This window comes from Rhamphochromis sp. 'chilingali' (assembly GCF_963969265.1).
Source record: "Rhamphochromis sp. 'chilingali' genome assembly, chromosome: 2".
NCBI classification, from domain to species: Eukaryota; Metazoa; Chordata; class Actinopteri; order Cichliformes; family Cichlidae; genus Rhamphochromis; species Rhamphochromis sp. 'chilingali'.
In genome coordinates, this window is record NC_137930.1 from 54648167 (window position 1) to 54770062 (window position 121896).

The window sequence follows — 121896 nt, forward strand, 5'->3', positions numbered from 1 at the left end:
TCACCTCTCATCCGAGAAGCTTCTTCAGTTCTAAGGTCAAATGGTGGAGAGTCCCAGATATAAACCTAGTGGGAGTAACCCCCCACAGAGGGACAAAAGGACCCCCTGATGATCCTCTAATCGCCTGAGCCAAGGTGTGAAACTGGGCGTGGGTCCCAATCAGCCAGAGTTTCGGGTGAGCTCATTGTGAAACCTGGGGGGGCTAACTCCCACTAGGTTTATATCTGGGACTCTCCACCATTTGACCTTAGAACTGAAGAAGCTTCTCGGATGAGAGGTGAAACGTCTTCAAGCAACTTAAAGAAGTCCAGACGCTTTTCTTTGCAAGCTCCTTTGACTACGATGACCTGGATGACTGAGAACCTTCACAGACCTTTTACCTAATATTTCAAATACACAGGTTTTATTTGTGCTCCAGTATTTGTTTGTTTGTCTCCCTTTATCTAAAGGATTCAAGCACATCTTTCATCATCACTCATGAGCAATAAAGCTGCAGAGGAAGATTGAGCTGAGCTTTGTTAAAATACAGGAACATCTTTTGTAAGGTTTGTTGTGTTTTCTTTCTTTCTTTTCTACTCTAGAGTTGTTGGATGCAGTGAAGGAGGTGCTGCCCCATCTGCATGAACAGCAGATCACTGTTTTCATCTTAGCTGACAGGTGTGAAACTGCAGGTGTGGAAAGCTTCATTGATAAAATGAATCAGGCTTCCTCTGAGCCTATATCCAAGGAGTTAAGGTCCCATTTAACCATGCAGAGTCCAGCAGCCTACATATACACGTCAGGGACAACAGGTAAACTACTTACTGAGATTCACGATGCATCAGTGAAAGAAATGGCACATTCACCCTCTGAGCATCTGGCGTGTCTTTAACAGGTCTCCCTAAGGCAGCTGTGGTCACTTACAGCAAAGTGTGGAACTTTGCTTTACTTCTGGCTACAACAGGAGTGAACTCCAAAGATGTGATTTATGATACCCTCCCGCTTTATCACAGTACTGGCCTCCTTGTCTTCACTGGAGCTGTTGAAAGAGGTATGAACTCTTTGGATATATACTATTGTTAACTGTGTAAATCTTTAGTTTTCTTATCAACAAACCCAGTGTTTAAGCTGAGATCAAAATCTCCAGATGCAATTCCACGTTCTCCCTGCGTTGTGCCCAACAATCAATCCACAACTCATTAAGTCATTTAGAAAATAGCCACTTTTTAAAAACAGATTTCTAAGAGAACAGTTGACTTAAACATCACTAAATATTGAATTTCTTTGGGTCTGTTTAAAAAAACAAAAACAAAAAACCCCAAAAACGGACACTTGTTACTATATAAAGCAGATCTTTGTGGTACGGTGTTAAATGCCTTTGTCTGGCAATATTCTCTGTGGCATGGATTCAACAAGGTACTAGAAACATTCTTCCGAGATATTGGTCGATATTGACGTGAATGCATCACACAGTTGGTGCAGATTTGTTCCACCACATCCAAAACACACACTATTTGATTGAGATCAAAATAAACAAGCAAAACAAGTCCAAAAACCAGAAATGACAGCTCTTGGAGGTCGACCAGGTAACCAGAGTCAGAGACATGCTGGATGACAATCTGCATCACTGCAGCTGTGACCTCAATCATCGGTTTTCTTGTAACATGTTCTGGTTTCACAACACACACATGGGATGCAATGTTTCAAATTAAGGATAACTCTTAATTGATGATTTCACACACGCTTGTGCTGTTGCCTGCCGAACTCTGGTATATGGCAACAGCTCCTGGCTGTCAACTTCTCTTCTGCCGCACACCCATCTCTGTCTGTCAGCTGTTCCAAACAGACTTCCCTACCACTGCTCCCTGAACCCACTGTGTCAACCCTCCCCTGCTGCTGAGCCACACCCCACACCACAGGACTCCCACTCCCCTTTCCCTTCACTCATGAACAAGACCCCAAGATACTTCTCGACTTGGGGCAACAATTCTCTGACCCGGATTGGACCCCCCACCCATTTCTGCTGTTAGTCACTCAGCTGTGAACCGCTCCAGTGTGAGGTCGACGTTGGTGATAAAGTAAAAATTTGGACTACTTCCACTGCTACTCTTTAAAGTGTGCTGTTGTCATCTATTGTTGTGTGCAGGTATTCCTGTTGTTCTGAGGAGTAAGTTTTCTGCTTCCCAGTTCTGGGACGACTGCAGAAAATATAATGTCACTGTCATACAGTACATAGGTGAAATTATGCGTTATCTCTGCAACACTCCACAGGTTTGTGCCAACACAGCATCAACATTAATACTACTGTCTCACACAGAAAGGTTTAGAAAACTAACAAACGCATGCTCTTCTTTTCTCTTCAAACAGAAACTCAGTGATAAAAACCACAAAGTCAGACTTGCAGTAGGCAACGGGATCAGAGCAGATGTTTGGAGGGACTTTGTGAGACGATTTGGGGAAATTCAAATCAGAGAATTTTACGGAGCAACTGAGGGAAACTTTGCTCTGTTGAATTATAGCAGCAAGATGGGAGCTCTTGGGCGACACACCTTCCTGCACAAGGTAAAAGTCCATGTTTCAGCTCACATTAAGAAGTAAAACCTGTCACTCATGAAGCAGTGTTTTAGCTTTTTCTTTTCTTTCTTTCTTTCTTTTTTTTTTTTGTTTTTTAAATTTGCAGATGTTTTTTCCATATGCTGTGATCAAATATGATGCAGACAAAGGAGAGCCTTTGAGGGATTCTTCTGGTTTCTGCATGGAGGTTGAGAAAGGTGTTTTACTTCCAGCATGGTTATAACAACAAAGATTTTTTTTTCTTCTCAAGTTCTCACCCATGCATCTTTTCAAATGCTATAAACATTTTATATGCCTAAATCCTAAATCTACCCAGTTCATTTTCTCAGCCACAGTGTACCTCACCACGCACAAAATTAACGTTTAAAAGACTCAAATGCAATGTCTTTACAGCATGTCTCATGCATCTTGCATTTAAAATATAACAACCCCAAATATGATTTCTCCTGTACTTTGATTAGGTGAACCTGGACTTCTGGTGACTGAAATAACAGCCAAAGCTCCATTCACTGGTTATGTGACAGACTTGAATCAAACTGAGAAAAAGAAGCTGCACAACGTCTTCAAGAAAGGTGATCTGTACTTCAACACTGGCGACCTGCTGCGCATCGATGAGGATAATTTCATGTACTTCCACGATCGTGTTGGCGACACATTCAGGTGAGCGCATGTTTTGAAATAATGCTTAAAAACGTGAGCTCACACAGAGCACTGAAAACAAAAAATGTCAACAGATGGAAAGGGGAGAACGTAGCTACAGCTGAGGTGGCCGACATCCTTGTGCTGACTGACTGTGTTAAAGAAGCCAATGTTTACGGAGTCAAAGTGCCAGGTACATATTATGCTCCAAAATCAAGAACAAAATGTACACCACACTTAGTTTGTTTAGTCAATCATTAATCAAATTGTTCCACAATCAAGCATTTTTTTTTAATCAAGATCAAGATTTTATTATTTTATTATTATTTTTTCTCTCCAGAAGATTGTACCTCTATTTCAATATAGCTTATTTAGAGCAGTAAACACATGGGGTAAAGGATATACAGTCAAAGAGTTTGTGCCATGGTGGAATGCACCTCGCACACTACTCGGGCAGCTGGTGCTGAATACAGGGATATACTGGTAAATATTACTTGGCAATAAATCTGTGTGTGTGTGTGTGTGTGTGTGTGTGTGTGTGTGTGTGTGTGTGTGTGTGTGTGTGTGTGTGTGTGGTCTCTGAAAGGAACAGAAAGAAAATACAATACTACATTACTAAAGTGTTCACAACAATATCTCCAGAGTACATTAACATAAACACAGGCGGGAAATAAACTAACATCTTCTATAATACCATAGGCCATATATTACCCACGACTCACGCATAGACCCACTGAGAGAGCTAACCAGGTACACAGTTCTACCCAACCACACGGCAGGAGAGTTAGCTTAGCTTAGCACCCGCTAGCGGCACAGACAGAAACATAGTCATTTCCCCCCTAACCTTGGTTACAGTCCCAAACACATCTTATTATCACATCCTCACACATCACCAACTTACGTTGCTCATTAACGCACACTTCTCACTGAATAACCAATTCTCTGCCGGTAATCTGGAGCAGAAAAGCTCAGGTGCTTTGCCCACGTTTCTCCCTGAAAATAGTCTCTCTCATACAAAGCGGTGGGGTGACCTCTACTGGCCACTCTAAAAACTACAGGTGAACTAACAACTGAACAGAATAAAACCATAACTACGGGGCCTTTTGTACAGCCGCCTCCAAATGTATGAAGTACATTTGCTCACAACAAAAGGCAATTTTACAAACAAAGTCACGGTGATTGTCCTTTGTCTTCGTCCGGGAGGGCAGGCAGTACCACCAGCCTCGCCACAGGTCGGGTGAAGGTCCGGTCCTTCACCTTGATGTCAGCAGACCTGATGTGCCCGTCGGGACTGGGGTGGACTTTGGAGATGCGGCCCACGAGCCAGGAAGCGCGAGGCAGCTGAGGATCTACGATCATCACCACTGAACCTTCTGTGACATCTGCGGGGGATGACCGCCATTTCTGCCGAAGCTGCAGGCTTGGAAGGTACAGCCGGACGAATCGAGACCAGAAGTGGTCAGCCAGCACCTGGGAGTGCTTCCACCTCCGGCAACTCAGGAGCTCTTCTCTGGGGTAAGCCACTTGAGGAAGTGCTCCGTCAGGCCGCCCCATCAGAAAGCAGTTGGGGGTCACTGGATCAGGATCACTGATGTCAGACGGGACATAACCTAGTGGTTTGGAGTTCAAGATGCCCTCCACCTCCACAAGGACCGTGCGGAGGACCTCTTCTTGAAGGGGTTGGGATCCTACTGTAGTGTAGAGTGCCGTCTTGACAGACCTAATCTCCCGCTCCCACACTCCCCCGAAATGAGGAGCCGCTGGTGGATTGAAGTGGAAGACGATCTTATGGGGAGCCAGGAGCTTCTGCAGGTCAGAGGTCATGGCTGCAAAAGCTGCTTGGAGTTCCCTTTCTCCCCCACGGAAGTTGGTCCCTTGGTCTGAGTACAGCTCAGCTGGAGTTCCTCTCCTGGCAATGAAACGTCGAAGTGCCATTAGGAAGACATCTGTATCGATGGAGGTTAGGACATCAAAGTGGACCGCTCTGATAGTTAGGCACTTAAAGATGATGCCCCACCTCTTCTCCACACGGCGCCCGATTTTGACCTCAAAGGGTCCAAAACAGTCCACGCCTGTCGAATAAAAGGCAGGTTTGTAAAGGCGGAGGCGCGCAACTGGCAGGTCCGCCATCTTGGGAACAGTTGGTCGGGCTCTCCATCTGCGGCACTCAAGACAGGTCCTTTGAAAACGCCTAACTGCTTCCCGGCCTCTCAGGATCCAATGAGTGCGCCGAATCTCCGCGAAGACCCTCTCTGGCCCTGGATGGCGCAGGCGACTGTCGACGTCCTGGATGAACAGGCGGATGACTGGATGTGTCGGATCCAAAACTAAAGGATGGGAGCTGGTAAAGGCGAGATCTTCAGAGTGGCGAAGACGTCCACCTACACGGATGACCTCATTCTCGTGGTCGAACTCAGGGGATAGTGCAAGGAGACGACTGCTGCGACTGATAGATTTCCCCTGCTTAAAGAGTCGATACTCCTCAGGGAAGCTCTCCTGTTGAGCTTCTCTCAGGACGTGCATCTCTGCTCGAACATAGTCATAAGCCGATGAAGTTCCACCGCCTTTGGCCGCCCCATGCACCTGCGTAATAGCAGCTTCCAGCAGCTGTGTCCAGGTGTCATATTTGCTGAAGTTCAAGGTGGCGGGGTCAAAGGTGGTAGAAAATCCACAAAAGGTCTCTTTACGGAGCTCAGATGGGCCTGAAGGCTCAGCCAGGGTGCCGCTTGGCTCTGGAGGCCACTGTTCTGGACCTAGGAGCAGGAAAGGAGGCCCTTGACTCCATCTATTGGGTCTGGTCAGCTCGGGAAGGGACTTCCCACGGGTTATATCATCTGCGGGGTTCTGGGCTGAATCCACATAGCGCCAGGTGTGCGAGTGAGTTACTTCCTGGATCTCAGCCACGCGGGTGCCGACGAAGACCTTGAAGTGGCATGACTGGGACCTCAACCAGGTGAGTACAGTTGTGGAGTCAAACTACAGTACTATTCTCTTTATGTCCAGAGTGAGCTCATTTCTAAGGAGACGGGAGAGATGAGCTCCGGAGAGGGCACCACACAGCTCGAGTCTAGGCATGGAGAGAATGCGTTTAGGGGCAACACAGGAGCGAGCCATCGGGAAGGCCAGATGTGAACTGCCATCACCTGTCACTGTTCTCATGTAGGCCACTGCGCCATAAGCCTGCTCTGACGCATCACAGAATATGTGAATCTCTCTCTCACTAACTGACTCCGTGATCTTCTTTGGGAGATACGGGCGAGGAAGCAGGACTTGTGCAAGGAACAGCAATTCCTCTTCCCAGGTTTTTCACTGCTGGAGTAGTTCTGGCGGAAGCTGTGGGTCATCCCATCCCCTCTGTTGATCCCAAAGGCGCCTCACCAGCATCTTGGCTCGGGTGGTGTACGGTAGGATAAGGCCAAGTGGGTCGTATTGGCTTGCGAGAACCTTATAAATATTCCGCATAGTGGGGGCGCCATAACTGATTTTGCGGTGTCTGTAACCCAAGGTGTCCGTGGGGAAGTGCCAGCTAAGGCCCAGAGTTGGCTCAGAGGTGTCTGATTTGTCTTGAGTGAGCCAAAGTTCTGCACTTGTGGATCTGAGGTCTTCAGGTAGGTGGCCAATGGGGCTGGGTTCATTACTGGCCCACTGGCGAAGGACAAATCCAGCAGGAGACAGGGGGGCTCTTAGCCTGTCCACTAGGTCCCGGGCTTCTTCAGGGGTTGGCACACTCTGGAGAAGGTTATCAACATAGAAGCACTGTCCCACAGAGTGACGTAGCGGATCATCTCCTTCCGTGTGGTCCCTGGCGTGGCGCTGCAGAGCGAAGGTTGCACAGCATGGGCTGCAGGTTGTACCGAAGGGGAGGACCTGCCATTCATAAACGGCCACCGGTTCCTCGGGGTGCAGATCCCGCCACACAAACCGCAGGAGGGAACGATCCTCGGGAAGAAGGCAAATCTGGTGGAACATACCTTTAATGTCACCACTAATGGCTACGGCATGCTCTTGAAAGCGAAGGAGGACACCAAGGAGCGATGCGCTCAAGGTAGGCCCAGGTAGAAGATGTTTGTTGAGGGCTTGGCCTTGGAACGAACAGTTAAACACAAGGCGATCTTTGCCGTTGTGGCTAACAACGTGGTGAGGGATGTACCATGACTCATCTGCATGAGCAACCTCAGAGGGGGACACCTTAACCACCGAACCGGCCTGGACCAACCTCTCTATCTCCGCCTGGTAAATCTTAGCTCGCTCTGGATCTTTCTGGAGCCTTCTCTCCACACTTCTCAAACTGGGAATGACAGCGTTAGGGCTAGCTTTAAGGTGTGGCATGTTCTCGCGGCGAAGGAGGGGGGTGGCATAGCGTTGGATGCCCTCGACATCTACACGAACTGTCTTCTGCTCTAGCAGGCTAACTGCATAGTTATCTTCTCTTGAACGGGTAACCATCTTGCCTTCTGGCACTGGGACAACATCTACCTGCCATAACTTCTCTACATGTTTGAGTAGCTCACTCACCTGGGAGGAATGGCGGTCGTGAAGAAGCACTGTTGTGGCAGTGAAGAGGAACCTATAAGGCTGGAGGGACCCTGTAGTGTCCACCCTAACCAGGTGCGCATAGCAGCGGGACAACCAGGTGCGCATAGCAGCGGGACCACCCGGTGGACCAAGACGAACAGCTTCAGTTGGAGTGATGAGCTGTGGGTGGTCACTGCCAATAAGAAGGAGAGGTTTGACCTTCTTGAAGGACTGGAGAGGCAGGCCTCAGAGGTGTCTGTACTTCTGCTGCAAGGACTCCACCGGGTAGCTGTGCTCGGCTAGGTCGATACGGGTGGCAGTGAAGGCGTTGCGGACTTTGTACTTCAGCTTGGGTTTGCCACCAGGGGAGATCTCGAATGAGACACATGATCCATGCAGAGTTTGCACATCTTGCCTGATAGTGCGCAATGGAAGTGTCTCTGGGATGCCTTGAAGGTCAAGCTTCTGGGTAGCGGTGGGTAGCAGCATAGTCCTCTCTGACCCATCATCCAAAACTGCGTGAGTGCTCAAAGTCTTGCCATTATGGTGAAGGATGACTGGGACAACCTTTAACAGGACTTGGCCGCTCTCTGTAGGACAATCGAGGTACAGGACGCCCGTAGGATTCTCACCTTCTCGTGGGGGAGCAGACACTGGGCCATGTGTCTTTAAGGACTTAGAATTCACGTCGTGAAGGACCTGCAGATGACGACCCTGACACAACCTGCAGGGTTTCTTGAGGGTACACTGTGCTGCCTGATGGGAGCGAGTGCAACGCCAGCACCTCTTGTTAGACTTTATCCAGTCTGTGAGCTGTTCGCGACTCAGCTTGATGACCTCCTGACAATGACTCAGGTGATGGGCATGGTTATCGCAAAAGGCGCAGTAGGGTTGCTGCCTAGCTTTGTTTGGAGTGGTACCTAGTGACCTGGGTGAGCTCTCTGCACTGTGAAGAACCGCAACAGAGCGTCTGCTTGGTCTGACATCAGGCTTCTCTCTGGTGATCGCTGGAGTGGGCAAGCCGTCATAGTCCTGACACCAGGATTCGTACTTTAACCAGGTAGCCAGGTCGTCCAGGGTGTAAGCCTGACCAGAATGGTTGTACATGCACCAACGGAAATCAGCTCTTTGCTCTGAAGGAAGCTTACTAAGGAATCGAGCCACATGGGAGCCACACTGGAGTTCGACCTCTCCATCAGGGCCTAAAGTCTTCAGCATGCCCACGAGCGACTGGATGTGGACAGAGAATCGCTCGAATGCGGCTGCATCCCCTCGGCGGATGTCAGGTGAGTCCATGACAGCAGCATTTCTTCTCAGGACAAGCTGGTGGGGCTGCCCAAGCCTGTCGTTAAGAGCGTTCATAGTGTCACTGAAGGGCGTGGCAGAATGGAGGTAAGCGTCCGCTATCAACTTTGCTTCCTCCAGGTGTAGGTGATCTAACAAGACTTGGTACCTGAAGAGCTCTGAACTCTCCGGGGGCAATAAGTTCTCTAGCGCCATCTTTAGACGAGCAAATTCCCCAGGATCACGGCGTGTGAGCTTGGGAATGCTTGGACGAGGCCCCCTGTAGGTCAAGAAAGGAGTAGATGAGGACGGAGGTGGAGCTGGCAGTGGTTGCAATGGAGGGGGTGTGCTCTCAGAGGCGGCGCTGGAGGGTAGGTGGTCCTTGGCTCAGGAGAAGTGAACCCTGGCCTAGATTCAAGTGGGGGGATGATCTGACTCTCCTGTGCAGCCATAGACTCCCTCTTCAGATCCTGGAGCTCTTTCATCATCGTATCGATGCGGTCCGCAACTGGACCCTGGCTGGAGACAGACTCCTCCTTGAACACAACAGGAGGAGGTGGTGGAGACCAGTCCTCTTCTTCTTCAGCAGGGGGTGGCTGGAGATGAACAGCAGGGGCTCTGGGCGGTGGACTGAGCTGCAGACTCTCTGCACGGTCCAGCAACTGCAGCAAACTAGCATGAAGGGCCTGGAAATTAGCCAGCCCGGCTCTCATCTGGTCATGCGACTGCTGGAACAGGAACCTTTCACGTTGTATATCTTCTAACTCTGCTCTCAATGGTGTGACATGGCCGTGTGAGCGGTCATCAGAGGGGTCAGATGGAGGATGGTGGGAAGAACGGGTGTCGCCTCCTGTCTCACTTTCCTCCTGGTAACCTGCACCAAGCCCGGGGAAGTCAGTCTCATAAGCTTCATAGCGGAGGGGACGACGTACATTACGCCGTGGGTGCGCACCAAGAGCTGAGAAGTTCTGAATATCATCCATCTTGTTAGGGTAGAAGCAGCTTACATCCGGCTCGAAGGACCATTAATGTTGGGTAGATAGCTTGTATTGGGAGGACTGTAAGGTGCTAGTTCAGGTTTGCAGCTACCACTCCCCGGAGTGTCGGCCAGAACACTGCTCAAGGCCCGGATGAATGTTCAGAAGGGAGACAATGAAGACACCGAGGATAGTGCAGACTCTTGTATTGACTTCACACAGTTGAAGGTAACAGGGATTGTCAGAGGAGCAGGTATTGCATACAGGTTTAGGTGCGTGGGCATGGGGGTGTGTGTGTGTGTGTGTGTGTGTGTGTGTGTGTGTGTGTGTGTGTGTGTGTGTGTGTGTGTGTGTGTGTGTGTGTGTGTGGTCTCTGAAAGGAACAGAAAGAAAATACAATACTACATTACTAAAGTGTTCACAACAATATCTCCAGAGTACATTAACATAAACACAGGCGGGAAATAAACTAACATCTTCTATAATACCATAGGCCATATATTACCCACGACTCACGCATAGACCCACTGAGAGAGCTAACCAGGTACACAGTTCTACCCAACCACACGGCAGGAGAGTTAGCTTAGCTTAGCACCCGCTAGCGGCACAGACAGAAACATAGTCATTTCCCCCCTAACCTTGGTTACAGTCCCAAACACATCTTATTATCACATCCTCACACATCACCAACTTACGTTGCTCATTAACGCACACTTCTCACTGAATAACCAATTCTCTGCCGGTAATCTGGAGCAGAAAAGCTCAGGTGCTTTGCCCACGTTTCTCCCTGAAAATAGTCTCTCTCATACAAAGCGGTGGGGTGACCTCTACTGGCCACTCTAAAAACTACAGGTGAACTAACAACTGAACAGAATAAAACCATAACTACGGGGCCTTTTGTACACAGTGTCGTCATCGACCCAGTGTTTTGACTTTTGTACTTTTTATCAATCAATCAAAGCTTTATTCGCCACTTGCAGGTTTCCCTGCAGTGAAATGGGACACCCCCCCCCCCCCCCCCCCCCGACCTTACACACACAACACAGACATTACATGGGGATACAAGTCGGAGATCGATAGCATTACAGAAAGACACTGAAATGTACACTACAATGGGAAAGTACAAGAGGAAAAAAAGAGACCTCTACTCATGCTGTGCTTCCATGGCAGGACAGCATGAGAACAGGAAGCAAAAAAACTCCTCTGCACATAAATGTCCACAGCACAACATTGTGAAGGACATGACAAGCCACAGGGTCGGGTAGGGGGTGAGGAGTAATCCGAAGCGAACACAGCAGCCACCCTGCACAGCGCTACCATTCCAGCGCGGCACACAGACCCGCTGTGTTCCCCCGCAGGAAACAAGCATCGAAGGCGTTTGGAAAGGGAGGGGGATGAGTGTGTGCTTATTAGTGTGCGTGTCCATAGTTCAGCTGAGATAGTGTCCTTCGCCCTGCCAGGCTAAGTAAACAGTCTACCAGCCAACCCAGGTGGCCTTGCATGGAATGGGAAGGAACAGACTAAACACAGTTGTTATCAGGGTGTTGTTGTTCAGCTCCAGCCTTGCAGTTGGCGCCAATAGGGTATCCGCATAAGTGATGGTGATTGTTACTTTAGTGCTAACAGCTCATATGACTTTCAAAGCAGTTCTACAGTCCAACACTGGTCTCTCAATCTCCCGTTGGAGAGCCGCGAGCTTCGCCATACTTGCGTCCTGTGATGTTGTCATTTCTTGTGCTCAAGGAGCCGATTTCTGAGAACTCACGGCAGTGTGCCTCCCCGAGATGTCATCCAATTTGCGCCCAGAGATGTTATTCCGGGCTAGCCCTTCCGAGATGTATCCAGTCTGCAGTCAGATCTTATTCTGAGTATTCACAGCAGCCATAGCCTCTCCAAGATCTTATCCGTGCTGACTCAATGAGCCCATTTTGAGAAACTCACGCCTCTCCCATCGTTTCAATCCCAGCGGGCAGCCTTGTGGGGAGTTTGAACAGCCGGTTCCGCTTTCTTAATTCTTCGATAAGTCAGGGCCAAGCCAGCTCCAATCAGCCAGAACCCTGTTACCATGGTTCTGAATAGGTAGATATCTTCAGCACTCAGGATCACCCAAGCCCAAACTTCTCGTTGAAAGGGGTGTCAATTGCATTTAGGGACCAGTTGATCCAATCCATAATTCCTCTTTTAGGTTTTAGAGAACAGACTGTGAGAGGATGTTCCAGGGAAAAGTAGTAAAAAACAAAAAAAACAAAACAAGACAAGGACATGAGGAGCTAAGCAGGGAAGATAAGGGAAAGGAGAGGAGAAAAGTGCGACCGTCTTCGCTGAGAGCCAAAAAGCCATTATGGTTTTTGCCTGCAAGTGTTTTTGGTTTTGGTTTCCATACTCCCTCTGTTTTGTGTCTAGTCTGTGTCTCTGTGCCTGCCCTGGTCCCATGCCTGTGTGTTCCCGTCACTTACTGTTTTACTTTGACAGTCTGTGTCCATGTTATTGTTTCTGGTTTTGCTTCCCTTGTCTCGTTGGCTCCGATTTATTCCAGCTGTGTTTCCCTCCTGTCTCCCATTCCCTGATTGCTCCCTCTGTGTATTTAAGCCCTGTATGTTCCTTGGTCTGTGTCACAATCTCCTTCATCTCATGCTGTGTTTTGCTTGCCTGCCTTGCTTGTCAAGTTATTTTGGGTTTTCAGTTTAATTATTTTGTGTTCAGCAGTAAAGCTGTTTTGAGTGCACTTTTTGACTCCCTGAGTCTGCACTTTCGGTAGCTAAGTGATGCCTTGAAGGTAGAAAGTGTAAATATCAACACTTCACCAAGTTCTTTTGATTCCTCAGAGGCATCCGATGGAAGACAAAACACTGCTCAGTAGGAGATGCGTCCTGCATGACACGCTGCCACGGATCTCAAAATGGTGGCGTGCCCCTGACAGTTTTATTACAGAAGCTCCCTCATTCTAGTCTAAACAACAGTGTCTCAGTAACTTTCCATTAGAGATGGTCCCCTCTTATCAGTATTTTTCCCAGGCAAGCATGAGCGAGAGTCTGCAGTTTTCTACTCCCCTAGGACACCTGTTCTCATGCCTTTATTTACAGGGCTGTGTCCACTTAATACTACACTATATAACTTTATAACACTTATTAATAAAAACACATAGCATTATTGAGGCACTGCAAATTATTTAATCCCAACAGTCCCTCCTTCGATCTGATCAGATGTAAAAACAGATAAGGAAACCCTAATGGACATAATACACCCCTTCCATTGCCCAAGGACAGACGTCATCCACTCCTCCAACGGATTATCATTATCATTATCTATTCGTTAATTTTCTTAAATGATGTTCTGAATCTTCCCAGGGCTCTAGTTACAGAACCATCTGGGGTCGTATTCTTAAGAATGAAAGTGCAGTACATCTCTCCAGACATTACACCCCCCCCCCCCCCCCCTTTTTTTTTACCCACTAGGTGTCAGTTGTCTTGGTTGTCCCGCTTCTTTTCCCTCTTTGTTCCTCTGTCCCCCTTTAACGGGTGGACCATATATGGGATGACTGTTGTGTTTGGGCAATTGTCATAACATAAAAATCACAGACTATTACTAAAGCTAATTCTCAGATCTCCCATTCTGGTTGTTTTCTGCTTCCACCTTTGTGCTCAGACTAGAACCTCTGTCTTAGGAGCTTTAGACCTTCTTTACAGTTAAACAGCTAATCTTACGGGACGGGCGATTCTCTGTGCTCTTCTCCTCTTCTTTCTTCAACGTCAGGGGTTAGACTACCCTTCAGTTTGTTGCATAGATCAGGGGAAACAGAAAATACAAATGCTATTTATGGTCTCCTCACAACAATGATAAGAAAAATAAACTAAGCCAATATGGCATGTCTGTTAATACAGAGACACACATGTTAATGTGATCTTTGGTCTCCCACTCATGAGAGAATGAAGGAGAGAATGAGAGAAGAAGAGGCAGCTGTGCAGCGTAACGACAGAATAAATCCACCTTTGTGTCTTTTTCCATCCTAGACAAACTGCGTCTCCTCTCAGCTCAACACGAAACGCGTAATAATTTCTCTGAATGCAGGACGATTCCTTTTGTACGGGACGGTTGGCAACTCTACTAACTAACCTTATGAACAAAATAAAGTTCAACATCAGTAAATTCATAGCACCCACCCAGCTGTAGAGAAACTCTGTCATGCTAGCTAGTACGCAGTACGAGTTATTGTAACTGACTGTAAAAAGTCAGCATAACAAAAATAAACTCCACCTAAATTTGGTTTATATGTGACCCAGAGAGACTGCAGGTCATAACTTCTTACCTGAAGTTCAGTTCACATGACACTCAGACCATCGGCTGCCTCGGGTCTCTCCTCCTCCTGCTTCCCCTGTCCCTCATCCACCTGCTGGCCTCCACCACTTGTTAATATTACTGAATCTGTGGAAGCTCCGCCACATCCACCACCAAACAACTGACTTATTTTTACACACCGGCCAGCATCTGGCCAATCCACCACCTTTCATTGTTTATACCGTTCCAAAAAAAAAAAAATCATCGGCCCACCGAGCAAATGCCTGATGGCCAGTCCAGCTATGGTATGAATGTTCAAAAATCTGCACAGAGGAGAACACAATATGCTAAAGCTTTACAAACGCAGCCCTACAATTTGTCAGGTAAGAGATTGTTAAACTGCATCCAGTTTAACAATCAGGCCTTCCTTCTCCTTAAGTAGTGACCAGCCGATTACAGGATTACCAACAAGTGAGTTCATCATCACAGGCATGATGGACTAAAAGACAGGATGCAGAGGAATGACCTGTCCCTGTATCAAAAAGTGTGTATTTTTTTTTCTCTCTCATGCATGAGTGCACACACAATGCACGCGACACACACAAAGGATAGAAGATGGGCAGTGGAGAGAGAAATGGGGAGCCAGCACAGGAGGACTGGAGGACCATGACAGTCATATGGCTTGACAAACAAAAAAAACATTCCTCTTAAAATGGTCAGAGATAAGAACTGGACTAAAAATGAATGAGAAAGCAGCCAATGTCTAAAGAAAGAGTTTGACAGATCTTAAGGAAGCCTGGAACAGTTGGCAAAGTCAAAATATGAAGAGATGAGTGGTGGCTCAAGACTTTTGCTCAGTACTGACACTTTTAATTAGCAATACTGAACTTCAGTTAACTCCTGTTTTGTGATTGTTTAACTTTTGTCTTCAGGCCAGGAGGGAAGAGCCGGGATGGCTGCTGTTACTTTGATGGATGGACTGAAGTTTGACTCCACGGTTGTTTTTAAACATGTCGAGGACTTCCTGCCGTCCTACGCCAGGCCACGCTTTCTGAGGATTCAAGTATGTTTACTCCAGTTATTTTACACTTTTTTGCATTTGTGGTTAAGCCTCTTTGTTGCTTGCATGATTTATTTTATCCACTAATAATTGGTTGTACTGTGATTTATTACAGAGGTCACTGGACATTACAGGCACGTTCAAGCTAATAAAGACGAAAGCAGTGGAGCAGGGCTTCAACCCAAATGAAATAACAGACCCACTCTACTTTCTGAATGAAAAAGAGAGGAATTATACTCCACTCACGCCAGATGTATTTGATTCAATTGTAGCAGGAAATATCAAAATATAAAGTGATTTTACTTTTTAAAGGAAAGAAAATCACCTCTGTAAGAAAATCATTGAGATGACAGCGTGGCACTTCTGGCTGCACATTTTGTTGATAAGGTGTTTGAAATTATATCTTTGCCTTCATAATTTGATTTTAGCTGTGATTCTATGCACACATCCTTAATGATTTAGCCTTCTACGGATGTACTGAGCTGTGAGTTCACTCAGTGAATTGTTTCAGTTAAGTAAACGCATTGCTCTGCACCTTCTTCCTTCAATGCATTCTGGTCCGTCCATGTTATATATATTTTTTAATTAAAGACCTACTGATATTGTATGTCTCTTTCACTGCCTTATTTGTAGTTATCATTGGACATTGTAGTTTGTAGACTATGTATGCACTTTGTGTGCACAATATATTTGCAATAATACTAATAATAATAATATTAATATGGGCAAGCGAAGGAACTGATCATCTAATATGATAAATAGTGAGTAACCGGGCTTTAGTGATGTCTTTTTGTACTAAAGGGCTCAAAGTAAATATCCCCCATACCTTTGGATCACCGTCAGTAGCCTGAACTGTTGATGCACGATTTCATGTTGTTTACGCCAAAGTCAGAGTATTTTCAATTCAATTTTATTTATGCAGCACCAAATCAAAACAACAGTCACCTCAAGGTCCTTTATATTGTAAGGTAGACCGTACAATAATACATACAGAGGAAAAACTCAACAATAATACGACTTTGGCGACACCGGAAAGGACAAACTCCCTTTTAACAGGAAGAAACTTCCAGCAGAACCAGGCTCAGGGAGAGGCAGCCATGCTGTGATGGGCTGGGGTGAGAGGAGGAGGAGGACAGGATAAAAAACGTACAGTGGAAGAGAGACAGAGATTAATAACAAGTATCATTCAGTGCAGAGAGGTCTATTAACCCATAGTGAGTGAGAAAGGTGATTAAAGAAGAAATACTCAGTGCATCATGGGAGTCCCCCAGCAGTCTACACCTATTGCAGCATAACTAATGGAGGACTCAGGGTCACCTGATCCAGCCCTAACTATATGCTTCAGCAATAAGGAAAGTTTTAAGCCTAATCTTAAAGTAACGTGTGTTTTGGGATAAGTTGTAGGAATCTTCTACATTGAGGCAGACTGAAAACAGTCAAGAGAGGCAACATCGTCTTAAATGGGACATATGGTCATGTGAAAAAGAACACATCCATAGGACCCTATACAGTCGTTTGACTTGGCAGCCAGGTGCTGCTGAGCAGTAAATTACCTGCTTCCCGGTTCTGGGACGACTACAGAAAATATGCCACAGTCATACAGTACATAGGTGAAATTATCCGTTATCTCTTCTTTTTCTCTTCAAACAGAAACTCAGTAATAAAATCCACAAAGTCAGACTTGCAGTAGGCAACGGGATCAGAGCAGATGTTTGGAGGGACTTTGTGAGACGATTTGGAGAAATTCAAATCAGTGAATTTTATGCATCAACCGAGGGAAAATTTGCTCTGTTGATGCATAGCACTCTGAAATATAGCAGCAAAATGGGAGATCATGGGCGAGACAGGTAAAGATCCATGTTTCAGCTCACACTGTGTAGTATGAAGCAGTGTGTTAGCTTTTTCTTTTGAATTTGTAGATGTTTTTTCCATATGCTGTGATCAAAGACAAAGGAGAGCATTTGAGGGATTCATATGGTTTCTTCATAGAGGTTGAGAAAGGTGTGTTACTTCCAGGAAGGTTATAATGCAAAATATATTTTTTTCTTCTCTTTTCTTCTCAAGTTCTCACCCATGCATCTTTTCAAATGCTATAAACATTTTATATGCCTTAATCCAAACCTACACAGTTCCTTTTCTCAGCCACAGTGTACCTCACCATGCACAAAATGAAAGTTTAAAAGACTCAGAAATGCAATGTCTTTACAGCATGTATCATGCATCTTGCCTTTAAAATATAACAACCCCAAATATGACTTCTCCTGTACTTTGATCAGGTGAACCTGGACTTCTGGTGACTGAAATAACAGCCAAAGCTCCATTCACTGGTTATGTGAGAGACATGAAGCAAACTGAGAAAAAGAAGCTGCACAACGTCTTCAAGAAAGGTGATCTGTACTTCAACACTGGCGACCTGCTGTGCATCGATGAGGATAATTTCATGTACTTCCACGATCGTGTTGACGACACATTCAGGTGAGCGCATGTTTTGAAATAATGCTTAAAAATGTGAGCTCACACAGAGCACTGAAAACAAAAAATGTCAACAAATGGAAAGGAGAGAACATAGCTACAGCTGAGGTGGCCGACATCCTTGTGCTGACTGACTGCGTTAAAGAAGCCACTGTTCATGGAGTCAAAGTGCCAGGTACATGTTGCTTTGTTGCTGCGCTTGCACCAAAACCAAGAAACATATGTTCAAATCAAAGTACACTGCACTTAGTTTGATTACTGAATCAATGATCAAACTGTTTCACAATGTTTTCCAGCATTTTCTTGGCAAAATGTAAAAACACATTCTCAATAGATGGGTAACTTTTAGCTCCAAGATGGTATTAACAAACCTCACCAAACTTTGAATCTTTTATATATTGGTGCATTTATTAAAAATATTTGCTTTACACCAAATATCACTACAGAAAATAATTGGACTCTTCCTCTACATTCACTTCTTTTGTTCTAATCTAGAAATTTTCAGACATTCTAAAAATTTCAATGAGAGGATTATGAAATGTAGTGATCGATCATAAAACCTGCCCTATTTTCTCAGTGGTGTTTGCACTTTGTAGGTCAGTTGAAGTCGTGCTGCGGTCATGAACTTTCACTGATGGATTCGACTTTAGAAGTACGCAAGTTTTATTAACTTTAGACTTCGTGACACTAGAGTGCAGCAGGGTTATCCTTCTTTGTCAGTCAGAGGATTGTACCCTATATTTCAGTATAGCTTATCTGAAGCAGTGATCACAGGGGGCAAAGGGTGTACAGGCAAAGAGTTTAAAGCATACCATGATGACTGAATGCAACATTGTGACATTGAAGATAAAAGCTGACAGTGACAATAAATGAGACATCTGAAAGCACCGTAATTTTTAAACGGAGTTAAAATGCTTTTGGTCCAAACTCACTTTATTTTAAATTTAATGCTGCTATAGATTATGACAAACCCCCTTGCTTGTTTCTGGCTATTCAAGAAAACTGCACCATCTACCTCATTTCCATTTGTCATGGGTCTGTGCTGGCAGACCATGTGGAGAGAGGAGGTGGACCCAAATGCAGACACTTGTACCAAATCTATGATTTAACAAAGAGCGAGCCGTTTATTGATGGCTGAATCCGGTCTTTAAGTCTGACATCATTGGCCGTGCTTGGGCCCAAACTCCTCTTCAGGTCCCAAAGTCAAACGAACACTGCAGTATCACTGGGAGTTAAAAACTGTCTAAATCCTTTCATCTGTAATAAAATGATCAGCGTTGCTGCTCTACCAGGTGTAACAATTAAGTTTAACATCCAGGCATCCACGAAAACCAAATTTATGAAATTTAACGGAGTCAGAAGTTAGCAGGGAGTTAGCTTGCTAGTTTCTGTGTGATTCTTACTCTGAATCTGAATAAGTATGCAGGACCACTGAGTGCCGTAAGACCAACTCTTTACTCACTGTATTACCGCCTCCTGGCATGCATTGCCATGCGTAACACGTAATTACACAATCGAACAATAAACACATACTGCCCATACAACAAATGTACCAGGGACAATTATGAATACACCACATCTCCCTTTTTAAACAAAAACAGAATATTTCTTTTCTCAGGACAGAACCTTCGAGTGGACTACCTTTTGATAATTTTTTTCTTTTTCAAAGCCAAACAAAAACATCTGGCAAACAAACTGCATCACATTTTTAACCTTTTGTTTTTATTTCCTTTTTTCATTTCTCTCTTCTTCTTTTTTTGACAACTCTTTTTGATTTGTTTTACTCTGCTCTACAAAACCATTGTAACACAGTTATATAACAACAACCTTTTTTTTTCTCTTATAGATCTAACTTTTTAGCTTTAACTATTGCCCTCCCTGACTTGGTTCAGACAACATCAGCGTTAACAGGTGTAGCAGGGATTACACTGGGTGTTTGTGGTTTCTGCAACACAGGCACATTAGCAGGTTCGTGCACTGGTGAACTTAAAGGAATCAAATGCATGTGATTACGCCTCACAGTCCCTTGTGGTAACTCCACTGTGTATGATCGTGGTATAGAGTGATTTTAGATAACAGTGCCTGGAGTTTTGACATCGGCACCCAAACTTGCTCTCCAGGGGACAGGCTGCATAAAGGTTTTGCACGGTGGCGCCTGTTAGACATTGCCATGTCCATCATCCTCTTCTCCCTTTCCTTTTGAGCAAGCAGTGCGCCGTCCGGCAGTGTACGCTCCAGCTGCGATGGAAGTGTTGGCCGTGTGGTTCGCAGACGTCTGCCCATTAAAAGCTCAGTCAGCTGTATCCGGCCTGGAGTGGTGTAGCTCTATAGGCAAGAAGAGCTAGATAAGGATCAGCTGCTTTTTTCAGAAGATTTTTTACAGTCTGTACAGCACGTTCTGCTTCTGAGCACCATCTCAGAGATTTCTTGACTCAGCCCGGGCCACCACACTGTTTGGCGTGCACAAGCTTTACATTTTACAACACCTTGATGTCCTTCGTGTAGTTTTTCCAGCACCTTGTTTCTCATCGCTGAAGGAATGACAAGCCGTGTATCTTTTAGCAAAAGGCCGTCTTGTGAGCGTGGCTCGGTCAGGCCAGTAATTTCTCAGTAAAGGCTCTTGTTTTGCATGTTCTGGCCAGCCTTGGGTGCACATGTCCATGACGCGAGCACAAACACTGTCGCTTTTCAGTTGTTCCTTCAGTGTTTGCATATATGAGGAACTGACAGGCATGTTTGTTACAATACTGTCCACTTATACAGGGAGTGCAGAATTATTAGGCAAATGAGTATTTTGTCCACATCATCCTCTTCATGCATGTTGTCTTACTCCAAGCTGTATAGGCTCGAAAGCCTACTACCAATTAAGTATATTAGGTGATGTGCATCTCTGTAATGAGAAGGGGTGTGGTCTAATGACATCAACACCCTATATCAGGTGTGCATAATTATTAGGCAACATCCTTTCCTTTGGTAAAATGGGTCAAAAGAAGGACTTGACAGGCTCAGAAAAGTCAAAAATAGTGAGATATCTTGCAGAGGGATGAAGCAGTCTCAAAATTGCAAAGCTTCTGAAGCGTGATCATCGAACAATCAAGCGTTTCATTCAAAATAGTCAACAGGGTCGCAAGAAGCGTGTGGAAAAACCAAGGCGCAAAATAACTGCCCATGAACTGAGAAAAGTCAAGCGTGCAGCTGCCAAGATGCCACTTGCCACCAGTTTGGCCATATTTCAGAGCTGCAACATCACTGGAGTGCCCAAAAGCACAAGGTGTGCAATACTCAGAGACATGGCCAAGGTAAGAAAGGCTGAAAGACGACCACCACTGAACAAGACACACAAGCTGAAACGTCAAGACTGGGCCAAGAAATATCTCAAGACTGGTTTTTCTAAGGTTTTATGGACTGATGAAATGAGAGTGAGTCTTGATGGGCCAGATGGATGGGCCCGTGGCTGGATTGGTAAAGGGCAGAGAGCTCCAGTCCGACTCAGACGCCAGCAAGGTGGAGGTGGAGTACTGGTTTGGGCTGGTATCATCAAAGATGAGCTTGTGGGGCCTTTTCGGGTTGAGGATGGAGTCAAGCTCAACTCCCAGTCCTACTGCCAGTTTCTGGAAGACACCTTCTTCAAGCAGTGGTACAGGAAGAAGTCTGCATCCTTCAAGAAAAACATGATTTTCATGCAGGACAATGCTCCATCACACGCGTCCAAGTACTCCACAGCGTGGCTGGCAAGAAAGGGTATAAAAGAAGAAAAACTAATGACATGGCCACCTTGTTCACCTGATCTGAACCCCATTGAGAACCTGTGGTCCATCATCAAATGTGAGATTTACAAGGAGGGAAAACAGTACACCTCTCTGAACAGTGTCTGGGAGGCTGTGGTTGCTGCTGCACGCAATGTTGATGGTGAACAGATCAAAACACTGACAGAATCCATGGATGGCAGGCTTTTGAGTGTCCTTGCAAAGAAAGGTGGCTATATTGGTCGCTGATTTGTTTTTGAATGTCAGAAATGTATATTTGTGAATGTGGAGATGTTATATTGGTTTCACTGGTAAAAATAAATAATTGAAATGGGTATATATTTGTTTTTTGTTAAGTTGCCTAATAATTCTGCACAGTAATAGTCACCTGCACACACAGATATCCCCCTAAAATAGCTAAAACTAAAAACAAACTAAAAACTACTTCCAAAAACATTCAGCTTTGATATTAATGAGTTTTTTGGGTTCATTGAGAACATGGTTGTTGTTCAATAATAAAATTATTCCTCAAAAATACAACTTGCCTAATAATTCTGCTCTCCCTGTATGTCTGTGCTTTCCATTAGCTCTTTGTCTGACATGTTCACTGTTTTTTTCAGAGGCGAGCGGGACAAAGTATCTGCTGTCCAGAGCGATTTCCCTGGGGCGTACTGCACATTGTACGAGTAACGCATGAGTCTCATTCTGAATCGCTAGATCCTGGGTGGCAAGAGATCCAGAGCTTGTCCTCCCAGTAAGGAAACGAGAGGTTTGTGGTCCGTTTCGAGACAAAAATGTTTACCAATCAGGAAATCACGAAATCGCTCAAACGCCCATGTAGACTAGACGCCAGTGCCTCTTTTTCTACTTGTGCCTATCGTGGTTCAGTAGGAGAAAGGGACCTCGATGCATACGCCACTGGTCGCCATCCTTCTTCCCACAGCTGCAAAAGAACACCTGCGAGACCATAGGATGAACCATCTGCTGATACTTTAATGTCTCTGTTGGGGTCATACATTGCGAGCACTGGGGGTGAGGTCAGGGCATCTCTTAATGTTTTGAAAGCTCTCGCTTGGTCAGTTCCCCCAGTACCATGCATTCTTTGTGGAAAGAAGATCTCGCAGGGCTTTGTCTTTTTCAGCTAAATGGGGGATGAACTTGCCCACTTGATTCACCATGCCCAGAAAACTGCGCAACTCTGACACATTAGTTGGCTCCGTCATTTCTGTAATCATAATACAAAAGGGACATGAAATTTAAAAAGCTAGGTCAAAAAACCCAGCCCATGACATCATGCTTTGTCCTGTAGTGTGTTTGTCATGTTTCACATGTTTTGTCATTGTTTAACTTTTGTCTTCAGGTCAGGAGGGAAGAGCCGGGATGCAAATTATTGAGATGACAGCGTTGCACTTCTGGCTGCACATTTTAATGACAAGGTGTTTTAAATGATCTTTGCCTTCATAATAATTTTATTAAAGCTGTGATTTCATACACACACCCTCCATATCCATATCTATATCCATAGAGATCGTCTGTAATCCCTGGGCAACAGCAGCAAGTTGTGAACAGAAGTTAAGCTTCCAATAAATTGTGGATAACATAAACCCAACATATAAACTGTTTTGTTTTGTATCTGATTTTTCTTCTTCTTCTTTTTTTTGCTGCAGAGATATTGAAACAGGTGCAAAGTTGTTTGGAACTTGTGAATTTTGACTCGAGGGTGAGTCATCTCAAGAGTAACAAATCTTTTGATGCATGTTTAAAGATTTGTTTGAACATCTATATGTCATGGTCCTGAGTCTGCCGACTCAGTGTTTTGTGTCTCTTTATGCTTTTGTTTATTCTGAGTATGTATTCTGTTATGATTTGCCATTTGTTAGGTTTCTGTTCTGTGCTTGCCCTGGTCCCACGTCTGTGTTCTGTCTGTCTATGGTGTCACACTGTCTGTTTGTGAATCTGTCTGTTTAGTTCAGTGTCTTATCTGGTTCTCTGTGTCTGAGTTTCCTGTTTTATTCTGAAGGTCCCCGTCTCATGTGAGTGTGTTCAGTTTACGTTTCCCCTGTCTCGCCAGCTCCGACTTCTCCCAGGTGTGTTGCCCTCCTGTTTCTCATCCCCTGATTACTGCTGTGTGTATTTAAGCCCTGTGTGTTCTCCTGCCTGCTGCCGGTTCGTCTGTGTTCCACGGTGTTTCGTTCCTCTCGCTGCGCCTCTCTGCCCCGCACCTCGTTTCGTGTGTTCTCAGGTTTGTTATTTAGTTTTCCCAGTTTAGGTTTCTTTAGTTACTTGTCATCCCTCACTGCCTGTTTGCCATTACACCACCTTGTAAATAAATGTCACTCGAATCATCAGTCATTGCCTGCATTTTGGGTCCTCCTTTCCCCCAACACCACACGGCTCGCCTCGGCAGCCGTGACACTATAAATCTGACCATACACATACACACACATACACACAGTAATAAACTATACTGCTAAAGTAATAGACCACTTAAAAGCTTTTAGACAGAAGCAGATTTACTCAAAACTGACTGAGAGGTCCAAAACTGCACTGAATTTAGCTTTTGAAGTGTTACTCCTGATATGGAATTTAGCCTGCGTTTGTTTACACAAGGCAATAAAGCAGTAAGAAACATACATATTCACTAGAGTTAATCAGGAACCTCCTCTATACATACTTTGTAAATATGTAAACTCCAGCCAGCAGCAGGTTACGAAATCCTCTCTGACATCTTTGAAGCTCAATAATTAACAGCTGTCTGGCTTTTCTGGCACACAACTTCTTGTTACTATTACTAATATTTCCACAACAGATACATGTTAATTGGAATTTATACAGTTGAAACTTAGGACCACTGGGAAAAACATAAACTGGGGATCATAACGTTTAGAATGTTTTGCTGTTAGGAGGGACTGTCAAAGCTGCTGTCCTGTTGGCGCTGCCTCAAGTCATAAAACAGAGGCCTCGACCAGATTTCCTGCAGCTTCTCACATTCAGAGCCAGGAGTAGGCTCTCTGTGCATACTCCTCTTTGTATGCACAAACGTCTCGGTATGAGGAGTCTTCTTAGTAATCTCATTATAAACAGTGAGGTCAGAAACATCGGGGCCTTGACTGCCTAATTCCCCGATGTTGCTGGCTGATGCAGCGGACACAGAAAAGGGTTTCACTTTCCTTCTAGACAGTTATTGTTGATAGTCAGAGTATTTGGTGCTAGTTAAAGGGTTCCTCTGAATTTTTGCCTTGTGCCCCAACAGACTCACCAGTGGCTCTTGGCAAAACTGCAAGTTAAAGGTTAACTTGCACCTGCCCTTCTGTGTGAGCGAACACAGCCCAGCAAAAGCTTAGCTGAGATCCGACAATCTCCAGCCTGTCTTCACGTTCAGGTCATCAGGTGCTACCCTCTCACCGTCTGTTTGGGCTTCATTTTGGTCCACTAGCACAATCTAAAGTGGTCACTCGGTATAAAGCCAGTGAAAGGCCTAAAACACGTGAAAGCAGTATGTTATACTGTAAATCATTGATGCAGCTCATCTGGTTGTTCACTAGCAATACAAAATGCTTTTCAACCTTTGGAATTTCTCAGTGCTGCTCCTCCTGCTCCACATGCCTTTTTATACCTCTGCTTTGTCTTCAGCAGGACAGCTGTGAGACAAACATGTTGGTCTGGACAGTGTGTGCGGCTTTGATTGCATGTGGCGTTTTACTCCGCCATTCTTCCTTCCTCCAGGATGTCCAATTCGTGCTCACTAAAATAAAAGTAAGGCGGTTCATCGAAAAGTGCGTGCAGACTAATTACTCAATCCTGGACCGCTTTTTAGAGCTGGTGAAGACGCAGCCGCACAAGCCTTTCGTTTATTTTAAAGATGAAACGTTCACCTACCGGGACGCAGACGTCCTGAGCAACAAAGTTGCGAGAGCGTTTCTGCAGGCTGGATGCGTAAAAGAAGGAGACACGGTGGCGCTGTTCCTGGGGAACCAGCCGATGTTCCTGTGGCTCTGGTTGGGTTTGGTGAAGATTGGATGTGCTGGAGCTTTGCTCAACTCCAACATCAGATCCAAGTCTCTGCTACACTGCCTCAACTGCAGCGGAGCCACAACTCTGGTAGCAGCTGAAGGTAGTACCTGCATTTCTGTCTGCTTTTCCAAGCAATGGAGACAGTAGAGAGCTCATTTACTCAACATTCAATAACCAGATAAATACATAAATAAATAATCTGACAGGCCTGGAGTTCATCAATTGTATGAAACAATTTTCTAGACTTGCTGGATGCAGTGAAGGAGGTGCTGCCCCATCTTCACGAACAGCAGATCAATGTTTTCATCTTAGCTGACAGATGTGAAGTTACAGGTGTGAAAAGCTTCATTGATAAAATGAATCAGGCTTCCTCTGAGCCTATACCCAAGGAGTTAAGGTCCCATTTAACCATGCAGAGTCCAGCAGCCTACATATACACCTCAGGGACAACAGGTAAACTACTTACTGAGATTCACGATGCATCAGTGAAAGAAACAGAAGATTCGCCACCTGAGCCTCTGGCTTGTCTTTAACAGGTCTCCCTAAAGCAGCTTTGATCACTCAAGGCAGAGTGTGGACCATGTCTTTACTTCTGCCTTCATCAGGAGTGAACTCCAAAGATGTGATTTATGATACCCTCCCTCTTTATCACAGCACCGGCTTCCTTGTCTTCACTGGGGCCATTGAGAGGGGTATGAACTCTTTGGATATATAATATTGTGTTTTTTAGATATATGATTGGTGTATGACTTTATTTTATTTATTTTTTTAACCAATGTAATATAAAAACCATAGTTACATATATGTAACTATATGTTACATATTTGTTGAAAAACCCAAGATTTTGACTACTTCCACTGCTACTCTTTAAAGTGTGCTGTTGTCATCTATTGTTGTGTGCAGGTATTCCTGTTGTTCTGAGGAGTAAGTTTTCTGCTTCCCAGTTCTGGGACGACTGCAGAAAATATAATGTCACCGTCATACAGTACATAGGTGAAATTATGCGTTATCTCTGCAACACTCCACAGGTTTGTGCCAACACAGCACCAACATTAATACTACTGTCTCACACAGAAAGCTTTAAAAAACTAACAAACGCATGCTCTTCTTTTCTCTTCAAACAGAAACTCAGTGATAAAAACCACAAAGTCAGACTTGCAGTAGGCAACGGGATCAGAGCAGATGTTTGGAGGGACTTTGTGAGACGATTTGGGGAAATTCAAATCAGAGAATTTTACGGAGCAACTGAGGGAAACTTTGCTCTGTTGAATTATAGCAGCAAGATGGGAGCTCTTGGGCGACACACCTTCCTGCACAAGGTAAAAGTCCATGTTTCAGCTCACATTAAGAAGTAAAACCTGTCACTCATGAAGCAGTGTTTTAGCTTTTTTTTTTTTTAAACTTACAGATGTTTTTTCCATATGCTGTGATCAAATATGACATAGACAAAGAAGAACCTTTGAGGGATTCTTCTGGTTTTTGCATGGAGGTTCAGAGAGGTGTGTTACTTGCAGGATGCTTACAAAACCAAAGATTCTTTGTTTCCTGTCCTTTTATTTATATTTCTAAAGTTCTCACCCATGCATCTTTAAAAATAAGTATTTATTTAAATCTCATTAATATTGACTTTAAATATAACAACCCCAAATATGACTTCTCCTGTACTTTGATCAGGTGAACCTGGACTTCTGGTGACTAAAATAACAGCCAAAGCTCCATTCATTGGTTATGTGAGAGACATGAAGCAAACTGAGAAAAAGAAGCTGCACAACGTCTTCAAGAAAGGTGATCTGTACTTCAACACTGGCGACCTGCTGCGCATCGATGAGGATAATTTCATGTACTTCCACGATCGTGTTGGCGACACATTCAGGTGAGCACATGTTTTGAAATAATGCTTAAAAACGTGAGCTCACACAGAGCACTGAAAAAATACAAAAATTACCAACAGATGGAAAGGAGAGAACGTAGCTACAGCTGAGGTGGCCGACATCCTCGCGCTGGCTGACTGCATTAAAGAAGCCAATGTTTACGGAGTCAAAGTGCCAGGTACATGTTGCTTTGTTGCTGCGCTTGTGCCAAAACCAAGAAACACATGCTACTGAATCAATGATCAAATTGTTTAACAATGATATCCAGCATTTTTTCTTCGCTATGCATAAAAATGAATTCTTTTTAAAACAAAAAGGAGCTCTAAGATGGCATTACCAAACCTCACCAAACTTTGAATCTTTATATATAGCCGTACAAAATATGGGGGGGGGGGGGGGGGGGGCAATGTTTGCTGCTTGTTGCTCTGTGCTCCATCCAGATGATCCCGCACTACTTCAATAATTTTGTAGTCCAAGATCTGAGGATACAAATTCATGACTGATAGTGATCCATTGTATGTTTTTCTATCCAACTTGTTTTTACTACATTGGCAGTGTGTTTGGGGTCATTGTGAGGCAGAAAAATGAAGCTCTTGTCAATCAAATGCTTTCCAAATACTTCTGCATGGTGGATTAAAATCAGACCATACTATTCTGCATTCATAATTCCATCAATTTCCAAACAATGGCTGAAATGCAGCCCCAAACCAGCCTCCATTGTGTCTGTAAACACTCAATGTTGTGCTTCTCTCCTCACCTCCTTCGTATATGTTCATGATGGCATGAACCAGAAATTTCATATGTAGATTCATCCCTCCATAACACCTGTCACCACCGATTTTTAGTCTAGTTCTTGTATAATGTGGCATACCTTAGCCTTTTCTCCCTGTTTCACATCCTTTGAATGGCTTCTTGACAGCCACTCTTCTATTGAGATTTATGATGAGGCTTCTATGAACAGTAGATGGATCAACTTTCCTATTTCTTAAGGACATAACTTTCAGATGTTGTTCATCTGCTGTAGGTTTCTTAGCCCTGTCCTTTTCTTTTGTCCTCCACTTGTCCAGCTTCCTGAGATTTTTTTGACACACTATCGTGAGATTAGCAATACTGAACTTCAGTTAACTCCTGTTTTGTGACTGTTTAACTTTTGTCTCCAGGCCAGGAGGGAAGAGCCGGGATGGCTGCTGTTACTTTGAGAGATGGACTGAAGTTTGACTCCACGGCTGTTTTTAAACATGTCGAGGACTTCCTGCCGTCCTACGCCAGGCCACGCTTTCTGAGGATTCAAGTATGTTTACTGCAGTTATTTTACACTTTTACAAATGCATTTGTGGGTAAGCCTCTTTGTTGCCATAGTGATTTATTTAGCCCACTAATGATTGGTTGTACTGTGATTTATTACAGAGGTCACTGGACATTACAGGCACGTTCAAGCTAATAAAGACGAAAGTAGTGGAGCAGGGCTTCAACCCAAATGAAATAACAGACCCACTCTACTTTCTGAATGAAAAAGAGAAGAACTATACTCCACTCACGCCAGATGTATTTGATTCAATTATAGCAGGAGACGTCAAAATATAAAGTGATTTTACTTTTGAAGAAAAAAATCCACCTTTTCACACACAAGCGAATCATTTGTTGTGTCACTTCTGGTTACACATTTTAATGACAAGGTGTAAAGCATAAATTTATTTTTTGTTCTTTCATGCACACCCCCCATGTTTGAGTTTGATGTACCAATCTGTGAGTGTGGTGATGGGTTCACTAGTTTATTAAATGGATTGCTGTACACCTCCTTCCTGCATTGCATTCTGGTCCGTGTAGGCTTTTGGCAGTGTGGGAGCAAACATATCTTTCTGTCACACATTCTGCTCTCTTTAATATTCATTTAAAACCTCCACACCAAAAGTTTATGCTTTTGTAAGTGGATTTATTCAGTGGCGTAATTCAGCTCATACAGCTGGTTTCATGCAGAATGTATACCCTGAATAACTTTATCTAGTCTTATGTCCCAGAAGCTCACACCAGCTCCCAGCGTAGGTGCTCTTTTTTCACCCTCTGGTTGAGTGATTCGTAGTGTTCAGGAGGCCTGGATTAAAGCCATGGAGCTCAGGCAGGGGAGAGCAAGCTCATTAACCACAGGGTCACTGATGTTAAAAAGGGAATCATAAATGGGGGAATAAAAAATGTTTCTTTCAGTGGTATAATATATTATGCTATTTCTGCCACTGTCCACAAGTCCATCCATCACTTTTGTCCAGTGACTTGCTGTCGATGGATTACCACGGCCCTCGAGAACATGGACAGAAAGATATTTTGTCAACATACAGCAAACTGTAGTGCAGCATTTTACAGGGATGCACGCACATTTTAGGCAGCATTAAACCACAATTGTTCTGAATCTGGCTCAAATTTGAGTGTCAGGATTTAAAGCATCTCCTTTTTCCATCTCACATATCAGATAAGCTGTAAGACACCCAGGAAATGCATTAAAATGTATAACACTTTAAATTCATTATATTATTAATTCCTTTCTGATGCCACCCATCAGTTAAATGTCAGGTTACTCAAGAGTTGGTTTGCTGCTGGTAATAACTCTCAACTCCTTGAAGAAACGTAACCATGGCATTTGAACATGTTTATATCAAATCTGTCTTTTCTTTCTTTTTTTAAAAAATATTAGCGATCTGATCACATTTTATAATTAAATGAGAAGTGCCGACGGATGTGCTGTTGTGCTTTGCCTCTCTCTTGCGCTATATTTTTGTGGAGGGGGAAGGGGGGGTGGCGGATCTCTAGTTTTTCCAGGTGAATACTTTAAAATCTCCACACAAATTTTTTATTGGATAAAGATTATTTTTAATTTTTTATTTATTTGATCCAAATAAGTTACTTCATTGTTTGGAGCTACAGGAGGAGCTGACGTCATTTTAATATTCCATTTTTTAAATATGCACTTACACTCACTCACACGATGCATAATTACAACCATGCATCCATAGTACACTCACACAGAAATGTAGACATGACAAAAGCATAAAAATAATTATCTTAGATCTGAGAGCCAAAGCTGGAGGCGAATGCGGGAGACATTTTCACAGGTTAAGAAATGGATCAATGAACTTCCCAAACTCTAAGAAAGCTGACTGTGAGCACACAATATCCTTATATCCTTATAAAAAGCAGCCAATGCCGAACACCCCCAACCCCCACCAAAACATGGATTTTAGCTCTACTGGTGATTATAAATTGGCCATAGGTATGTAAGGTTGTGTCCTTATGTCTTAGCCATGTTATAGAATGATGAGAGGTGGGATAGGCTCCAGCCTGAATATACAATATATATTTATAAAGTTAATGTGAAAGAACAGATTTCTCTGTTAAGTGTCACAATGTAGAGAGTTAATGCACAAGCTGTGAAAGATTTCCTCAACCTGTGTGTGTGACAGCGAAGCTGAGCCGGTCTGTTGGAGAAAGTCCTGCACTAACTGTCCAGTAAGTGGTGCAGAAGGTAATCAGGATTATCTGTGATAGATAACAGTTTCTTTAGTGACCTCCTTTCCACAACAAATGTGTCCAGGTTGCAAAAACACACAATAGCTGAAATGCGTGTAGAAAGATTTGTTTGTTTGTTTTTTTGTTTGTAGAATTCATATTTGGACTTTTTTTAAACTATAACTTTTGCCAAATTATCCATTTTTTTTCTGGAAATGATTTCAGAAGTTGTTAGGATGTTTAATTCCATTACATTTCAGTTATCTTATAATATAAAGCCAAATCACAGTATCAGTTAGCTCAAGCAACTTTATATTTTTTGGTAAGGACACTAGAACGAGGGGGAGAAAACCCCAGCAGTCAGGTGATCCCCTATGTGCAAGCACTTGGCAACAGCAGGAAGGGGAACACCCTGTTACAACAGGAAGAAACCTCCAGAAGAGCCAGGATCAGGGAGGGGCAGCCATCTGCCATGACCGGTTGGAGAGGATTTAAAATCCTATTAGATGACGAGTTGTCCTAAAGAAAATGCTGATCTTCTTGCACAACTTGTGATCTTTCAGAAAGCTTTCTATTTCTATACTGTCACTGTCAGGGGGCTGAGTCTGTGACCCAGCATTTTGAGTTATTTTGTATTTTTTGATTACTTATGAGTTAATGTTGAGTCCTGGGGTTATTATTAGTTCATCTTAGTTGAAGTTTAGTCTGGTTTATGTTATCGTCCATGTCTCCTTGTTTTCTGTTTATCACGTATTATCTCCTCGTCTATGTAGGTTCCCCTTGTGTCTCTCTCCTCTGTCCCTCTGCCTCTCTCGTTCCCTCTCTCTGTCTCTTGTCTCTCCATGTTTCCTGTTTTTATTTAGATTTTATTTATGTTCACCGTGTTTAATTTTGCTTCCCCTGTGGCGTCACGTTCATTTGTGTCAGCTGTGTTTCTCGAGGTGTTTCCACTTCCCTCATTACCCTTCTGTGTATTTAAGTCCTCTGTCTCCCTCTGTTTAGTGTCAGATTGTCTGCATTGCTCCATGTTCATGTTCACGCCTTTGTCTTCTCTGCCTCAAATCTTGTTTTTTTCATGTTCCTGCTCATGTTCTTATGTCATAGTTCTCATAGTTAGTCTTAGCTGTTTCCAGTTTAGTTTCTAGTTTAGTTTTGCCCCAGTTCACCTTGCCTTTGTTTTGTGTTTTTTCCCTATCAGCCAAATAAATGGCTCCCTTTTTGTTATACCTTAGTTTTCTCTCTCCCTTGTCTGCTCTGGGTCCACTCCGCAAACACACCGACCATCCCGACCGTGACAGTTACTTACTAATCTTTATTTGTAATTGACTATTTTGTTTTAAAATCTTTGTTATGGTACAAATTTAACTGATCTTAAGAATCAATTTTTTTTTCTTATAGACAGAGTTTTGAGGAGTTTCCCTTTGCTTTCTTCTTCGTTCTACTCTCATCTGTATTAATGATAACTGGTTCAAGAGGAGTAAAGATCAAACCACAGCAATGCCTTGTACTGTGGTGGCCTTGGTGAACTCATCTAAGCTGGGGATAAGTAAGCGTAAGATGGTTGTTGGCTGCTCTGTGAGTTCAACAGGAGGACAAGGAGCTGAAACCATAACAGAGAGTGCTTCCTTTGTGGGTCAGGGGTCCTTCTCCAGATTAGGTATTATAATCACATTTTCTCTGGTCTGAACCTCAGTGAAGCATGAGCTTTCAGCAGGGGGTGATGCAGAAGCTGTACTGTGTCAAAGTTATTTACTTACAGGCTGAAACATGAGGCAAACGTGTTTCACTGTCACATCAACAATTCTAATGAGCGGCACTGGTGCAAAGTTTGCACTGTTGCCTGGGCACGTCTCTGTCAGAGTGGAAAGGACTGTGCCTGATGTTACTCTGTGGTGTGACTGCCACCCTGTGCTGAAATAATAATCACAAGTTCAGCAGGAACAGCTGGAGCTGGAGGATCAGAAAAGTTGGTTTCTTTTGTGAGCTTGGGGTCCTTCTTGGGATTTGATAATACACTTTCATCATTACTGGCCTGAACCTCAGAAAACAATCATATCAATTTTATTTTCTGGATTTTTTTCGTTGTCACTTCAAACAATATTTATTTGATGTGATGATCTGGCTGACTGGGGGTGTGGGGCTGAATAATCTTGCAAACGTGTTTTATTTCTACATCAACATTTGTAGTCAGCAGCACTGGCGCACAGTTTGCGACGTCACTGAGCAGAATGTTGTGTGGATCTGTGTGACTTCTGACAGGATGACATGGGCCACGTCACTAGTTATTTATTTATTTTTGTTTTGCATGATGTTATGAAGGAAGGCTCAGGGTTTAAGTAATCAGCATCATGGGCTCATCTGATTAGAATGAGAATAAGCAGTCATCTAATCATTCACAGAGTTCTCCTTTTATTCTCAAATCAATAAAGGAAAGAAGGAAAGATACGCATTGACTGCCAATTAGTGATGGGACGTTCTGTATCGAGGCTTCGGAGCGTGTGTCGAGTAATGGAGGGGGCGTTTCCGCGAAGCGCGTATCGAGGCTTGCTTCATTTATGGGAGGAGCTGAAAATGATGACGTCCGAAGCCTCGCTGCCCGGCTGTACCACGTGACTGGTTCATGAAGCGGTTCGAACTTTGCCGCAAATAATCATTTTCCATACTGCCAGCATAAATATACACAGTATACTGCCATCACTACACTATAGGTGTTTTACACACTCCTTTTGTTGTTGACATTTACAGGCTGTGTGCAAAATGCCACACTCTTCAAATTCATGCCAGCTATTATTTTTACGTCCAGTAGGTGTCCTGCTAGAGCAAATGAAGCTTCATGAAGCTTCGCGTTGGGGTGAACCAATTGGATGAAAAGCTTCAGTGCTTCATGGGGCTTCATCTGCCCATCACTACTGCCAATGCTGAAAGAAAATAGAGATTTAAGTTACTCATTACCTTAAACAATATATAAAATCAAAAACCCAAACAGAACCTCACCGCTGCTGCCACCCCGTGTGGGAGTGAAGAAAGAGTGAGCCAAAAGTAAATGCCGTCCTTATATAACATGTGACAGGTGAGTGCAATTAAGGACAAGCACTACACCCAATCAAAGGTGAGAGAACTAAACAAGGTGCATCTGGTGAAGTGAGTGAGTGTGCTAGGATGTGCTAAAATATGGGTCTTCACAACACATGACATTAAACGAATTAAATAGAAAGTAACTGAATAGACCAGCTGGTAATACCTGTTGTTTCCAAACACATCACCTAAGCTGACCACAATGAATAGTAGCCATGACTACTGTTCAAACAGGCAAACTAGTATTGCTGGTTATGGAGAAGCTTCAGATCTGAAAAGTTAAGGCCTTAAAGCTGCATTCTTTATAATAGCCAACAGGGGGTGGCTCCTCTGGTTGCTAACAGAAGTCTGATTTTATGAGTAAATTAAGCTTTCCTGGTGGATTTCTGGCAGAGGTGGGACCAAGTCATTGTCTTGCAAATCTCAAGTAAGTCTCAAGTCTTTACCCTCAAGTCACAAGTTAAGTCTCAAGTAATGTCAGGCAAGTCAGAGTCAAGTCTCAAGTCACTGGTGTAAAAGTCCGAGTAAAGTCACAAGTCTGAAACTTTGAATTTCAAGTCCTTTCAAGTCTTTAAAAAAATAAATAAATAAATAAAATGTTGCAGTTATGCTAAATGTAAATATTAGACCATGTGATTTTTAAATCTCTGTTTTTCTCAACACATGACGGAATAGTGATCTTAGAAAATATACACAAATTGTGAAATTGCACCTCTATAAAATGCAGCTCAATTACACTTGGCTCCAAGAATAATTTTCACCAACAATTCTGAGATAAGCTGCATGTTATTCTTGGATGCGCTTGTAGGACCGGCTTTAAAATAGCATGACAAAAATATTATACACATTCAAACCAAACAGTATCATCAACGTAGCTTCAACTGTCGGACAAAGTTGGAAGTTGTTCCATCTCTGTCTGTGATTACATGTTTTGCATATTGCATTTCATTTTTTGTTGACTACTTCATAGTTTATGTACTTGAAAAAAATAACTCCTTGCAGCATTTTTGAGCGTTTTTTTTTTCTTAAAAAAAATCTGGTTAATTTGATTGGCTTGCTACAGCTCCCGCACACATACGTACGGAGTGTGGTTTGAATAAATGAATGAATGAATGAATTGAATTAATGGTGCACACTTTCTATATAATATGCGTGTTAAATTTTAGATTTGGGGAGAAATATCAAGTCTTTTCAAACCGGTTCAAGTCCAATTCAAGTCCCCGGTCATTGGTGTAAAAGTCCAAGTCTTAGAACATTTTTTTCAAGTCAAATCTAAAGTCATAACATTAATGACTCGAGTCCAAGTCACGTGACTCGAGTCCACACCTCTGATTTCTGGTGTCGGTCTCTAGTTTCAAACACTATAAAGACATCAAGTGAAGTTAGATTTTGTTCCCTTTAAGCCTGACCTATTTTCACTGAATGAGTTGCTGCTTTTCTCTATTTTTTAAGTACAGATTATAGAGATTTACTGGGAAAAACAAGCCTGTTACTGGAAACAAGCATTGTTTACTACCCTGTTTCACACTTTGAAACAGCCTTAGCAATTTCACACACCGCTCAAATCTGCAGGACAGTGGTAATATCTGACACTAAAATCACAAATCTTTCCCGAAAGCGCAGACTTGGTAGCAGGGTGCGGCGAGATGTTTGTGTTATTTCTCCCCCAGAGAGTAAAAAGCGAGCGTTTGTGCAACTCGCAGAGGAGCTCCTCCCCATAAATCAGCAGACGAATACAGAAGGCGCACTGGCGCACGCCCACCACCGCTCAGATTGCGGATTTATGATAAAGGTTGCCATTTACGGACTCGCTGTCCGTCGTTTATGACTGTTTTTGTTAATATGCGTGGGTGGATTTCAGTCTTCTCCCACTTGTTTGTGTTTAGAAATAATTACGAGGAAATTATTCGCATAAATCATTCCGATGTACTGAAACACAATCCATTCAGTCTCCCTTCAAAATAAAGTGCCAAACTGATTTGTTTGCTCGCTTTTCCCACTATTTACCACGCTAGAAGGCGTTTTCATGACATCGGGGGAAAATGCAACATAACATTTAGGTTGTAAGTGGAAGTGGAAATTCTCGATTTAGCAACTGAAAAATATTCCCCGAAATGAAGGAGGGGTCAGCGGGGCAGATCCGAGCACCGCCCCGGGTCGAGACGGTGAACTTTGTCACAAATTTGACTGAGCAGCACAGTGTGCGCCTCCTCTGCCTCTCCCCACTTATTCTTTCAGCGCTCTGCAAAATGTACATCTGCTTCAGCGTCTTGGCCGGACTGGCACTTCTCTGTTTCTTTTACATCAGCGCGTTTTGTCCCTACTTTGGCGAAGATTTCGCGTACATCCTAAAGAGCATTAAATGTGGCATCAGACTAACCAAATACAAGAAAATCAAGCCCTTTTACAGCATATTGGACTGCTTCTTGGATGCAGCGAAGAGGCACCCCAAAAGGATCTTTGTACACTTCGAAGGTCGCTCGTACACTTATGGCGAAGTGGACAAACAGAGCAACAAGGTGGCCCGAGCCCTGCAGGCTGAAGCCCGGCTGAAGGAGGGGGACACGGTGGCCCTGTTCCTTGCGAACGAGCCCAGCTTCATTTGGACTTGGCTCGGTTTGGCGAAGCTGGGCTGCCCGGCTGCCCTGCTCAACTTCAACATCAGATCCAAGTCCCTGTTGCACTGCTTCTCCTGCTGCGGGGCCAAAGTGATCATCGCCTCCTCAGGTGAGATACAGCGAGAAATAAATTATTGCGTCGGACCAGAGGAGGCTCTCGTTATTTGACGCGTCTCCCACAGGACTGCGAAGTTCAAAGTTCGACAGCAAGTGAGAGATAACTCTTCATGCTCGGCTTTTGTGCAAGTACGGAAAGTATCCTCAGATATTATATTATTAATTCTTCTTGTAAAATGATTTTGACCACGCAATTCATTGCAGAAGAGAAACGTGGGTCTCCAGCGTTTTACCCAACAGGGAATAAAAATCCTAAATTAAACCCTTTTACGCATCAAAGATGTTAAAATAAAGAGTTTATAAACAACAGTTTATATGAATTCTATAAATGAATGCAAACAGATACTGCTCAGTGCAGATTTTGCAGGCTACTTGACAATATAATTCACCCCGTCACATCTGTCCTGCCACTTTCCTCGTGTCTTATATTTATAGTAAGCTTTATTCCGCACTGCATCGCAGTTTTATTGGCACGGTGAACCTGCGTCAGGGACTCTCTCCCTGTTTTTTTTTTTTTTTGTCTGTAAATTAAACTAGAAGGCATGGATGATAATAATAAAAATAAATTGCTTTGCACCACCTGCCACATGAATGCTGTACTTCCAGCTTAATTATAAAAACCTCCAGCTAGAAACTCAGTGCTTCCACAAAGGAAAAACTGAGCTAGTCGGTCTTTGAGTAAATTGCGACATAAACCTAAACGTTTGTTTGAGATCAGTCCCAATCAATAACCTCTGCTTAAAGGTTATTATTGATCAGCTTTAGTCGCGGCCAAAAGTTAGACGTTAGGATAAACTTAAATAGATTAAAAAAAAAGTGCAGGAAGTGCATTTTTGCTGGATCGATTAATTGCTATTCTATATCTGCATATATGGAGGGGATACGATCTTGATTAATCAGAATCAGAATCAGAATACTTTATTCATCCCGAGGGAAATTAGGGGTTACAGCAGGCAGCACGCTAATGGCGCATGCGCACTCACAAAGGAACCTTCTGACCAACTTTACACAAACATCACATTGGGCAGACATGTCAGAAGGTAGGCTGATAGGAAAAAAACAACGAAAATACACTACATGAGGTAAGAGGAGGAGAAAAAAAAACTCCACTCAGACTGAGCTCCTAGTGGGAGAACAGTTTGATAAAAGAAAAAACACCTCAGCACAAAAGCACATGACTATCAATACACCATAGAAACACGAGACAAGCAACAGGGGCGGGTAAAGGGTAAGAGAGAGCCGGCACGTTTCATACAAATTACATGAACGCCAGTGTTTGGTTATAATGGTTAGACATAGAAGAGAAGCAGTGTTTAAGCTATTTTGGTGGTTCCAACTGTGGCAGTGCAGTTTTGAACGGATGAACATTTGCAAAAAGGAAAACGAATACTTCACATATGAGCAGAAATGATTAAAGAACAAGGGGGCTCTTTATGCTCCACACTGAAGAGCAACTTCATCGGAAGAACAATCTCAGCTTGCAAACGTGTTTCTTTGCGTTCTCATTATAGAACTTAAAAGGCCTTTACTAAGAAATGCATGCATGAGAGCTGAACTTCCCACCCCAGTGGGATCAGGGATACATGATACAGGCCCACATGTGTAGGTGCACATGTGCCACATTTGGCAACACAGCGCTATGACGGGCTGTGTTGAGCTGAAAGCTACTGTCTAATTGTAGAGCTGCAGGATGCTGTGGAGGAGGTCCTGCCGACGCTGAGGGAGCGGGGTATCAGCGTGTACCTCATGTCGGACAGCTGCAGTGTGCAGGGCATCACCGCTTTGTCTGACAAGATCTCCAAGGCCTCAGATCAGCCACTGTCCCGGGACCTCAGGGCCAACATCCATATCAGGAGCACCGCTCTCTACATCTACACATCTGGGACCACAGGTAACAACAGCAAACTGCTCTGAAACAAACGCTGGCACGCAAAATAAGATTGCAATGATAACAGTCAAGCTTATGAGGTGCATCAAGCTTCAAACACTAGATCTGTGCTCAGCCACACCTTCTGTTCTTGGAGAGGGGTGTTAATTGAACGTGGTCATCTGTGGGCAATAACATTTGCTGAAAGGCAAAAAGCAAACACACTCACAGCTTCCTAACTGATAAAAAGTGAACCCTGGGGTTTTCTTGTTACAGGATTTTTTTTCCCTCACTCTGCATTGTTTTCACAGTTTACTAGCCAGTAGTTTTATTCTTTCCTGCCTTTATTGGCACACTGCAGAATGTCTTGGCACAGTACCAGTGTTAGTGACAGATTGTGTGTCTTACACATCTTACACATGCCTGATTTAGACAAACTGTGAATGCTCTCACTACTTCATAGCACTAACACAAGTGAAAACATAAACACTGAACCTTTAAGTCCTGGTTGTGTGAAGCCTGCACACATGTTTAATTGTGGTAATTAAATTTGATCAGACTAATGGGTGAGGGGGAAAAAATCTGCACAATTGTTCTTTCTGATGCAGGCTTGCTGATCTTCGCTCCATCAAGGCGCATTACAGGGATGTGCCTAAATTAAATGCTGTATGTCCCACAGAGCTTTTTCAGATAAGAGTAGCACATGATGCAAGCTGGAACATCTGTTATTCACCGTCATTTTAAATGGTATACTAGTTTTAGCTGGTGGAAAATAGGCTTAAATCAAAATTTAGTCCCAGTTGAGTCCTTAAGACGGTCTTTTACAACGATGTGCTGAACAAGCTTGGATCTGCAGAAAACCTGATGGATGTATAAGTCCACTCTTTAGCAACTTCTGTTACCTTTATTGCCTTATATTCATTCTTTTAAAAGATACAATTATCGTAAAGGTGAACACCACTCTATAGACTCTATAAACCTGCTGTGCCTCAGGTAGTAGAGTGGGTCATCTACCAACCAGGAGCTGGTGGTCTGAACCCAAGTTTCTCCTGATGCATTCAGTGGAGTATGCATGTTAGAAAAAAGCACTGTATTAATGTGTGTGTGATTGGGTGAATGAGATCTGTGGCAGGAAGCACTCTGAGTGCTAAACTTGAGTTAAAAGGCGTGGTCTCAGGAGTTTGAAAAAAAGAAGGCAACTGGACGTCTTTAAGTTTTTTGTATGTTTTTTGTTGTTGTTTTTTTTTTTTAAGCTGAATTGTAAGCTGCTAATAGTTGGCTTCACAAGCCAAACCTGCTGTTCCGTGATGGTCATTCACAGTGGACATAGATGTCCTCCTTCACTCCTCGCTCGCGCTGTTTTCTCAGTCCAGAGTGACCTTTATCCTTTACGTGTAGCTCCTTAGACTGATAACCTATGCAGATATGCCGAAAGGCGTGGTACAAGTCCATTTACCATAACTTTAAGAAGAAGTAGAGTCATTTTCTCCTCGACTTCAATACACCTTTTTTTCAGTGTTTCCATTTAAACAAAATGTGGCTTCGGCACAGCATGGATAAAAACAGAAGAATCATTCACCTGATCGATTATTTAGTTTTCACCATTTAGAGTTATCTGCACCAGTTCATTATGAAAAATTCAGCATCTATAGCTGCTGAGAGTCCATTATATTCACCATCTACTTGGGACTGTTTGTTGCTGAGAAGATTAAATGTTGCTTTGTGCAGTCATTAGAAGATTCAGGATCAATGAATGAACCACAGTGAAGTGCATCATACTACTTTGTTCCTCTTTAATTCAAAAGCACAATCTGTTATTCTTTTCCCTGGGAAGGTTTGCCTAAAGCAGCCATTGTCACACATGAGAGGGTGTGGGCCGCCTCCTTCCTCCAGTCGATATGTGGAGTCACAGCAGAGGACATCTTCTATATCAATCTGCCTCTCTATCACAGCGCCGGCTTCTTGATCGGAATGACTGGAGCCATCGAGAGAGGTAATGATCCTCTTAATCCTCTCAAGAGTACAAGAGCAAAAGCATCTGCACGCCTGGGTCAGGAGCTTAAGCGGTTAAGGAAGATAAAGGTTGTGTAATATGATTTGACTTGCAGGTATTACCATAGTCCTGAAGAGAAAGTTTTCTGCCTCTCAGTTCTGGGATGATTGCAAGAAGTATGACATCACGGTGATGCAGCACATCGGTGAAACGTTGCGCTATCTCTGCAACACGCCCAAGGTAAGAGGAAACCTAATCAGTCTGCAGCTACATCAGTCAGCCGCCGTCCTAATGGTGGAATATCTCCGTGTCCATCCCGCTCTTGGCAGAAAGACGATGAGAAGAACCACAAAGTGAGAATTGCAATCGGCAACGGTGTCCGAACGGACGTTTGGTCCGAGTTTCTTCATCGCTTTGGAGACATTAAAGTTAGAGAGCTGTATGCTGCCACAGAGGGAAACATCGGCTTCATCAACTACACGTCCAAGATCGGCGCAGTCGGACGAGTCAACTTTGTGCACCGGGTAGGAAAAGGAAGCAAGTCGCATGTTTTCACAGTGTGGTGCAATGTCTGTGTTAATATCTGGAGCTTACATTGGTCGATCACATTTAAATTAAATTGGAGCAAAATGTCATCAACAGCTACAGGAGTGAGTTGAATTTGAAAATAAACACCCACACATGCATTCTTGGATACAAAATGATGAACGGGCAAAGGGCGACTACATTTAAAGTTGTGGTGGCCGTTTGATTGGACAAACAGTGCATACAGATATTTTAAGCAAAACTTGACTGTGTTTGTCCCCCATGAAGAAGAGTCTCAGACTCTCTGTACACACAAATGATGAAGGCCATTATGTGTACAGTGTTTTTAAATGATCAGATCATTCAAATCACTTCTCTTGGCTAAGCACTTTACATTCTAAAACTTTATCTGTTAAAAATCACCCTCATTTCTTGGCGCAATCACTTACCTGGACCTCAGATAGAGATAGGCCTTGTACTATGAAGCAAGATCAGCATACACAGGACATATCTGACTTTATCTCATAACCTGTTCCAGAGCAGATTTGGTTTATAGTGTAAGTCAGAGTGGTGATGTAACCCTGTAATAAGTGAACCAACTTTGCAATACTTAGAAAAGTTACATGGATAAGCCTAAATCCTATTTTTTTTATCAAATCCTGAAACAAGCATGTTGATGTTTGTGCGTCCTCACAGAGTTGCTGCCATGCTGGCTGTTCCACTACTTTTAAAAATTTTAACTGGTGGGTTTTCTTTCCTTCTTCCTTTTCCAGTTTTTCTTCCCCTATACTTTGATCAAGTTTGACATTGAGAAGGAGGAACCTGTCAGGGACTCGCAGGGTCTGTGCATCCAAGCAGCCGTAGGTGAGTCTGTAAAGAGAAATCGGGTTCAATTTAAAGGAGTTTTAGTTTGATAGAAGTGAAATTAAAAAGGAGTTTTGATTTATTTTGTTTCCTGATGTCTCTACCAGGTGAAACGGGACTTTTAGTGGGAAGGGTAACAAAGAGGTCCCCCTTTGTTGGCTACGCTGGTAACAAGGAGCAGACGGAGAAGAAGCGGCTTCGAGACGTCCTGAAAAAGGGCGACCTGTACTTCAACACCGGCGATTTGCTTCGGTTCGACAAAGAGAACTTTGTGTACTTTCAAGATCGAGTCGGCGACACTTTCAGGCAAGTTGTGACTCATTTTTGTGTTGACCTGTCGCTTTGTTTTTGTGGTTCTGCCCAGATGATCGAGTCTAGACTGAGTCACCGTTTGGTCTGGTTTAGTTCTCAGCTATTAAAAGTATAAAAATATGCAATTAACAGCTGGTTAGAATAGTGTGTGTGAAAATGGCTTTTTTTCTTTTGTGCAGGTGTTTACTTGCAGATCAGGTTCAAACTGTGCTGCAGAAATTGTTCATTGGAGTCTTTTCGTGTTTTTTGTTTCAGGTGGAAAGGAGAGAATGTCGCCACATCGGAGGTTGCAGACATTCTCACAATGGTTCACTGCATATTAGAGGCGAATGTTTACGGTGTGAAAGTTGAAGGTAAACGCACTCGGGTCATAAATATTAAAACCTTACAGAGCTGTCTGCACTTTGCATTTCATATTTCTCTCATTTTTCAATCAAGGTCATGAAGGGCGAGTCGGCATGGCAGCTCTCACTTTGGAAGAAGGACAAAAGTTCGACTGCTCGGCCACGTACACGCAGGTCGTCAACTACCTCCCAGCTTACGCGAGACCCAGATTCATCAGGATTCAGGTAATAAATATAAATAAATAATACATGCACATCCAGACCAGACGGGCCGCTATGGCTTAAAGATATTGTTTTAATTTGTGGTCTGATTCTGCTGTACTCACGGAGTTCATCCTTTCCACCTTTAATTAGTGCATGCTCAAAGGCTAAACGTGCTAAACGCTTGGTGTCTGAAATCCAGATGGCTGAAGCGGTGTGTGGATCAGAGTCTGAGCCCGAGTTTTTACTGTGTAAGATTACCAATAATGCAGATCAGAAATCAGATGTGTCATTGGGTCCCAATGTTGTTTTTTCTAGACAAATATTAAGGATTTCAGATTTTTCCTTTGAACCAAACAGGAAGGCAGTGCAGTGATGTAACCCTAACACTTCCTTCAGGGTTAGGGACAGCTGCAAGAAATGCTGACTCTGGCAACATATTTTCATGACTTGGTAAAACCGTAGAGGATGTGCCCTCCAGATAAAATTATTGGAGATGATTAAAAAGAAAGTTCCCAAGAAAGTGCAGTACAGGACCGTTCTACAGCTACTTTAACTATGAAATATTTGGATTTATGTACCAAGGAAATTACTCTAATATACCTTTTACCCCCAAAACTGCCTTAATTTATTGTGGCATAGATTCAACAAGGTGAAACATTTGTCAGGAACTTTGCTCCATGTTGACCTGACAGCATCACACAGCTGCTGCTCCCGTTCCACCACATCTCAAACACACTACTCAATTGAGATCTGGTGACTGTGGAGGCCATCTGAGTACAGTGAACTCACTGTCACGTTCAGGAAACCGATTGAGATCATATGAGCTTCATGGCATGGTGCGTTATCCTGCTGGAAGAAGCCATCAGAAGATGCATACACTGCGGTCATACAGGGATGGACATTAGAAACAATGCTCACATAGGCTGTGGTGTTTAAACGATGCTCAGTTGATACTAAGGGTCCCAAAGTGAGCCAAGAAAATATCCCCCACTCTATTACACCAAAACTATCCTTAACTGTTGAGCCAACGCATGAAGGAGCAATGATTACATGCTCTTTCCACCAAAATTGTGACCCTACCATCTGACTGTTGCAGCAGAATAAGACGCTCGTTAGACCAGAAGATGTTTTTCCCAATCTTCTAAGTGAACTTTGATCTGTCAGTGTGAATTATAGCTTCAGTTTCCCGTTTTTGACTGATAGAAGCACCGGCATGTTCTTATCTCTTTTGAGTTAATGTTGCCGTCCTCTAATAATAACTGTGTAATATTGCTTTGCAGTTTGTAGCTGATATCTGATCTGATTGACAGCATTGTTATTGGCGGTTTATCTTAATTATGTTTTGGTTTTCTTTGCTTTTTGTTCTACACTAAAGCTTGACACAAAAACATCTTTCAAACTGTGTTTTGCAGCCCTGCCTGGAGATGACGGGAACCTTCAAGATGAAGAAAGTGAAGTTGGTGGAGGAAGGATTCAACCCAGCTCACATCAAAGATCCTCTATACTTCCTGGATCCTGAAAAAAAGACTTATGTGCCCTTGACCGAAGAAATCTACAGAGCAGTCGTCTCGAAGGAAGTCAAACTCTAACACAGAAGCTAAAGTAGTCACTGCTGAGCCACTTTGTTTGCAAAGAAATAACAATAATGGATCTTAACAGATACTAATCTCAGGGACGGACTCGGAAACGTCAAGTCACGTTTGGAGAGATGGTTTTCATCTTTAGCACAGCTACCTTCACCTCTTACAGTGACACTATGTGATACAGAGAGTATGTGCTACTCACTGTGTTCTTAATTCGTTAATTAATTCTTTGGACAGTTAACCATAACATGCACATTTTACTGTAATCGCCTTTGTTTTTACATTGGACTGAAGCTCTTTTAATCCATTCCGATATCAGAGTCTGGATATTGACTTTTCAACATCTACTGTATCTCTTATGTAGGGATTTGTTGTTACCTAACTGGACTTTTGTACAGAGGTAAAAGCAGACACTGCGTTATCTGTTTGTGTACTGATGACACACACTGTAAATTAACAGTTTTATTGCATAACACTGCCCTGAAGTGCTGAAGTGTTAATGTAGCAGCTGCCGTTGTGCCCTTATAACCACATATGTGCACAATAAGAGGAACCTCCAGGCAGGCTTGCGGGGTGACTAACCTGCGCAACCTTTGACATAAATCAGACGAACTCTGTCACACCCTGTTGTTTAAAAAAAAAAGAAAAGAAAAAAAACATAAAAAGAAACTTGACAAACAGGCAGAGATCAGTGAACTCTGATAAGATATTTCTAAATGTTGTCTGACACTGAACTTTGTCTTAAATGACTCCCTTGAGCTACTGCAGAGTAAAGGTTAAACCAATCGAATTTATACAGGAAAAGAATCAAGTTTGGTTATTCCATCCTATTGACCTTTATTTTGTACAAATCACAGGGCCTACAGCAATATGACAAAAACATTTTATGTGGAATAGTTACACTTGTATAGTACGGATTTTTAAATGATGCAATTCTAAGAAGGTCAATGAACTTTTCCACCCAGATACTCTGATCAGAAAATATTTAAAACAGAGCACCACAGACTAGAACTGGTTTTTGGTAGAGCCCTAACAGGAATTTCAGTTGGGGGGGGGGGGGGGGGGGGGGGAGACGATGTGAAAGCACCACATTTGCTGTTTATGATGGATCCAGAAAGCTGACTGAATGAGGAGACCAAACGTTCACTCCATCCTGACTGCAGCTAAACTGCTGCAGGAAAAAAAACCCTGCCATCTCCACAGCTCCATCACTCAGGCCTTCAGAGTAATATTCAGTTCAAGTTGAATTTATATAGAGCCAAATCACAACAGTTGAGTCAAAGCGCTCCATTTTTGTAAGGTAAAGACACGCTGTGGAAGAGATTATTAACAACTAATGATTAAATGCAGAGAGGTGTATAAAACACAGTGAGGGGAAAAGAAGGTGAATGAACACTCATTGCATCATGGATAGCCTCGAGCAGCCTGGGCCTATTGCAGTGTAGACAGGATTCTGGGTCACCTGATCCAGCGCCAACGATCTACATTATCACAAAGTAAAGTTTAATCAAATGTTAAAAGGAGAGATTGTGTCTGTCTGATGAATCCAAACTTGGAGCTGGTTCCACAGAAGAGGAGCCTGGAAGCTGAAGGGGCTGCTTTTCTACTTTTAAATATGATAAGAACAACAACTGAGGCCGCAGTCTGAGTGAACTGCTGTAGAGTGGTGGGTATGGTATTATGGGGTCTTTAAGATAAAATGGCGCCTGATTATTAAAGACCTTGTATGTGAAGGGAATGGATTATGAATTCAGTTTAGTAAACTCAAAGTAGGTTGTCAAACAGCATTCAAACTCACAGCACACAGATTCTCGATCTTATGAGTCGAATTCCAAAAATACTCTGATCAACAGCACTTGTCACTGGATTCCTGATAAAACCCTCATAATGCAATAAGGCAGTGGTGGGATGGTGCTATGAGTGTACATAATCTAGAAAAGGATAAATATAGCCAAAGTGTCCTTGAAGAAAACCTAGGCTGGGGAAGATGGTAAACAGATGCTTCCTGTCAAATAGGAGACGAGAAGTTCCTCAAATCCAGCAGTCCAAAGGCTGCAGATGTGCTCAGTGTTAAATGCTGCTTAAAGGGTTTCTACAAATCATTTAGTAAACATGCAAACATTTCTAGAAACACGTTTTGACTTGCCTTCTTATTGATTTTTTTCCTGATATGCAAAAATCCAGAAAATCCAGTACAGGGAGTTAAGCTCGCTGTGTGAACAGTAACCCACCCCAACGTCTCACTACATTTACAGATGGAACATTTTAGCAGGCAGGCGCAGAAAACTCAAAACTGAGCAATAAATTATTTCAAAAACAGCCGCCAACTCCTGAACCCTTGCGGGAATCATCTCGGATCCATTTGGCAGAAAATAAACTGGTGTTGCTGTGTCGCTATCTAAAAAGACGTGGGAAACAACACAACAGTGGAATCTGGGCAGCGTTTACTTTATAAATGAATTTATTTAGTAATACAGTGGTATACTTAGAAATGTGTTGCAAAGGAAAACAAATGAAAGTAAAATCAAAATAAATAAAAAGAATGTCAGCCACACGGGGAAAAAAACCAAAAAACTAGTGTCGGGTTGAAGCAGTGTCGTCATATCAAAAGAAAAATAGTACTGATGTGCCATAATAAATTGTCTTAGTACAAAAATACATTTCAGGGCACACAATACAGCATCCAGTATCACAAAGAAAGGAAGGGACCACTCTTCACAGCAGCCCCCCTCAAATACGTCTTTTAAAATCATTTAAACCGAGCACTTCTCTATTTTGTAAATAAGAATAAAAAGTTTTCTGACAGTTAAAAATGCCTTAAGTAGTGTGTATGTTTGTAATGTGTGTACGTGTTTGTATACGTTGGTAGAAAAGTCGGACTTATTACTGCTTATGTCAGTTCCAAGGCTCAGGGGTATAACCAGAATACAAACATAACCAATGTAACCGCTTTCTCTTTTTTAAACAAACGTTTTCTCTTTTATACAAAATAACAAAGATGTACAAAAGTTCATTTACAGAGAACCAAGGCCATATGCTAGCATTATGTACAGCCACAACTTAAACATCTTCTAGCTTGTTGTTTTGTTTTTTTGTATTTCCTCAGACTTCATATGCATAGCAGTAAAAGAAAGCATACCTTTTTCACCAGTCTCAATTATTCTCGTGTGCTAAATCCGAGTTCACCGTTTTTAGGAGAAAATGCAGAGACAACGACGACAACTTCTTTTTCTTCTTCTTCTGCTTCTTCCGTAGTGATCGCTACAACTGAAGGAACCGATGTTTTAAAGTTTCACTGAAAAGTTAATATGCAGATAAGGCATCACTGCTTGCAGTGTACGATGGGATTTCTCATGTGTTGAACTTAGTAGTAGCAGGCTTCTGAACCTGAGTCATAGCACATGCATAGATCTCTAGACAGCAGGAGTTTGTAAAATCAAGTCAGTATATTTATCTACGGTAAAACATTTCTACAAAAAACACGTTTGAAACAGAGAGAACCCCGCTGGACGAGCGGGTGTCTGATACTAATACTTAACCTTCATTCTTCATTAGTTTTTTTTTTTGTTTAAATCTCGATGATGCCTACGTCTTCATGAGTCACGCTGAGCAATTTCTCAAGTCCTCAGAGATCCATCATGAGTGAAACGCATGACCACAGAACTCACAAACAAAAGTTTTGCATATACAAACTTTGCTGTTTGTGAGTTGTTGTTTTATTTTTGTTTTTGTTTTTACAGTATTCAAAAATCAAACTGCAATATTAAACAAGTTTTCAAAATTATCCTCTTTTGTTTTGTTTTTACCTCCTCCACCGCTCTGAACCTTTACAAAATTAGCTAAAAATGTCAAAATGTGATTATTCAGTCTGTGGCACTGGTCATGCATTCCAACTCCAGTTCCTTTTGTTTAAATAACGTTTTCATCTTTATTTTTTGCAAGCCTTGTAAGCACCAAACCAAAAAGAAAGAAAGAAAGAAAAGAAAGGAGGAGTACAGCCTTGGGGATGCTGGACTCTGACTCTCCTTGTGTGTGTTTTTTTAAGTTTTTTTAAATTTTGGGCACAGTAAACAACGTGAGTTTGAGTTCATACTTCATCAAGCATTTTGCACCGTGGAGTGGGCACGGCAGGGGAGACTCGGGTCCCCTGCTTTATCACATTCAGTAACAGGCCAGCTGTTGCCCTCTTCAGAAGTGGTCAATGAGCACAGACACACAGTTTGCACCCACCAGGTAGTTTGGGTCTCCAGGGAGAGATTTGTTCTGCCAAGTTTTGGGATCACCTGCGGGGAACAAGAGACGTGACGTCAGCTGATGGAGAGCAGCTTTAAAATACAGAAAACTGAAACTGAAGGTACTCGAAACACGCGATTTAATAAAAATGCAAAGGCTGGTGATTTCAAATGATAGTGCACAAATTAATGAAGGGTGTTTCATGAATTTATGTTCCTCAGATGAGTGCATGTAATTAAGTAGTACTTAATTTAATGAATTTCAACATACTTATTCCACACATGAATTTAGAAGCAACCAAACTAGCAGGACTTCAGTTGAAAGGTCATGTACACCTGGCTGGCCTTTGTAAAAGCATTCAGCGCCAAGTTAGTGTCTACGTGCTGCCTCGTGATCTGATTTGATTTGAAAAGTGATTTGATTTGAAGTCCTTACTGTCATTTTTAAATCAAAAAATAATTACTTTAGTAATAAGAAAAGTTTACTAAAAGCAAGAACCCTGAGTGTGTGTCTAAATATACACAGACTGGCCACTTCATTAGGTGCACCTGTTCAACTGCTCAGTGAGGGGCTGGTCTGGGCATTTTGCAAAATCGCTGACCAAAATCTCATATCCCGATATAAGACTTCTATCGTCCCGATAACGATATAAATCACAAAAATGTAACATTTTCTGTAAATTCTGTGAATCTCGGGCAGCTCGACTTGCATGAAATGTTTCCAGCTGCGCGTCATGGAGTCGAGTGTTTTAACAGATGCATGAAACTATACATTTTTAGACATAAGTTGTAACGGCCGCCGTTTTCTTTGTGAGTATTTATTACACGGCGTGCTGCGGGGAAAAGCCTTTTCTAATGTTTGAGTCTAAGGTTTATTTTTTAGCACCTGGCGGCTCTTTTTTTACTTCTCATTCGTAAATAATCTGCTCTTTCACGTGATTCAGTTTATTTTGAAAAGTCTCAACAGGATCTTGAGCTTTATTGTGAAAGGTTTATGTGGAACATAAACAAGCGGACACACGAAGGTGTTACCGTCGCTGTTGCTAACGACAACGCATAAAAACAGGCGCTTGTCCATCAGTAGTATGGTTATATTACATATAAGAGAAAGAGAGAACTTTAAGAAATTAATATAACCACTACAGTGACCATCAAAATAATGAAAAAATATTGCCGTAGAGTTTATTTTGCGACACCACGAAACAAACGATAGCGTAAAATGAAACGATAGACGTTTTTATATCGTCATCCGATATATTTCAATATATCGAACAGCCCTACTTCTCAATAGATTATACTTAAACACAAGATCTCCCAAGCACTTACCTTATACCTTGATTATAAAACATTACCCTATTTCCTACATCTTGACTCACATCTGAATTTAAGTACAGTCACAGTATAGATGATAGGATACTCATGTAAAGGTTTCTGAAACTAGATCAGTTAACATGCCTATAAATTTCTTTCATTTCATAAAACATCTTTTTACTGGTCACAACACTTATCTGGCATGCAAAACATCACAAACTGTGACATTAAACATAAAAATTCAGCAAATGAAGACCAAGAATCAAACAAGTGGGCATTTGTTCTGTAACTGTAAAATTTAAACATTTCTGAGAAATCCTGTTTAATATTCCATAGGAAAAGCAGCAAATCCATCCAAAATAAGCAGCTGGAATGAGGTCCTGTTTGGAATTTTCCTCAAAGAAAAGTTCAATGTGTGGTCGTGAGCTCATATTTGGTATGTATCTGCTTGATAGGGTCGGACACGTGCTCATTATACTTTCGAGAAAAGCATCAGGAGAAAAGCACTCGTTTTCTATAGTACACAACTCTCAGTTTTCACAATTATGGAGACATCCAAACATAATGATGCCAGCTCCTTTAATAATTCCTTTTAATTAATGTATATTGGGTGTTGGCTCCAAACGAATAGAAATCCAGTATCACTGGTATCACTTCTTATCTAACAGTTTAGACCAGGGGCCTCAAACATAAGGGCTCGAATCAAAGACTCCAATGAGGTGCACTGGATGGCTTTGGAAAATGTGAAAGACGGCATGAATTTTTTACTTTTAACTTTTCACACATTTCACAGCTCTTCCTACTGATAAAGACCTCTCCAATCGACATTTATGCTACTGTTATTTTACATATTTATTATTTGCAAAAGTTGTGCTAACAGATTACTTTCATTTATTGCAGCAGCTTTTTATGATGTTGTAGAAAAACTGAGAAATACTGCTGAAATTACCATTTTTAAAAATTATAATAGGACATCACAGACATTAAATGTGTAGTTAAACAGAGGTAAGTTTTATTGGTATGGCCCACTTAAGATCAAAGTGAATTGTTTGTGGCCAGCGATGTTAACGTTTGGTCTAATGTAGGGCTGCCACAAACGATTATTTTTGCGATTAGTCGACTAATCAGATCATGCATCCATTGGATGTAAAACGTACAGCTTATTGCACCAGCATGCATCTGCGCTTATATAACTATCATTAGCTTACAGCTTGAAGTGTTTAAGGCATGTGCTAACTAAAAATAAAGATAAGATGATAGTTTATTAAATTTTAATCAAATTTGCAGATTGTTTCAGTGGAGTTTAATAAACTCAGCTGTCTGCTCCTTGCTATCTAAAATATAACAGGACACCGGAGTAAATTCTCGAGCATCTCACACTTCTGATAATCAGCTGTCTGCTTGACGTTTATTCAGCTGTGTAAAAACTATAACTTTAATCTCAGCCAAACCGATTTACTCAGGAACAAATAAAATACTTTAAAAAAAAATCCAAACAATAACATTTTTAAGTTATCCAAGTGACTTGTATATCATATTTAACCTGAGTAGTGAAAGACGGCGGTGGGTTTGAAAACGATTTGCCGGGAGTCCAGTGTTCTCTCCAGCTCTAGTGAGCCTTGAACCCCGGCTCGCTATCGAGCTGGTGGGTAACAGACGTCTCCGAAAACGTCGGAGCGCTTTTGAAAATATGTGGTGTCTTGATAAACTGAGCAGATATTTGAGGTTTACACAGCTACATTCTGAAAACATGTTAAACGTTTATTTTGTGACCCAGAAAGAATAATAAGAGTAATATTAAAACTAACTAGCTGCCGCCGTTGTTGGAAACTGAGCAGGGCCGCACTGGGCTGCGCTATGAATTCTGGGACGCAGCTTCTTCTTCAGGGTTTAACGGCAGCTGGCATCCTTGTACATGCAGTGCTGCCATCTTCTGTTTCAGTCCGTTATTACACTCTTAAATCCTGCTATTATTCCTGCGTCTTTTGTGATCTTACAAAGCTTCAAACGACACGTCGGCTATTAAATTGGTCGTCAACGATTTTGATAGTCGACGTAATCGTGACTAGTCGACTAATCGTGGCAGCCCTAGTCTAATGATAGTTTTATAATGTCATCCAACCCACAGACTTTGTGTTTGTCTACAGCAGCACCTTCATCCACACTAAACTGGATGTGGAACCGCTTCTGTCGGAAAACTGATTCAGAGTCAGCTGGTAAGATTTTCAAGATTAAAAATACTAGCTCTTTATGTCTGTTTATAGTTCATATAACTAATTGGAACTAACAGAGAGCCCAAAATAAATAACACCACCAACAAACAGCACATGCATGATAAAAAGGTGAGGGGGGGGGGGAACAGAAAACAGATGTGAGTGTTAAACTGATTCAGAAAGCAATGAACTTGCTTTGCTGAACACCAAAGTCTGCACACAGACCCCAAAAGGACAGAGAGAGGACAGCATACCCGACGAGGAGTCGGAGGATTTTAGAGCAAAAGACCAACCATCAGGGGTCATTGACGCACAGTGAGGTAAGCGCAGCTCCACCGGCTTCAGGAACTTGAGTCCATGTGGGCCACACATCACCAGCGGACTAAGCAGCGTTTCTCCTGCACAGATATACAACCAGAGTTAAACTTCACAAACCAAACACCCGATTTAATAGTCTGTTATTAGGCCATCGTAGTAAATAAGAAATATATGCTTGTTTAAAAGTGTGTAACCACCAGTATAACCACTGTTTATTTCCCTATCTAGTTCAGGGTCTTTTTTCTGTAGTAGTTTCTATATTGGTTTTGAAACTCAAAGAGAATTTCTACAACTATCCAAGAAAAGCAAAACTTAAACTTTGTTTTTTAAGCTTTTCATGTCTGACAGCTCACATAAATACAAAAAAAACATATAAAATACAAACGGGTACTCAAAGCAAGCAGAAGCACCCACTGTTTGCACCTCACAGAGAAGTCTCAGTCACCCACTCAGTCTGCCTGAGTCCCAGACAAGCAATTCCCAATCCAGACCACAGCCAAGTGACAAGTGTTCTCTCAACTGAACAACCTTCAAACTGTCTGCAGGTACCCCAGAAATCACAAAGCACAGGCAGGACATCCCCATGTGGGGCAACCCCGGGCACCAGGGCCCTAGATCTCATACCAGGACCCCCCCCCCCCCAAAAAAGGCCAGCCATCCGGGCCAGGCCCCACACCACAAGGCAGGCCCCACCACCACCACCAGGGCACCAGAACAAACAAATACATACCCCAAAACAGCTCTCCACACAAACCCACTAAGTAATGTAATTGATCACTGGGGACCAGAGAGAGTTTTTCAGAGGTGGCAGGCATTCTCTCCAGACTAATGTGATCTAGAGCAAGGGTAGGCAACTCCAGGCCTCGAGTGCCGGTGTCCTGGAGGTTTTAGATGTGTCCATGATCCAACACAGCTGATTTAAAGGGCTAAATGACTCCTCAGCATTTCTTGAAGTTCTCCAGAGGTCTGGTAATTTGATTCAGGTGTGTTAACCCAGGGTGGGATCTAAAACCTGCAGGACACCGGCACTCGAGGCCTGGAGTTGCCTACCATGATCTAGAGGAAAACATCTATATTCAGTAATACAGAAATCATTTTTCAATTTTCAATTCATGAGACTAGTTTTCTTAGTGATGCATAAGGTGGTAAGAAGTGTGTGTTTGCTTCCATGGGCAAACACATCACCAAGCCTTACATCACTTAAAATGCATAGCTTGAAAAACTTTATTCTCATCTAGGAAGACAAAGCCCCTGCACTACTACAGTCAACATTTCACAACCTTCACCAGTTTCCTCAGATTCTGTACCATCTCACAAGTTGATAAATCTAGGTTAGGGAGGATCTCTATCCAGCACTGAGGAACTGACCTTTCTCCTTGTCGAGGGGGGGCAGGATACTGTTGTCCCGGCACACCTTGAAGTAAATCTCCTGCTCGACACTCTCCGGGATCGCACCCTGGGGGATGATGATGCTGACGCCCGTCTCAATAGAACTCAGGACCCCTCCGTTACAGTTGAATATTCCACGGGCAGTGGCCACCACTGTGTGCCCTTCATCTTCATCGTCATCATCCAGTGCACTGGGGCTGAGGGACAGAAGCAGAGAGGAGAACATCATCAGTCAAATCAGTGTAGGCAGAGAATATGTACAGCAGAGGGCATGAGAGCAAACCCCCTGTGCACAAACAAGTTTCTCTCCCTTTCTCAGCAGCTCAGTAATTACTTTCTCTGAGAATTCAATGCTACTAGGGGTGAGAACATGTCTTACCTTACAGGGATGGCCTTGGGAATGGCGTTGATGTTATTGTGCTGGTATTTGGGCCTGTTGTCTATAGTGCGTGTGAAAGTGTCTAGGCCACTGTCGTGATCAAGGGGCTGCGGTGACAACTGAGGTTTCCCACTACTGTTGCTCACCACACTGGGCTTGCTGAGGAGGTCCGTCTTCACCTGTGTGTCATTGGGCAGCAGATTGTGGTTGAACTTGGGACTCTCAAACTTGCGCTCAAAGGGTCGGGCTGCACTGGTGTAAGGCTTCGGGACGTAGCGGTTATAGCTAGTTGGTGCAGGAGTGCTCAGGGTTTTTGGGGGTGCTGCATCAGTGCCATTGACCGGGGATTTGTCGGGAAGGCCCCTCGGGGGCAGGTAACTGCCAGGTGTGGGTTCATCCCTACTGGTCGGCCTAAGAGTTGTCAGCTCAGGTTTAGGATTGGGTGAGGTCAATGGTTCAGGTACGGAGTTAGCTGAAAGAGGATATAATAAATCAAGTAATTTAAATACAGTCTTGATTAAACATACACAAGAGATTATATATACAGTTATGTACTTTCTATATGTACTGAAGAGTTTAGCTACTACCAACAAATGAGCAAAATCAAGATTTTTTTGCTAGATTTACAGAACTGTGCCGAGCTTTGACACTCAGTAGAGATCTTTCATCAGCAACAAGCAAAAAAAGGTCCTGCCACAGATAGTTTTGCTTACAGTTCTGGTCTGACTACCATGCAGCCAGTCTGATCTCACAGGGAGAGAGAGAAAAGTCTTTTTTTTAAAGCCATTATCACTTCAGGGACAGTCCTACAAAATTACATTAACACAAAGAGGTAGCAGTAGCAGGAGGCACTATGTTTACTTTATAATGCATGTGTGCACAAAAGAAAAAAAAAAGGCTAAAAAAACAAACAAACCCCAAAACATTCTAGACAACCAATGCTAGTTTGGAAACCACGGTCTTGTTTAAGAAATCAATTTAAGAACAAACAAAAAGATGTGAGAGGAAGCAACTGGAAACAGTAGGAAAAGAAATATGAAGATATGTATATGACTGTATATGAGAACAGAAGAAAAAAAGTGGCCAAAAAAGGCAAAGCTTATTGGAGAAAGCATGTCATGGCACAGATATAATTCATGTCATGTGTATGTTATTCATGTAATAACGTACAGACGAAGGTTTGAAGGCCAGCATAAAGTTTAGGAAGCTTACCATCGCCAGGACTGAGTTTGGGGAGTGTGGCGGGTGGAATGGCGGAGGCCGGGGGCCCATACTGTGAAGAGGGACTGATTTGTGGCAGAGGATCGTATCTTTTTTCCACTGGACTCACTTTCTCCACAGACTCAACTCTGCAGTTAGATGGCACAAACAATTATTATTCAACAGCTGTGATGACTTAAAACCTGAGAAATGTTGTACAACAGGCAGCACTTTTGGCACAGGCTGAGCTGTTATACCTGTTGTATGGGTAGGATAGCTGAGGTGGTTTGGGCAGATCATGGAAGCGGTTAATGCCAGGAGCGGGCTGGCTCATGGCCTTGCTGTCAAAGCTGCGACGATCAAAGTAGGACAATTGCTTTCTGTAGTATTCCTCATCCTCATCTGGGTCATAGTGGTTGGAACGGACTACATCATCCATGGGCTTGGTGTGGGGCTTCTGTGGTTCAGGAGCCCTGCAGAAAAAGACAAACAGCAGAATGATTGAGGCAAATCAGAAACTGTACACTAACTTAAAGTAGAGTCTATGAGATTAATTTATCAGATATCTTTGAAATCAATATGAATCTTTACAGCTGGGCAGCTCAGGCAGCCAATGACACTGAGGCTAACCTACAGGGCTTGCGGCATCCACTAGATGGAGCTCAAACTACAACAAATGAATTCTAAGACTCCTTTTCAAGGATCTTATGAGCGACTGTCCTTCACTCACCTACCCTGTAGTCTGGGGTTTTGCAGCGAGGGTTACATACCTATAGGAGGACTTCTCCTGCTCTAGGTTGCTGAGGGAATTGGCTTTAAGGACTGGTCCAGGTGCCATCACAGGCTTAGGAATATCTGCAGGCTGAAAAAACAAACATGGGCCTCTGCTTTAGTGATTCTTGCATTAGATTTAGATTTTGCACACATATCTATCATTGTGCCTGAAAGATGTAAAATTGTTCAGACAAAAAAAAAAAAAAAAGGAAGAAAAATCTCATATAAACAAGCTTGCGTTTTCAAGATAACTACATATCAATGAAACTTAACATACCATATCCTGTTGGACTCCATTTACACCCTACCTTGTATATTTTATTATCATACATAAATGTTTTTTTAAATAGGATTTTTATTCAAGATTATAGCTATCTGTATTTAAACTAGGACTCTAACCAGTTTGCTGTTAGCAATACAAATGCAAATATTTGAAATGTGATGAAGTTAATACAGAGTTCTAACATCAAGTTTTTAACGTTGTTGCGTTACTGAGCCAGAATCCTTATTGTAACTAAGGTGAGATAAACATACCCGGAGTACTGATGAATCACCTCCCTCTTTAGCCCTGTCCATAGAAACCGACCGTTTATTCTCAAACATCTTGACCCTGTTGAGCACTGACTGTGGTTTCATGGCTGGGTCCTCATCCAGGTCTTCCTGGGGTGGAGGTGGAGGAGGTTTGGACCCTGGGGTGATTGCTGGATCGCCTGGGGAGGGCAGGGCCTCTGGTTTAGGTGGAGGAATGGTGGGTTCAGAGTTTCTCATAGCATCATGCATCCCTGGCTTAAAACCCCGGTTTGGAGGCCCAGGCATGTAGGTCGACCTCAGACCAGAGTCACCATAATACTGCTTCGAAGGCTCTGGTGATCGAGGGGAGTTAATGGGGAAGCTGTGGGTCTCTGCTTCATATGGGGAACGTGCATCGTAGCCTGCCGGAGGGAGAGGTGGTGGAGGGGGCTCATCGTAACGAATCGGTCCAGGTTTACTGTGGCGAGGTCTGCCATCATAGCCCACTGGTGGGGCCTCATCATAGCGTGGCTGAGGGGGGCTGTAGTCCCTTCCCGGTCCATCCTCATAGGGGGACCGGGGATTGTAGCCCATGGGTTGCTGGTGGCCCGGCTGGTACCCTGCGGGCTGGGAGGACGAGGTCTGCTGGTCATAGGGGGGCCACTGTTCGTTGTAATGAGGCACACGGTTGTCGTAGTGCAGGTGAGAATCAGTGTTGTGAGGCTTTGGTTCCGTGTAGCCGCCTCCATCATATCCGTAAGGCGGGTGGTCGTATTCGCGGTATGGCTGTTTGTCCTGGTACGGCGGCTGGTGACTATAGCTCATAGACTGCTTTAGGCTATGGTTGATTCGCACAGGGTCCTCCATATTGTAAAGATCTTTCTTGTACATCTGTGAAGAAAAAGAATTAAATGAATGGATCCATCCCATTGCAAACTTTTAACAAACCAGTGCTGCAGGACAGAAGGCAGCCAGTATTCTCCCAACACCAGATTAAGATTAAATTAATTAACAGGAAATAAACTAAAACCTTGAAAAGTTTAACAATAACATTAACCAAAGAAAATCTCTCAACCGATGAATTAAACCAAGATTAAGTCAAAGTGCATTTACTCAGGCAAACCTTTTCCCATTATTAAAAACAGCTCTGAATGCCTGTTTGACAAGATGCCTTTCAAGAATGGTGGTTATCCATATAAACACAAGTGAATTTTACATCTTTAAAGTTTGATAAATGGCACACTAGCAAGTAATTTGTACATTTCTGAAAGGCCTCGTTTCAAACAAATGATGTGTAGCCTGTAGACAGCAAATCTAGTTACAGTACTTCCTATGGAAGGTTGATCTGTTGGCATATACAGAGGGCGTAACTACACAAGAGAGACATAATGCAGTGTGCAGATGCAAGTTTGTTTTTCCATAGGGAGAATTGCTCATTGAAAGGAATTTATTACCAAGAGTACTGTCTGCAGGTTAGCTTTCATCATGCAAAAAACATTCAGTTTGCATATAATGCAATGTCAAACTACTGGCACTACGACAGACGACACATCTACCCACTACGATGCTACTGTGACACTATTTTTCATCTACAGAAGAAAAGTTGAAGCTGAAAGGAACCCAAAAAACATTAGGAGCCATGCAAAGGAAGTAAGGCAACAGTTAGGGCTGGTTGTGGATGTCTTCACCCTGGTCAAAGACTCAGATGTACCAGTCCTTCTGGTCTCCCAGCCCACTGTGGTGCATGTGGACTAGTCTGTCACACATTTTCTCTGGAAGCCAGAGGCACACAGTGGGCTCAGTGAGTCACACAGTGTGGGCGTGTCATGCAGAGAGCAAGTGGAAAGCATGTGTGAGAAGACAGGCAGTTAAAACAGCAGGCTGGGGCCCAGGCCCGGTCCGAGTGGCTGGTGAAACAGCGGGTACCTTTGGTTCTGGACCAGGCAGTCCAGACGGGTGGGGTTCATGTGGTGGTGGTGGGGGCTGAATAAGCTCAGGGGCAGGGCTGGGGCTGCTAAGTGAGTCAGCCTGAGGAGCTGCGGCTGCAGCAGGCGGCTCCTCTAGGTGCACACCCTCTAGCTGTACAGACTGCTCAGCAGCAGGGGTTGCTACCGACGTCGGAGGCAACGAGGGCATGGGCACAGCAGCCTCACCTTGCTGTGAAGTATTGTTAAGAGACATTTATAATACAGCCTGCCAAGGGCACAGAAAGTACAGCTTACCCCAACACCGTGATCTTCTTCCTTACACTGAATCAGTTTTACACCAGCCAGAGAAATCGCTTGCAGAAATGTGATTAGAATCGATAACATACCAGTAGCTTCTAAAAATATTCATTACTTAGTCAAGAAACTTTTAATCTTAACAAAAAGGTCAGGACACATCACTAAATACAAAGGAGTAATTCCTCTGCTCTTCAGTCATATAATTTCACCCATGCATCCATCTTTGAAAGGCAAAGCCTGTCTGCAATGCCAGATATGAACTTTACCTGCTGCGGAGCAGCCATCTTGAACCCAGCAGGGTCTATGCGATTGGCTGGGTCAGGCTGCACGGGGTGCTGGTATCCAGGGTAACCAGGGGTGTCCTGAATTACAGGAGGATCTTCTCGCACAGGCTCTGAGGAGCGGGTGATGGCAGGCTCCGTGGGCAGACCCACCTCATCATTCAAAGTCTCATCTAATTCCTGGTCTGTGTATGCTCCACCTTCTGTGTCTGTGTCCTCATAGTCAGAAGTGTGGCGGCTGTCTGTGCTATACATTGAGTATTCACTACCTGGTGCTGAAAGGTAGGACAAGCGGTCATCATGGATATCCAAGTCATCCTCTGTAGTACCATCCGCCTGAATAGAGCAGAGAAACCGTCACCTGATGGCTCATTTATTCACAGTAATGGTGTTCAGCGCAGCAGAATAGACTCACCTTGCCCTCTGACACCCACACCAGCTGGTTCTGCTGTTGCTGGATGGTTTCCTTTAGCGCTCCATACCAACCATCGTTCATATTGTTCAAGTTGATGGTCGCTAAGAGAATAGTTTACATTACAGGCAGCTCATTAAGAACAAAGCATGTTAAAAAAAAAGACAATTTACATTTTTTCATTTACTGGTATTTTTATAACTCTCTCCCACTTACTGGTGAACAGGTGGTGATTATTCTTCCTCAGTTTAATGGCTCGCTCATAGAGCTTCCTGGCACTCTTCCTGGACTCTGGACACAACCTGGTCCTCATGTTCTTCACACCCTGTTTGTTATCGGGATTTAGGAAGACTACAATCGGGTACCACTGAGCATAGTTCAGCCTGTCCACAGCATTTGGAGTGATGTCCAGTACAGCATGTTTGTCCTTCATTAAGAAAAGAAAGAGTTATTTTTAACAAATGCACGCACACAAACAATTATATATTATTTTTAAAATCTATGCATGTATCATAAAGAGCTCACTCTGTCGATGATCTGCTTGATAGTGTGAAGACGAATTATTCCTGAACTACGCTGGTCTGTTCCTGCATCTCTCGGTTCACTCTCTAGGAAATGAGGTGAGACAATTTTAAGACAAATACATTTTCTTGAGTACTAAATGTGTTTTATGCAGTTTACTGACATACTTGCAAGCTCAAAAAGATCTGGCTCTTCTCTGGAAAGCTTTTCACGAGCAACATCAGCAATAGGTCCAAATATTACAACCGGTCTTAGGAAGCCAGCTGCACAACGAGAAAAGAAACCATTAACAGACTTAAAAAAAACTGTGCTGTTACTCTTAAAAGGGCTAACAGACACCTCACCCTCTCTCAGCACAACTCTTTCATAAGCTGGGAACTTTGTTTGGACTGGCTGTGAAGAAAGATCCTCTCGGCTCTTCCTCAGGTTCCTCTTTGAACTGCGAAGACCACGGAACCTCCAGAAGTCAGCCCTGTCTCCACCTGCTGTTTTGGGGAGAGTGTATTGCACACTGGAGAGCTGCTCTGCTCTGTAGACAAAAGCAGAGATACTGTCATTAGGACTAATATCAACACTGCCAGTACACAAAGACATCACACACACACACACACACACACACACACACACACACACACACACACACTAACTACAACTCGAAAGGAGATGAGAAGGGATGCTTTCACCTGTTTTTGTTGGGGATGATGCCCCTCTCCACCTCCTGATGGTTCTTGCCAATGCGAATAGCCAGCCAGGAGCCTAATTTGCCGTTGTAGAGAGTGTCCACCACACGGAACACCTCGCCCTTGTTAAAGCTCAAACCATACGGCGATTCCTTCTCATACTCAAAGTGTGTCCGGATGTAGAAAGAGTCACCAACATCTGATTCCACAATCCGCCGATATACTGAACAGTACAGAGCGTTAAGTCAGTATCAGCAAACCAATCAGCTTATTAGATAATTCTTAGTTCTCTTTTCACTTCCTTTACCATCTTTCTTCTTTTGGGCTAGAATGGTGACCTCTTCACCCTTAGGAAGGTCCAGGAGGAAGAGCACCGCCTCCTCTCGGATTATGTTTGCAAAGTCAACATTATTTACCTGGAATTTGGAAAAAAGCATGTTTCTGGTTTATGTTTTTTATGGTTTTCATACAAAAATGTTTTATTTTGGATTATCAAGTTTAAGCAGAAGCTTTTATTGTTCAAGGAGCACATCTCAGAAAATGTAAATCTCCATTTAAACAGAGGTTCGCATAGCTTTTCCTCTTCTCTGAAATGCCTGGGTAACTGCAGGTTTTATTGCACTACAAGAAGTCAAGTCATTCCTCAATATACTCAGAGAATAGAGGAGGAGGAACAAACAGTGAGATATACGACTGTGAGGGAATGGGACAAACACAGCGAGAGGAAACGGTGTTTTTGTGTACGCTCCCTCAGGGCTATTGCTAAGAGACCAGCTTGAAGATAGAGGAATTTTGGAGCAGCCAGAGTATAACACCATGAATATTTAAGGGAATGTTTCAGAAACATTTCCCATAAAACACTACTGTTTACACGCACTATGATGTGCCCACTGTTAAAACAAAATGGCTTATCCCTTTTTTCCACTTTTCTCTCCAAACTTAAACAGCTCCCCTTTCTTGTTCATCATATGTGTTGCAGTTTGTCTCACTTCACAATCAGCTTACGTTAAAAATAATCTTACCCTGAGAATTTGGTCGCCCTCCTCTAGGCCCTCCTTAGCGGCTGGACTATCTTCCAGCACTCCAGCTACGAAGATGCCCACGTCGTTCCCCCCAGCGAGCCGCAGACCCACACTCTCCCCCTTTTTGAACTTCACCAACTTCATGCTTGGCCTGAGAATAAAAACAATTGCCAAGTTCATTTCTTTTGATATGACTTAAATGTCAGCCAGATTTCTCTAAAGAGATTTCAGTATTTTTGCTAATAACAAAAATAACAACAGTAAACATTCTCAGACACAACCACTGATCACTCCGCGTCCTGCTCATTCAACTTGGCAGCTAACCATTAATGGGGGTCCCGTTGCCCTCGTTTTCAGCTACAAATCTTCATTACAGCACACTTCACAGCTCAAAATAATCCACAAGCCCTTTTAACTGTTCCCTTCAAGACCACCCTCCCTGTTGTATTTTCTCCCGACTGGCTGCACCTTGAAAACAAAACATGTGAACAGCAGGTGGGAGGGGCTGCTGTGCTCACAGTCAGACCTACACTTCTGAGATGACCACATTTAGGGTATCCTTTTTATCTGAGGCTAATGAGACCCAAGAGTAGAAAAAAAAAAAACCTGCCACTGAGTGTTTAGAGCAGTCTGAAGCCTGCAGATACTGCGCTTTACAGATAAGACTGTGCATGGAAGCATTTTAAAACATTTTTCTGAATAACAGCTCTCCTGATGTAGTCAAAAGTACTTTTTTCCCCGCTGTGTGTGTGTGTGTGTGTGTGTGTGTGTGTGTGTGTGTGTGTGTGTGTGTGTGTGTGTGTGTGTGAGAGTGAGAGAGAGAGTGTAGGATATTACTATATTGTAAACTTTACCGTAGGATGCTATCATCATGGGCAGTAGTTGGCACAGGAGCATCAGAAGGACTGACAGGCAGGTCTACATCTGGCTGTCCGGGCTGAGCATAGACTGGCTTGGGTTCTAAATACAAATGTGCAGGGATTCATGTTATTATGGCAGACAGATGATGAACACGTAACACTGGCTGTACATCATCATAAACAAAGGAATACCCTCACACAGGCAGAAAATGAGTGAGAATAAGAACAAAAACAACAACAGTGTGCATATACATATAAGCAAAATATTATCACACACATTCTTGTGTGCACACACGCACACTCAAGGCACACAGTGTCCTGAGCTAGGAAGTCAAAGAGAGAGGCAGCAGACTGCTGGAGGCTGGGGAGGAATGTCAGGCTCGATCAGCTCATATGGTTTATTTTCACTTGGCTCCAGGCTGACTCAGCCAGGCTCGGCAGGCGTCTGGATCTAACTTTTTAAAAGCGCAACAACCAAAAAAGGGCAAAAATAACTGTTTCGAATAAGAGTTCATTAATTCATGTAAATTTTCTGCTGCAAACGACAGACAGGGCCATTACACACCGTTTCTCAAGATTCACACTGATTTACAAATGACTATTCTTAGACATACAAACCAACATGTAATTTTCTGGCTGACTGATTTACATCTGACCTGGGAGGGGTGGGAGCTGTTTCTCCTCTCTGCCTCCTGACTCCTTCGGTTTGGGCAGAGGTACCTCCTCCGCTAGCTTCGCTGGTGTTGAAGCCGGCTTTGAGGCCCGTTCGTCGTCACGACTTCTGTGACTAAAGATGCAAAAAGATGTTTTTGTATAACCTCTCTTTAGAACATGAGGCACGAGATCATGAATAATGCATTCTGCAGATGTAGTGCTGCAAGGCAACATGAAACTGTCTCTTAAACAGAACATGCATTTGCTAAGAATAGCTTCTTTCTACGCCTGCATCTTAGTGTTGAAGGTCATCACTTTGTCTTTCCAGTCTTTCGTGCTCTATTTTTAGAGCAGCTTATCCAAGGTGTCAGAGTGGGTTCTGTCCTCCAGGTGAATTTCACTGTGAGGCTCTGGCTTTAGACCAGCTTACTTTGACTTCCTTTAAAAAGAAAAATTGCGTAAACTACTGTATAAACTAATATACAGTGACATATGATGTCCAAATTTCCATGCATTTTGACAAACAGAAACTTCAGATGCTGATTGTGATTTCTTAGCAATTGATAGGAACAGGAGGGATAAAGACAGGCTTCCCAGTGGCATAGATCTGTGGCTCTCCTGGTCACATGGCTAACTTTTTGGGAAGAGAGCTGCTTTGTTCACAGACTGTGTGACAAAGTAACTACAAAGGATCCTGCTTGAACTGGCTGGACAGGAACAAACTTCTTTTCATCCCAAGCTGCACTTAACTGCCAACTTCACGAGCTGAGAGAAAGGGTTCCAGATCACTGATCAGGTTCAAACAAACAAATCAAATAACATCCTGTCACAAGAACTCCTTCCTGTTAACTAAAATACACAAGGTAGTGTGCCCGTGCCACTGTTTAGAACATTATAGAGATTTTCGCTTTTTGTATATTAAAAATGACAAGAAAGGATGAGCCTAATAGGAAAAAATAGAGAGCGACTTAAAACAGGCAACTGGAGATGGCCTTTTATTACTGTGTGTCACGATTTCCTTTGTGGTGAACATGCAGTTCTGTCCACCAAAACATTGAAAAGAAGAAGATCCAGTGACACATTCAAATGATTCTCTCATCTTGAGAAGAAATGTCTCTAAATAATTGATGTCTGATATCAACAGCAACATCCATCAGTTAATAATTTGCTGTTACACAAAAGACCGATCTTCAACACACAAATTCATCACTTCTTTTAGACTGAGGGCTGTGAATATACAGTCGTTTGTCAAAGTCCCAACAACTCTACTGAACTACATTAAATCGAATAATTCGTTTATCAAATCCTCAATATTCAAATAGGGGAATGGCACCAAACGTATGGATTTCTCCAGCTGCTGAAGTATAACAGGAATAACCAAGTGCAGAAAAATCCCATTCAGCAACAGCTTTGAATTATGGCACCATGTTTAAGAGTTAAGAGCAGTGAGCTTCTACGCTCAGCAGAGCAGACTCTTGATCTGCTTTCAACCGTAATTTTGACCAAGACCGACTCTTTTGCGGCTTAACAGCTGACTTTTATTTTTTGTCAGGTCAGTGAGCAGAGTGAAAGGGAAACAACTGTGGTGCTCTATTGAGTTTAAATGAAGAATTAATGAGGTACTTTCAAACAACGTTAGAGTCAAAAGAAGTGGTGAATGGAGTAATGGTTGGTGCTAACACACACTACCTTTCATGAGAAAAACAGAAAAGAGGAAGGGAAAAAAGCTTGTTTTAAAGCATGGAATCAAATATCATCAGTTGTGGTTACTTAAAAGATGTTAAAGTCTTACTAAATGGTTGCATATAATTAATTTTAATTTCACTCAATAGCAAATTACTGTCTTAATTAATCAACAACAGTCTAAAAACCAGTAGAGAAATTATGCTTAGGACAACCCAGTATCAAAGTGGTTTTGTACTCCACCCACATTTTGGTGATCAATGGTGCTGTTCAAGTTTAAATTGGTATTGTTCTAAACTTCATTCCATCAAACACAGAAAGTTGTGAAGAGAAGAAAACCAGAATATATACATACAAAAATAACAATGTTTCTTGCAACTATATCCCACGATTTTATTCATTTCCTGAAAGCCGGGTTGATGTTCTTTACCTGCCATTGCTGATTTGTGGAGGTGAATGTCGGGAGTGGTCTGAGGGTTCAGATCGTCTATCTGGAGAGCGGGAGCGGCTGCTACGATGTCTGTCATGTGATCGATTGGAATGGTCGGATGCCAGAGAATGGATATCTGAAATGTCTGGTTAAACATAAAGATACTGTGAAACGGCCGCAGCCTCAAAGTTGCCCTGACAAGTCTGACTTTCTTCGTATCCACTCATTTGAGTTGAATTCACATCACTCTCACCATCTCTGTCAGAAGCGTTGGCTGAGGGAATACTGTCATCGAGGTCAGGGATGTTCAGCAGGGTCGCTCTCTCATCCCTCTGAACCACCATTTTTAGCTTGCCCTTTGACCTTTCTATCAGCTTCTTGGCATCAATCAAAGAGAGGTTCTCTGTCACGGTGCCATTAATCTGAAAGAATCAGCAAAACAAGCCATCAGAAATGACATGAAGTAAACATTCGTACACAGCCACAGAACTTGAATGAAAAGAGAAACATTACAAAAGGTGACATGTCTGGGGTTATTATCTTAATGGTATGAGACCACATTAATGTTCCTCCCCATAACCAGTCTATGCATTAAAGGAAAGGATCAAGATGTGCATGTTGCTAAATGTGACGGTGTCCTTCTACACAGCATGTTCCCAAAACATTAATACAATGAGACAAAGTAGTACATACTGCACATCCTTCTATCTGAATCAGGTTAGATTATATAAAGAACATGATCAAACATTTTCAGTTTATCTTCTATGTTTCCAGTGATTCTCTGCCTTTCCCCTCTCACCTTCAGTACAACATCCCCCTCCTGGATGTTGCCATCCCTGGCTGCCAGGCTCTCAGGGGAAATGTCCTTGACAAAGATGTGGCTGGCCAGGCGCAGGCCATATTCTGCTTACAAAGTGAACGACAGCAACAAAGACAACGTTAGCACAGAGTTCACGTGACAACACCACGCTGACTGCGATTCTGCTGACATCTGCTTCTCCCACTGGGATTAACAGTACTGATTAAAGAAGATTAATTGCTCTTTTACTTAGATTTACTTGAGTTTACTTGGATTTTGCTGTGGCTGGCAAGTTTTGTTTGCTCTGGCAGTTAACCAATGCTGATTTGGAGGCTTTATTCTCTTCTAAAAGAGAATATGGTTGTCTGTTAATAGTCATGTAAAGCAAATGGCAGGAGATTCCCTGCTTCACTATCCACTGTTCTGACTCCCTTTTTATCCCCGACTTTGTGAGCCTCACCTTCATTTTTGCGGGATTTCACGAGAGTGACCTTGGCGGGCCGTGGGGGCAGGTTGTGCGAGCGGCGGTCTGAGCGTGGGGAGAGACTTCTTTCCCGTGAGCCGCTGCGTTCACGTTCCCTGTCCCTGCGACCGCCGCTCCGCCCACTGCGCCTGCCCATAGTGCCGCCCACACCGCTGTACACGCCACTGCGTCCACTTCTCGTTTCATATATCTCTTCGTCGTAGCTATCCTCCTCCTCGTCATGCTCTGACATAGTCTCCCTCTCTCCCAGGCGGCCCATGGGGACGTGCACCTTCCTCTTGCGCCTGATTGTCTAAACAAAGGGAACAAGACATGAAATGAGCTTGACAACCAACATGAGCCAGGCACTCCCCTTATCATGCACATTTCTTCTGCTAGTGAACTACGAAAACATATGAGAGAGCCCAAATAACATTATTAGCAATATGCATATCTCTGCTACAAACACTTTTTAAGTCTGACTACAAAATGAGCTTTCCAAGAAGACTTCATAATGGGATGTGACACTCACAATTTTGGCGAGCTTCCCACTTTTACGAAGCTGCTGAACAGCATACGCGTGCTCCACATTATCCATGGAGACAGCGTTGACCATAACGACTCTGTCATTTTCCCTAAAGAAATGAGATACCAAGAACAGACAGACAGTGGAGTCTTTATGGAGCAGGCAGTGTAATTTAATACTAAAAAATGAGCTGCATGACTGGGTTCCCGATAATACAACTAAATCTTACTGCAGTAGGCCTTCTGCGGGGCCTCCTTTCAGCACATCTGAGATGACAATGGAGGTCTCACCACTCTGAAAATGAGGGTTATCCCGTCCACCTGAAATGGCTATCCCAAAGCCAAACCCTGGTGCCTGCACACAGAAATAAAAACAAAACACAAAAAAGATAAGGATGTGTGGATGGACCAAGACACTAACTGATGAGTAGAGACAGATGTATTTAAATGACCACCTCCTGGTACGAATCCAACAAAATAATTGTTTGTTAAACCACCTCTACAGAATACAGCAGTCGAACACTTTGAAGCGATGCAGTTTGCGTGCAAACAATGTGCACAAAGATGCCAGATCAGCATTTGTGCAATTTATGCTCCACAGCCAAAAACATGGAATCGTGTAGAAGAAAAGCTTTTTGTCTGTTCCACGTGCAATTAATTACACAGTGAGCTAACTCCCTACATGCTGTGATCCTGAAAATAGCAGGGAAGAAAAATGCTGAGATGGGAGATAGAGGGAAAATAACGTAAACCAGGTAGGGCAGAGAGCGTTTAGGATAGGGCATAATTTCAACATAGACAATTATAGAGAGTAAAGGAAGGATAACAGATACCCACCCTGTGTAGTGTTACTGTGTGCTGTTCCCAAATGACTGTCTCCTCCATTGCTGCACTCTGAAAGGCAAAGAAATTGCGCAGTGCTTAACACATAAGCTCCAGAGTTCAGACAAGAAGAGTTAAAATAATTCATTATTCCAACTGATAAAAGGTGGAAGAGTGGCTCCCAAAATACATCTGACAGTGTCTCCTTCAGTGTTTAACCTTTAACAAAGTCTGCATAAAAGGTCCAATGTGCTGTTTTTTAATGAACAGAGTAGGCGTTATCTGTCCAAGCTAAATGTCTGCATAATGTGTAGAGTAGCATTTACCACTTTTGCAGCAAAAGCTACTTATACTGAGATACTGAAAAAAATAGAGGGTAAGGGTTTGGACTACTGCTGCTTTATGAACATCAGCCACTTGGGCAATCTAGGCTACATTTCATTATTCATATTGTATTATTCATACTGCAAATAAAGGATGTAAAGATTATAAACAGCAAATCGACTGTGAAAGCACACTGAGAGACTTTAGTAAAAAAAATTAAAAAGATAAACAGAATATTTGAATACACAATAATAGCACTGATTATTTTTTGACCTCTACCAAGGTTCCTAGTGGAAGGGGAAGTGTTTCACCACTAAAAATTAAGACAGGGTACACATCAGGACGCTTGTTTGTTTCACACTGTTGCTGATTCACAGTGATACAGATGACACAACAGAGCACAGCAAATAGCCCAGGCACACACCATAAACATGTTGGTTTTTAGACTAGACAGTCTTCTTTGTAGTGGGTCCACAGTATGAGGTCCCAAGTTTACAGTGAACTGAGTAAAATAGCACAACAGACAAAGATCCTCCTTCATTAAATAGGGCCACACTGGCAGTAAGTCTCTAAAATTGAAGGACAACCTCAGCCCCATTAACAACCACAGAGGATAAGATTAAGGTCACCTCAGTCAGCTGCTGGGTTAACGCCATCCTCTGCGACCTACAGCCCGCTTCTTATCTCTGGCTCTGTATCATTTTACCTCCACTGCAATCTCACAACACATTAGACATTCAAGGACTGCATATAAAATACTACGAGGTCATTCCCATTGGGGCAAATTACAACCACCATCACAGCACTTAATGCAATAACCCCCATCTGTCATGCAAAATGATCCTAGCCTTGTGATCTTAATAGGTGAGACTGCCACACATATCCCCTTCTGCTTTGCTGGTTATTTCTTTGACACCTCGAACGCTTACAGTATTAACCACCTATGCAGAAATCTCATGTTGCGGTACATTAAAATGTGATGAAAAATGAGCAAAGGGAGATTACTCTTCACGCTGAAAAGGAGCATCGGTTCCAGTGCTTAGACCTGCCACTGAGACTGCTGTCGACGGGTTGGCAGCTTCAAACGCAAAACATCTAGCAAGAGTCAGTCCAGTTTCACACTGAAAGCCATTTTGCAGCACATCAGTATGACAACTTGATAATGGAAGTGCTATTAAGCCACAAAGAGCGATAAACAGCTAAAAACCTTCGATGGTCTGCAGGCCAAATACTGAACTACAGACCACTATGAAATCTCATATAGGGAATAGGGATATTCAGTTAATCATTTTTAATCAGTAAAGCTACCTGTCCTTAATGGCATCCATCAATTATGAAAACAAGATAACCCATCCCATTACTTTTACCCCCAAATTCATCCCCCGTCAGAGTGTGGCAACAAAAATATAAGGTACTAAGGGATTGTGAGCCCAAGGACGCACAATTTAATCAACCTTACACAGTAGTTAAGATTCAGGGACACCCTTTTTTAAACTATCAAAATGTATTTTGCAATATTGCACAGTTTTAAGTCATCACCAAAATGTGTGTGATGAGAAACACTAAAAACACACCCAGAGATTCTGAAGTTGAAAATAACAACAGCCATGCTGCTGCAGAAGCAAATGTCTGAACAAAAAAAGTAACTCAGATGTGAAGAAAACAATGTCCAACTTTTTTTTGTACAGCAGAAATCATATTCAGAGGCAGCAGCTTAGCTGACCAACTGCTGCTGTGCCGTTTATTGTTTTAGCACCCTGGCCTCCTTCAACACATCATCCTTATGTCTGCTGCGACCTGTCGGCCAAATGCCAAAGATTAGCTGGCGTCTGGGAATACAGGCAGCTAAATAAAATGCCACAAGTGGCCCCAGACGTGCTCAGCTTGGCAGCAACAGTCACAAACTCCTCAAGCAGCTTATAGTGGGGCTCACACAAGGAGGGTGAACCAAAGTTTGAACAGGGGAACTCCCCCTGGCCTTTCACACTGAATTATCTGCTCTTGAGAAAGGGTGGGGTGGGGGGCATCTGAATATAAACAAGTCTGGTGAAAGCAGAGGAATGATCTCCCGCTAGAAAGTTTGCTCTTTCAGGGAGGAGGATTTATGCCCCAGTCTTCTTGATCAGCACTGTGCAAATGCTGACGCCAAGAGCTCAAACATTTTGCCTAAATTTATAGAGACTTGCTTCTAACTGATAAATTGGGGGGGGGGTTTCCAGTTGATAGTCAGACTTTCAAAACTTCTTTATAAGCATTTATGCAGCATAACACAAACATGTACGCCCACAAACGTATAATGTTTTAGAGTGGGTAGCAAGAGATGTCAATTTAGTTGTCTGGAAAACATGTTTAGAGGATGCTTCTAAAGCTCCACTGAATACAAATAAATCACTGAAAAATTGCAATGGGGCAAAACAAAAGGACCGAATACCAAGGGAAAAAGACGAAAAACAATCTCTCTCTCTCTCTCTCTATCACATGCACACACCTTTCACTGTGAAGGGATATAATTTTGCTACCTCCTGCTCCTGCAGAGCTTGTTGCTCTGGTAACAGAGGGGGGACTGTGTGGCTTTCTAGTGGCCTTTCAGGACAGGTCTGAAGGTTCCTCTAAACTGTAGGAGGTAAATTTAAAAAAAAGGAAATAAAGACAGGGCCAAATCAATTCATAAAGTTCATAAAGTTTTGTGGCTCAAATGAGCACTACTATTTTTTGCCATAAGATCTAAACAGTGAACTAGTGACTTTATATTTGTCAAAAACAAATATGTTCATTTCCTGTTCCAAAAATGTCCAAAACATTTCTTTTAAGTAAACACAAAGTAAGGTATGTTGTTTTCAGTGAAATGAGCATAGGTTGCTGTAAAGTTGCACCAACATCCCGTGACTGATGACTTTCAGTGCCATAATGTGTACACCCTTTACAGCCACAATTTGGTGCCAAGAGAGGCTTCATGCCTCAAGCTAAAGCCAGGCCTGGCAGCCGCTCCACAGTGAGACACACCATGTTGGTTGGGTCATGCTTGGGGGATTACAACTAGGCAACATGGGAGCCAGCACTACAACACAGATGGACTTTAATGCAGATGGAGAACGGAGAGGAAAGCTCTGCTCAAAGAGGACTGTGTCAAATCAATGCACAAATGGTAAAACAACGCAATCATCAATGAGCCCACTGGGCTTTTTATTCCTCTGCAGAACAAACTATTATAGCATGTCCATAAAATACTGCTCTGCCAACAGTCTTTCAAGCTTTTAATTTCCACTTGTAAATCAATTACAGAATGCTACTAACAATTATTGTCATTACTGATCATAGCTCATCTTCCTGATTACTCCTTCAGCTGCTCTATAAACCAAAAACCGTGACCAACCTAGTTTCCAAACAAACAGATGACGTTCAGATTTAAGAAGCTAAATCTAGCTTTCTTGCTCAAAAGATATTTTTAAAAAGGCACATGTGTATTTTGCAAGTTGAGGGGCAAATGGCTTCTTGTTACAGGTACTATCTGTATGCCAGTGGCAATAAAACTGAGCAATAACAAACTTACATATACTTGTGTGCCCCGGAGGTCCTCTCTGAAGTCAGCGAAACAGTAAATTTTGTCTACTTGGCAAATACTAGCAGACAGTTTGGCAGGGAGCTGTGACAATTCTTGTCACTTTCAAATAAAGGGCCTGCAACTAATCAAATGTGCAGCTACAAACCTGACTTGCAATGATTATGAAAACAATATAATTAACATAAAAATAGTGCTCTAGTTTTGTTTTGCGTCACTGAATCGAGCAGACCCCTCTCCTTTTACAGCGGTGACCTTCAACCCTCCCCTAAAAGCAAAAACCTCCCTCCCTGCCAGGCTGTAGCAGGTTTGGTTAAGCTTGAGCCAAGATAACAAAGAGAGAGCCTGAAGGAAAACTAAAGAGGTAAACCAAATGGATACACTTTTTGTTTTAAAGAGTTTAGCAAAACACACGATAAGCCTAACTATGTTCTCTAAATTGTTTCAAACAATCAGGATGATAATATTTATTTTACCATAATCAAACAGCCCTGCTTAAAAAAACGCAACTCTGCGTAAAAAAAGCAAATGATATTTTGTTATAACTGAGGCAACATTGTGCGATTTTGTGCTGAAGTATGGTTTAGGGGTGAGGCAGAGACTTATTCAATTCTGACCGCTCTGGGACCAGAGTAGCTAAAAATAGCTCTCATTAATTCTACTGTTGTGGTGCTGCAACAGAGTGATTTAGGGGGGGAACCTTGCAGCATGAACACTGAGGAACATTTAATAGGTTCTTGTTGTAGTAAATGCCACAAATCGACCAAAACAAATGATAAAATACTGCAAAGAAAATACATCCACTCTCTCTTTGTACTGCCTATTTATTGTATTTCTTTGTAAGGTCTGAGGGAAAAAAAGAGACTTTGATCGTTCTCACAAATCTGTTTCAGTGCCAGTGTGATGAAAATGTGACTATTCATATTTCAAGAGTAGTAATGAGTCGAAACAAATAAAATATGATAATTAAAGGTTTACAGGTGGCTGAAAGCAATAATTCACAATTATTTTTGTTCACATGCATCAGCACATGATTAGCAGCAATAAAGCCAAATGAAGCCAAGTCTGCTGCAAGCTTAAATATTCAATCCTAGCAATAAACATACTGCTGAGTTAAAACAATTCTTTCCCTTTTGCTTCTCTCCAAGACAGTTTTCAAATTACACTGCAGCCAAAGACAAGAAAACAACAACATGAATACACAACACTGTGGCTGCTGGCAATGAATCAACAAAGTAGAATAAGATGATTGATCACTTCAGCAATTGAAATCGATGTACTGGGGAGTGCTGACAACTGCTAAAACTCTCCTGCCGGGGAGAGCATAGCCCAATGCTAATGAGAGCCCATGCCTTAGTGCCAGTCAAGGGTTCCCCTGAGAGACAAGTGACACTCTACACATACAACATGGAAAGACACCGTACTGCGGATCTCTACCTGAGGGAACACAGTGGCAGAGATGCAGGAGAGCGATACGAAGGTCAAGAGAAGAAACCCAGAAGACTGATAGAAAAGTTAATCCGCAGCCATGAAGCACATGTATTATCTAAAGGAAACTGTGAAACTCCCTTTCCTTCAATTTTACTCCTTTCATCTATTTGCTGCATAAGTATTCAGATAACACTGATGCATAGAAGATTAGAGGTACTTACATGAATTCATCCTGCTCACTACAGAGGACACAGAGAAAAGCGTCTCCAACTCCAACTACTCCCCAGTAAATCCAGCAGGAGATTCCTGCAGACGCACATCAGCAGCCTCAGTGCATGACTGCACCAATCAGTGCTACGAGGAACACTGCCCCCCACCTTCCTCTTTCCTTCTGTTAGATTTGAAACCACAGAAATTACGACCACAGGTGAGGGGTTATAAAACACACTCCGCAGCTACACCCTAACGTTTCCTCTGGCCCGTGAGGGTCTGTGTCCTCTACCAACATCTTCCTTCTGAATGTATCCTTCCCTCTAACTCTATCCTTACACACTCAGGGGATCGAAACAAATCCCCTCCAGCTTGGCAGCGATCTGTGTGGGATCTGCAGTTCCGCTACAGCATGGGACTCCTCTGTACTAGTGAACATCCATCCGCAGTGTAAACTGCTGTATCGGACTTAACCCTTGAGCTGCCGTTAAATCGGAGCAGAATCCACCAATTCGCTCAGCATGTGGGATATTACAAACCACCTCCTGCTTTTCTCAGGTGTGCTGCATTACATGCATAAATTATGCTAAACGTGTTAATGAAATCCCACAGAAGATTGGCTGTTCTGTTAGCTTCATGGTCAGTATTCACAGATTCCATGATTACAGCAAAAACACAACCACCTTTAAATCTGACACTCATATAATCTTTGGGTAAAATTAACAGATTGATGACACTGCACATGAAATGAAAAGACCCACACAGGGAAATACAAGAGGCAGGCAAAGCAACAAAAACCTAACATGTTAAGTAAAATGTTCAATCAGGAACATCTAACAGCTAAAATATCATTGTGTTTTGTTTGTTGTCACTTTTGTAGCACTGGTTCAGACTACTCTAACTGCAACTGTAGCTTCAGTCAGGGACATTATATAACCAACTATATTGCGCTTTAGCTATAATTTCAAACATGAAAACATACTCCCCATGCTTATCATAAAAACATCACCAGTTAGTCTGTTTAGGCAAGGGAGCATGTGCTGTGCATGGTCACAGCTACTCCCTAGCGATATGACTGGGAAATGAATATCAACGAGCGTGCTGAAACTAAACTTCCAAGAATGCAACCTCTGCAGTGCAGGTATCTCCACTGTTGGCATTTAACTTGCATATGAGCGCATTTCAGATGAGTGCAAATGTGAACAATATTAAATGACTGACATTTTAATGTCTAACAGTAACAATGTACAAAATCAGTGCATTCAATCAGCTACCAGCTGCTTTCAGTCAGCCGTATACTATAGGGCATTTTTTACTAAGCCCAAGCATCTTTAAGATTAAAAATAAGACATCTGGGAATAAGAAACACAAACTAATGTGTTTGTTTCTTTTTTTTGTTTGGTTTCACATACCTATTATTGTTATAATTAACTGAACTATTATCTTACCCATGACATCTAACTATGTACAAATCTGTGAAGGTACTTCGTGCTCTTTGCTGTAGAGACAGTAAAAAAAATCTATTAAAGAGAAAAAGGGAATTGTGTGGAGCTGCAGTTTGCGTTTTCACCATCCAACCACTGGATCGCCCCCTGTGGAGACATTTATGTGCCTCTTTGAAGCACAATCCAGTGTTTGTGGTCCGCATATAATCAAGCAGCCTTTAGAGTAGGGCTGCTCGATTATGGCAAAAATGATAATCACGATTATTTTCACTGAAATTGAGATCTCGATTATATGACGATATTTATTTAACCCTTTAAGACCTACTATAGCACCAAGTCCGCCAGAGCTTATATTATATTTTTACATGCTGTAGTGCCATTTGTGGGAGCATTTCAAGTTGATATATAACTGTTATAGCCCATATTTTAATAATATGTATACATTAAGTCCATAGTAACTACATTAATTGCAAAAAAGTGCAATAAACTACAAAAAAATTGAAAATCGTATTTGTTTTTTTACATATATTTCTACTTGGAGAAATTTAAGAGGCTTATCCCTCAAAACTTTAAATACAAAAAAGTTGCAAAAAATAGTTTACAATAACAGGAAACTTATTGTGAGTGTCTTCATAGTTTTATTTTGGAGATACACCAATTTTTATATACACTGCAGGAAAAACAAAAAAACAATCCTATGATGCAAATTTGCAAAGAAAACAGCAGGTGCATCAAAATAAACTATTTCCAGCAGTGCAATTCGAGTTCTAAGCATCCCAGAAACTATTCAGAAAAGTCAAACATGACCAGTATCCGGTTGTTCAGTCTGACGTCACTAGCAGTGTCTGGGTCTAAACTCCGCTGCAGGTCCATATATCAAACGATCACTATGGCATTACTGAGAGTTGAAAAACTGTCTAAAGTCTTTCATCCTTAATAAAATGATCAGCGTTCTGCTCTACCAGGTGTAACAATTGAGTTTAACATCCAGGCATCCATGAAAACGGAATTTATGACATTTAACGGAGTTAGAAGTTAGCAGGGAGTTAGCTCGCTAGCTTCTATCTAAATACAATATAGCATGTCCTGACTGCGGGGTTTTGGAAACAAATTAAAACGTACAGCTCTGTTATCACTTCCAGCATAAATGAAGACAGAAAACTAAACAGCAGTGACGTTTGTAGGGTTACTGAAGTTGGGCTAGCTGCTATATAATGATGTGCTACGTGACCGCTAGCGACACAGCTATGTTAGCATAATATAAACAAGCTAACTTTTTTCCACTCGATAAAAGTTAACGTGAGTGTTCTCGGTGGTCAGGAACAAATGTAATCGCATGGCAGGATGCTGTAAAAGGACCAAACTTCAGCCAGGAGAACAACTGCGATAATCCATCCACAATACGAGGTTAGTCATTCATACTGCTGCATGGGCTGGGCTGTAGTTACATCCTAAGGTTTTAAAAACTGAGCTTAAATAAATGATTAGCGGTAATAAAAGCCGAGGGAGGTCAACAGTGATCACTGACTGTTTTAGGAGCTTTTTGAGATCAAATAGAAGAAAATACATAACATTAAGCATGTTAACAACACAAAAGCCATATTAAACGCAGACTACTTTAGACCCGGAAGTAGGATTCGTCGCGTCATCACTGAACAACCGGATAGGTTTTTAAGGCCTACAAGTTAAAAAAAACTACATTTCCGCAAAAATGACATCACTTCCGGTTTCGGCCAGGAAATGGCGGACATGTGATAGTTCGCGCTGACGACTTTTTCAATGTGGGAAGTGTTACGAACAGCTGATCAGATCGGCGAAGCGTGTTTCTGGAATATTATGTTTTTGTTCCTGCACGCGCTTTTTATGCAATTTTTGCAAAGCTTTATGTGGAAGGAAACCGTGACCGAGGACAAGCTGATGGCATAAGTTGTAAGTACAACTCCTCTGGTTTCATATGCAAACAAATTATTGCGCTAGCTTACACGGTTCAGGTTCTACAGGGATTTAAAAATAGTTACACAAAACGGAGCATGCTGCTCTGACCGGATTTAAAGGGTTAACAATGACTTTAAAAAATAATATAAAATAGTGTGCAACACCACTGAAGTTTTTTGTTTTTAACCTCTCTTTTCAACCAACGGCAGTCACTCTCCTCTCCAAATAACTTCTGCTTAGCTTTCCGAGCTTCCCTCGGGTCCTCTTAATCAGCGGTCTCCAACCTTTTTTGCGCCACGGACCGGTTTATGCCCGACAATATTTTCACGGACTGGCCTTTAAGGTGTCGCGGATAAATGAAGGAGGGGCTAATAATCGGCTCAGTCATTTTTAATGATCGTTGAAAGTGCAGATCGTAATCGTGATTAAAATTCGATTAATTGAGCAGCCCTACTTTAGAGGACACTGTAAGACACCATAAGGGTGCTTGCGTTTATTTCAGTAGTCAAGTCATTTTACACTATTTTGATTTGAATGCTTCCTGTCGCAAGGACAATCTGCATGGTTGCACAAACATATGAATTCATCCCAAGGCAACTTCAGTCATCTGCACTATATGCCAACCACCCAGCCACCTACACACACACCAAGTCTGTGGAGAGCTGCTGTCTCCTTCGCCACCAATAAGAAAAGAGCGGTCATCAAGGAATGGAATGGCGTTACCCTTCACTTTACAGCAGCATCAAAAACTACTGTACTTCTACTGTATTACAGGCTGAAGTAGCAGCATTTTATTCTGCACTTCATCCTTCACAACGACATCAGCTACCCACATAAAGCTCTGGGTACCTTTTTGGACATTAAACTATAAACCATCCACTCAACCTCATGCACTTAAACCTCCTTTACTGCCTGTCACAGAGTGCTCATTACTTCTAAAATTTCTGACATTTATTGAGACAGTCACTACAGACTGCTATAAGGGCATCATTTGCATACCCAATCTTTACACTGGCCCCTTTGAGCATGTTCGGCAGCAGTGACCACTGACACAGATGCACTGTGCATCCAGACAAAGTAAATGGATGACTCATCTGAGAATGGCTTACCATTGTGTTTTTACACATTTGGTAGAGGAAGTGGAGCATAATATGCACCACAATAAAAAAAATATATGAACAAACACACCAACTATTACAACAAGAGTTTTTCAGCCTCTCATATTGTAAAACAGCATTGACCAAGCATTCAAATTTAAATTTGAAATTCAAATTTAAATAGATTAATAAACAAAAAAAGCAGCAGATTTTCACAAGTATGCAAGGACATGAGCTCACAGCTTACTAAGGCCATGTGGGACATGAAATCCCACTCATCAGTCAGGATAATGATAAAGCTGGACAAGCCTGACAGACACCCAGTCAACGGCGGGGAAGGGGGGAAGAGTTAAATTTACATCCCTCTCAGCTGAACCTGAGAGTGGTGACAGATTCCACACATAGTTTGCTCTCTCCACTAGCTCCTGCCTCCCGGCCTCCAAATTAATTATTTCCACATCAAACTAAAAAGGAATGTAAAGAACCTGAGCAGCAATCATCTTCTTTAAACAATGTGTAGCTACACACATCTACAAGGTCAAAAAAATGGGGTCCAGAAATGCTTTAAATGTCACTCTGTGTGCATATTTATCATGTAAAGATTTAAAAAAATTTCTTTTAAAATGTTTAAATATTTGGCATAACCTGAGTGAGATACTGAGCTACAGAACCACCAGTTCCCTTATTTAAATGAACTACAGCTCTATTTCCAGTAACTTGAACTCATATTTACAGCATATTAACTTCTGCAGCAGTCTCTGTTTGAACGTTAGAAACTTGAGCTGTACGTTCACAGTTCACATTAAATACCACAGTTATTGCTTTTACTAAAACTGGTGCTGGAAAACATTGCAAACCATAAAAGAATACAGATCATTTAATTGCTTTTAGTCTGTGCTTGGATTTCTATTAAAGTGCATCCTGGCCTCAGATTACAACTATATCTTTAGCTTTCTACTCTTTAGGTTTCCTTAGTAACAACACATTTCAAATTCAAAATAGTACACGATCCTACCTTGAAGAGGTGATGTTTGGGCATAAAGACTGAATGTGAAACTACACGAAAGGCCAAAGTTCTTTTGGGTTTCTCAGCCTGAAATGAATGCAGTCTGCAGGCAAATCTTATTTAATGTGCTAAGCGTCAAGACTAGCAGTCAACACTGCAATTAACATGTTTCCAGATTAGTGTTTAGACAGTATGATAATTAGCTGTTATTAGAGCCTTGGCTGCCACATTGCTGCTGTCATAAGTGCCCAACACTCCTCTTCTTGTACACATTCATCAGATGAGACAAGACATGTGTTGCTTCATCACAGGGACATTTTGTACTTCTTCACTTTATCTGTTTTCTGCACCCTCTCGCACAACACATGGCAAAAACCCAGCACATGTGGTGTAGTAAATAATGGACAACAGAGTGAGTTGACTGGATGACTTGCCTCAGTATATGTAATAATCGTTTTGTAAGTTAAATGCCAATCTGCATTAAGTGATGTCTAACCCTAACCTTTCCAAAATATTTTCCTTTATAAATTACTGATATGTCCATCACTTTTTAAATTAAGATAGCAAACATTTAATTGAAAGTCATGCAGTTATGGGAGACATTAGCATTTACTGGGATGACTCCAAGATCTAATGTTTAATCAGTTTTCTTTTTTCCCCCCAAGTTTTCCCATGAACCCCTGGGCAAATATTTACCTCTTTAGAGTTAGTACCATGGATGCTATTGCCATAGATGCTGATCAGGTGCGTTTTTAGACGATTTCTGCTAAAATCAGATATAGCCGTTTTTAGTAAAAATAACAATTTTTTTTTTTTCTGAAGAAAGGATTTGAATACGTATATTCCTATTGGCCATGTCCCATTAACTATAACAACATAATTTAAAAGTTTTGATACTCACTCACGTGGATGGAGGCTTAATGTGAGCTAAGACCATTTGCAGGCCCCACAGCACCAGTTAGTGATGCTAACCAGAGCCCGAGAGTGTCCTGAGCACATAAGAGCAGGAAATCTGGTCCTGAACTCAATCATCCCAGTGGAAGTTATCAGTGCCCCACACAGAGCACACAAGAAGGCAGGAATGTGCTGATAAGCTGAGCCACTGACCTGCCCCCACCTCCTCTTCATCACAGTGATTGAAATGAGGACAGCAGAGCCAAAGAGAAACAGCAATGATAAGGGAGGTTTCTACAGTATAAGAAAAAGGAGGTTCACGCCAAAATGAAACTGATGAAAGAGTTTCCAAGCCTATTCGTCCTGATAATTCCACATCCCCTTCACACCGGGATTTATGACAGCCTTGATTTACACAAGCTAGCCTCTGTGTAACTGAAACTACAACCACAACGTAAACATGCCATATGACCAGACAGAGGGCAAATGTATTATGAGAACATAGATTTCAATGACATATTGTTAAAACATGTTTGCTAGGAAGTCTAAATTTGGCCACATCTCAAAGCAATGACCTTTTCATGTCCAACACACCCACTGATCTACTAACACTGTCTCCAAAATGTAGTCCAAGGGTGAGGTAGTACATAAGAAACAAAATACCATCATTTATAGCTTGATCTACAGAATGCTAACTCAAAAGCCTTAAACACATGCAATATTAGATACTTCCAAACTATGCTTTGTTGTGAAAACAGTCGTTCAAATAAATAATGATTTTTTTTTTTTTTTTTAAAAAATGGACAAAAACCACGAGTGAATTATAGTAAATTAGCAAAAACCTGCCCCGTGGCAAGTTCCTGCCAGGCCTGTGGTGCTTGTTCAGTTTGTTCATGTATTAAGGCACAAACACGTATGTTAAGTCAACATGTTACTCTTTTTGTCTTCATTATATCACTCTACACAGTCAAATAGTAAATGCCAAACAAATGCATGATAAATATATTAATTTATTTTTGTTCTTTGCAAGCAACATTTTCATTGTGTAAGAATTACAGTAACTATTGGTGTCACTGTTTGATGTACACTTATTTACAGATATGCATGACGACACAGTTAAATGATCCAAAAGTGCCATTGCATTAAAAATTGTTTATCATCATGTATTTGCAAACAACAACTTACGAACAGTTAATGCAGCTGTTCGTTCTGAAATAAGCTACCGCAAATAGTATTTATAATATGTATAGACTTAATTGTTATAAAATAATTCCCAAAAGCTATATAGATGTTGATAATCCTAGATAGAAAGTTTCATCCACATTGCTTAACGTGTCTAGGAGTTAGGAAACAGACACGTACATACACTGTAATCCTTATAGTACGATACACTAACATGTTGGGACAGATGTAAGCACAGATGTTACAGTAGAGCAGGGCGATATGGCCAAAAATATTTATCACGATATATATTTGAAAATTTGCGATAACGATATAACTGACGATATAATTGATGCGAGACAAAATACAACTCCACAACATTACTAGTGCAAAAAGACAACCTTCCATTTATTTTCACTTAAACAAGAAGCTGGTTTTTATGTACATTAAAGCTTTATAAAAATGTAACAGTGCAAATGCAAATTCCTTGCTGAAAGTTTAACCAAAAGGCATTTCCAGTAGAAATGGGCTGACATATCCTGAGCATAACCATGTATAATATCCACTGAAGTTAAAAAGAGGTGCTTTGCAACATTAAACTGCAGTGTGCAGTACGCATTTTTCGGACCATAAGGTGCACGGGATTATAAGGCACATTAAGTGAAACAAAGCAGTCAGATAAATCAAACTTTATTAAACTCATTCTTCTTGCTTCCTCCACTTCTGTACCATTGATTCATTAATGTTGAATTCTCTGGCAGCTGCTCTATTCCCATGTTGCTGCAGTATATTGATGACTAACCTCGTATTGTGGATGGATTATCTCAGTTGTTCTCCTGACTGAAGTTTGGTCCGTTTACAGCATCCTGCCATGCGATTGCATTTGTCTCTAACCATGAAGAACCTTCACGTTAACTTTTATAAGTGGAAAAGTGTTAGTGTTCGTCCTCCAGCTTCACTGTTTATGTTATGCTAACATAGCTGTGTCGCTAGCGATCACGTAGCACATCATTATATACCAGCTAGCCCAACTTCAGTAACCCTACAAACGTCACTGCTGTTTAGTTTCCTGTCTTCATTTATGTTGGAAGTGATAGCAGAGCTGTACGTTTGATTTTTTTTTCAGAAATCTCTCAGTCAGAACATGCAATATCATGCTTAGGTAACTAGCGAAACTAGCGAGCTAACTTCCGCTAGCTTCCTGCTAACTTCTAACTCCGTTAAATGTAATAACTTTTGTTTTCATGGATGCCTGGAAGTTAAACTTTATAGTTACACCTGGTAAAGCAGCAATGCTGATCGTTTTATTAAAGATGAAAGAATTTAGACAGTTTTTAACGCTCAGTGATGCTGCAGTGTTCGTTTGACCTGAAGCATACGGAGTTTAGGACCCAGATTACTCCCAGATTTAAGAGCATCTTAGTCCGACAAATATGACAATAACAACGGCCGCTTGCATGTTCTGCAAAAAAATGTGCTTTGTTGTGTATCTGACGGACAAACACCAAACCAGTTCCACATCATGGAAGTTGCACCATTTTTACAAACCAATTCTGGTTCATCTGTTTCACTCAACAATCGGCCATGTGCGTATGAAAACAAAGGCACTGCGCATGCGCGTTTTACTCCCATTCTATCGCGATATTTCATTTTCCTATCGTTGCCTAACATTATACCGGTATTACCGTGAACGGTATAATATGGCCCAGCCCTATGTTACAGTTCTTCAAAATAGCACAGGCTAACTCATTAATTCCCCTCTTTGTTATTCTAGTGGCCCCTGAGGCTATCACTAGCACTGAAATGCAAACTATTTACAGTGTAACACATTGGGTAAATCAGCGGGAACACTTCTCACGCACTTGCACTTACACAGAACGTATATCGAGATATGAAACTCATTGTTTGCAATGCCTTATTAGCACAGTCAGCATCACAGCTTATGAGACTATGGTGCATATTTATGTATCATCTTTGCAGTAACTTGATAATTACTAGGGACCTTCCCAGTGATTCATTTCCTGGCTGACTAAAAATGTGGTGGGAAAAAATACCCTTGACTCATCTAAAGTTGGCAAAACAGTCAAAGCTGAGGTGATTTTAAGCTAGGCATAGTCCAAAAATACTGCATTTTTATTGAAGAACCATTTATGAGTATCAATCACATTTGGAGCTGCAACGAGTATTTCGAATAATTCGATTATAAAAAAATTATATATAAAAAAAAAAAGTTCTCGATGCTTTGTCTCTGAAGCGCCATGTCACCATGGAAACGCGAAAGCGAGCATCTCTCCCATGTTTGCGTCTGAAAACAGACCAGCAATACAAACGTATTTAGGATTAGCGTGTGAATAAAAAGTCTGACCACATTAAGTCCACACAGCTTCCAGCTTTAAACAGAAACACTGACAACAGCAGCAGTGATGATGACTTTAACATGGAAACAGAGTCTGTTTACACACCGCGAAGAGCAAAGAGGCGGAGCCGTTACTGAGACGTGAAAGAAAGCGGCGTGTTTCTAGCGTCCAAACAGCAGCGCTGTTCCCGTAATCATTATTAAAACCTTTACTGGGATAAACGAGCGGGAGTCCTTCATCAAAGCACGTGATCAACAAACTCAGACGTGAAGAAAAACAGACTTTGTAGCTGCTCCATCCACCGCAGTTTGTTTTACACAGCGAAAAGTCTGCAGTAAGCCTCCAGAAGTTATTAAAATCTGCAGATTAACTGTTAACTTAGTCTGATGGCACCTTTAAATTATACAGCTTACTGAAGGCTGACGGCAGCCATCCTATTGTACATGGAAACGAAAATGGGCGAGTCGAAAACGGGCATGGCAATACTAGACCATATTTATTTCAAGATTTTTTCAGAAACATTTTTCGGATTCAAAGTGAAATAATATAAAATACTGTCTCAATTAAATTGCATTGATATATTCAAAAATGAAAACTTTTTTTTTCCACAAACCAATAAAAATGTATATGGGCCAGTAAAACTGAGCCACTGACGTGCGGGATTTTAGGTTGGACACTGAGACGTTAATATTAATTAACGTCTACACCATCATAACATCTTGTTTTAAGCAGCGCAGAAACATTGCATCAAAGCACAGGGCAAACTTCAGAGTGCTGATACGCTGGCGTCTATTCATTGCACCCACCCCATTCTCCTTTAAAGGCTAACAGACACAAACTCACTGATTCACTTCCACAGACAGAAACCCATGTACAGGAACTCACAAAGCCTTCCAAGAACACAGAGTAAAGATTAATTGAATTTTTTATTCTTATTATTTTATTATTATATCATTACTGAAATAATCGCTAGCTGCAGCCCTAATCACATTTCTCAGTTTCTTTTAAAAGCCATTAAAATGTGTGGCATACTGCAGTGTGCACAAAATTGCACATGCATTGTCATATTATTTGCTAAATGTGGCTAACATTAGCAGCGGCAGCACCAGCAGATTTGGAGGTTGGCACTGAATCCAGTTACCTACAGTCCAAATTGGATGGGGTAAAAGCCAGTATATTCAGCCACAGCCTAAAAACATATTTTCATTTTAAATATTGGAAAAGTCACACTTAATTTACGATAAGACATCTACCTTCATTTTCAGGTATCTAGTTTGTACAATACATTTCCAGTAAATTAATAAACAATGGCTCTGTTTTCTCCTTGTTAATGTAGCTTTGACTTGTGTCTGCATATACATAAGCCTAAAAATGTAAATTGGTATCAGCACCCAACAATCAGGACTGGGCTCTAATCAAACATTTTCAGCCATTGTTTTCCAGCATCCTTAATTTAAACACATTCTTTATCATCTACACGGAGGCCATCCACTTTGATATCCTTTATAAGAAAGCAATCTGTGTGCATAGTCCTATCTGCAAAACCAAGGTTTATAGGTGCAGCATGTATAAACACATGGCATAAATACAGTAATTCAGTCTCATTAGTATGTCTGTTGTCACCACCAAACAGATAAGCCCCTAATTCCAGCCAGTTTCTATAAATACACAGGATTACAAAGCTGCAGTCAGTCAAATTTAACTTAAGTAGGCAAAATATCAGATGCGCTTGTCCTTCCTTCCAAAACCGCAATGACTCAGATGATGGTTGCTCTCATGACAGCTCAGGGCAACATGATTTACAAACCAACATGTATGTCTGCCCTTGGGTTGATATTTTCTTCTTCACAGTAACATGTTTGCCAGAGTTGCTGCCTGTACAGCTCTGTGTTCTGATCTGTTTTTCAGCAGGGAAAGAAAGACGCAGACTGGATTGTGCAATGAAACATCTGAAGGGTAACCACAAACAACATCTGTAGTACGACTCTCCCACTTCATTTGACAAATCTATTTTCCTTCCCAGCTGCAGATTCATCTAGTGTTACTATCACAATGCCAGTCGCCAGCATTTACACATTTTAGTCGCACGCACAAGGGAGTTCAAGATGAAGATGTGCGTCAATGAATCACAAAACTTCCAGTAAAATATGCAGTAATTATATATGTGATAGGGTAAAAAAATCACTGTAATTGTTAAATAGCATTCAGTGCTAAAGTCATAGACTGTATTAACAAAAACAACACAAGTGAAATGCATGACAGGACCACTGCTATATTTTTCCAAAAAACATAACAGAACTTCATACACATTTAATACCTGGCATCTTGGCCGGAAGTGACGCTTAGACATCTCACAATCTTCTTTTGTATTCAAAACAAGATTGTGAGATATAAGGAACCACCAGAAAGAGGTGGTTGATTGTTTTCCTCTGCAGCTAAACTGACTTAGGAATCCCTTAAGAAGCTTTTGGAAGGATAAGGTAAAGAAATTAGAGTCAATACAGGATATTTCGATTACTAAAATCCCGGATAACATCAAGTCAGAATCTGAAGCTCACATCTTCATTGTTATCTCTTATTTCTACACGTCCTAACATGCTAGTGTCTTCTGTACATAAATTAAATAGGTTACAGCACATGTGAAAACGAGATAAGTGATAATAACATGCAAAAAAAAAACTTACATCAATCAATACTAAACAGGTGAACACTGGTGCCTTCAGTTCATGTTAGCAGCTGTCCATTGGTTAGTATGGAAACTAACAATGAAAGTTAGCCTGCATGCGCCATACCAAACAGTCGTTTATCCCCACCAAAGACCCCACACACACAAAGCTGGTATTATTATGACATGTTTAAAATGTAACGACAGCGGGGCAGGCGAGCAGGTAGTCCAGTGCCACTAACCTAATCCCAGCTAGGGACCTAACTACTTTCCCAAAAATCCCACTTCGTTTTTTTTTTTACTAACGGAACATCAGTACAAGGTGAGACAGCGCACCACCTCCCCCTTTAATTTACAAAGAGGAAGAAAAAAAACCATGTCATATTTCTAGCAGCTGACTTCATATTACCACTCCCTCCTTGCGTCCTGCACCCTGACACTAAATCTTGTGCCCCTTTTATACCCTCTTGGTCAAATCAGCCCCCTAGCTGGCCGACATTTTGTTCCAGCAGCTAGGCTAGCTACTCCCAGCTAATCTTACCTGGACGCACTTAATAACCCGTCCGCTCGATGACAGCTCTAACGCAAGGCATTCTGTAGCTTATTCTGACCGTTTATGCATGTCCCACATAAAATACGTTAATGAACCTCGTTATTGGCCATTTCAAATAGGAGGTACGTTAGCGTGGCAACTTGCTAACCCCTTAGCATAGCGCGCAGATGCAGTTGGTAGTAGTGAGGTAGCTAAGTTACCTCGGCTTGCACCGTTATCGTTCGCCTGTACCCGCAGGGGGACACATCTAGTCAACTCCTACGGCTGCAAAGAAAAACACGCTCCCCAACAACGCACTTGAGGAAAAAAATCAAGATAACCATTCACCTTCGTGAAAGCAATGGTCCTCTCGGCGTGCTTGTTAAAATCTCACATAAAAGGAAAGGGGTCTCTCTGGTGTGGCTCCAGAGCAGCAGCAGCCGCCGCACTGCAATGGCAGGCAGTGGATGAAGCCTGCCCCCCCCCCTGCGCTCACACTTCGGCTCCCTGCTCCGCCGCGGCGACAGTGACAGGTTCGCCTGGAAGAAACCATTCCGGTTTATCCGCGGGGGGAGAGGAGGAGGAGGAGAGCAGGGATGCAGAGCAGAGAGGCTGCCCACAGCAGGAGCAGCAGCAGTGATATCCAGCAACACGAAGCGCCATTCCAGCGCGTCGTTGAAGATGGAGAAAACACGCCGAAGACGCTTTATCAGATTGCGGTGAACATATCATTATCCAGTTTTAGGACCCGAGTAATTAAGGCGACTGTTATTTTGTCATCGATTAATAAATATCAATGTAATTAGATATTCCTGAAGTGGACCGTCGACGATTGTTAATGTTTTTTCATGTAACTTGTCATAATTACACTTTTTAAATTTATTATTAGCCTATACGTTAGATAAACTAAATCTGGTTTAAATTAATGCATTGGTTGCGAGAAGCCTTTTAAATTTCACATTAGGTGAACATGTTTATTGACTAACAGCGGACACTTATTGCTTGGGTTGTTTTAAATTATCATTATTTTAATCTAAATAATAACACAAGTTTAGGCAGCAGATCAGCGCATGGTCAAATAAATTAGAAAAAGCAGGTAAATTTTCATTTTATTTAGGTTAACAAATTTTCTGTTGTCAATAAAAAGCTTGTGAGTGTGTAGTCAGTCATAAATAACCCCCAGAACGGCAATTCGCTAAAAACTTATTAACTTTGAAGTTAATATTTGTCTTGACCACCAAACTGCCCTTTTCCCCCCTTTTTCCAGGTAATATGCTTTGCACTAAACCAAATTGTCTGCCCTCTTTTCCTCATATTGTGCAAAAAGGTAAAGTACAGAGAGGTATTTTTGTGTGAGGATGACAGGGCTATTGGCAGTGTTTGCATTCATACTTTTAAAAGTGTAGTTTTAAAATAGTATTTTTTGCTTTTTTGCCAACATAATGAAAGTATTTTTAAAACACAGCTCATTCAAATGCTGCAGTACTCGCTAGTGTCAAAACTAAGACACTCCAAGATTTTTTTTTAAAGCAAACAACATTTGTAAACATTTAACACAAAGCTAGAACACATATTCATTAGTTACAGACACAGAACCTCAAGCTCTATATAATCTCACAAAAAAAAATAGCAGAACTTAACAGTAATTCAAAAGATTGACTTTAACAAATCTGTAGGGTTCACTAAGTGTCCTTTAAAGGCATCAGTGCTGGACAAGGACAGGACGCTTTATCCCACATGCCTTTCTCCACATGTGTGAATAGATGCCTTCCTTATGTTGCTCTGAATGCAAACTGTGTCACCAAGAAATGTATTTAGCTATTACTTTTAACAACCTCAAACGTAAACTTTTTTATAGGAAAAGCTGAGGTAGGTTACTTAAGTTGTAACTACATGGTGCAGAAAGCCATTTAAAATGCAGAGGATAGAATTAAAATCCAGCCTACAGTCACGATGCTCAATACTCCTTCCCATGGGGGCATACAGATTTAATCAATATACAGCTGAATGTAAATTGTGCACTGCACCAAACTCCACTCTTAAGACTCTATCGCATGCACTTTAGTTTGTTAGCGTTTCCACAAGTAACTAATTCCCTGCAGCGCCGTCCGTTGTGTATTTTATCACTTTGAGAATGTGTGACCGTTCTTGTCACCTCTACCTCTGGCACTAATGAACGCAGGAGAAGATAGGGCCTGAATATAATGCTGGAGGAGAACAGAGGTCCTGCAATGTAGCTGACGTAAGGAGATCGCTGCAGATTTCATTGGAGGATCAGAAGGAGAAGGGGGAGGTGAGGGGCATCTTGAATGGAAGAATGTGTGTTGGCCAAGGTCATAAGAATTAGATAAACAAAGGCAGGCACAGATGTCGTGTGGAAAAGCAAAGTGTAATGAGCAGCAGTTGTAACTTACAACTTTTCTGTGCTTATATTGTGATAACAGCAAAAACTTTTGCAGTAATTGAGAGTGTGATGTGTATCTGGAGGATGAGACTCATCATTGTAAGTTCTTGTCACACATTACAATGTTCAAAGTTTGTAAGCAGAAAAAATCAAACCATACTTGTAATGCATGTCCTGTTTTGCCATCTGCGTCTGTGAATTGAAGTAGCTTTGATGTGAGCTCATGCCTCTTAATGTATTTCTGCAGAAGCCCTTGACGTACCCTCTGTTATTGCTACAAGAGTGTTTGCATCACTGACTTCAACAGCACAGAGGGAGTTTCACACGCCGTGCAACAGAATAATGCAGCGTCTTCTCCCCCCCCCCCCCCCCCCCCCCCCCCCCCAATCAGTGCATCTAAAAACACAGACAGGATCCAAAGCAAGTATGACCAGAGTAGGAACGAATCACACGAGTGGAAAAGCAAATTAGGAATTCACAGCAGGCTGGCTTTTAGAGTGCACTGCCCCTGACGGCACGTGAGTCACCTCTCGGTTGTACAGGTCAGGAAAACAGCCGACTAAGCAAAGGCTGGCGTGGCCATCTATGTGCTTTAATGACCACAGCTATCAAATGACATGACAGAAGTTAAACATAGCACTGCAGCAGAGGAAAATAAATGCATTTGTCCAATAGCTACGTGGAATAATATATGATATTCCATGACTCCATGTTGCCAAAGCTGCAAGATGATACGCAAAACTTGGTTTCTTATCTTGTTACCCAGTGGCTGGTTTTACAAATTGGAGTACATCAGTGTAATCCCATAACGGAGTGAGCTGGCTACTGTACAGTGGCTTGTGTTTCTGCGATTTCTGTGTTGTCCTCTGTCAGCATCACTGACCTCTAGCATGAGAAAGCATCCCACTGACGTGACAGCCAAGCCATTAATTCAGGACAGAAAGGTTTTCAGAGGGCCGTGACGTTATGAAGCGCGGCACATAGACGCCATCATTCGTGATCTCACGAGTAGGAGGCATCTTGTAAAGTCAACAGGTAAGAAAAGCACCCATCAAACAGCGTTTTATAGATGAATGAAGTGTGACCTCTGTAAAGCATGTAGAGCGGTAAAATCCAGCTGAAGGCTCTAGGAGACACGATGTTGCTGCTGGTACCTGGATTAGAAGCTCATTTTACAGTTTGTGATTGCATCATCAGTTATAATATATATATTTAACCTGGAGTGTAATATTCAGTTCCTGCATCCAAATATAGATAGCATTTATGATGATAATCATGCAGCTGTTTGCTGTTTAACCTTTTGAGTACTGCGCTTTTATGTAAGGCACAGCTAATGATTCACTTTTGTCTTTGTGGTTTGCTTCCTTTGAATGCAATTAATAATTTATTTATTTTTATTATCACATGAATTGCCAAATGGCTGCTTTGAAATGTGCTTTTGCTGCAAAGGAGCAGCTAAATTGTCACCGTATATCTGTGGAGAATTTGACTTTTGCACCATCCGTATTATTGCACCGGATCAAAAATGCTATCCCAGAAAATACTCTATTACATAAGTGTCTTTTTTAAATTTCCACTTTAAACACAGGTAGCCTGTTTAATAAACTGGTGCAAGCATTCTGATCTAGAGTTAGTGGAAAATAAGGAATGACACAAACACCATCTGACACCATGGATGTTCAGGATGTGATTGAGAAAGGACAAATCTGGATTTACTGATTCGTGCTTTTTAAAAGCTAAAATCATGTTCAGGAGGGAGGAAACACATATTTTCCAAGATTCCCCAAATGAACCTATAATCTGTGTCTCATTTTCCCACCAACGGCTGAGAGCTCAGACATATCAGGTGACATGAAACGGCCTCACATCCCCGGCCTGCGGATCATGTGACAACAGTCTACCACAGCATCCAAATCCTCTGGATCAAACGACATCATGTACACCGGCAAAGAAGCAATCACCTAAGTATGTTTATCCCAGGAGGGAGCATGAATGCTAATAAAGATGAACAATTCCAATCAGTTAATGTGGATGCGCGTTATGATAGAGAGGTTTTTCACTAGTAAGGTGGGGGGGCTAAATTGTTTTGCCTTTGAGCAAATGCAAAAGTTAACCATGAAGCTGAATTCCTCGAGGGGGAATTAAAGATTTTAGATGACCAGTTTTGGTTCCGCAGAGTGCTGAATGGCACCAATGTGTTGATTTTCAGCGTGCATTAAGAGGAACTGCTGAAATCCTGTGATCTAAGGCCTAACCACCTACACACCGTGTGACCCAGGATGTGAAATATCACTTAAGGCTTAAATTTATGAGGTGGCTGCTTCTTATTCCCCATCATCAAGAACTTTAAATTATTTTGGATTCATAAGCGGCTGTCTATCCTTGGCTTGCTCCAAAGAGAAAAACCTTGCTCGGGATGATAGTAAAGCAATTAGAGGCCTAGGTGGACTGTAATCAGATGGTCCCTTTGGACCAGACCGAAGGGGTATTTTGGAGGGCAGTTGATAGGGGTAACAGAGACAGGAAGAAAAAGGGAGAAAAATCACCCAGGTGTAATTTACCGCACTGCGGAAATAAGCCAGACCATGCTATAAATCTCCACTTCTCATTTCTACTAGAAAATAATTTTTACTAAAGTGTGCATGGTTGAAGGTGTCCCCCCTAATGCAATAAATTAAAAAAAAGCATGGAGTTAAACAATTCTGTATCATCGGCTTCAGCAATCAACTCTACCACTTCCTGTGGCTGCACAGTTCATTTATTGTCGCGATCATTTGTATCGTAACATTAGTGCCTATGTAAAAGCTAAACCCAACATCCAACCCCCCTTTTTTTCTCTATTGTGTCAGCTGTGCAAAAAAAAAAAAAAAAGAGAGAGCATGTGTCACTCTGTTCCTGTGCATTTAAGTAGTAAAACTCTGCCCTCTGCAGGCTTTCAGCAGAACACTTTATCTGTCTTGAACCTGGCTATGTCAAGCCTCGCAAGAAGAAATCTATATGAAGAATTATTCATGATGGAGTGAACACAAGCAGGAGGAGAGTGGATCTGCGTGATTGCAGGCCCATGTTGGCGGGTGATGCACGCGCGATCTAATGGAGGGAGACGCATGAAGGAGCTGCGGCTGTTCGGGTTTGCCGTGATGGGATGCTCCTGAGCCTAAACAGCATATGGTGCCTCCCTGGGCATCAACACACATCCTACATGTACAGAAACATGGCAGGCTGCAAGAAGCACACAGACGCACCGCTTACACAGCGAGTGCGCACACATCTAACTACACAAAAAATACAAACACACACTGCTGTCATGTAGAAATATAAATCAGTAAAGTAAAACCTTACATTTAACATGATGTGACATGTTAAACCTTACAGTACTTGAAGCTAGGGGTGCACTGATATATTGGCGTTGTTATTGGCTGATGTTGTCCTTGTTGCCTGACATCAACATATCGACTTCCTTCAAAGACAGAATTAAATGTCAATAATGTCCATCTGGACTGGATCGTCATTCACCTGAATTTGTATGATCTGATACTATCAACGAGTATGTTGCTTGATGTAAACACCTAATGAGTAAAGGGAAAAGCTCACAATATAGCATTATCACAATGGAAGGTTATTATTTAGACAATAAAACAGCAGCTATTTGTGATAATCACTTACTGATGTCCATTTCATTTTAGAAAATAATCACACCGTTGCTGGAACTAGTTTCTTAAAAGTTTAAAACCTCTGTTTCTCTCAGGAGAGAGACTCGGTGTATTTGGACTAAATAAAACCATCAGATGTTGAAAAAACTGTCATCCTTTTCAATAATTATTTACTTATCATAATAAATCATTCTGAACCCTTTTCAATAAGCAATGCAATGACTCATCTGTGGATATGATTAGTATCACATTTTCCTCTGAGGTGTTTGCTGGGAAATGCAACATATATTTTTGCTGCCTGTAAAATGTATTTGCTTCCAGAAAACCAGCATGCGCTCATGTCATGATAATCAATCAGCGGACATTGTAATCTACGGCGCGTCCACAACCCTCGTGATTGATTAAGTTGTCTCGGCGCAGCCTCCTCACTCTTCCATTCTTCATGCCTGACTTGCCCACCATGGCCACCATTTTGATTCATACCAACATTACATCATCCTGCTGGGCGTCCTTCACTTGACCATACCCTCAGGTCCTCAACATGAACTTTGAGTCCTCCTTGAAAATCAGCCAACATCGTAATGAGGGTCTTTTATTGTGGCGGTAATAGATTGGGGCTGTATTTTTACAACAGGAAATGTGCATGTGTGTGAGATGTTGGTGTAGTGCAACATTTTCAGTAAACCTCAGCTGCACACAGGACCCGCTGCCCAGGTCTCGCACCCCCTATCATAAATCAAGTGGAAAAGTCAATAGAGTTGTTGGAATTTATGTGAGTTTGAGTCTTCTCTTTTGAGATGATTTGTTGTAGATGAGGGACTAGAGTACAACAATTCAGAGGCACAATTTATTTTCCTCAAATTGTCCACTGACAAGCAAGGACTCTGGACAAGAGGAAATCGCAAATGCTGACAGAAACAGAAGCGTTACATAAACATGCAATAACTAGTTAATTAGGGGTCAAAATGCACAATTTTTTGTGAATTAGCAAATGCTACAAAGCACCGTGCAGTGTCATCATAGAGCCTTAACTGACCCCACCAGATGTCCTAACCGAGGACACATAGATAGTCCTTGTTCTCGGGTCACACCCCCAAGACACGTCCTCAACATCTGCCATTCCCACCGCACAGCATTTGGGATCACACACATCAGCAGCATCACACATGGTCCGCTCAAGCTCAGTGTCACATATAAGCCCCCTGAATCACCTCCAACCACCCCTCAAGTGCTTATCACCAACAGGACATAAAAATCATCCATTTGACTGTTCTTACATAACAGACCTGCCTCATGTAGAGGAATCAGTTGCTCCAATCCCAGTTCTTCCCCCATGACCCCCCTTACTCATCCCTGCTCCTCCTTCCATTGTATTAGTCGTGATAAATCTCCTGCACCCACCCCCTATGCACTGTTCATCCCTCCTTTCCACAGCTCTTGTTGTGCGTCCCGCTCAGGTGCGGCCCTCCGCTCCCGCTCTTCCATTCCTTCATCGCATGGGAACAATCTCCTGGTAACAGGCCCTGAATATGCAGATTGGTTAATTCAGCTGCAGTTGCTCTCTCTGTAAATGCATCTGCAGCACTTTCCTAAGACTGAGCAGTGAATAAATGCTTACGCTGGGGCTTTTTAGGTGGTAGTTGGGGGGGGGAGTGCCTGTGTCCATGGCAGATTGCAGCCAAGGATGGGATTTTGAGAGTGGAATAAGGCAAGCAGAACTAATAAGAGATTAGGCTTTGACCGGTGCAAACCTCGGGCACAGGTAGTGACTGATCCTGATCAGTTAAGGAGTAATTAATTTAATTGTGCTCTTTATCATGGCTTAGCTGCATCTCCTCCCTGCTGATGCAGTTATAGCTTCTCTCTGCAGCTCACCTGGTTATAGCCTTTGCAGCAAACATTCCTTTAACATTTTCCAAAACAGCTGAGAGAGCAGGAAAAACACTGCATTAAAAACACATCTTCTCCCAAAATCAACGCACACACGAAAACAGCAAGCCCAGTTGCACCAAGGCTACACGGCCTTTTTCTGCTCGTCTGTAAAAGACGTTTGATGTAACATAGCGCACGCAAAGAGCCACACATTCAGGAACAAAATACATCAAGCAATGTATTTTTTTAGAGCACCGGAGTCAAAGATATTAGAAGTGTAAATGATAACGAAAATGGGATTTTGTGCTCCACTGTGTGCAACACTGCTTTGCAAAGTTAGTGTCACTCGTGAACATGGAAAAATAACTCCTGCCATACACAAAGGCACTGGGTGCATAAAAAGACTGTAGTTAACCCCCCTTCTCCATCTCTGTTGTGCTTTCTGCAGCCTTAGCACTAAAATCTGATTCAAGCTTTCTGTGAACAAGTGCACTGCTTGCCAATACAAATGACAGCGGGAGTGGGCCACGCGCCAAAGTCCTCCCCTGACTATCAAGAGAGAAAAGCAATCAAAAGAAGCAATCAATATAAACAAAGTCTTAACTACTATTGATTATTTAGCTCCACACTGATGGGCAATGATAGTTATGGACCTGAATTCATACACTCAGTTGATTAATATCTTTACCCATGTGTTGAATCAGCCAAACAGGCAAAAGTTTTTACATTATTTTTTAATTTTTGGGGGGTGGGATTGTATAAAATGAATGCACATCATCCAGAGGCTCAGTGGCAGTGTTGTGTCTGGTGTGACATGCCAGCGGGATGTAATGGAAACTGTTCCTCAGCTCAGCATCCTGCGGTGTCATCACTCACTGTAAGGCGGACCGTTACTTCCATCAGCTGCATTTGAGTTTGGGCAAGTCAGCAAGTTTTCCTCTATTGCACACGCAGCCCATGCTAAAGAAATATACCCTGGAAAGGCCCAGGATCCCTTAGCTGAGCTCTCAGTCTCTGGTGAGGTAGTGGCCACTCAGGCTGTTTCAAGTATCCTCTCTGAGCGGTAGGTCATAAAGACAAATGACAGCACGGTGTATGACTTACAGAGCGTGATAGGAAACGAGAATGCAGAAACGCCACACTGCTTTTTTTATTCCAATGAAAGCTTAGGTTGGTTATGCATGGCTCAAAATCAAGGCCACCACTAATCTGTCAATTACAGCCTAAAAGCCTCCACCATATCACCGCCAGGTTTGCTGGATGGGAACTGAATGTTGATTTTGTAATTACTTTTCAAATGTAGGTCTTTTGTTTAGTCAATCATGACAATTCTTTCCTTTTTTTTGTCAGTGCAGACAATGACTGATATGCGCCGCTAAACTCACTGTGCAGGAGGGTTTTCGCTGCTTTTAGCCACGTTAATTAAATGGCTTTAGGGATAAAAAAAAAAAAATCAGCCTGTCACTCAATTGGTCCGCCACTTACACTGAAGCATTTCAAGTATTGGATGGATTGCGCTTATGCTGAATCCTACAATAGTGACTTCAGGCCAACAGTTTCTCCTTTTATTGAAATAAAAGTATCTTTGCTACTACTTTATGGATTTATACAAAGGCAAATTTAATGCAGATATCTCATGATCACCAGGGGATAAATAAGGATAAATCCTTTTTTTTTTTCTCATAATGCTCCGACTTTTACTCTCATGCCACCATGAGGTCGTGATTTATGGTTTTGGGCAGAATACTTCAGCAATTACAGGATTGATTGCTGTGAAATTCAGTTCAGATGGATTGCAGCAACACCGGGGATCCTCTTTCATATAACGCCATCCTCAAGTCAAACAGCTCCCAGTATGTGGTTTATCACAAATACCTGCAAAACTGATAACAAATCCATGAACCCGAACTGTGCTATATGCTGCTATTTGCTTACTGAAGCTAAAAATAAGCTCTCAAAATACACTTAATAGTATTTAAAAGCATTTTATGTGATTATAACTTGTTTAAAATAAATTACAGCACTTCAAAAGAAACTACATATATACCCCAGAGGCAATAAAAACTCATGTTCTCAAGGGCTGGTATTATTTTTTTCTACCAATCCTTGTATTAATAATTAAACCTGCTGAGAGGTTTTCCTTTAATGAGATGGAACAATTGAGCAGAATTCCTAGTCAGGTCATCGCCGAGCTGTCAACGCGATACTGCTCCCCTGAGGCTGAGGCCCTCCAGCAGTCTACTGCTGTGTCTGTGAATGCGTGCGTTACAACTGTGTTTGCTTTGATTTGCGCACATTAGAGCCGCTCTCCTCCTTGTTATGCCTCATGTATCAGAAAGCGCTTTGCAAAGAGCACGTCATGATAACTTAAAGTGACTTTACGGATTTGAAAGGAAAAATGTGACAGGTTTTACTTTGAGCATTTAGGAACAGTTTGGTGGATTCAACAATTGAGACACCTGCGCTCTGAATATAAAAAGAGTGTTTTGTGTATGTGTGTCTCTGTGTGTGGCTTGATCCTAAAACATAATCTAACCGTTTTTATATATTTTGGATCATATAAACCTCAAATATTCATCAGCATCCTGAACTTTATTTTAAACTTTAGAGCAGATTTTAAATGTCACTGTGAGAAAATGTGTCTTTTATGCAGGTCGGTCGGCTTAGTTAAGCATAAAGACTGGAAACGGAACGACATGGAGCCTGACTGTGTCCGGCAAACATCAACATGTTTTATCTCGTTATATAACCACTAATACACCTCAAGTATGAAATTACCCCACAGAATCGCAGCATTTTTACACGTCAGTTATGCTGAGGATTAAATAAATGTCAGGCATTTGTTTCACCTCTCTTTGCAGTCTAACTAGCTTGCAGTGATATTTTCATATTTATGAGTACGCTTTAATAAGCTATAAAAAATAGCGTTTTTCCTCAACAGTGTTATACCATTTATTTAATATCTTGATAATACTGACAGCTACTACTATACAATCTAATATGATGCAGTACTTTTTCTTTTGAAGCCAAACTTGAATCTCAAGCTGCCTCCACTCCATCTGTACATGGATGATGACACGAATACTGAGAACTGTTCAGCTTTTCAATTTCAGCAGTCTTTCAAGATAACTGTAGAAACCCTGGAATAATGGTATGATGACAAATACACTGCTTACTCATCCCATCACGGAACAATTTCAAGAATATTATAGTCATCTGTCAGTGCACAGTGTAGTTTCCGCTAATCTAACTCTCATCAGCACCCAAGAATATAAGAAATATTCAACTTTAATTAAAGGGTTGCATTGTAAAGCTCCTGTAATCCGGTTATAAATCAGCTATTTGATATTCATGGAATACAAATCTCAGCTGAAGGATTTCTCTTTTTCTATTATTACCTTTCTTCTTGCTGCTTTGAAATGATCTAATGTAACTATTTATTTATGTTATTGTCAAGCTTTGTATGTGGGAATGTTGGAGAACCGCAGAACTGATGTGAATTTTACAGGTCGTGTGTCTTTACCAGGGACAAACAGGTCCTGATTGGCCTGCCTTACAGGGGCAAATGTTTAGAGATTTAAATAACTTCTTTCTTTAGTTGGCACGTTATTGGAATTGCAATTTTTCTGTGTTTCTGTTTTTTCTGGCTTCTTGGAAATGTGTATTTATGATAAAAAAAATCATCACTTTGGCATCCAGTGCATTTACTTACATTAGAATCAAGGAGGTCAATGCTGTCCAAGCTCTTGCTCCTATGAATGCGGCCCTTGATGCGGCGGAGTGATGGCTTGCCCTGACTGGTGCTCACGGAGGAGGCTGCTGTGCCGGAGCCCGCGGTAGGACTGGGGTGTATCCTGAGGTGAGCAGAGAGGGAGCAGGAGGAGTAGGGAGGAAAACAACAACACCACATCAGGGCAAATAAGCTCATGCATATTTTTAATACAGCAGGAGAAAGTGCCACGAGTGAGACTAAAGAAGACGAGGAAGCAGGCTTTAGTGATGTTTCTGCCTTTCAAAATGCCACAGCCCCCCTACAGGATAAAATGGCATTTAAAGAAATATATAATTGGATTTAATTTTACAGAGGCACTGTAGGGAAGCACCGCAGCTTCGAACACAGAAGGCCAGTGCTGCTCCGCAGGCCATGGCAGCCAAACTACAGCTGGGTTGTGGTGAGATGTGGGGAGGAGACACACTGGGCTGACCTGTCACCAATACTCTCATGAAATGTTGTACCCATCGCAAATGACATACTTAAGCAGCGTCGCTGGAGCCCTGCTGACCACATTAAAACCCTCTGCCTCTCCTTCCTTTTGTTTCTTAATTGCTGTGTAAATCACTATAATCACCAAAAAATTAATCAGCCCCAATGGGGGGTGAATAAAGCAGTCACATCTACCTCCTTTAAGCCTTACTGTATGTTACTTTAGCTGAACTTTCTAATAGGGCACAATAGTTGTGCTTATACATTATACATACAAGCCTTAAAAAAATAAAGATTATTGATTAGTGGTTTGTAACAAATTACTAATGTTTAAATATCCAGTGAGCGGAAGTTCTCAGGGTGAAAATGTCTTGTTGTCAAAGGGTTCAGAGGGGAGCTTTAAACTCACAGGAAGCCACTATTAACTCAAATAACCACTTGTTACAACCAAGGTATGCAGAAGAGCATCTCTGAATTCCCAACATGTCAAACCTTGAAGCAGATAGGTTAAAGCAGCAGAATACCACACCAGATGCCACTTCTGTCAGGCCAAGAACAGGAAAAGCGGACAATGGAAGGCTGGAAAAACTGTTGCCTGGTCAGATGAGTCTTGATTTTCTCTGTGACATTCAGATGGCAGGGGAAGATTTTGACATAAATAACATGAAAGCATGGATTCATCCCACCTTGTATCAGTGGTTCAGGCTGCTGGCGGTGGTGTAATGGTGTGGGGGATATTTTCTTGGCACATTTTGGTTCCCTCATTACCAAATGAGCTTTGTTTAAACACTACAGCCTGGAAATACCTGGTTACTCGTGACAGTGAGTTCACTGAAATCAAATGGCCTCCATAGTCACCAGATCGAAGTGTAATAGAGGTTGCTTTGCGATGTCAGTTTGCCAAATCATGCAGCAACTGGAGTTTTAACCGTCAGTAACCTAGCTGTATTTATTACCTTTTCCTATTGTTAACTGTAAAGTTAATCCTCTACAAATCTAATCTATAAATGATTAGTAAATAGGTTATTAAGCGTTCATAAACCAGTTCAAACGTTAATTTGTGACTTCATATATATTTTTTAGCAAGAGTTCAAAAATATGACTGATGTTTCTTAACGACAAAAAAATGTTTTAAATGTGTTTTAAATTTCTCAAATTTGTATATTTATGCCTTTCAGTAATGTATTTCTATATCAACGCAGTTTCAAAGGTGCTGTGATCATTATTGTCACATGCGTTGTTTCGCTCTTCTGTTTAAAATACAATGAAAATGTTAAAAAAGTCAAAACGATATACTAGGGCAATCCATACATGACTGGTTTACTCTTTAGAACTTTTTAAAAATCAGCAGTGGATGTTGCTACATAATTTTGTCCGTACTGAATTAATTCAGTGTAGAAAAAGTTTCTCATGAATATAAAAAGCTCATGAAGCATAGTGTAGCTCAAATTGGCGCTATTGTTACTGCCTCTTCTCTTCTCTGAGTCACTCCTAATGAGGATTTAGATAACACAATATTCAATGAGGTAAAATCCCCTCTATACAGTGCAGCTCAGAGAAAACAGATATCCATTAGCGAGCTCAACAGCAAGCCTGAGGAGCTCCCGAGGTTTGGAGGCTCAGCAGAGACGTTACGGGAGAGAGGCGCGGACAAAAATGGGAGGGAAGAGAACATCACCAACCACTTTCTACCTGCATTCATTCAATTATTGCCTGAAGCATACTAAGGGGCTTACTGGAAACGCTACTGTGAACCATTCAACAGTACGAGTACGTGCGGTCAATTACTGCCGACCTCAGGTTGTTCTCATAAACAATACAGCAAACATGACTAATGAGAAAAGCTGCTTGGATTGTATCACAGCCCTGGTGCAGCCTTGCGCATTCAGAGCCTCATTTCTTGGATGTTGATTCTGAAATGGATTTTAGCCAAAACACTTCAAGCCACAAAGGCAAGGAGTAAAATAGTGCCAGCAACTGTGCCGACTCAGATATAATGTGCAGTGAATTATTTCTTATTCTCTAACAAATATGCAGGTGTAATGTTTCACTTGTGAGCTGAGACAATGTATAACACTGTGAGATTTAATAATAGCCTCTCCCTTTCACTTGTGACATTTATGGGCACAGTTTAAACTACATGGATGGATGGATGGCGTTTGGCAGCCCAGAAATATTGCCAAAGTGATTGAAGGTCAAAAGAACTCTTTATAATTTAAAGACACATAGTCACAGATTTGAAACTTTACAGGAATAGTTTGACATGTGGGAAATATTGTCCGATCTTTTCATCTTTTCTCCTTAAGAGAAAGGCTACTACCTAATGTGAACCTCACTATTAAAGACATAAACCATTCACTTGTGGAGAAATCGGACAGGTTAGCTGGTAGCCAGTGTTACTTAAAACCCCATACTTAAATAATTTAACCAGTTGTGTGCCATTATAATGTTATTTTCCCATCATCTATCCACTTTATCCAATTCAGGGTTGTGCAGGGAAGCTGGTACTTATCCCAGCTGCCATAGGCCAAGAGGCAGCGTATACCCTGCCCAGAGACCAATTAGCCTAACTTCAATGTAAGTCTTTGGACTATGAGAGGAACCCAATAATCCAAAGAAAAATACAAGTCCACAGAGGCACAGCCAGATGATGGACTCAAACACAGGACCTTCTTGCTGTAAGGCCCTATGGCCCAATGTTATTTTGCTTCCTTGAAAAATATGAAGATTAATTCAGTCAGTTCATATCTGTTCATGTATTTCTTTCCCTTTTTTCCCTATCATATGCTGTTATGTTGTGGATGTGAATGTACTACAGATGGTAAGTATTTTTTTCTAGTTTTGGATTTTCATGATGTCAAGGAGCACAGAAAGCCTTAATAAGACACTCAGAAGCCCCTCCCACCTACTGTTCAAACGTTGCATTTATGAGGTACTGTTAGTCAGAAGAAAGTTGGGTTAAAGTAGAAAGAGAGCGCAAAATATATTGTATTAGACTGCGGATGAACTGAGGGGAATCCATCAAGACCCAGTACAAGACAAATAATCTACTTTATCTACTCTACTGTAGTTAGAGTTTACAAATAAAAATATCATAGTTGGCCCTCTTTAATATGAAACAGCTAGGAGAAGTGTAGCTTGGCCTTGCTTACTGCAAGCAGAGAGAAAAGTATTAAGCATCCTAAACCTAGCATCACTAATTAAGATGCTATATCTTGTCTGTTTCATATGTACCAGAAAAGAAAAGAAAGCTGTTCTTGACGTTATTATAACTTGCTGTAAATTCCTGGAGTGATGTATTAAAAAATACATGTATATACTATCATTCCCACTGCTGTTTCTATACATACAAAAATATGAGATGTCTTCTAGTATATTTTACAATATATAGCAACCACTTATACACAGTACAAATTGCTGCTGTATTTAATTGGATCTATATTTTTATCAGGGTTTTTTGTACACTGTATTTTCTTATTTATTTTTTTATTTTTATTTTTCTAATATATCTCTAATTCACTTTTTCTTTTTGACCCTTGTGCTGCTGTAACAAGTGGATTTCCCCAGTGTGGGATTAAATAAAGTCTTTATCTATGTAACAGAGGGGGGTCAAAACAATAACATTTTAAATCATTCAAGAGATTGTAGGCCTAAATCACAGCACCACAGTTTTGACATCACGCATCCAACAGCAGCTGTTTAATATTCATATTTATTTTGTGATTGAAAATGACAATTTTCCTGACATCTGTTGTGGCTAACATTTCAAAACTGGTCCCATCAAGCGAGTACACCCTGTCGGAAATCCTTTATCAGCGTGCATTAGCAGAATGCTAGGGTTTCTGTGGGCCACACCATCCTTCTGTTGAACACAATAGTATTGGTATTAATAATTATTTCACGCCTGCAGCTCAAGTCACTCCGATGGATAGAGATCAGTGTTTTTTACAGTATATTGCAACACATTTTCCCGCTGTAGGCTTAATAGGTAGTTAAAATAGTCTTGATAAATTGGCTATAGTTTTAGCCAGAGTTAAAGAAAAATCACTGTATAATAAACAGAAAGCAATTTTAATTGGGTTTTTTGGTAATTTGGTACTATTTTCTCAAGTGTTGTATGCTTCCTTTCTTAAAGGGAACATACTCAGACTTCTATCAGGTAAGGTAAAACAGACTCATTACTTTTATTGTAGTTATACAGAATTAAGTGGACCGATCATTTTTATGTAAGCAGAAACCCCCCAAAGACCCATTGCAAGCCAGGAAAAACCCAGCTAAGGTAATCTTTGCAGCAGCTGCTGCAGGCTGCATATTAAGAGAAGAGACATGAAAGTGCTATCAATGTTCTCAGCTAATGGGCAGCAAGAAAGCAAAGGGGCAAATGTTCTGAGAGACTACATATGTTACTGAAAGGACATTTTGTCAGCTTTTATTACTTTCATGTATTTTCTGCTGATGTCAAATAGCTGCATAGATGCTGCGAATGCAGGATTTTTTTTAACCATTAAGAGCCTAAAAGGTATTCATAATCATTTCTTTGCTGCTTTGTTTAACAAACAGTTCAAGCGCTTGATGCATGGCAAGTTAACAAAACAGTGTGGGTCATCTTGGCCCTGGTATAATGGGAGTATTGGAGTCTTGCCCCATTTGTAGTTTCTTACAACAAAGAAAATCCACTTCAGAAGATAATAGAATAAGATCAATGCCAAGACCCCAGATGGCCCGATGACCACAATGGAGTATAATAATGTAGTGCACAGATAAGGTCAAGCAGATGCCTGATGCTATTACGAAGAAAGGACGGAGAACACACACATACGCACGCACGCGCACACACAAATACACACATTAATCAGTTGCAGGACTTTCTGCCGTGCCTGGTTCCCAATCTCTCTTTCTCTCAGTCTGCCTGGAGGAGCCATCAGGTACGATTAGTTCAAGCAATAATGGCTAGTGCTTAATCAGCAGGTCAATAGGCAATGTTTCGCTCCATTCCTCCCATCTTGGCCAGCGCTAATATAACACTTAACAGGGAGAGCAATCCTGGCCATTGTCTGCCACACACACCAATGCACATAAAGAGACACACACTTCAAGAGAAATACTTATAGTTGGCCAATCCAAATAAAGAGTCTGTTAAATTAGGCAACAGACTTTTATCCCAGTATCTTCCTGCTTTTGGTGTGTTATTTGGAGAAAAGGCACAGGTATAAATAAGATGAAGCATTACATAAACACAGTAGACTTGTTGTATTATCCCTACAGGCTTGCAACAGAGTGTAAAGTTCATTAAGTCAGGTTAATGCTAATCTTTGGCTGTGTGCAAGTACATTTTTTTAAAGACTCCAGGCAAGAGGAACATCTGTTTGCAAAGTCTAATCCTAATTTAGATAGATGATGCCGCTATTCAGTCTTTATTAAAGGCAAGCAAAGCCGTGCCTCCTCTTACACGGAACACACGGTCGCTGGTCGGCGGATGGTGTAAGTGTTCAGGCAGGGCGGTGTGTAATCTCACTGCCACATGCTGTGAGATCAGCAGCAGAACAGAAAGCAGTTCTGACCATTTGACCAGAAATGGGACAGAATTAACGCTGCAATTATGAAAAGAGCTGGAAGCAGGATACTTGAACGATACAGCGAGCTGCTTCTTCATACAAATGCAAATGCCTTTCCCCCCCCCTCCATTTAAACTGGTGTCACATCCTGTCGTACATCTGCACAAAAATTACATTTGTGAATGGAAGAACTTTTCAAATCCGTAGCAGGGAGACATACAGAGCTGGCGGCACAATTGTTTTATTTAAGGAATTAACTAATTACTCTTCATTTCCACTATGCGTATTCACATTTAAATGAATTGTTTCTTGTAAGATGTAAAAACTAATCATAAATATCTCACAGAAATTTGTTCAACTTCAACAACATTTACAGATTTATCTAAGAGAAAAGCAGTGAGTCCACACATTATATCTTCAGCTTTAACCAAACAGTTTTCTTGCAGTTTGGTCGGACGAAACTGTTAAAAGATTAAAACATCAGGACAACTTTCTCCCTCGCAGAGAGAAGCTGAGAGCCAGTTCTCCACATAACAGTGCTATGTTTTGTTTAAGCCTACAAATTGCAATAAAAATATTTATATTAATTTCAACAATAATGTTTTTTCACTTGCATTGTTAGGGTTTAAAATTCCCAAGACAGTAAGGCAATTCAGTCTACAGTCATTTCTCTGTGTGTACATATTTACTTGACAAACTCACTTGACAAACTCACTATAGGCTATGTTTCTAATCCAGACCAATCAAATGAGGACACTGCAGCACGCTGGTTTGACCAGGCGCTTAAGGTGACATAGAAAAGGATCTGTACACACTCCTTGTGTATTTTTCCCCTTTGGTTTTGTACTATAAACCTTATGAAGTAGGAGAAAGTAGTGGAAAAACTATTTACTCTTATATGAATGACAAATGACATCTTGGGCCACGAGGAATGCAGTTCAGTAGTATCACTGCTATTAATGCATGTGTTGAACAACTAGTATTACTACTTATGAAATTGAAGGGTTTTCCAGCTGCCATCGGGCAAGAAGTCGCCAATCTGGTGCAGGGCTAATACACAGAATTGCACAACCATTCACGCTTGCTTTCACACAATTTAGAATCACCAGTTAACCTAACAGTCATTGGACAGTGGGAGGAAGCCAGAGTGTTGTGGAAGAACATGGGAGCTCTGTGCAGAGAGACTGCAGACAGCTGGTGGAGTCAAACCCTGGACCTTCTTGGTGTGGAGCAGCAGTGCTAACCACTGCACCGCTGTGCTGCCAGGTCATGTTAAACACAATAAAAGAGATAAGGCTGATGCTTGGGGATGTTGTGGAAGTTTTCCATTAAATAAAGCCTGCAGACAAGCGGTGAGCGGTAGCTAACATTCTTTAATCACAAACAAAGAACAGAAAACCAAGCTTGGTGGAGAGCCTGCATGATCGTGGGACAGACTGTCAGCAGAGTCTCTTAAGTGGCTCTCACTTAAATACCTTCTTCAAAAACAAAAGGCAGTACACAGCTGTTTCACACCCTAAGGCTCACACTCCCTTGCTACCTCCCAGAGTCATCGAAGAGACAAAAGATTCTTCCTGTGGAGTTGTCTGCTTCCCCCAACTTCCTTACCAGACCCCCACCCTCTGTCTAACTGCATGAGTGTGAGACATGTTAAAATCCAGTGGCACCAAGGCATTATACAATAAAATAATCTGAATAATGCATAAATAAAAGAAATTCCTATACAGGGATTTTGATCTGATGTGTCTTTTGTCCTCTGTCCCTCCCATCACGCCCAACCACAGATTGCTGTCCCTCCCTGAGCCTGGTTATGCCTGAGGTTTCTTCCTGATAAAAAGGGAGTTTTTCCTTCCCTCTGTCGCCAAGTGCTAAGTGTTAATGGGGGTCATCTGATTGCTGGGGTTTTCTCTGTATTATTTTGACGTCTTTGCCTTACAATATAAAATACCTCGAGGCAACTGTTGTTGTGATTTCGTGCTATATAAATAAAACTGAATTGGATTAAATGTGTGTCTTTTTAAATGGCACCATGCTTTTTACGTGATAAAATTATAATATAATATTAACTGTAGCTGCTGATGTCTCATCACTACAGTGCTTTGACTGATTTTTCCCTAAAGTTATTATACATTCATGTGAAAATGCACTTTGAAGAGTTTTTTTTTAATCTCTTGACATATATATATTCCCACCTCCTTGCAAACCTTTTTCTTTCCATATGATTTGTATGATTTTGTTTTCATATGATTTGGCAGATTAGTGAACACCACAGCACAAATAAAACCTAGAATATGTTTAAGACTTGCTACAGTGACCAAAACACTTTTTGTCAAAGATCAGTTCATGTTGGATGAAATTTGAATAGCGCTGCACTGTAATGTGACACGGACAAAATACAGACATTAGTGAAAGAACATCAATTTCAAGCAAATTTAAAAGACCACACAAAAAGAAAAAAAAACCCATGATAGATTTTAAACCTCTTTAACATGATTCAAAAAATTTGTGAAGTGTAACCAAAAGCATGAGTGTTAAAGTGATTGTTGTGGTGCACTCAGTGACAAACAGTGGAAGAAAGTTTAGAAACCAAACACTGGTTGTCTCTGCAGAAACTTCACTTCATCTTTCAATTTCTGGGATTTATCTGTAAGGAAAAGTATTCGCTTTAACAAAGTCAGATATCACTTTGAGAGTTACACAATCACTTTAGCCTCTTTTGTCAGTGCACTGCTTTAGAGGAGACAATAAGCAGCTTCTTCCAAAACCTCCCTAAATACAGAGGCGTAGATATGAAAACAACAATAAGAGGAGAAACATGAAATGAATCCTCAGTCTCAGTGAAATAAGTCCCCTATCTTCTCCTATGGGGGGCAATTAGGCTAATAAGACGATGACTAAGGAATATGATTAGCTGAAAGAAACCCAGAGATAAAAAGCTCCATGTGATAAGCTCCTGACCCCTGCTGAGGCTACAGCAGCACTTTGACTCTTCTTTATTGTTTATAAAGGATGGTGTCTGCAGTAAATATTTGAATTAAGGCACAACAAAAGAGTGTAGGGACATCTTATTAGTAAAAAAAACAAACAAACAATGACTGCTAACTTACTGTTATCATAACATAAAGTAATTTAACTTAGGTGCTGTTAAATTCTGGCTGTGTTTTGTTCTTCTCTCAGTCACGGAAATGGTTTAGGTTGGCTCAAAACAGGTGATGATAACAGTTAAGCCTCTCTCACACACACTGGAGCCACACTAGCCTGTGCCACACTGTGCGATACATTTTGAATTTGCGTTAGACCGTATCAGAGTGCCATTGAGTCTATTGACTCCTAATTAACCATCTTTGCTTTCAAACAAGATGGTAATCCGGCTGTAATTAGGGATACTGTCTCACACACGTTGGAGCCGCCTCCACGAGCAATCTTACTTACAGTCAGGGATAAAGGGGAATGAAAGGAAGGCTTCCTTTGGAGTAAATAAATGAACAAGGCCGCATGAGGACGCGAAAGAAAGAGAGGTGGTCACTGAAATATACTGTAGCGTTCAGGCACACAGAGTAATGGGGACACTGAATAGGTGGGTAGACAAGACACAAAGACATGCTGAGAGCAGATTATGGAGATAAAAATGTTTAATGAGAGATGTACAGAGGCCTGGCTGCAGGACAGGACATTAAAAAAAAACAGGCGCGAAACATGTTTCATGCTTTACATTTTATTAACTAGTTACAACACAGCATTGGGAACAGGAGTGAGGTCGGGGAGGAGGGGGTGATGTTTACCACATGATTAGCTTGATGATGACATTTCCAGTGACAACAGCTGTGCAGTGGAGGCCATACAGTACATTAAAGCACATGAAGTTAGGATGAGGGGGGTAAAAAGAAAAAAACCCACGATGGAGCTATGACATCATCCTACGCATTCAACTTTACAAACTAATGCATGGGAAGGACAAGGCTAAAAGAGCCACTTGTCTCCAAACGCGCACGGGTGCACTGACACGCACGCACGCAAACTCCCAGCATGCGGAGTAGTTGCTTTGCCCCACCGTGTATCGACCACAGTGGGTTTGTAACGATTGCAACATGGTGCAGACCGGCTGCAGTGGCTGACAGGAATATTATGTCATTTCGGAGAGTGAGCCGGGCGCATTTTGGCTCCGTATAACCCGCTCATCCGTTTGACGAGATGTGGGAGGCGACGGCTCGGCTCATCGCAGTCCCCCCTTTTCCTTCTCTCCTCAACCTGCATCACATCATCATCATCACCATCATCACCATCATCCGCACCGAGAGTGATACTCACCACATACGCTTCCTGGGTGGAAGACAATGTTCTTTGTTGGAGGCGGTCACCCCCAGAGCCAGCTGCATAACAGTAATGTATTTCTGGTAATTCACCATGGTACTGTCCACCGCTACTAAAAATCCAACCCAAAGAAAAGCACAGGTGATCATATATTTCTTTAGTCCCTGGCATCCGCCTCCGCTGCGTCTTCCGTGCTCAGCATCACAACGCCATTTCCAGCGCTGAAGGACTGACAGTGAAAACACTCCCCGAGGAGCTGAGAGAAAGGTGCCGTACCGCTGCGACCCATGTCTGCAATGACACTCTGACCGTGTTTTTTTTTTTTTCTTTGTTTTTTAGCTCTGGCAAACACACCGCCGATCCATCCGAACTGTGATTTTTTAAGTATTTTTTTTTTAGTATTCTTTTTAATGACTACGGTCAGGATTTGGACATTATCTCCTTCCTCCTGCCTCCTCCTTCCTGCCCAGGGTTGGAAACACTCTCTTAAAAACGCTGCAGCGTCCAGGCGTCCGTGTGTGTGAGGTAGGGGAGAGAGTGTGTGTACAGTGTAGTCAGAGGGGAGCGACTGGGAGGGAGGGGAGGAGGGAGGGGAGGAGGAGGGGGGGTCAAGGGACCGATTCATTTAGAGATGCTCGCTTGTAGCATCCATTTAGGAAGTCGAAAGTTTGCCTTTAATTACTTTTTAAAGGTTGGTTCTTTTTTTTAAAGTCGACTACCTTTGTTAGGTAATACTTCCGGTAATGACTTGCAGGGGCGTAACTAGGAATTCAGAGCTCCCTGAACACCCTGCCTCTCCTGATAGATGAATGGTGCCTAAATTCCGTTTTGTTTTGTTTTTTCAAAAGGGTCCTGGTGTGCTGGATAAGTAGGCATGTCTCCACCAGTTTTATTGCATTTTAATATAATATATATATATATATATATATATATATATATATATATATATATATATATATATATATATATATATATATTAAAATGCAATAAAACTGGTGCTGCTGTAGCCTCATATATATATTTAATAGATATATTAAAAAGGCATGAACATTTTTTTGTATCGAAAAATTATCAAACCGTGACACCAAAGTATCGAACCAAAGCGTGAATTTTGTGTATCATTGCACCTTTAATATGTGTATATATATATATATATATATATGAATAAATATACATATACTTTGGTGTCACGGTTCGATATTTTTTCGATACAAAAAAATGTTCATGCCTTTTTAATTTGTCATTTATTAAAATTAGAAATATATATTTTAACTCAAAAGTGCAGTTTTTTAATTTAATGTTGCTGAAACAACAAAATAATTTAAAAAAATCTATCTGATCGAGAAATCACAGAGAAATTACAGATCGAGTTTATTACAGAGAAATGGCTCTTTCCAAAATAAAAGCTATACTATCCGCTTCTTCTGGGCTATATTCTCAGCAGCATATTAAACATATCAGGTCCCCATAAGGAGAATCATGTGCTAACGGCTGTCTAAATGACTCGGGTATGACTCGGGTTTGTAGCATGCGTGCTTGTTGTTTTTGTCTGCTTCCACTTGTCTTTGCACTAGGATGATGTCGGCGTAAATGTGCAGTCATATTCGTTGTGTTCCCACTAGTGCTGTCAGCGTTAATCTCGTTAAAATGACGTTAACGCCATAATGTTAAGAAGCTAACAAGCTAACGCACTAGTTCCCGCCAATTGAGCATTGCGTGGCACATCCGACATACTGTTTTACTTTTGTCCATGACGCGCTTACCTTCAGGGTCATGCTTCACATGAAAACCAAGATAGTTCCAAACGCCAGATCTGAATGAGGGTGGGGGAGGTTCAGTTTCGGGTAGCGTTGAGGCAGTTGCCATGTTGCAACGAGCTTAGCTTCTGTCTTGCTAGCTTGCGCTGCGCTCAGTGGATCTGCACTCGAAAGTGCAGCCTAGGTGGAGTAGTCGAACGCAGATCCACTGAGCGCTCAATACAGACAGCATCGTCAGAAGTAAAGTTGATAAAATAAATTAAAAATTTTGTATTGTTCGATACATATGCGTACCGAACCGAAAGCACTGTATCGAACGGTTCAATATCGATATCGAGTATTGTTGCACCCCTATATATATATATATGCAAATAAACAGGTGTAAACAGGTGTTTATCCATCTATAAGGGTCCAGATTGGACCCTTCAGGCAGTTGTACAAAAAAAAAGTATGACAGGAATGACTACTGATCCACGTTTTCTGCAGCTGCCAGTGTCCGATTCCACAACCAAGTATAATCCCCATCTTACTGAATAAATTATGACATATGGGAAACATGTGACATACAGATAAGCTTCTATTATACTAAAGAGATGAAAAAACTGAGGCCGATTAATGCAGCAGATTGTCTATATGGCCGCACTGTCACACACCAATGGTGATGCAACTTGGGGCTCTGTGTCCCACCCGAGGAGTTTTCTGCATGAGGACGGGAAAAATCAGCAGTCCTCCACTTATTGGACAATCTGGTCTACCTCCTGAGCCTCAGCCACCCCTCGCAGGGGAAAAAAGACCAGTGAGCGCACTCAGACAGAAATGCCATATTTTTATCATGCTTTAGGTCTGACTGACCCCAAGTATTTTCAACCCATAAGCCTGTATGTGCTTAGACTTAAACAGTATATAGCTTGGTGATCATATAAAAAAAAAAAGTCCTTATATTTTATCTGGTAATGAGGGTCATAATGTATGTTTTAATATCATTTTATGCCGTTTAGCATATAATTTTGAGTTTAAAAAAAGAAAAGAAAAAGAAAGTTCTCACTCAGTTCTGAATGTCCAGTGAATGTAACCAGTAACTTGGAGATTTTGATGGTCCTTGGTGATTACTCTTAACTTCCAAAGGATAACAGAAAGTAACGGATTACTTATGTTACTGTGCATTTTTTGGCTTTGTTTTCATATTTATGTATGACATAGATTAGTAGACAGTAACAGGACACGGCTGGTGAGTAATTTTACCTTGAGAGTTTTCCACAAGGCTTGCAAATACCACAGAGACACCAATGAGAATCATACTTAATTGTGAGTCTCCTGTCCAGTTTTCATTGTCTGGGATGTAGAAAGAAGAAATTGAGCACCCAGAGGGCAATGCATGCAGGCTAACTGAGCAGAGAGAGGCTGCACTTTGAAAGACATGCAATGACAGTATGAGCTAACCCTAACCCAGGGTGAATATAAGTGGAATGTGTTCACAGTTTACACTTGTCTTTTAAACCTCATACAGTTTGAATGCTCAGTAAAATGATTTGTAGCTGTCACAGTTGCTCATAACAACCAGTGCAGAGTTATATGAATGAGAAAGTCTGAAGATTACAACAAATTCATCAGTTCTGTGTGTCTGCTTAACCCCATCCGCACATAAAGCATGTGAACAATGAATATTCACCAGAGTATCAAACACAATATGATGTAATTTTATTGGACTTTTTCACTGGAGACACCCTCGTATTTATTTTATTGAACTTCTTTCCAGGGAATTATTACGCTCCCTTATTCTTCTATCACTGGGTTATGAATTCTGTGAGCTCATACCTCTTACAACCACATTATTTTTTAACTGCCTTATACATATTCACATCACAACCAACCATCAGCTATTCAAAGAGATTTATGTCTCGTCTAGTTTCTGTTTTACGAGAGTGCATAAGAACCATTTTCTTTTAAATTGTTTTATTTTTAAGCCCCAATAACTAAAAAGGCAAATATGGTATATGAACTAAACCTTTGATTGCAGTTCATGAGGTAGCATTTATAACAAAAAATATCTAATATCAGTTATCCAATGTAAAAGCAATATTTTAATGCTTTTTTCTGCCTTTTTGATTATGTTTGTGATTGCTGAATTGGAGTGAAGTGTGGTCGTAGTAGCTCTGCCTCAGTGCCCACACCACCTGTCATTAGCAGCAAACAGACGCTGGCGTGGGTTGCTTCCCAGTCAATAGACTGACACAGAGGTGCCGTTGTAAGCTTCAGAGTAAGTCGATTAGTCTAGACTTTGAAGTCTTAGAGGACACCTGAGTTTCTGAACTGCACCTCTCACCCTCACCAGCTCAGACATAAACAAAAGATAAATGGAAACTGGGGAGGTTTTATACTACATACGTCTGCTGCGAGCAGCTGAATTGATCATTTAACTGTTGTGAGCTGAAGGCATTAGCTAATGATTTCATTTATATTTTAAAAAATCAAAATGAAAAATCAAGTTTGGCAACGGTTTCGTCATCCAAATGATTTCCACCATACAGCTAAACAGACAGAGCATGACACTAAAGCTGCCAGTGTCAGGGGAGCAAATCCCTCTGTGCCCGACGCTGCTAAAAATGTTTGCACCCGTGATGTCGTGTGTTCTATCCGCGAAAGTATCCTAATCTACCCAACTGACAGTGTTAAACTCTCATTGGCAAACACAGGGTGACACTGCGTGTGTAACGGTACAGTGAGCTTCTAGAGTAAATGTTCATATAGGATATGATGTTTTAGAAATAACTAGAGCTGATATGCTGAGAATGAACATCAGGCGTATTCTGAAATGTAAAACAGCCCTTTTGGTGGTTGCCAGCTAGTTACTTCTGGGTGACTGGAAGCAGAAAAGCCTTTGGGGCTTTAAAGGAACCTAAATTCACCCAGTGCTCATATGTCCATAAGTTCATTCATCCAGTACCTGCTGATGAAAAGGCTTCAGTGTGCATAAAGTAAATATGATTCAGTTTAAAAGCAAAATAAAACATATAGTGATTTATATGCATAGACATTAAATGCACCTGCAAAGCCTTGAAACGAGCTTGGCTCCTACACAGGTTTCTGGAGCAGACAGACTATAAAGTAAGATATCAATTAATACATATTGCTATAACTATATAAACACTAGGTTTTCATCCATTGGTCTCATATTTCAGATATTTTTAAATTCCAGTATTTTCAAAGTCAGTATATTTCAGTTTGATTAATCTTTGGATGCATATCATAGATCTCATTTACTTCATTCATTTGTGTAGAAATCACTAAGTAAAATTTCTTAAAGATGCACAGAATTGCCCAGTAATGACATTAAGATAGACATAAAATGATCTAATGTGTAGTAATGTTAGCGTAGCTTTCATTTTTAACTCATGACAGTGAGGATATGAGGTGAGAGTAACGGTGTAGGATTTTGGTTTGTTTTGAAAGTACATCGGCTAAATTGTGTGTAATTAGAAAACAGCACAAAGTAGAATTTAATGATCTTCTATTAGTGGCAGGGCGGCACGGTGGTGTGGTGGTTAGTGCAGCTGGCAGGGCCTTTCTGTGTGGAGTTTGTGAGCCTGTGAACCAATTAAACTAACGTCCAAAGACATTAGTTTAATTGGTGATTGGTGTCAATGTAGATATGAATGGCTGTGATAGATAGTTAAATTATCCAAGGTGTAACCCACCTCTTCCCCTATGACACCTTGGGATAGACTTCAGGCCAGATGTGACCCTGAGCCTTGGATATGCAGAAAAAAAACCTATGGATAGATCATTAGAGGTACCTTCCTGTAGACTTTGTTAGATAATTCAGTTTCTTATGTAAAAAAAGCCTCTTTGCTTCCTGTTCGTAGCATCTTGAACCCTGTCAACAGTCAGCTAATACATCGATAATGGAATCATCAGTGCAGAGTTGCACTCCAGCAAACCTACCAGCAAAGCACCGTGTCACCTCCCATTGACTAGGATGCCACTCAGATAAGTCCCCTGATTAATCAGACTCTGCACATCATCATTATCAGTCATGTAAGACACGGCAGCCATTAAATGATAGGAAAACTGCTGAGGACACACACAGAGACATTACCGAAGCTTCTCTCTATCTCCCTCTGTCTTTTGTTTTCACATGCACACATACACACTGCAGGGAGTGTGTATGGAAACCAGTGGTAGTGTGTCAGTGGGGAAGCACTAACACAACAGTGGGTCAGTGGCTGTGCTGCAGTCTGAAGCCCACTGCATTTCCATGCACACTCCACTGCAGCACTTTGATTGCACACTGGCATCCCCCTCCTCTGCATCTCCACTGAGGAGCCGTCCCCATCATTACCCTTCTCACATGAGAACCCACTGCTGACATCTCTTATTGTGCGCCGCGCACTCACACGCTCACGCACGCCAAAACCAGCGTGCTCACACAGACACACACAGGTACACGTGTGCACAATTAACACACTAAAGTCCTCGTCTTTCTTTCTTTTCTTTTTTTTCCAAGCAAGTAAATAGGACACACAGGGCTGCCCTTCTTTCTTGTGTCCTTCCATTTGCTTGTCCACTTCTTTCTGCACAGCAGAATCAAAGCTGGTTTGTAGGACTCGGAAGCTGCTCCCAGAGGAGCCAAACCTGGACGAAAGCCCCGAGAACCACAACCGCTGTAACACTGTGATTTATTACTCGTGCACCAAACAAAGAGGAGTTCACAGAGAAAGTCCTCTTCACATGAATGCACTGCACCAAGAAGACCAAGAGTAATGAAGCACTCGCACACGCACGCACACACACACACACACAGTCACACCTCAGCGCTGTCGCAGTGCTTTCTCTCTGTGTACCGTGAGGTGAGTCATCAGCACGGAGAAGCATAACCTCATAGCTCCAGCTAATCTCTCCTCTCCTCCTCCACCTCCTCTTCAACCCGCCAGCATCTCATTTTCTCCACTTATGGATGAAAGCATGGTGCCTTACATCATGGCTGCTGGCTCACGTATAGATATAAGGCCTCAGAGCCAAACACACAGCCAACGCATCCTGGGTAATCACCTCATTTTCCATAGGGGAACGGAACATATGCAGGTTTTGAAAAATAGCCAGTTACTCATTAAATATATCTGTGCAATCATGGCTTACATGCCTTTGAATTTTCACTTCAGTACAGGCTAAGAAACCTTTGCACATTCACAGATGAGTGCTCAAGAGGTCTTGAGTGTTGATTTTAAAACCAAGAATAGCTGCATATTGTAAACAATCTGGCAACCAGCGGCCTTTAAACTGGATTCAGCAAGCTTCCCATCATTCCCTGCACCTTCCCTGTGGGTACACACAGGTTCTCAGTGCCCTTTAAGGCAGAAGCCTGGAGATGTGATTAAATGCTGCGTGTTCACTCTCAGTCAGCAGGATACTGACCAGAGGCAACAAAAAGCCAAACTAATAAACACAGTGCCTCTTTGAACCCACACAGCTGACAATCAATCTGCTCCTCTGCTGTGGATCAGAGAAAGTGTTCAGAGAATAAAAGGGGGGAAAAAACTCACATGACTTCACATAGTTCAAACAAGAGGAAGACATTCCCAGGTTGCCTTCACATTTATAACAAGGCAGGCAAGCAGTCGTGCTTCACGCTGTCACACTGGGACACATGCTGGCGCACAATTTTTGAAGCCAAGCATCCATCACTTGAGGCAGTTTCTGTCCTACTTCTTCTAGAAGTGAACAAACAAAAGATTACGCTTTTTTATCCTGATATACATGCAGACAACACTGCCCGACGCTTGATTCGCCAGATGTAGTGACATTCGCATTAACAAAGACAAGTGCACTGAAAACAAGCCATTCACAAAACCTGCAGATGCATGTCAGAGACGTCAGTTTCCAAGGAGCGTCTTCGTGTATACGGCTGAACACGAACAGGTGAACGCACAAACAAAGCATCAATCCTGAAATGAAATTTTAAGAGGACTTACATTGGCTTGTTAGCGTACTGCATCTCCTGTGGAGGCTCTGTGACCATTCTCTGTGCTGTTATGCTGTTTAGTGTGTTGGTTTGTTTCTGTCAGCCTGTCTGTGTGTGTATGTGTGTGTCTATGCGTGTGTGTCAGTGCCCAGGGCCAAACCACTAGGATGGCTGTCCCCATGCTGACTTAGCTGTCATACATTAAAAAGGAACGGCCCAGGGAGCATATCAGCTTGCCTGTCCCTTCACTTGAAGCATCACAAACGCCCCCCAACCACCCATCCATGCTACCTCTCATACACACACACACGACACTCACACTATGAAATATTTTCTGCCCAACCCCCGCCACCGTGCAAGCTGGGCCAATGGAGGTCTCCAGAGGTCCACACACACACACACACATCCAGAAAGACACCGTCACTCAGTCACGACGCATTCAGAAGGGCTGACACACTCTGTGACAAAAAACACCCTCGCAGGACTTTGTCTACCAGGCTCGCTCTCTTACATACAAAAAAAAATCAACAAACTCACCAGAGGTCATTTTATGCGCCTCTTTTCTGCAGTTTTATTTTTAGCGGTGCTGTGACTGTTTCAGTGCTGCATTGCTTAGATTATTCCTAACAATATTAACTCATTTGGTCTTTTTGATTTTTTTAAATAAGTATTAGAATAAAATTCTATTACACCTCATGCAGTTCACAAGTTTACATTCACTCATCATGGACATTAATTTCATGTTAATTTGGGGCTTTTAATGATTTCTCTGAACTGTTTAAGGTCTCTTGTAGTCATTTCTAAACCACTGCAGATTCAAAGATCATCAGTTAAAAATCATTTATGTAAGTACAAGTTATTTAGACCTTTACCAAGGACTGAAAGAAGACCAAACTGTCACCCTTACCAAAACCCCGACCTCAAGTCTACTGAAAATTTGTGGAACGTGTGGATAAACCAACCAATTCAAATGAACTTGACCAATTCTGCCCAGATGAGTTGTCAAATATCCAACAATAATTATGCCTCGTTGGTGGCTACCACGGGTCTAGTAAAGTTCCAACTTGCTAGAGGACACTTACCATATTTTGGCAAGGGTGTATGTAAATATTTGAGCCTTTATGTATGACATTGACCCTCTTTGAATTCAAGAAAATCCAAACTAAATTCAAAGTTATTTTTTAATCACATGAAAGATGGGTGCTCTAAAATCATCCCAGCCGTGGAAAAAGAAATCTTTAAAAGGCTAAAACTATTCAAACATTCATGCCCATAATGAGCGGATATTAACTTTGTATCACAACTGAAAACGATCTTCTGCATTTTGCATTGTTTCGTCACTCTTTTAGTCACAGCTGTTAATTTGTCATCGATCTGAATGTTTAAAACATGGAAGGATGATTTTATCTTCTCGTAGAGCATCATGTGATTCAGCAGAAATAAAACTCAACATGACATCATTGATAGGGTATGTAAAGCAGTTCTCACCTGGAGTCAAATATGGGGTCGGTGTACATGGGAGGCGAGCACAGAGGTTGCTCTCCTGGAGTGTTTGGGGGCGCAGTGATGCCCCCTTTCTCGCCCTGTCCTGAGACACCATCTGTAGGAGCAGATTAATATTTTAGCCCTTTTTACAACTTGGCTGATTTACACCTCTTTCTCTCTGACCGGGTGAACAAGCAGAAGAATTCATGAGCTGGTAATTGTGGGAAATTGCCACATGTAAGGAAGACACTCACTTCTCTTTGTGAGAGTGTGTTTTATGTAAAAACACATTAACCTGGAGTAGTGCGGCACAGACAAGGCCCTGCATTTGCACCCACGTTGAGGCCATATGTTGTCAGAGGCTAGTTAGGAACGCTGGCGGCTCAGTAATCCCCTCAGCCACCCAGATTTAAGAAGCTATTTTTGCTTGCTATTAGTCTGTTGTGCTGGATTACTGCAAAGTAGTTTAATTTCCTTTGTATTGTACTTTTTATATGTGTACATAATTAAAACTTTTGAACATGTAAGTGCAAAGCTGCCACAGATTAATGAGCTGAAACATTTTTATTAGAAAGACCCTCTATGACCTCTTGTTTTTGTGCTTTACTGCTTAATGGTGTAATTAGAGGCTTATTAATGTTTTTACCTTCTCCATCCAACAGAAAACAGGTTAGCAGGTGAGGACAAACTTCCTCCAAAACAGAGCAGAATGAGCTGAATGCAGCAGGCCCCTTCGAGGACAGGTGGTCCAGGAATATCTCGGTCCGCTTCTTGTCCGAATCCTGTCCCAGTATTTCCTTGTACTCTCCCAGTGAAAAAACCTTGTCATACACCAGGTAAGGAAGTACACTGTTGACATCCAGCTCGCTCAGGATCTTTTCTCTGTGCTGCTGGAGAATCTTAGCTGCCCATCTCTGCTTCTTCCTGGCACATGGCTTCCTGCCAGACCTCTGCTGCTGCTGTCTTCTTTGCCTCTTCACGAACCACCTCTTGGTGCCACTGCCAAACATCTTCGAGTTGAGGAAATCCACCAAAACTTCTTCCACAGCTCTGTCAAAATAGTTCCCAAAGGAGGGGAGGTGCATATTTCATGCCAGTGAAGAGACCTTGCCACATATTTCTTCAAGCCTCCCTTTGTTGTTGTCTGAGTCGTTTATCTGGGCCAGGAAGAGACAATCTGGACAGTAGCTGATTTCTAGCCGGGTACTTAGCGACACTAAGAAGATTAACAGACTCTTAAGTACACCAATGCACATTGCTCACCAGCGCTTAGACACCCTCAACATATTTTGCATTATTTTCCTGTCTTGTTGGAAGATCAAACATTAACTAAAGTCTTCATTTCATATCCGTATGGCCCATTTAATTAAAAATGTGTCTAACTAGTTTTTCTGTTCTGTTACAGCCCAGAAGATAATTTAGAACAACCATGTCAGAAGGCTCCACAGTTATTTTGGGTTGTGCTGACTGGCCTCGAAATCACCAGGGACTTACAAAACAAGGAGTGCGAGAGTCAAATCCTCTACCCATCGAGGAAAACTGTGTAAAGTGAATGAGACATACTGTTAGGCTGAGTAAGATGGGAGGAACTCAGCAATCCGCAGCTCAGCAACTCTCCTAACAACTCACCTTCCTGGATATTGCTGTGAGAATGTGACACCTGATTAAAACAAGATCAGAACATTTCGTCACGGGCACTGACCCATTAAATCCAGCGTTACTCCTGCTTAAGGAGAAGCATTAACACATGAGGAGGAAAAAGGGTGTTTCAAGGGGAGCTTAATGTATTTCAATGAAAATCTATTAAAAAGAAAAGACTAATGCAGCACAAACCAATATGACCTTGAAGTGGATTTTATCAAAGTGCTGTGAAAAAAAATAAACGCCTTTACCAGAAGATGGTGCTATTTGATCAGTGACTCCTGCACATGTGGCCATAATAGGCTTTCATTAAATATTCACCAGGACCAAAAACTGAGCCAAAAGTAATACATCACCGAATTTGAGAAGTATGAATACAGAAACAGCTCGTTATAAAAGATGATACAAAACAGGGGCTGTGGCAGAGATCATTTTTACAGTGGTCAGGCTCAGATCGTTACTCGCGTCGGGGTGGAATAGAAAATGAGTTTTTCTTCTATGTTGAGAATTGCTGCAGGCTAAATAATCACTTTTACGTCAGTTACCGTTGTCATTAGCCTAAGCAGGCATGACTTATATCTGAACAGACACCAAGAGAACTTAGAAACTTTTAAAAAAAATTTAAGCCTTAGTGATTTAAAAAAAGGACCATTTGGTAAAAGCTTTGTTTTTTCTTTATTCTTATCGAAAAAGCTCATAAAATAATTACAGTGTAACTGAATGGCTGCTCTGTTAAACTGTATCTCTACTGGAAGTTAGAAAAAAAGAGTATTCTGTGAGTATGTGCATAGCACTTTAACATGTCTCATCATCACTAGATGGGACTTGGTCATGGCCTCAGATTGCACCAGGGAAGACAGCACTGTAGTTAGTGTAAATTATGATTTGCTGATATAATTTTTATATTCTTATTTTTTTTAAAAATATGTGCATTATAATTTGTGTATTATTTGTCTTTAAAGGGCTAAAATTAACCAAGAAATATTTCAAGTTTTTCCAGCAGGAAAGCAAAAATACATGCTAACACACCCACATTTCAGACACAAATGTTCATTTAAACTGTACTTTAAACAGTTCATTTAAACAACTGCCTCGATTGAAGGAAATGTAGTGAAAGATTTATTTTTGTTATTTACCCACTTGATATGATTTGACTGGGACCTCCTGCAGTGGTGTGGTAGTTTTGTGTTCTGAGTTTTACAAATCATTCACACTCACTCAGCTACTGTAGTTGTCATCAGTAACAACAGAGAGGCATAAGGCCAGTTGTACATGCAGTTTTTCCCTTGTATTAAGCAAAGGAGGACATGTTTGCTCCACGGTGTCGCCTGTCTGTGGAACGCTGAGTCTTTCTCTTCCTCTGTCTAACTGCACAGCCACCTACTGTGCTTTGCACTTATAGAGCACTCTGCTCCGGCCCTACATCTACTATAATGGGAGAGAGGTTAAGTAGCAGATGCAAGCCAGGTTTACCATTCTTTGCAGCACCCTAAACCTACAGCTAAGCCAGAGAACCACACCGTGCTGTCATTCTATATTAGGTACTCCTTGCTATTACCAGGTTGAATACTCATTTGCCTCCAGAACTGCCTGAATTCTTCATAACATAGATTCAACAAGCTGCTGAAAGCATTCTTCTGAGATTTTGCTCCATATTGAAATGATAGCATCACACAGTTGCTGCAGATTTGTCGGCTGCATATCCATGACGTGAATTTCTTGTTGAACCAAATCCCAAATGTTGGACTGAGAGCTGTTGACAGTGGAGGTCATTTCAGTACAGTGTTTAAGAAACCGCTTTGAGCTTTGTCATGTGGCTTGTTATCCTGCTGGAAGCATCCATCAGAAGATGGATACACTGCGGTCATAAAGACATGGACAACACTCAGGTAGAGGCGGCGGCATTTATTGATGCTCATTAGACTAGACAACGTTTTTGCAATCTTCTATTGTCCAGTTTGGTGTATTGCAACGCTGCCACATTCAAAGTCACTTAAATGACCTTTCTTCCCTATTTTGATGCTCAGTGTGAGCTACAGTGGGTCATCTGGTTGAGCTGATGTTTGAGTTAATGAGTAGCTGAATGGGTCTGGTTCACAGAGTAGCTGCTGAGTTTAAACATGACCTGTATTTTGATGCAGGTCAAAGTTCAGTGTCAGGTGCATTTATTGCATACTGAATCACTTTGATTTGACTGATTTATTGTGTCTCTTAAGAGCATTCCTGTGGTGGATAAAGTCATTCCTGTCTCATTTGTTGTCACTTTATTTTTGTCATACACAAACAAACTATATATGTCGTGGTCCCTCAGTCCTTTCCGGCTGATCAG

At 41.9% G+C, this 121896-nt stretch overlaps 4 protein-coding genes across 29 annotated transcripts in view; 3 read left to right on the top strand and 1 right to left on the bottom strand.

Annotated features, from left to right (window-relative positions):
* LOC308392157 (long-chain fatty acid transport protein 2-like) overlaps positions 1–22969 on the top strand; it is a 25538-nt gene extending 2569 nt beyond the window's left edge. For 2 of the 11 annotated variants that reach the window (XM_080875066.1, XM_080875063.1), the window contains 11 exons: positions 582–791; positions 875–1030; positions 2126–2250; positions 2347–2541; positions 2660–2750; positions 3015–3213; positions 3288–3385; positions 15176–15306; positions 15419–15437; positions 17580–17778; positions 22142–22274. In XM_080875066.1, the coding sequence (XP_080731192.1) occupies positions 582–791; positions 875–1030; positions 2126–2250; positions 2347–2541; positions 2660–2750; positions 3015–3213; positions 3288–3385; positions 15176–15306; positions 15419–15437; positions 17580–17778; positions 22142–22211 (1493 nt within the window). In that variant the 3' untranslated portion in view covers positions 22212–22274. Of the gene's footprint in view, positions 1–581; positions 792–874; positions 1031–2125; positions 2251–2346; positions 2542–2659; positions 2751–3014; positions 3214–3287; positions 3386–4400; positions 4946–15175; positions 15307–15418; positions 17151–17579; positions 17779–17860; positions 20987–22141; positions 22275–22881 lie in introns of those variants that run through there. The other 9 variants (XR_013970773.1, XM_080875064.1, XM_080875065.1 and 6 more) reach the window with 9 other exon arrangements.
* Positions 22970–23198: 229 nt separating this feature from the next.
* LOC308392156 (long-chain fatty acid transport protein 2-like) lies at positions 23199–30126 on the top strand (the record flags this gene model as incomplete). 5 transcript variants are annotated; one of them, XM_080875062.1, is made up of 11 exons in its annotated part: positions 23199–23241; positions 25158–25635; positions 25779–25988; positions 26072–26227; positions 26439–26563; positions 26660–26854; positions 26944–27034; positions 27210–27408; positions 27487–27584; positions 28567–28697; positions 28814–30126. In XM_080875062.1, the coding sequence occupies 10 exons, from the start codon at positions 25176–25178 to the stop codon at positions 28988–28990; spliced, it is 1842 nt and encodes a 613-aa protein (XP_080731188.1). In that variant the 3' UTR covers positions 28991–30126. The 5 variants fall into 5 exon arrangements, 4 of the variants coding, with proteins under 4 accessions (XP_080731188.1, XP_080731186.1, XP_080731187.1 ...); XM_080875060.1 differs by lacking the exon at positions 23199–23241 and adding an exon at positions 24778–24911 and having other exon boundaries at positions 25155–25635; XM_080875061.1 differs by lacking the exon at positions 23199–23241 and adding an exon at positions 24787–24911.
* Positions 30127–36093: 5967 nt separating this feature from the next.
* Positions 36094–45460, top strand: slc27a2 (solute carrier family 27 member 2; the record flags this gene model as incomplete). Its single annotated transcript, XM_080875058.1, has 10 exons — positions 36094–36706; positions 38396–38605; positions 40416–40574; positions 40690–40814; positions 40904–41098; positions 41873–41963; positions 42071–42269; positions 42531–42628; positions 42714–42844; positions 44236–45460. 10 exons carry the CDS (start codon positions 36094–36096, stop codon positions 44410–44412), a joined length of 1998 nt encoding a protein of 665 aa, XP_080731184.1. The 3' UTR covers positions 44413–45460.
* Positions 45461–46668: 1208 nt separating this feature from the next.
* tjp1b (tight junction protein 1b) lies at positions 46669–119011 on the bottom strand (the record flags this gene model as incomplete). 12 transcript variants are annotated; one of them, XM_080875730.1, is made up of 30 exons in its annotated part: positions 46669–48689; positions 52417–52560; positions 53849–54066; positions 54249–54720; positions 55461–55597; positions 55706–55921; positions 56219–56310; positions 56757–57623; positions 58659–58889; positions 59224–59574; positions 59654–59754; positions 59867–60077; positions 60176–60258; positions 60340–60435; positions 60517–60701; positions 60856–61075; positions 61160–61268; positions 61875–62025; positions 62729–62834; positions 63391–63521; positions 65502–65646; positions 65755–65923; positions 66301–66407; positions 66761–67076; positions 67296–67398; positions 67519–67643; positions 68126–68182; positions 98368–98509; positions 117930–118041; positions 118573–119011. In XM_080875730.1, the coding sequence occupies 30 exons, from the start codon at positions 119009–119011 to the stop codon at positions 48595–48597; spliced, it is 5931 nt and encodes a 1976-aa protein (XP_080731856.1). In that variant the 3' UTR covers positions 46669–48594. The 12 variants fall into 12 exon arrangements, with proteins under 12 accessions (XP_080731856.1, XP_080731860.1, XP_080731858.1 ...); XM_080875734.1 differs by having other exon boundaries at positions 66301–66404; positions 118573–118951; XM_080875732.1 differs by having other exon boundaries at positions 46671–48689; positions 52477–52560; positions 66301–66404; positions 118573–118951.
* Between the last annotated feature and the right edge of the window lie 2885 nt (positions 119012–121896).